Below are 144,179 nucleotides of genomic sequence, written 5' to 3'. Positions count from 1 at the left end.
TGTCAATCCGGACCACTGTGCGGCGTGGCGGATGACCCTGGCTGGGTGGGGGTTCCTGAAGGGAGTCTCATCCAGCCAGGCGGCGCAGTGGCGGACAGGATGAGGGCGGCAGTACCTCCCCCACTCGAGTCCGACGCAAGGGAAGGCACCCTCGGCGGCCTGGAGTGGCCATGAGCTCCCGGCCACCGAGAGGTAGAAATGGGGGCACATGAAATGGCAGCCCCATGACGGAAGGCGGCGGGACGGAGTAACTTCGTCCTGCCGCCATGAGACAGCGTGACTGCCGGGGGGACCGTTTGCCCGCCGTGGATGGGCGCAAAGCGCTGGCACGGGGAGCTTACCGGAAGTATGCCACGAGCGATTCCCGGTATCCTCCCAAATCGTGCGGAAGGGTCACCGTGGGGTTTTTAGTGGGCAGGTCCCGCGCCCGTCATTACACAGGCGCGGGGAATCCCACACACCCCTCCCGCCTCTCCCCAAAGAAGTGGGAGGGAGTCTGTCGAAGATCTCCCTCACGACAAAAAAAAAAGTCCAAAATACCTTCTGTTGAATATAACCCCAAATCAATGTCTATAAAACACACACACACACAAATATAATTAGAATAATCGAGTCACTAGATGTTAAGCTACATTCATAAGATACTCTGTAAATAGTTATAACTACACACTAAACATACAGGCCCCCCAAAGGATCTGACACATATTTTGTACAATACATAGATAAGTTAAATACTAATGTTATTCATATAAAATAATCTTATGTAAAATCTTTACTTGTTGACCGTAATCGGTCAAGGAGGCCGGTATGTTGCGGCGCGAGTAAGCCCCCGCAATTTAACACTTACGGCAGGGTTAGTTGGTGGCAGTCAAGGCCCTCGTTCGAGTCGTTGGTCGGGCCTGCAAACGACTCTCGGCCTTTTGTTATCCAAAGGTAACCAAGACGGGAGTTTTTTGGACAACTGAAACGCACGTGCGCGGCTAGCGCGTACTTTCACTTTGCTAGCTTTCACCAAATTTTCAATAATATTCAAATTTGCCAGAAAACTCCGTTCCAACCCCGAAAAGGGCCTTCTCCTTAGAGCCTGCCCTTTCCGCCAGTACATTTAAGCCACAACCACACAGAACAACTACACCAATCATTCACAACCAACATCACTCCCACAACACGACACATTAGCCAATAAAAACATTCCACAACCAATATAAACAGCGACATCAGACAAGAAATGGACATTCCACGTTACGCATTAAAAAGGTCAACTTCGCTCGTTCACTACAACCAAGTTCATTATCCAACAGTCATTTTTCTAACTATTTCGATACTATTAATATACTCTTCGGCAAGCGCCCTTTTATGCATCACTCAAATTTTACCGGTCGCAAGAGTCCACACAACAGTAGGTATAAAAACATAACTTAATTTTCTAACGCGACATAATAGTTTAGTATAGAAATAAGGACGACGACGCGGCGTTCATCGAAACGAAGCCATACCGCGCCCTTAGTTTTACATAGTTTTACGTAGGGTAGAAACAACGATGTGGCTTTCGCCGAAAACCCAGGTCATTGCTAAAAATAGCTGGGCCCCAACCAATCACCGACAACCAGGGCAGCGCTAGCGCGCATCCCCAAGTATAAATACGGGCCCTCCGGCCCATGAACGTCAGTCACTTTCCGACTACCACCAGAGATAAGATCCCCAGTGCCGGCTCCTACGCGGATGTGCCAAGCTGTTGGGAAAACTACCTCTGTACCAGTCGGGTACATTAGCAAGGACATCGGAACTCGTCGTGGCTAGAGCGACCCTGAGTAGCACGGTATTGCGGCACCTTCGCGGAGCGTCGCCACCTACCCTCAGGCCCCTCGCCCTCCGCCAGACGTACCCGAGCGTTCACCGTCAACGAATCTACCACCGGTCAACGTAGGAAGACACGACTCTAGCCAAATAAACCGAAGTCCTTTTTCAGGGCTCGACTCCAGAGAAAACCCCTTGTAATCTTTGCCAAACCCTCGACCATTCCCGCAACCTTCTCCCTGGTACTGTGGAAATTTGGTTCCTCCGTACCACTCTCCCTTTGCCTTCCCAACTTCCCTTACACTTTTAATTTATGGAAATATTTTATTATGCAAAAAATTTATTCTACATGTCTCCCGCTGTTCGAAATACATGTTTCTATGCGTTTTATAAATTCTTTTTCCACTTTTATTAATATGTCCCTTGGTACATTTTCACATGCAGTTTTAATTCTGTTTCTTAAGTCTGCGGTGCTTCGTAATGGTGTTTTGTAAATGTGCTGTTTAATGTAACCTCACAGAAAAAAATCGCATAACGAAAGGTCTGGTGATCTCGGTGGCCATGAAATTGGTCCACCACGGCCGATCCATTTTTGTGTTCATTTAACCATGCCCGCACAGGTAATGCGTAATGTGGAGGAGCCTCATCGTGTTGGCACTACATATTTTGGAACGAAATTATTAGCGACATCACCATCCTTGATGCGGCAAACTTAAATCGTGATGGGCAATACTTTTCATGTTTCTGACTCTTCGGGCCTGCCGTTCCGAGCGTAGACTCTTGCTATCGGTTTCAACAGGTACAGTAGGACACCGCAACAGTAGGACCGCTTTTATGAATTGCCACTTTCAAGCCGAAACGTCTCCACCGAAAATCAGTAAACTTCCAAGCGTTATATCTTGAAAACTAATAAAAATCGGGTAAATATATTGTAGGTTAATGAATTCGTCTTGAAAAACACTATCGGATGATCAAAAAAAAATATATAGTTCCATTTAAAAAACGAAACTTCACCATCGTATCTTTTAAATTAATGACATAAACAAAATTTTCGTTTACACCAAAATAAACATCCTATTTTATCCTGCAATTTTCATATAAACAATTTTTTCGTTTCATCGATAGTTATTGAAATATCGCGACCGGCACACTTTAGCGGGGACACCTTGTATTTATAATGGCGGAAAGTATGTTTTATTTTTTCACCATATTAGATGTTTCCATAGACAAGGAATTAAAAGCTTTTACTTTTATAGATAAGTATTCCTTCAAATATGAAGACTTATTTGACATTTGTCACGGTGAAGCTGATTGCAGAAGAAAAGCTATTGTTGCTAAATAGAAAAATGCTAAACGGTTGCAAGGATATTTTACCATTCAAAAATGTAACGATTCAGATGCTGAACCCTCAACAAGTGGAATGATAAGACGTCCTACTCTGCCGTATGATCAAAAATCAGTACGTTCACAAAGACGGGAAGCATCAATTCTATCGGAAAACATGGATCAGGACATGAAATTGATAATGCAAGCCACAGTAATGAATGCACGGAAAAGGTGTTATAAAGATTTAACGACTATTTTAACAGAATGTACAGAAAGTCCCGAGCGAGCAAGAAAAATGAAAACAACACTTTTCGCTAACAAAAAAGAACCAATTCCATGTACACCAGATGAAGCTATGGCATTTTTATGTGACAATCATTTAACAAAAAACTAATACATAAATTATAGGTTAGAATGTCAAGAAAGAAATTGCGATATGCATATATCCACCGTATGACGCTGTTCTGAAATCCAAAAAAATTGCAGACCTCATGGAATCGTAAATACAAAAACAACAGCACAGCTTCCACTTCAAACTCTTTTAGAACACGTACAATAGGATTATTTTACTACAAACAGAAGTAATTGACACCATAATTTTAAAATCTGATAACATTGACATTGAAACTGAATTAATTTGCTACTACGGTTTCGATGGCAATAGTGATCATTTTAGATACAAGCAGAAATTGGAAGGAACTTTATTCGACTTGGACAATAATCTTTTTGCAACGACAATGATTCCGCTTCAACTTCTGACAGACAGTAATATTATCACATGGAATAACAGTACCCCCACAGTACCTCATCAATAAGATTTTGCAGATCTTTAAAACTACAATATATCAAAGAGACTACATTACAAATTCTCAAAGAGAAAGAAATGCTTGACCATGAAATTAACAATTTGCAGAGTATTAGAATATCATTTTGAAACAAAATTTTAAACGTTATATGGCGTCGCCTCCCATGCTCGCCACCAGAGGGGTCGCGCTCTCACAAGCGCTCGACCAACCCCTCAGTTCCTATATATACACTCCTCGAACGACTTCCCAATATCCCGTCGTCTAAGGCAGGGCCTGCTAGAAAGCCTTACTGATGAGTCCACTAGCAGGCCCGGACGAAACGCGCCCCCTCCTTTCCTTTTCCGTCCGTCCTACAGAACACTCGAGCAGCCCCCCCGTCGCAGCGAAGCAGCGCCACAAGCCCCAGAGAAACGGGCCGAAAAAATACATTAGGTGATAGGTCCACTCGTATACCTCGTATACCAGGTGGCAGGGGAGGTGAACCCCTACGTGACGCGTCCCCAGGTGGCGGATAGGGGTAGCCGCTGAGATGGGATGCGGAGATGAGGTCATCAACCTGAGAAGGCTGGTAGCCGCATCCTCGCATGGCACCCCGGAGGTCGGAGTGAAAGCTCTCGCGGACCAACCACCGGTATGAATGCTTTGCGTGTGTGCATATGTGTGTGAGTGACCGGCCCGGAACATGGGATATTTGACGCGGGTTTTTTACCTAAGGCTGCAGGTTGGCCAGTTGGCTGCGGATGAGTCCTGCGGCCAACGTGGCCACCCCACCGGCGGCTTAGTCCTTTGCCACGGGGCCGTGGGCGCTGGTGTCCAGGCGCCTGCGTTTGAGTGGTAATGCGGTGGGAGGAATGCCTCCCAGCGGGAGGGGCCTGAAAAAGCACGACGCGGCGGGGGACTCTCTGTGATGTCTCACTAGAGTTCCCGGTCCCTCGGTGCCCGGTCACTGTGAGGTTTTAGCCGGTAAGAGTCCGGCACTACCCGCCGGCCCGCCCTTCGGGTGAGCCCGCGAGTGTCCATGAGGATTTCTCCAGGTACAAAAAAAAAAAAAAAAAAAAGTGCGTTCCGACGGCCAGCACCAGTGTGTCATCCACATAACACACGGCGCTGACGCCATCGGGGAGATCGGCCCGGAACACCGTATCGTACGCGACGTTCTACAGGAGTGGCCCGAGGACCGACCCCTGCGGAACGCCGCAGTACACTTGCCTCCGCATATCTCCATACCGGCCCGGATACTCGATCCACCTGCCGCGGAGATAATCCCCGACGACTGCCCTGAGATAAGGGGGAACTCGATGATATTCAAGCCCCCTCCTTATCTCCTCTCAGGGCAGGGTATTAAAGGCGTTGGCAATATCCAAAGATAGGGCCCTGACGCGACCTATGCAGCAATCACGCGCTCGAAGATCTTGCCTACCTCGTCCAGAAGACAGATGGGCCGGTATGCGGAGGGAGACTCCGCGGGCCGACCCTCTTTCCGGAGGAGGACCATTCACGCCACCTTCCAACTGGAGGCGAATCGTCCGTCTCTCCGGTATCGGCCAAACAACCGCCTGAGATCGGCCCCAAGAACGCCCTGGGTCAAGACCCAAACCCGGCCGGGCACACCATCCGGTCTCGGGGCCGTGTTACGCGCCCCGAGCCGTCTGATGGCCGCGGCCAGCTCAACCTGCGTGCCCCCCAGCTTCGCCGCCCACTCAATTTGGACTGTCGCCCTCGCCGGAGGACGTGGTCCCCCCTTCCCAATTGGAAAGAGTGTATTGACCACGTCCTCCAGCAGCCGGGGGATTATTCAATCATTTGCTAAATTCAACTTGATCAATTCAACGTTATACAAATTACTATTTATATTGAGCCAATCATTAAATTAATTATTATTGCATTCAAGTGTTAATTGTTTGTATTATAATATTTTGTTTACTTATTTTTTCTTACAATACATTTTTATATTTGTTCTAATTTGGAATTGTGTTCAACAATTTATTCGTTACTCCAACTACCAATCCATTTTCCTCGGCAGCTATCTGTTTGACTAACATCTCAAACACCTACTATCTGTTGCTAAAATAACAGACTCTGAAAATCAGATGATATTTATAAAGGATCAAGCAAGGATAATTTAAAGAGATAAAAGAATACGGCTAACAAGGAATGTTCGCGTACGGTTCGGCTTCGATTTTGATGAAACTTTGTACACTAATAAAACAGCCGAAAATAATCGACACGTATTTTTTTAGCTGCGGTAACTCGAGATTAAGGGGTGAAACCACCCTTTGAAGCTTTGGCTCGAAACGGCTATCTCGAAAACGGAAAGACATTCGTAAAAATTGTTAATGGGCGAGGTTAATGGTTTCTTGTGTACAATAACATGATGTTAAAAAATTTAACAAAATACAATTTGTTTCTAACAAAAAAAATTTATTAACTTAACTTTTCATTTTATTGAAATTTTCATAATGACAAAAAGTGACGAGCATTTTATTCCAAATCCATTGGTATCTAACATTTTAAAATTGCCTCTTACAATTTTGTAGATTTTGATGATTTACATCTTGCACACACATCCACTACGGTAGTAGCCGTTTTAACTTTGATTTTATTGAAACACTGTAGGCTTGCACTAAATTATACAGTAACAATAACAGTAACAAGTTTCTTAACAACAATGAAAAGATTAATTGTTTTTATTACACACCTATGACATCGTGGCAAAGGTGGAGTGATTTATAAATTATAAATACATACAGTGTGTCTAGCAATTATTCTATGTAGTTTCGACAGTAGTGATACTTGTCGAAAAAATGTTTGAAACATAAAGATTTCTTATACCATGCGCATTTAATTATTGCCACGTCATCATAAATATGGCATCTTGGACATTTTCAACAAAATAGCAGTACATTCTCAACAGGATTCTGGAATGCATTTGGTTTTTCATCTGTACAGTATTTTCTCTATATAAACTCGGAACTCGTCCACGATATAGGCAAATATCGTATCCCCTCTACTTATCCCTACTGCGTACTGTTAGAACTCAGCACTCGCTGTACCGGCGAGTGTGCCTTCCTATGGGCGGTTCCCCAAGAGAACGGCGTGCTTGACGATCGGCCGTCGAACATCATACGATACGGGTTCAAATTAATAAGGCAACACTAGTGCAATAATACAAATTTCTTATTTTTCCTTTTCTTGTTTTGAAACTTTTAACATGTCTGTGGCAGTTTTCTGATTCAACTAAGATCAAGTACAACATAATTTTTAATATTGTTTTTCATAAATTATAATATACATTTGTCCTTTCTTTAAAGTGTATCCTCATCTGAAAAAAGGAATTGTAATTTAATTAACCTATCATTTATTTGCGGAAATCGTGGAACAACTCAGAGTAAAATAAGTTGGTTACACAGTTTAGATTCACAACTTGTATCTTTTTGAGTCACATTACTATTGCAGTAAACGAGCGATATATACATATACCTGTATGTACTGAAGTTATGATACGATTTAACTAATACATATACAATAATAAATCAACAACGAAATTTATCTTTATTTTCGTTCTTTCTTTTTTCAAACTTCATCAACATATTCGTGACACTTTTCTGATTAAAATGACATGCGATATACAATTTGTGACCGTTCCCCCGTGGACGGTCCGATTCGAGGGGGACGCGGAGGAAGGTGGCAGGTGCCGACTCAGTCGGCGGTCGAGGGTTCGCTGCGGTGAGTGACGTAGGCCGGGTTGATGTTTGAAGCGTAGTTATTACTAACTTAGTCTATGTACAAACTTATGGCTACGGAGGACGGCGCGGCGAGCGGTCAGTCGCTCGACGAGAGCAGCGCAATGAGCGTTCAGCCGTTCAACGGAGGGGAGAGGACATACAATACCCTACCTACGCTGCTACGAGGCCGCGATGTCGGTAGGGCCAGGGTAGGAAATAGGGAAGAGGTTCGACCCAGTATCCAGGGTTATTGGAGGTTCAGTGGGTGGCGGGATGTGGCCGAGGGGTCGGTACAGGACGGTAATGCAATACCCTACCTACGCTGCTACGAGGCCGCGATGTCGGTAGGGCCAGGGTAGGAGATCTAGGAGCGGTTCGACCCAATATCCAGGGTTACGGGAGGTTCGGCGGATTGGTCGCGACAGTGCCCCTCGTACTCTAGTATTTGCAAAAAGTCGGAGCTCGTGTAGACCCGTATGGTTCGTACGTAATCTCTCGTCACTTAAACTGGTTTCGACGAGCAAGACACGAGTCCGCCGAATCCGGCCGGTGGCCCGGTATTAATACCCGCGCGGTGTGTAATTAGTGGCGAGAAGTCGCAGACGCCTAGCGGCCGCGCGGGAAACCACCGGTCGCGGGAATTCGGCCGCGACGGTGCTCGGTTCGCGGTCCCGCGTCGGATATGCGCGTTACAAATTTAGATCCCATTTACTAACGCAATAAGCGATCAAAGGCATTCAACGCTCAGGTGACTCCACGTCGGCTGTATCGAAACATAGGAGATGTTTACGGGAGCCTATACAGAATCATCTATCAAGAGAGGTAGAGGACGACCTAGGCGGACGACCTGGCGGCCTCCCTGCGCAGCATGACGATGCTGCGTCGGGTGCAGAGGCGGATGGCGCTGAGGGTCGTCCGCGGCTACCGGACCGTGTCGCATGAGGCGGCGACGGTTCTTGCGGGGATGCTGCCCATGGATCTCCTCGCGCGGTCGCACGCGATGATGTATCGTCATCGTGTCGACCGTCGCGCGGGAGTGGGGGTGGTCCCGGGAGAGCAGGAACCTGCTTGGGGCGATTTGAAGCGCCAGGCCCGGCAGTTCGTGGTGCTCGCGTGGCAGGAGCGGTTGGCCCTGCCAACCGCGGGGCATCGGACAGTCGGGGCTGTTCGGCCACTCCTGAGTGAGTGGTTGGACAGAGGCCATGGAAGCCTCACTTACCGGCTGGCACAGGTATTTTCCAGCAATGGCAGCTTCGGAAGATACCTGTGCCGGATAGGGAAGGAGCCGACGGCGCGTTGCTGCCATTGTGGCGCCGAGCAGGATACGGCTGATCATACTCTCCAGGTATGCCCAGCGTGGGAGGGGGAGCGCCGTGTCCTGGTCGGCGTCATAAGGCGGGAAGTCTCGCTGCGCGCCATGCTCGGCAGCGAGAGGAAGTGGAGGGCCATGGCCTCCTTCTGCGAGACCGTAATGCTGCAGAAGGAGGCCGCGGGAAGGGAGCGCGAGCTTCAGCGGCGCGCTGAGGCTCGCGCTCGTATGGTGGCGCGAGGGCGTCGCCCGGGCGCCAGGCGACGCGGGCGGCGGCCTTTGCGCGGCAGATGACCTTGGCTGGGAGGGGGGCCCTGAGGGGAGCCTCCTCCCGCCAGGCGGCGATGGGTCGGACCGGGTGGGTTCGGCCCACGGGGAGGCACCCTCGGTGGCCTGGAGCGGCCATGAGCTCCCGGCCGCCGAGGGGTAGAAACGGGGTCGCAGGCGGTTGCGAGTTGGGGCTCGCAGCCCGCCACTAAATGTGGCCCCGGGACGGATCGCGGCGGGATGGAGTGGCCCCGTCCTGCCGTTATGAGACAGAGTGTCTACCGGGGGGACCGTTTGTCCCTCCCGGGGATGGGCGCAAAGCGCGGGCACGGGGAGGATAGCGGAAGAATGCTTCGAGCGATTCCCGGTATCCTCCCAAATCGTGCGGAAGGGTCACCGTGGGGTTTTTAGTGGGTAGGTCCCGCGCCCGTCATTCTACGGGCGCGGGGAATCCCACACACCCTCCCGCCTCTCCCCAAAGAGGTGGGAGAGAGTCTTTCGAAGATTTTCCCCATGACAAAAAAAAAAAAAAAAAAACACCGATTCGGTATAGGCTCGCATAAACATCGTCAGTGTTTCGCTACAGCCGACCTGAAGCAAAGGAAGCAATAGCAAATTCGGCGATGCTCGGGCGTTCAGTCCCTCTTTGTCATATGCTCGCTGTTCTTCTCTACACTCGCCGCCTCCAGTAGGCGTGAAAAAAATTATCAAGAATCGTTTCTCGTCCACGATATAGCCGAGTGTTGAGCCCCGAGAGCGTCGCTTCTATAGAGACAATACTGTATATTCCTTTGACAGGTGGCAACACTGTCATACTTCGACGCTTGTGTTCTGCCATAGTTACCATTTTACCACGGAGCGCTATACCATTCAAAAACGCGTCTAAATTGTTAAAATTTATTATAAAAATTCGTGTTCTGTTCCCCAAACTTTTCGCAAGCTACGAAATATTTACGGCAGAAATGATTTCGGTTGCTGATCGAGCAGTCCCTGTACGACGCAGTAACGCGCGGTCAAAGGAGAATATTGATGCTGTTACTGAAAGTGTAGCTGAAAACCCAAACCTCTCATCGTGTACAAGCAGTTGGTCTTTCTGCGACCTCAACATGGTGAATTTTACGACAAGACTTGGGCATGCATCCGTATAAGATCCAACTGACACAAGAACTGAAGCTCCAAGACCACCAAGCTCGTCGTACGTTCGCTTGATTGTGCTCTGGAGCAGTTGCAAACGGATCCAAATTTTGGCGAAAAAGCCATCTTCAGTGATGAAACACATTATTGGTTGAACGGCTTCGTGAACAAGCAAAATTGCCATATTTGGAGAGAGAGTAATTCACAGCAATATCAAGAGTCTCCATTGCATCCGGAGAAACTTACTGTTTGGTGTGGATTTTGGTGGCATCATTGGGCCGTACATCATCCGAAACGAGAATAGCCAGACAGTGACTGTCAATGGCGAACAGTATCATGCCATGATAACTGACTTTTTGTGGCCTCAATTAGATAACATGGACCTGGACGACATGTGGTTCTAACAAGACGGCGCAACGTGTCACACATCGGGCGTTATATTGGAGTTATTACAAGCAAAGTTTCCAGAACGCATTATTTCCAGAAGAGGCGATGTGGAATGGCCGCCAAGATCGTGCGATTTAACGCGATTTTCCCAGGGGTGCCCGAACACCCTATATATGCATATATCGATCGATGCGCAATGGATACGTTGGGCCACCTGAGCCGTTAAACGCAGCGGACGTGGTGCGCATGTGCGAACGGGAAAAGCAATGAACCTGTGCATGCCGATATTTGTATGTTTAGATTTAATGGCCGCGCGATAGTACGTTTGTTTTTTCGTCTCGTTGTGTAAAATATTTATTAGTTATTGTATTATTATTCTTGTTAATAAACACGTTTAATTTAATTATTTCAAATCCGATCTTGTAACAACCTCGTTTTATTTAAAATTCCGCCAACATCAAAACACAAATAATCACTATATTAGATAAATTCTCTCTTCATTCGGTACCCTGACCATGTGTTGATTTTGCTTATGAGTTAAATCAATCCAGAACAAAGCCACGAGGTAACTAGAAGAACTTACGTTCAATAAATCAGACTTTTCAATAATAGGCTTACATGGTTGTTCCATATTTTGGTTAATCGACGTTCTGCTGTATTTCATTTTTCTCTCGCCCTGCATGAACTAATACGATCTAAGGTGAACTCATCGAGTCCCGCAAAGATATCAATTCCAACGATTAACTCGACTCCGAATCGATATTCACGCAATTTTCAGACGCGAATTAGCGCTCCGAAATTGACGAGCACGAAAACGTTCCTCTGTCGCTTGATCATACACTGTCGGATTTGTTTAATAGCTTCGGGAAACTCGTAAATTAACACTGACCTCGACTTTCGGACAATGTCACGCGCGGCAATACAACCCCGGGTAAAGAGAAACGCTTCGACGAAACAGGGGTGAGTGAAAAAGGTAATACGAGAAAAGCTGATTTCAACGATAGATTTCAAGCCTCGTCTGAAACGTATTTTATTGCCAGACGTAAACCGTTTCCCACTCTGTTCTCTACCTTTGCCCGTCGTTGTTTCTCATCAATATTATTTTCTAATACCTGTGCAAGGTCGTCTTCAAAAAGATTTAAATCCACCTATAAAATCGTTTGGAAAATTATTGAAAGTGTACATCGTGTTTTGTTCCATTCGGTCAACTCGGGCTTTTTCGCTTTTTTTTGTGTTGCCAAATGCGAAGCCGTTACTTCGTCGCAAAAGTGCAAGAATATTCCGCTGTAAAATAACCGAGCGCTTTATCGAAACGAAAGCGCTAGTTCCGTATTGACCAGCGAAGGGCTATATTGTTCCACGGGTGGCCCGGTCTTCGAGGCCAACGTCGGCCGACCGATAAAGACCATCGCCAACTCGTGGAACAATATGGTCATAAAACAGCTGCTAAACACGCGCGGCAACTCGTCGCGTCCTAATCCGGAGACCCGTTTTTTCCTCGGCAAATTAAAGAAAAAACAGAAACTCGCGAAACTTAATGTAACGTTGCGTACAACTATTACCTCTGTTGTAATTTATGTCGTAGCTGAAATAAGGAATGGACGAGTGACGTTACACGAAGCTTGAGTTTTGAAATACAGAGCTGTATTTTATTTGGGCAAAAGGTTTATAAAGGTCGGTGTTAAGGATTCTTAAGGAACCTTGACATCGCGGGGTTTATGATACGGACGTGACTTCTCCGCTATTTTTGTGGATTAGGCCTTCGAGACATTTTTGCTTGATAAAGTACGTTACGGTCATTAAGGAAACTCCAAACTCCACACGGGACTTGGAATCCTTGGAGCTCTTCCTTGCCTCAATAGCGATTGACGTATCGTAAACCCGCGGTAGCGCACATCTGCAGACCACCGGGGTCTTGGGGCTCTGGTTTTCCCCAAATTATTTATAAAAAAGGCAACGTTCTCGCTCACTCTTGCATGGTGTACCAGGACACTGGTCAGCAGGGTGGGCGGGAATGTTGCAAAAGGTTAAGAAACGCCCTGCCAAGGTGACGACTTTGAGGATTGGTTTAACCAATCCTCCCACCGGTAAACGCTACGCGTTTTCGTCACCTTGGTAGGGGATACCGAGCTTAGGTTAAGGGTAACTTTAAGATTCGGTTGGGATTCGTTGGTGATTCGTTGGTGACTCGTTTGAGATTCGTTTGGGATTGGTTTGGAATTTCGAGACGATCGAATTTACACCTCGAATCGTCTCACCTTACGATAGCGGACTAAAGTAGCAACGGGCTCTCCTTGAATCAACGGGATTCAAGGGTATCGGCAATTTCCCAACATCAGTTGGGTGGTCCTTCGCGCCACGGTTAAGGGAACACAGCATCGGAGCTGTTGCCATACGCACGGTCCGCGCAGCACAGAGCAACTGGGCATAGTGCTTCGTGGCCGAAACAGTCGGTTTGGGTATGGCTGTATAGTGAGGATGTCTTGGTTTGAGACCTGATGTCTGACTCAGATATTGTTGTTACCAGGTGGTGATGTGGATAGTGACTCAGATGTTTTTGGTGAATAATGCTGATTCGGATGTTTGAGGTGACGAATGCGGGTGGTATCACAGTGACCTGGGACTCTTTCTCCACCACATTCGGGTGTGAGAGAAGAGTTTTCCATCCAAACGGGGCATGAAAATGGGTCCTCCTTTGAGTTGAACTGAGGAGGAAACGTGCTCCCAAAACACTAACACAAATTCGTACGAATGTTAAATCGGACGCATCGTAGAAAAAAACAGCTTCCGACAAATCGTACTTAGAATCGTTCCAAAACGCGACATAGTTTCGGTTGCGACTTATAGATTCACGTCATCGGTGATCTCAAACGGTCATATATCCAGAATTTCCCTCTGTATTTATCTGTATGTTTTAACAGTTTAGTATTTCTTGTTTATTTTTGGGTTTGTTTACAAGTCGGGGTAGGTCCAGAACGGCAAAGTATATAAAAATATATCAAAGTATAGTTTTGAACCTGTTCTCGCATGATTATCGTTGATAATGATACTCGTTTATAATTTATTTGTTAATATTTACAGTCAGGTATAAAAGTAAGTGAACTGATGATGGAACAGGATATCAATGAAATTTAATCAATATGACATTGCAATTACATGTGTAAGCTTTATTTAATATTTATCCTTATAGTATATAGATGCTTTGAATAACAATTAACAATAATATTAACAATCGCTGTAAACCCAAGTTAGGCTTAAATAAAAAACCAACCAATTACGGAAAGACACAAGTAAGTGGACACTACCAATAACTACTAATTAGTATTTAGTATTGCCACCTTTTGCTACGATTACGGCCTCTAGTCATCGGGACATACTTTTTATAAGATTTTCTAAATCATCTTTGTCAATATTGTCACAAGCTGATTTTAAATTATTAAAGAAGTCCGTTTTATCCTTTCGCTTGTCCAAAAGAAGTTTGGAATCCAATATATACCACAAATACTATATTAAATTCAAGTCAGGACTTTGAGTTGGCCATTCGAGTAACTTAATATCTGAATCGCTAAAAAATGTCGCACTCCTTTCTGACAACATGATTTGGATCATTGTACTGTTGAAAAATAAATTCTTTTTCCAAATTCATTTTTACTGTTGCGTCTTTCAAATTTCCGTTAATTATGCTAATATACATATTAACATTTATAATATTATTAATTTCTGTCATTCTGTATTTGGTTGATTATTTGTTTAAATTTAATTTGGGTATACACAAACTGTTAGTATTTATTTTAGATGTTACTTAAATAACCTATGTACTATGAAGATATATGTCAAATAAAGCTTAAGAAAATACCAAAAAAAAAATCGAATTTTTTGGCGGTTTACAGTAGAAGACCCTCTTAACCATGTGAGTACTGAAGAATTTCCTTGTATATATGTTGAAAGTACGGAATACAATGCGTAGTTATTATGCGCAAGACGAGAGAAGCGCGATAGCACTTCGCCGCATTTTTGGCAGAACAAAAGAGAAGCGCTACAGCGCTTCGACGCACTCAACGCATAGATGCCAGATTCAGCACCCGGTGCGATACTCACACATGGCAGATCACGCGTACGTGAGCTCGTGGAGTTTCGGAAAGTCGACAAAAGCAAACTGACACATGCCCTCTTTCTCGATTATTCCGAAGCTGCCCGAAGTAATTTCGGTCCGCCTCGTGGGAGTCGAGAGAGAAAGGCTCACATTTGCCTTCTCGCTCTTAACAACTGAAATCCGACCTCCCGTCTACGGCATACGATTTGGAATCTCGAGCCGTGATTTTCGACTGCCCAGGCACTTTTATTTTCCGACCTATGTAGGCGCACATAAGCAAAGTACCCATAATGGAAAAAAATTTTGTAAAATTTATTTTACGGAAATAAACGTTTTAAGACCCCCTGATCATATTTTAATTATTGAAAAAAAAGAAATTTTTTTTTATTATACCTATGTATGGGTGTACATATGTATATTATTAATACGATTGAGTATAAATGGCTGAATGAATTTAAATGGAACTTTACATTTAAGTTTTATGTTCTCATTTCAAAGTCCGATTAGTCTTTGACTATAATCAATCCATGGATAATAATGATTATATCTCTTGTTTCATAGTTGTTCCGATACATAGGCATAATTTATAAAAGATCTTTTAAGTGTTTCATATAAATCTTGGGAAGAATTCAATTTTATGTAAAAAAAATTAAATAAACTTTTTCTTTATCTTCTCTAGAGAAGAAAAACTTAAATGAAATCTTATACATTATATGCTTACTTAAATCGCATTGAAAACGAATACCACAAATGTTTTAGAATAATGTGCAAAATGGTTTTACTCGCAAAGGGTTAATTGAGAAATAAATGCTTGGTAATTAAAAACAGCAGTAAGCAGCTTAACCGGCTGGGATTTTCGCTAAAACAAATTGAAAACTCGATTCTAATAAGGGAAAGTTGAAATGGTACCCGATTTTGGGTTAAGTTTTACTGCAAGATATTATTAAAGTTATTACAGCTACTTATCTTCATAAATAGAACCAAATTCACCAATAAGTAGTATGGTGTGAATGATGGGGTGTTTGGCTGTAAGTTCGAGCTTCTTTTGCTCTGCAGGTTCGAATCCTGCTAAAAGAAATCTTTTATTTTTTAATTATATTTTAATCGTATACTAAATGTGACATTATATTTTTGTCTGATCTTTGAATATTTTTTTTAAAGTTGAATTTACCAATTACATTTAACATGTGTTATTTTCAATATATGAAGTACATGAATCTGGATGGTATTTTTCGTAAAAACAGTCAAAACATGAAAATTTTAAACACCACGTACATCTAATGAAAATTCTGTTTTCCCAGAAATTACAAAATTTTGTATTTAACTCTGATGGAAAGACCGCTTCATTTACATTGATATAATGTGAATGATTTTCGGATTTCGATTTACTTGTACCTCGTACTTTTTACCTTGTACTTCAGGTAAAAAGGGATATAACTGGCTAAAACAGTTTTATGATAGTACCTGCTAACTCATGTTACTGTTCTAAAATGAAACGCTATGTTTTGTACCTTTAAAAATATTCGACTATGTCCTTTTCAAATTTAAAATCCAACCCATACTTTGTATCATACTGGCAAACGGGATCACTATTCCTTTGTTTTTAAACGGTTTGATGGTGGGGATCTCGTGACTATTGCTCGTATGTACATTAATCAAAAATTAATGTATCTACGAGCTCTTTCTTCATTACATTAGTTTAAACATTTCAATATTGCACATTGCATAATTAAATAACAATTTTTTACATTTCCCTCCTGATGGAAGAGACCACCACTTTCCCGTGGTTTCCATTGAACGGTATTGTGCACGTTATTAATTTTTATGGATCGATACAATCATTTTTTTATGCAAAATTAAGCCAAATCAAACATATAATATTTAGTTCGCCATAACAAATTGATACGGTTAACTCAAAATATATCGAGGAAAATCATTATTAATTAATTTCCGCAACTATTAATTCTATTTTTTTGTTTATGTTATAAAAATAAGAACTCTTCTTATTGAAAAATGCCACAGCGTGCACGATACTGGCAAGGAGTGGACTCTCATTTTAATTTATTAATTTTCAATCTTAAAGAATTTTGATTTTGAAAAATCGTATTATTAATATGCATATGTACGCTCATACATGGGTATAATAAAAAAAAATTTCTTTTTTTTCAATAATTAAAATATGATCAGGGGGTCTTAAAACGTGTATTTCCGTAAAATAAATTTTACAAAATTTTTTTTCCATTATGGGTACTTTGCTTATGTGCGCCTACATAGGTCGGAAAATAAAAGTGCCTGGGCAGTCGAAAATCACGGCTCGAGATTCCAAATCGTATGCCGTAGACGGGAGGTCGGATTTCAGTTGTTAAGAGCGAGAAGGCAAATGTGAGCCTTTCTCTCTCGACTCCCACGAGGCGGACCGAAATTACTTCGGGCAGCTTCGGAATAATCGAGAAAGAGGGCATGTGTCAGTTTGCCTTTGTCGACTTTCCGAAACTCCACGAGCTCACGTACGCGTGATCTGGCATAGTGTGAGAAAGCACCTTCGGTGCTTTTCTGGCATCTCTGCTCAAACGGTCAAGCCGCCGCTAACCTTAAGGTAAGTCCACGCACCCGTTTGGTTGTCCAGGCGGCAGCCGCTGGGATGGGACGCGGGCATGAGGTCATCAACCTGAGAAGACCGGTGGCCGCATCCTCGCATGGCATCCCGGAGGCCGAAGTGAAAGCTCCAGCGGACCAAACACCGGTATGAATGCATTGCGTGGGTGAATGTGTGTGTGTGAGTGGCCCAGGGCATGGGATATTTGCCGCGGGTTTTACCTAAGGCTGCAGGTTAGCCAGTTGGCTGCGGATGAGTTCTGCGACCAAGGTGGCCACGCAGCCGGCGGTTTAGCCCCATGCGCCTGTGTTGAATGGGAATGCGGTGGGAGAAGTGCTTTCCACCGGGAGGGACTTGAAAAGGCACGACCCGGCGGGGGACTCTGTGATGTCTCACTAGAGTTCCCGTTCCCTCGCCAGGCGTCTGAGGATGGTAACTGTGGGGTTTTAGCCGGTAAGAATCCGGCACTACCCGCTGGCCCTCCCTTCGGGTGGGTCCATGAAAATTTCCCCACGTTCAAAAAAAAACAAAAGACTTGTTAGGGACAGCAAACATTTACAATTCAGATCAGTCAGGGTTCAATTTGGAAACACATGCTGGTCGTACATTGGCCTCAAAGGGTTCTTTGAAAGTGGAGTGTCTTGCTCAATCTCTGAACTCCTTGACTCACAGTTATACAATACAACCTTTAATATCTGCCAATGGTACCCTGAAATCCCCCTTATTAATAGTTCTGCAAGAAACAAGCGGCCGTTTTGGACCGATAATACAAAAGTCAATGTACAAAGCAGATAATATCCTCGTCTTTGTCACAAAATCTGGAAAATTGACATCCGACATTGTTATTAAATGGTTTGAATATGTTTTTTTGCCTAATACTGGCAATAAGTCTATTTTGTGTTTGGATTTTAGGTCAGGACAAACAGAAAAGAAATTTGAAAATATAGGAAAGGATAATAAAGAAGTAAAAACCTTACAATTCCTGCGGGAACAACTGGCTTCATTTAACCATTGAATGTCTACGTATTCAGATCGTGGAAAAACTTCCTGAAACAATTTTCAGACTTAATTCTCTTATACACCAACATTTAATGAATAATATCCTCAAAATTCAATCATTAATACACACTCAAGTTTATCACCGCGATTCCAAAACATGATTAAATATGCCTAGTGGAAAAGTGGATATATTGAAGAAAAACCAGATGAAATGCCGGTCGATTTCTGTTTAAAAAATTGCGATACAGTCTGCAAAATCTGCAATAACATTGCAGTAATAAAATGTGCGTGGTGTACTAACTCTCTGTGTAGGGAGCATTTTTTTGCGATAGAAGATAAAGCTATTCCTCATTATTGTCATGAATATAAAGAATAATGCCAATTACCATGGAATTTATATTCATAGATATATGTGAAAAGAAATTACGAAATCTTGCCTTCACCGGCTGGATCTCGATCACACATCTTACCTTATTTGAATTAATAATTAACTTTTAATTTCTTTATTGATCGATTTATTGCCTGATCTTGCCTTAATTGGTTGAATTAATAAACAATTTTAAATTAAATTGCAGAAGCTTGTTTCACTTAGAAACCATCAACGCTCTGATAATGAATGTAAAATTTTACGCTCTATCGATTTTCGGGGTGAAAAGCAAAATACTTCCTTTGATAAACATGAAATGATTTTCAAATGATTTTTGTTTAAAGATCGAGTTAATTCGATTTATTTAAACCCGTAATTAGCCGTTAATCCGCTTTGTTTTCAATATACGCGACCGACCAGAATATTCTAGGTTGACGCGTCCACGATTCGAAACAGAAGGCAGCAGAAAAACTCTCGCTCCTTGAGTTTTTCTGTAAGTCACGCAAGCATTACAGTAACGTTCGATTTCGAACTTTTCGGTTAAACGCTCGACCATAGAGAAGGTGCGACAATTACATATTAGATAAAGACGGACGAGAGTCACGGCGACAGCGCCGCGCGTCGGAGAATTCCCCCTCTCTCACGCGTGCTTTTCGGCAGCTCGTGCACGTCCGTCACTTGCTAACGAGAGCCTGCCAAGTGCGGATCGATTACCGATCACGCTTCACCTAATTTAAAATACTCCGAATTGCTACGAGTTATTCGAGCACTCGTTGAGATTCAACAGGCCCTCAAAATATTCCGAATTGCTTCGCGTTATTCGAGCATTCGCAAAAATTAAGAACAATAAAAAGAAAATTCTCGGATTCTAGCGGTTGATTCCCACGCAACGTTGAAAGTTCGAGTTATTCGAACTTTCACAACGCGGGCAACCAACGTATAGCCGCAGCTTTACGGGATTAGCTTGCGTAAGCAAACTGCCCCCGGTAAACTGCGTGTAATTCCGGTTGTCGAATCAAACCAGTTAATCGATTCGGTCATGAGTACGACCCGGTTAAAGACTGCGGGAAACTCTTTGGTATCATCGAGTTCCCGAATTTTGCGCGTATTGCTGCAAACAGCGGTCGTGCGAGAGGTATCGAGGTTAAGACTCGATCCTCCCTTGATTTGATCGAACGGCCTTACACCCACCTAAAGGGACCTTATTGGCACAATACCCTTGGGTGGACTTGCCGCCTTCTAGTCGGAGCGTGGGACGAGATATTCCAAGGCCAGCTTCCGGCGAATGCCAGAGCGTTGTTCTCTGATCGCCAATCTTGTACGGTCACTGCGCGTAGAACGCGACTCACAAGGCGTCGTGAAGTCAGTCTCAATAGTAAGACGTCCTATACGCCATTGAAAGACTGCACCACATCGTGTTCCGTACATACGCATACGAAGACGCTAAGGGGCCGAGGACCGGGTGGCGGTTGGAGCCTTACAACTTCCCTCTTGGCACCCTCTCCTGCGACAATCAAATGTTGCAGTCGATCAGAAAAAACCGAGACGAAATTCCATAATTGGAACAAAACGAGCGATTCCCGGTTTAAAGGGAACGCTCACACACATACAGCCAACTAACTTAGCTGCGTATTGCGGCGGCAGAGATTCCCGCTCCTAGGTGCGACAAGCACACGCCAAGAGCGTACGGAAAAGAGAAAGACAAGCGACGTGACTCACGTCGATAGGTATTTAACCCCTAGACGTGTCTCTTTCTGTTTCAGGGTATCAACGCAGGCCGGATAATAACATAGTCTGGCAGAAGCAGACGTCGGCCGGCAATTATCCGGAACCTATAACGCCATAAAAGAAAAACCAAAGACGGAAATAAAAGGCTTATCCATGCATTCGGATAAGCGAAAATCATACTTTATTGTACCGTTTATTTTCCGTCTGTTCCTTCCCTCGAGATCCGGACCACCGTTAGGCGAGGCATTTTCAAACCTCCTCCCCCTAACAACTTTGAAAATCGACCTCAAGGTCGATTTCAAGAACGCCATCAAATGCATCACTCTGAACTGTACAACTCTGGATGTAGTACTTTTTTCAGAAACTGTACCCTTTAAGAGGTACACGCGAGCAGAGCAGCAATAAAACCTAGAGAAGCGCATAGCAATTCAATTCCATGCTGGACCGAAAGCTTAACCAAAAAGAAAAGGCAAACATACAAGGCCCGGAAGGCTTTCCAGACAAAAAAAGACCCAATAATTAAGTATGAGAAAAGAACAACGTACCTCCGAATAAGAAGGGAATACACAGGCGAAATAAAGAGGGCAAAGAATCGAAGTTGACAAGAATATGTCACAGCCGAAGGATACCGCGATCCATGAGGCTCAGTCTACAAACTTTGCATGAAGAAAATCTCCCCGGACAAAGCCCTGTCAACCGCAGGAGATGGGCACCATTTCACACTGACGTGGGAAGAATCTGCCCTGAGCCTCCTGAACTCCCTAACACCCGACGACACCGACGCACAGACACCCAGAGGGCAAGAAGACAACAGAGAAACGAACCTCCGGACACAGAGGACATAACAGATTTCACCCACGCTGACGTAAGGAAAGCGATACTGACAAGAAACCTTCGCGAACGGTCCGGCTTCAATTTTGATGAAATATCGTACACTTCTAAAGCAGCCACAAATAGTCGACACGTATTTTTCTTAGCTGCGGTAATTCGAGTTTAAGCGGTGCAACCACCCCTTGAAGTTTTGGCTTGAAACGGCTATCTCGAAAACGGAAAAACATATGAAAAAATTGTTAATGGGCGAGGTTAATGGCTTCTTATGTACAATAACAAGGTGTTAACAAATTTAACAAAATACAATTTGTTCATGAGAAAAAAAAATTTATTAACTTAATTTTTCATTTTATTGAAATTTTCATAATAACAAAAAATGAGCTGCGGGTGAGCGGCCTAGACGATGACACCACCCCGGCTGAAGTTCGCGGGGCAATGGCAGCCCTGGGAAAGGGTGCAGGTCAGCAACATACGCCGCTCCCCCACGACTATGGACACTGTTTGGGTTAGGTGCCCCTTAACGGCCGCCCGAAAAAATAGTGACGGCCGGAATGGACAAGGTTGGTCCTAGCACCGCGTCAACTGCAGTGCTACCGCTGCCAAGAGACAGGCCATGTTAGGCATCGGTGCACGGCGACGGTGGAACGGAGTGGCCGCTGTTACAAATGCGGCTCCTCCGACCACTGCGCCAAGCAGTGTGTCGCGGTGTCCCCGGTATGTCCGTTGTGTGTGGACATACTGGGGAGACCCACGGGACTCCTCTCATTGCTACGGTGAATGTGGCGAAGCAGGGAGCTGAGGCTCCGGTAGCCAATCAAAGGGAGACCACTGTGGTCCCCCCATCGATAGAGGTGGATGATGACGTCGGGGAAATGGGCCCCTCTCGACAGCAGAATCGAAGGGGGAAGAGAAGCACCTCTCCCCAACCGACAGTAAAGGCCTGGAGGGGTCGTGAAGGCCTAAAATTCACGCTCCTCATCCTGGCCAATTTGGCGAAGGCTCGCAGGGCACAGGACATATTTTACACGACCTGCAGGCCCAAAGGGTAGGCCTGGCCATCGCCGCCAAGCCGTACATGGTTCCCGAACAGCCCAATTGGGTCGGGAGCCTGTGCGGTTTGGTGGCAATGGTCTGGACGTGGCCGCCAGACTCCCCTCCCGTTACCATCCTGCATCGGGCCAGGGGTTTCTGGCGGCCCAATGGGGGACCATCGCTGTTGTGGGCTGCTATGTGTCGCCCAATTGCGACCTCGCCACATATGCGGCGTACCTGGACGGAGTGGGCGACTGTATAAGGAGATGCCTGCCCCGTCTGATACTGGTCCTGGGGGACTTCAATGCCCATGCAGCTGCGCAACACCTGCGGCCCTGCGACACGTGTCGGGGTGGCGAGTGGCCGTAGAGGTGGTCACACTCTACATCACCATGTCGGTGAGAGCCACCCCGGCGCGTAGGGAGCCCCATGGCCGGAGGCGTGCGGCACATGCCGTGGCCCACCCACGATGGTCCCTCAAGAGGGTGGATTGAGCGATGGCGGAGGTAGCCGCAACGGTGGCAGCTTGGTCCGAGCCAGAGGATGGACTCGTCGCCGACGTTGAGCGGAAGGCCGAGTGATTCCGAGGCAAGTGCAAAGAGGTGTGTGATGCCTCCATGCCCCGAGCCAGGCCTTGCAGACGCCAGGGCGCGGCGTATTGGCGGTCGCCGCACATCGAGCTGCGCAACGCTCGGTGTGCGCGTGCCCGCCGAAGATACACCCACGCCCGGGGATCACATCATCGACGCCCGACCGCGGTGCAGATGGCGCGCATCTACAAGGAGTTCACCATGGAGCGGCGGACCCTCCAGCGCGCCATCCGAGACACCAAGGCACGGGCATGGAAGGACTTCCTCGGGGAGCTGAATAGGGATCCGTGGGGGCGCCCGTATAAGCTTGTAATGGACAAGCTTCGACCATGCGGCGGCCCCTCTGACGGAGACTCTCGACCTCCAGTTTTTAGAAGAGGTAACCGGGACGGAGTACCACCTCCTCGAGAACCCTAGGACCCTACCATCTGGTTCCAGGAACTGGAGGTCACCTCCGAGGAGATGGGCCGGGCCGTTCATCGGATGAAGGCTTGGAGGGTTGCTCCGGGTCCCGACGTCGTGCCCGGCCAGATGTTGGACGTATGCCCTTGGCGTCTTGAGCCCGCCGAGGGGTATTCCCCTCGCCTTGGAAGGCGGCGCGGCTGGTCCTTCCCCAGAAGGCGGGAAGGTCTGCATACCGGCCGGAACGCCCTCCGTGTACCGGCTGGCGTGTCTGTTGGATGAGGTGGGCAAGCTCTTTGAACGCATAGTGGCTGGCCGCCTCGCCAACCACCTGTCTACGTTAGGACCCGACTTGGCCCCATGCCAATTCGACTTTAGAGACTGACGGTCCACGCTCGATGCCATCCAGCTGGTCTGGTCCCTCTCTCAGGGGGCCACCTCCCAGGGTAGGGTGGTTCTGGCGATATCACTAGATATCGTCAATGCCTTTAATGCCCTGCTGTGGCAAGCGACCATGGAGGCGCTAGACTTTCATCGTGTGCCCCCATACCTGAGGAGGATAGTCGGTTCCTACCTGAGCGACAGGTGGATCAGTTGCACCGGCCGGGATGGAGTTATAATGTGGAGGGGGGTCGTACGCGACGTTCCGCAGGGGTCAGTTTTAGGGCCCCTGCTGTGGAGCATCGGGTAGGACACGGTACTGCGGGGGGCCCCTCTGCCCGCTGGCGTGTTATGCCGATGACACACTGGTGCTTGTCAGCAGGACAGACTGGAGAGGGGCAGCGCGCGACGCGGAGGTGGCGGTGGCCGCCGTCGTCGCTGAAATCCGCAGGCTGGGTCTAGAGGTGGCACTCCAGAAAACGGAGGCCATGTATTTTCAAAAACTTCGCCCCCGTAGGTTCCCTCCAGGGGTTGTCAGCCATTCAGCTGCAGTACGGGCTTAACGAACCCGGGGTACCTGAGTCATACACACACCGCAACCCCCTGTTGGTCGTCGCGACGACCCGTTCGCAATTCCTTTTAGGTTTTGCGAATGGTACGCGATGGCAGGTCGGGCCGGGGGCCTTGGCTTAACCGCCTGGGCTGCGAGGATGGTAACTCTGTAAATTACCCCCGAATCCTAAGCTATGATGCGCGGTGATGGGATGCATGATTGGAGGGGTAGCTTCAATCCCTAGCGGTCACCTCAGGACACCTGGCGATCTCCTGAGTATCGAGCCTTCTTCTCGGGAAGGGCGTCACCCGGGAAGTGACTTGTAGTTCGTCCCGACTCGTGGGAATTTTATGGATTCGTGCTTAACTGGGATAGGGGGGTTAACGATGAAAAGGAGTATCGAGCGGAGGAGTGTGTGGATGTGGGGGTGGGGGCATCTGGGTCTGGTTATGCTAGGTCCAGGACCTCTTCAGTGTGTAGTGGGGAGAGGAGTCCGGTGTTGGGAAAGCGGAGGAAGGATGTGAGAGATGGGAAGGATGTTAAGGAAGGCGGGGTGGAATGTGTGAGTGAGGACGTGGATGATGATGTTGCGAGGATGAGAATGATTGGGTTGAGGTTGCGTGGGTTTGTGTTTGTTGACTCCAATAGGGTGTCCAAGGCTGCGAGTCAAGTTATTTTGAGTGCTGTGAGTGAGTATGAGGAGCAACTGATTAGGCTGATGAATAAGAATGAAAGGCTGAAGGAAGATTGGATGAGTGCGAGAGACTTATGAGTATGGGGATGAGTGGAATGAGTGGGAAGAGTGGTGTGAATTATGCGAGTGTGGCTGGTACTAGTGTGGCGAGGAGTGTGCCTGGTGTGTCTGGTGTGAGTAAGTCGGAGAGTGTGCGGTCGAATGTGAAGTCGAATGCGGTGGTCGTTAGGCCCAAAGATGCAACGGTGAAAGCGACGAGTGAGCAGGTGAAGGAGAAGGTGATGCGTGAGGTAAGTGGTGTGTTGAATGCGCGTGTGAAAGCTGTGAGGAACATTAGGGCGAGTGGTATAGCGATTGAGACGGCAAGTGAGAGTGATTTGAAATCGGTGCGTGAATGTAAGAAGTTTGAAGAAAGTGGGTTGAAAGTGGAGTTACCTAGGAAGATCGGTCCTAAGGTGATTGTGTATGATGTGCCAAATGTGACGGCGAGACACGAGTTTATGAATGAGATGTACGAGAAGAATGTTAAAGGTAGTGTTAGTGTTTAAAGATTTGCATAATGCCGAGCGATTGTCATCGGCCGCGATTACCGTTAATCCTGTTAGCGTATAATAATCGAGAGATTATCTCTAAGAGAATTTGTACAGCGAACAGTGATAGAAAAACGCGGTTATTACTAGTTTTTCTGGCATCGGTAACGGCTCATTACCTTCGATTCCAGTGTGCTAACGGTGTTGATGACGTCAGTACCGTGAGAGAATAGTGTGCTAAGAATTAGATGGAGAAAGACTGCCGACATTTAGACAGCGCCGCGTAACGACTAATTAGAGTAATGCGGCCGCGTCTTCGGCTGTGAATCCGCGCAGTCCTACGTAGACTTCCAACTAGAGCGGATCGGCTCCCGATTACACTCGAACGGAAAGATTTACAAAAGGAAAGTTCTAATTGTTTAATATTCAGAACGATTCTGCCTGTATTTGAAGAGTGTAAAGAGTAAGATGTTCAGTCTGATGCGGTCCACTGATTGACCTCGCACAGCTGAGAATTTGATAAAACTCGAGAAAAGCGTGGAAATAATTCGCCTTTTCCTTGACAAACGGATCGGTTTAGATTCGGTCAACTACGCCCCGGAATCTCGTATAGGATTTCCCAAATCGAGATTCCACGAAATCAGTCCTGCGACAGGAGATCGAGAAAATACACCAGTAAGGTGTTCGATATCGTGTGGAGTGATCGAAAATATACACCAGTAAGGTGTTCGATCCCTCTGTGCAGAATTGAGCGGTCGTCTCGATCGTATAAATGGTCAAGACATAAGAAAGTTGGCAAAATTACGTTTCAATTTTCTTGTGATTACAGCCAGGCTGAGGAGACACCAAAGGAAGGCACCTACGTGGTGAACCATCCAGGTGGGTCCATTGTAGTCGGGTCGACGTCCACAAAGGACGCCTGACTTTTCCGGTCTGCGAGTCCTTACTCCTAGAGATCCCGCCGGTGTAACGTTTAGAGGAGCACCTGTGCGGAGGAGTAACGGAGTCGTGGGTCAGGCCCCCACGTGGTTCAAATACTGCTAAGTGTAACGAATAGATGTGCAACGTGCAGTGAACCACGTGCAGTCGGGCTCCGTAGTGCAACCCCTGACCAATAAGTCGTCTGTTGAAGCAGCCAAGAGCAGCCACAGTTCGACGGTTGGGCTGTTGCACTGCACTGCGTTTCGACGCATAGACTCAGTGGACAGACTCACGAGAAAAGTACATTTGGAGCCTTACAACCTCCACTTGCAACCCCGTCCACAAGGTAATCGACTACAAACGGCGTAGATAAGGAATTGATTCTTTATCAAAAGCCAGAAATAAAAATACAGTCCACTAGCGAATTCGTATATTACGAAAGAGCAAAATTCTCCGCTCCTATACATTCGAATCCCGAAGCCAGGAGCGTGAGGACACAAACGCGAAATAGATACGTATAACGTGTTTACGTGTGTCTAACACATAGCCGTGTTTTTCTGATTATAGAAACCTTGGCCTACCTCAACCCGGCGAGTTCGACGAGCGGCCTGGAATTACCATTATCTCTAGGAACGAATTTGATTTTCTGTCACTGCTTATTTTATTGGTTTTTACATTTATAATAAATATTTTTTGAAAAAAAAAGAAAATCCTACGCGTCCCATTAATTTCCCACAATAAAAATCCGATCCCTCTATCCGGACTTCGTTGTTAAAAGCATCAGCTTTTTAACAGTTAGTGAGAGTGAATTTAGGGAGCGGGTGAGGATATTGAGTAGGTTTAATAGGAAGAATGTGAGTGCTGGTAACGTAATTATGGAAGTGAGTGGAAAAGTGAGGGATATACTGTGTAAGGAAAGACGTGTGTACGTGAAGTGGCATGCGTGTAAGGTGAGAGAGTTCTTGAGTGTACTGAGGTGTCATCAAAGTTATGCGTTTGGGCACATGATACGTGAGTGTAGTGTTACTGAGAGATTGTGTCAGCGGTGTGGTGAGACTGGGTATTTGAGAGGTAATTGTAAGAGTGATGTGGTGTGACGCAATTGTAGGATTAGGGGTATGAGGTGTGACCACGCGGTTGTGTCTGAGGAGTGCCCAGAGTATTTGAGAATGTTAGGTAGAGAGAAACAGAGAATTAGCAATGGTTAATACGGGACTTAATATAGTGCAGTGTAATTGTCAGAGAGCGTATGCGGTAATGTGTGATTTGGGTCAGGTTGTAAGTCAGCGTGGTGTGAGTGTTGCACTACTACAGGAACCGTATTTCATGGATGGAAGAGTGAGAGGTTTGCCGCTTGGTATGGATGTGTATGTGTGTCAGCGTGGATTGGTTAGAGCTGCTGTGGTTGTGAATGATGCGCGGCTGGAGGTTATATGTGTGAGAGAGTGTACGAATGAGTGGGGTGTCTGTGTCTGGTTGAAAGGGGATTTTGGGGAGATGTATGTTGTGTCGATGTACTGCCGGCATGGGTAGGACATCGAGCCATATTTGGCTTATATGGATGGGGTGCGGAATTTTACGAGAGGCAGGTGTGTGTTGTTTGGAATGGATGCGAATGCCGTTTCGCCCTTGTGGTTTAGCAAGGGCGGTGGCCGTTCGAGGGTGAATGAGATGCGTGGAGGGGTGCTAGAGGAATGGATCTTGGCGAATGGGATGTCTGTGTTGAATGAGCCGAGTGAGTATTATACGTTTTCAGGTATGAGGGGTGAGAGTGATATAGATGTGACGATCGTGAATGATGTATGTATGGGGTATAAGTTTGAATGGAGTATCAAGCATGATTGGGGAGTGAGTGATCACAATGTGATTTTGATTGTGATGAGGAGTGACCAGGTGGGGAGGGATGAGGTAGGTGTGGGGACCAGATGGTTCACTAGGAATGCTGACTGGGAAGGGTATATGGATGATTTGAGGGAGAGTTTGCGGTCGTATGGAGGGGACATGGATGGGATGGGTGTTGATAGGATGTTGGAGGTTATGATGTCGTGGATACGTGAGGCGAACAGGAGAAGGTTTAGGGAGGTTAAGCGCGTGGATGTGAGGAAGATTGTGTGGTGGACGGAGGCGTTGGAGAGGCTGAAGAGGGAGGTGAGGAAGGACAGACGTAGGTTTCAGAAGGCTAGGAGACGGGGTGTGGATGTTGATGCAAAGAGGATGGAGTATAGAAGGTTGTTGGCTGAATATAAGGGTGAGATGTGGAGAGCGAAAGAAGGGAATTGGAGAGAGTTTGTGAGTGAGTCTTCTAATCTCGATCCGCGGGGGCCAGTGTATAAGATTTGTCGTGGGAAGTATACGACGGATAGGTTGAGTGCGATGAAGGTGGATGATGTGGTGGCGAGTACATGAGGGAGATGGAGTGGATATGTTGATGGACAGGTTTTTCCCTGCTGCCAACATAGGTGTGTATGAAAGACGGAGGGTGTATGGGAACTTAGGTGGTGTGGGTTTTGAATGGAATGAGGTGGATGAATCTGTGACAGCGTTGAAGTTGCGTAAGGCGCCGGGGTTGGATGGGATCAGTGCGGAAATGTTGCGTGTTGTGTGGAGGGCGATTCCGGAGTGGTTGAAGAAATTGCATGACTCGTGTTTGGCTGAGGGGTACTTTCCGATTGAATGGAAGAAAGCCCGAATGATTGTGTTGCTGAAATCGCCGGAGAAAGTGCGGTCGGATCCTGGGTCCTACAGACCGATATGCCTGCTGTCGGTGCTTGGGAAAGTGTTAGAGAAGATGATGGTGAGGAGGCTTGAGCGGAAGGTGGGTGACAGGATGAGCCCAGCGCAGCATGGGTTTGTGAGGGGCAGGTCGACGGAGAGTGCTTGGTTGTGTGTGAAGGAGTATGTGAAGAATAGTGAGAGGAAGTATGTGCTTGGGGTGTTTGTGTATTTCAAGGGTGCGTTTGATAATCTTGAATGGGGGAGGGTGATTGCGAAGTTAAGGGATGTGGGATGCGAGGAGATCGGGTTATGGGAGAATTATTTTACGAAGAGAATGGTGCGTATGGTGGGTGCGAATGCTGTAGTGTGGAAGGAGGTGCGGCGGGGCTGTTGGCAGGGTTCTATCTGTGGTCTATTTATGTGGAACCTCATGATGGATGAACTCCTATGGCCGCTGACCGAGGCTGGATGCGAGTGTGTGGCGTATGCGGATGGCTTGGTGTTGTTGGTGGAGGGGCGGAATCGAATGGAGCTGGAGAGGAAGGGAACGGAGTGGATGAGGATTGTGAGTGAATGGGGACAGCGTGTTGGTGTGGGTGTGTCTGAGAGTAAGACTGTTTTGATGTTGCTGAAAGGGAGTTTGGCTGATACGAGACGTCCGTATGTACGTTTGAGTGGTAGGTTGATTGCGTATGTGGAGAGTGTTAAGTATTTGGGTGTGTGGATGAGTGAAAGAATGCACTTTAAAGTGCATTTAGAGTATCTGAGAGTGAAAGTTACGAATGTGGTAGGGCAAATGAGGCGTGTGCTTAGACGTGAATGGGGTATGAAAAAGCGGGCTATGCGAGTGATCTATAAGGGTTTGTTTATGTCGTGTGTTATGTATGGTGCCAGTGTATGGGGCGATGTGATGGAATTTCAGTATGCAAGGGATTTGATGAATAGATGTCAGCGGTTGGTTATGTATGCGTGTTTGAATGTGTGTAGAACAGTATCGACTGAGGCCATGCAAGTGATTATGGGGGCATTGCCATGGGACCTTGAATGCAGGATAAGGAGTGCTTCATTTAAGATAGCTAAGAATGTGAGGTTGAGTGTAAAAGATTTTGTGGATGATGCTGAAGTGGATGGTATGTCGCTGGATGAGTATAAGAAGTTTATGAATGTTAGAGCGTATGAGCACTGGCAGAGAAGATGGGATGAGAGTCGGAATGGAAGGGTGACGTATGAATTTATACAGAGTGTTAGGTTTTCGGGGATGAATGTGAATTTTGAACCGGGACTGTATGCGTGTTATTTGTTGACTGGGCACGGTAGTATGAATGCATTTTTGTATGACCGCGGGTTGAGTGTGAGTAAGGAATGTTTGTGTGGTGCTGAGTGTGAGGATTGGAAGCATGTGTTGGTTGAATGTCCTTTGTATGATGAGGTGAGGTGCCCGGTTGAGTGTGGTGTGTCGGTCAGAAGAGAGGATGGATATGTGGATGTGAGTGGTGTGTTGGAGCGCAAGGAAAGGTACGAAAGATTCTGTAAGTTTGCGATGGATGTGTTTGCTAGGAGAGTGCGAATGAGAAGGAATGTGTGATTGTGTGTGGGGTGTCCTGTGGTCGCAGGGGGGGGGGGCCTGCAGGTCAAAGACCCTAGTGGTTGATTCCTGTACGACCCTTTGGAGGGTAGCGTCTCCACGTACCCGAGGCCCGGGCTGACCGATGCCGGTAGTTGTAGGGTCACCAATCAGTAGTGGCATGCCACGCAGATCCGCCCAGTGATCTAAACTGGTACCGCGGGGACCGGGGACCCACCGAAGAGTGCCTCGGGCCCGGTCGTGGGAAGGACCATCGCGGGGGCAGTGGTTGACAGCTACATGCTGGCTAGAGGGCCCATTCTTGGCATTCGACGGGGGAGCTGCGGATACAGCTCGGGCACCGACCTGCTATGTCGGTAGAGCAATGCAAAGCGCTCGGCCCCACCAGTGATTTGTCGTTGGGACCTACATCCCGGCGGCGCACTGGTAGTCCTCGTCCAAACGGGGACGCGCTGATTGGGCGTATCCCAATCCCGCGCCCGTGGGAGCCGTGTGTGTAGGGCCTTCTGGTAGGAAACACACGGGAAACCCACGGCTATTCTACCCCCGTAGGGTGCCGCCGGCCGGCCTGCGGATCCGTGTTGGGACAGCCTACGTTGAGGTGAAGGCCCATATGAAATACCTAGGCCTGATCCTCGACAGCCGGTGGCGCTTCGTCGAGCATTTCGACCGCTTGGCCCCCCACGTGAAGAAGGCGGCTGCCGCGTTAGGCCGCCTTCTTCCGAATATCGAGGGGCCCAATGTTGGAGTCCGCCACTTCTATGTGGAGGCGGTGCATACAATTGCCCTCTACGGGACCCCGCAACTAGATGCCAGCCGCATCAACCGTCGGTTGGCCATCCGGGTTGTTAGAGGGTATCGCACCATGTCCCACGAAGCGGCGACTACCCTGACTTGTCTCCCGCTCCTGGAGCTCCTAGCCCGGAGAAACCAATTGGTTTTCCGGCATTCCAGGAAGCTCCACGAGGCTGGGAGGCCGCCAGAGGAGAGGAGGTAAGCGGGCAAAGCAACGAGGACCGTTTTGTTTACGTGGTTCCACCAACTCTTTCAAATTGATGGAGCCACACAACGGTCTGTTGGTGCCGTCCTGCCACATTGGCAAAAGTGGCAGGACAAACCGGTTAGGCTGTCCTACAGGATGATACAGGTGCTCACCGGGCATGGTTGCTTTGGTGAGTACCTGTGTCGAATCGGGAGGAACCTCTCGCTGGCCACTGTAGTTGGCAAGATGGTGGCCAGCGAGAGGACATGGCAAGTGGTAGCCTCCTTCTGTGAGGTAGTCATGCCACACGAGCACGCCGCGCATCACGCTCGGAGTGGGAGGGCTCGGTGGGGGACCAGGGCGAGGCGACCTCCGTCTCCTGGCACCCTCTAACGGCCTTGAAGTCCAAGTGGACCTCCACATGCGGGGCGACTTCGTCAGCCCACTCCTTTGGCCACCACGTCGGTGGCCGGGGAATTGACGGGCCCCTCGTACCGAGCACCGAAGGCAGCCTCAGGGCCGCGGGCGTCGGGTGACCTGGCATCCGCGGCGGAGAAATCAGGTGGGGAGGGACACGTTGTCGTTCGCCTCGGGATGAACCTCGACAGGCAAGGCGCGGCGGGGGACTCTGTGATGTCTCACTAGAGTTCCCGGTCCCCCGCTGCAGCGCCGGAGGACGGTCACCGTGGGGTTTTTGCCGGAAAGAGCCCAGCACTACCTCAAGGCCTTTAAGTAGGGGATGGGAGTATCCATGAGGATTTCCCCACGTACAAAAAAAAAAAAAAAAAAAAAACTAGTGATAGAGCTTGGGACTTGATTTTCGGAATCAGAACAGGCTTTGGTGTGGGGTGGCTGATCAAGAATCAGATATTAGTGGCTACCCGTCTGATGGTACCGACATCTGCCTTGAAACGCTATAATATTTATGAAGCAAGTCTATCTAATGTTCACAAAAGTCCAGGACGGTAATTTACCTTGGAATTGCATCGGGCAGCAATGACAGTAGTGCTTCAAGCTGTAACTATGGGTATGACCACCGCCATAATGGAGGTGCTAATATCTGTCGCCCTTGTCGCTGTCCGCACCGGCTTACGCATGGTCAAATATCAGGCCGGAGCCGCTTGGAATTCAGTGAGGTAGCCAGAAGGCAGGAACACGCACGTGGAGGACTTCTTTGGCGATTATGATAACTTTGCTCTGCCGGTATTATCAAGAGATTCATTTTTGTCAGCGCCTAGCTCCATAATTTTCGTCATTATCGCCTGAATAAGCAATTGCAGTCGCCGAGGAGAGGTAAACAGAGCAGTGTTTAACCCTGTAACGCGCATATCCGACGCGGAACCGCGAACCGAGCACCGTCGCGGCCAAGTCCCCGCGACCGGTGGTTTCCCGCGCAGCCGCTAGGCGTCCGCGACTTCTCGCCGCTAATTACGCGCCGCGCGGGTATTAATACCGGGCCACCGGCCGGATTCGGGGGACTCGTGTCTTGCTCGTCGCAGCCAATTCAAGTGACGAGAGATTACGTACGAGAGTGCGAGGGGCACTCTCGCGACCTATCCGCCGAACCTCCCGTAACCCTGGATACTGGGTCAAACCGCTCCTAGATCTACCCTGGCCCTACCGACATCGCGGCCTCGTAGCAGCGTAGGTAGGGTATTGCATTACCGTCCCGTACCGACCCCTCGGCCACATCCCGCCACCCACTGAACCTCCAATAACCCTGGATACTGGGTCGAACCTCTTCCCTATTTCCTAGCCTGGCCCTACCGACATCGCGACCTCGTAGCAGCGTAGGTAGGGTATTGCATGTCCTCTCCTCTCCGCTGAGCGCCCGAACGCTCTTTGTGCCGCTCTCGCCGAGCAACCGACCGCTCACCGCACCGTCCTCCGTAGCCATAAGTTTTGTAGATAGACTAAGTTAGTAATAAATACGCTTCAAACATCAACCCGGCCTACGTCACTCACCGCAGCGAACCCTCGACCGCCGACTGAGTCGGCACCTGCCACCTTCCTCAGCGTCCCCCTCGAATCGGACCGTCCACGGGGGAACGGTCACAACCCTTTCGCTCCGACGGGCGTATACAGGGTGTCCCATAAATGGTGTAAGAACCGGAAATGTGGGGTTGCTGAGACGATTGTGAACAACAATTTCCTTTGCAAAAATGTCGGATGGGGCTTCGTTTTTGAATTATTAACGAAAAACACTGACGAATCACGGCGCGCGCCTTTCGCGCGATCAGGGCCGTCCGGACTAAGAGAGCCACCGCGTCGGTTAGGTAGCAAGATGTGCATCGAATATACGTCCTGGAACGAATATAAATAATTAAAAATACTGCCACTGCAACTGTTACCTCTACAGGTTGGATAAATCAGCCAGCTAAATCGAATTTATTAATTATTTATGTTTAAATATCGCGTGAGTCCGAGACGGAGAAACTCGGCCGCGATGCCCGTATCTATATTGAATTCGCGGAATTCTAGATGGTTGTGTTGACGTGGAAATTTTCCATCGTTCAGTTTCGTATACCGCGGCTATTTACGGGTTTTTTCCAGTTAGCTTCACGGGAATTCTCGAGTTTTGAGAGAAATTCTAGGAATTGTGTTGCTAGCGTCGAGAAAGAGAGAGAAACGAGATCTATCGAAGAAAGATCGATAGACGAAACGCGGCAGCGCCGCGCCGTCGCTAACCAGTACTGCGCCTGCACGACGGAGCGAGCCGGGGCCGTGGCTGCTTGCAGATCGTCACGCTTCAGTACTGAGCCGTCGGTGATCCAGAGCAGATCTATTTACGATCTCGCTCCGGTTTTCAATCGAAGCTCAGAAGAGTGTGAGCTAAGCTCGCTCTTAAGTAGAGACAGCAAGTGGACAGCGATAATAATTTATTGGAAAATCTCGTCATCGTGACTTGAGATTTTCCCAGAGATAGGACAATCTGCCTGTTGTTGTAGCGATCGCACGGCACGCCGGGTGTGAAGCGATCGTAGACGCAGGAGTGTGATTGAACGTTGCCGGTCGTGGATGCGACTGCGACGTTGGAGACTCGGTGTCGATCGCCTTGAGTCTTCTTCCAATTATCCGGTTAGAGCTACTGGAAGGCTGATACTGATATACTAGTATCGCTTGGTGGTAGTTCACCGTTGGTAGAAGTCGTACGAAACCCACTGGAGTCACCCGTCCTGTGTACCGTAGAGAGTACACCGACCGGTGGGGTGGAAAGTTTCACCGACCAGTCTGGAGCTATACGGCGTAGGAGCAACCGGAAAGTAGATATTCAGGAAGGATATCACCTCGTGGTGCTCTTCGTGCATCGGGCTTCTGAGAACCCGTTCCAATATACCGTCGTGAGGGGACAATAAGTAGAGCCTAAGCGTACGGTGGAGCAAAGGGTTCGAAGAGCCTTCCTCCCACCTCTACACCTACTACCAGCTGTGAGTCGACCACACTGGGCTGTAAAAGTAGGGTGGATAGGTTAGCAGGGGAATTTCGTCCTAATCTGGCGAGCCGCAGGCCAGTTCCTCGGACTAAAGGAGCCGCCGTCGAGGTCGCTACGGCTGGCTGTCGGGCATTCCTGGTTGAAAGGAATCGCTGGCTAGGCAGCTGCGTAGGCAGGCCGCAGGTCGCTCCTGAGGAGCATCTGACGAGGGAGCCGAACCAGGACAAGAAGTCCTCTTGCGTAGGTGGTGTCCAGACGCCACTCGCACGGTGAGCGTGCTCGCGGGATATAGCCTCTTGGAGCCTTACAACCTCCATTTGGTTTCCCGTCCGTGGCATTGCGAGAGCGAACCCGGTAGATAGGAGGAGATCTTCATCTACCCGGTTGTGCACGTCGGTGAGATCGTAAGAAACGAATCTCATCGACCAGAAAGAATATACAGTCCACTGGTTAGAGCGCTAAATTGCCAGCCAGCTCTCCCCTCCAAACACACTAGACTGTCGCTGGAGCGCGAGATAAGCAGCTGACGCGCGCGTTAACGTGTAAGCTGTCCGCAAAATATTCATACTTTGCTGTACAATTGTGTTACAGAAGGCCTCCACCAAGGTAAATGAATTAGGAGAGAAAAGAGGAAACCGGTCGAAAAAACCGAGCCGGGCATTCCATAATTTTCGTTTTTCCATTATATTTATTTTCCACATTTTTAATTTTGTAAGAAATTATATTTTGTAAAATAAATTTAACTTTTTTGTAAAAGTTGTAACTGTTTCTCTACCTGTCTGTTCCCTCATCCGGATCCACGTTAGAGTCCCTTAGTACTTTAACAATTTATATTTGCTGTTTCCAAGGAAGAAGGAATAAAATATGGAAAGATGCTATCGGAATTTTTAGGAAATTAATCTTTCGCACCCGAGTGTCGCTTCTCGTCAGAGTGTTTTAAAATTAAAATAAGAATTATTTTCAGAAAATTAAAATAAATACTGTAAGAACCATTTGTAACCATTTGTTATTAAAAACTGTACTGGAAAAGAAGAATGGATTTGTGCGTACCGAAACATTCCTCGCATGCAAAGGGTTAATGGAAAAATAATTGAAATTCGACTTACCCATTTACTTGCAAGTTGATCTGGTGCGCTGACCCCAATAAAAATCAGCTGATGGGACGGCCCAGTCACTGCACCCCCGCTTCTTACCCCGATAATGTAAAAGTGAAAAGTGCTAGTGACCGTGCTGTGAAGCATTTTCGGGGTAAGAAGTGGGTACAGTGACATGTAGTGTGTAGTCGTTCTTGTGTCCAAGCGCATTGCCACTTGGGGACTTCGCTGTACCTCAGACCGAAGGTTCATACCAGCAACTACACTTTGCCTGTTGTTCGGGCATCTACTTTTCACGCGTCGTTATGCGTTTTTGGAGGCTAACGACGTCGAAACCTACTGCCACCTGGAGGCCAACCCAATCCAGGAACGCTTGCCTAAGCAAGCAGGGCTTGTATCCCGGCCCGAGGAGGTCATTGCCGAAGCACATGACCTAGTTTCCGTTCGAGTACATTTTCAAGCTTGGTACTGGAGAGAATCCGCAGACTTCTCTCTCTCGTTACGTAGCGTAGTGCGTTCAATGGCGATTTTGGTTTCGCCCTGCTTTCGTAAGTAGTACCAAGCGCGTATATGTCCGGAACTCCCTGAATAGGCCTTGTGATACAAGTTCGGCTTCGGTCACCGGCCACGGATGTGACCAGTTTCTTCAGCCGCTTGTCTCAGGAGTTCTCGCGCATCTCGGTACCTTCGGCACTCGAACAGGACGTGGTGTGGTGTCTCCACTTGGCCACAGTCGCAGTTCTCGTGCGGTACTAAAGCAAATTCCTTGAGCTTGGCTCGGAAATCTCCGTGCCCGCTTAGGAATTGTACCACGTAGTGATCCAATATCACCCAGCTTGCATCGAGACGGTCAGATACATCAGAGAAGTAGCGGAAGGTGACCCTACCTTTGACTACCTCCGATGACGACCATCTCAATTGCCACATATTGAGAAGTTCCATTCGCACCAAGGCTTTCACCTGAACAGCAGTTACTTCTCCAGCCGTCAAATCGGCTCGACTTATTCGACAATTTCCAACATCGATATTCATTTGTCTTCTTATCCGGTATGCACACGCGCGCTCCACTAACACCAAGTCTATCGGCATCGTCCCGGCGATCACTGTGATCGCGTCGGTAGACACCGTGCGATAGGCCTTGGTGACGGCGAGCAAAACATGTCTCTGCGCCCTGGCAAGTTTTATTCTTGTCACAGAGGTAAGCATGTCTACCCATCCGGCGGCGGCGTATGTCGTGATCGGGACGAAGAGACCTTTGTACAAAGTACACATGGTTCTGTGTCCCAATCCCCAGTTTGATCGAGCAAGTCTTGCTAGCGTATAAAACGTTTGCATGACTTTGGCATTCAAATATTCGACGTGGGATCTTACTCCCATTCGCGCATCGATGTGAACACCCAAGTACCTTATGGTTTGCTTAAGTGCCACACTTCTCCTGTCTATCCTTATCGCAGGAGCTCGTTCTCTATCCAGATTTCCTTTCAAGAGAATCATCTCGGTCTTAGTCGCAGATAGTGTAAGTTTCTGCGTGGCGCACCACTCAGAAATTGTATTCGCGACTCTTTGCCCTCTTTGCTGCAACTGATTTCTCGAGTTTTCGTAGAATACCACGAGTAAGTCGTCAGCGTAGGCTATTGGCTCGCAAGCCAGGTGTTCGTTTGTTAGGAGCTGCAGAACTTCGTCAAAGACTAGGTTCTAGCAGCTCGGACCGAGTATCGATCCCTGTGGGCAGCCCTTGGTGCCTTGCTTACGCACATTACCGTGTTTGGAAACTATTGTAACCACACGGTCAGCGAAGTAGTCGACCATGAGTCGATAAAGATTTCGGGGACATCCCCGGCGTTTCAGCTTCTGAAGTATGCTTGGCCATCAAATATTATCAAAGGCTCCGGCGATGTCGAAGGAGAGACCCATCACATATCGTTCCTCACGCTAGGATATCACTTCCCTGAGCTTCACCACGGCATCTTCCGTGGATTGTCCAGGCCTGAATCCGTATTGCCGATCGGAACTGTGTTCTGGGTTTAGGAATACATTTCTCATTCTATTAAGCATTAGTCTTTCTAATACTTTGCCTAAAATGGAAAGTAGGCATATCGGTCTATACGACTTGACATCCGTTGGTGGTTTATCGGGCCCTTTCAAGATTGCTCTAATCGATCCGATTTTTCACCTAACGGGGAAGACCCCGTGCGTTAGACACCCGTTGTAGAGTCTTAGTAGAGCACTATGGATGGATCCATAAGCACATTTAACTACCTCGGCCTCTATACGGCCCAGCCCAGGGCATTTGCCTCGCTTTAAGCGTGATACTGCAGTTCCAAGCTCATTCCTCGTGAAGACTGGACAGTCCTCAGTCGGCGGATCGGTTGCAGCATCAGCTCTGGTGTTTGCTTGCTCCGGCGTTTCATCCGTGGACGAGTCGTCCGGGATTAGCGCCTGTAGGAGCTGCGGAGCAGTCGATTCCCAGTCAGTCATATATCCTTCTGGCGTTCGAATGTTAGAGACCGCAGTCTCAACACAGAGTTTCTTCTGGGCGATCTTGTAAACAAGTCCCCATGGCTCTTTGTTCCCCTGCTCCGTCACAAAGTTCTGCCAGCTTTGTGCTTTCGCAGCGCGCACTGCGGCTGTGTAGGCGAGTCCAGATGTTCGATACTCAGCCTGCTTTACCGCTCTCTCCTCCGAGTTCCTCTCGCGCTGAAAGGGTCGTCTAAGTTGATAGACTCGCGCTTTCATTCTCGTCAAATTTTCCGTCCACTTTGAATGCCACTTTGAATGCCACTTCTTGGGGCGCATTGAGGCATTGCACGCATCGATGATCGATTTCTCGACCTCTTGTGCCAGGTGTTCGACTTCCCTGCGGCAACCAGTGCCGAGGGGTAATTGCCTCGCGCCCTCAATCAGAACTTGATCAAAACGCTCCCAGTTCGCATGCAACGTGCGGAATCGAGGCTTTGGGCTTCGATTCTCATTCACGTCCATGAACTGCAAGACAAAATCAATAAATCGATGGTCGCTGGAGGCCCAATCCTCGTGAACCGTCCAGTTTTGTACAATTGTCGCCATGTCTGGTGTCGATAATGTGACATCGATCCATGACTCACCGGCAGGGCTGGAGTATGTAGGGATACTACCAGCCTCGTTCAAAATCGTCAGGTCGTACAATGCGATAAACTCTTCGAGTTTTTCGCCTCGCGTATCCGGTCGAACGCTTCCTCCCCCCCAAAGGTGGGATTTGGCATTGACGTCCGCGGCTATCACGACTCGACGGTGTTGGAGAGCATTGAGTGTCTTCTCCAAACGTGCCAGACTTGGTTCAATGTCTTCCGAGCATTGAAAGTACTGGCTGACGAGGTAGAAACTACCGAAGGGTCCGCTAATACAAACGCAGGAGGTGTGAGTATCACACAGCTGTGTGATTTTTACCACCGAGATGTCCGGGTTTCTGACCACTATTGCAGCCATAGCCCGGTCATCTTCGGCGATCACCTTCGCCGTGAGCTCAAAGCCTGGAATCTGTCCCTGAAATTGGTAAGGTTCTTGAATGAGCAACACGTCGATCTCCTTTGTGTGCATTAGCTCGCTCACCTCACCATGAACAATTAACGCACACCGCATATTATGCTGCGCGATGCGCAATTGCCTTAGGGGATTCTCCGGGTCGTATCTATCCATAATTGGTTCGAGATACTGCAAGTTCTAAGGCTGCTGTATAGGCAGGGCAGTTCTTATCTTTAGACCTATGGTCGTGCTTTTTACCTCTTGATCTGCAGTTGGAGCAAGTTGGGGGCTTGCTCTTCCTTGTGCAAGAGGCAATGGTATGCCCTTCTTCCGAGCAGTGACCGCAAACCTCATCTTTCGCTTTGCAATGCTTCGCCATGTGGCCAAACATTTGACACTTGAAGCAGCGTGTCACTGATACGTAGTCTTGCACTCTGCATGATGACCACTTCAGGTACACTCTGCCCGAGCTCTTCAGCCGCTGGCAAACCTGCGGACTGACTTCCAGGACGCAGTTGGCAGTGTCCTTTTCCTTCGGGCCGGTTGCAAACCGGACCTTCAGGTTGGACGACACATCCCCCTGGGTCATATCATTGAGGTTTTGCTTCCAAATACTGGAAGAAACCTCCTCTTTACTCATCGACTTTGGAACGTCGTACACAATGAGTGTAGGGTTCCTTAAAGTCGGTAGAGTTGCTGAAAGTCCTACTTCTTTCAGCTTCGCGCAGTTTACGAAGGCTTTAAGATCCTCCTTGCGCTCGGTCTCGACGGCTATGCCACCTGAGTGGATGCGTCGGACAGACCTTACGCGAATCTTTGCCTTCGCTGACTTGACCAGGGACAAAACAGTCTGTTTGGTAACATCGCTGTTTTGTCCTTTCACTTTCGGCGGGAAAATACGCACCACATGTCGTGGTGGTTTAACCGCATCCGGGGAAATTCGGTTAGCATCAACCTTTACCGCTTGGGCGTAGGTCGATACTGCTCGAACTGGCGCTGGTTTCGCATTCGGATGGGGTCCCGCCGTCTACGAAACTGTAGGGGCAACCCTCTCCGCGACCCTTTGGGAGGCTCTCACCTCTTGCCGGATCGCCGCGAGCTGTCCTTTTAGGAAAGAGTTCTGCAATAGAACCTCCTGGACTAGCTCGTAGAGCGCAGCCGCATTACCAACTATCAAGGCTCTGGTCTCTTTACTGAGCCTGGTATTCTTACCAAGACAGTGAGTCCGGATGTCCTTGATTAGTTTCGAGGCCTCTCCACTAATATAGTCGAGAGGCCTGTTCGAAGGCCTGGGTGTTCCTGGCTGTTCCTCGCCGCTCTCCTGGGCTATCTCTGCCCTCGGCGGCTTCTCCTTCTTAACGACGGTTATCCAACCGTCGTTATCTACTTTGAGGCCTTTTCCTTCGTCCGAGGACGTGGCTTTGCCTGCGGAAGATGCCTTCGGCTTTTTAGCCTCCGGCTTCTTCGTTGGAGTTATACGGGGTAGTATCCCCGATCCGTCCTTCTTAATAGCGGGCGCAGGAGATGTTTTTCCTGCTGGCTTAGGTGACGTAGCCTTGCCCTTTGTCGTTGGGGGTCTGGTGCAGGGGGGCGTTTTTGCGCCCTTACCCACTTCAACCACCTTAACTTTTTTCTGAGGTGGTGTAACCACCCCAGCTCTTTTGCTCACCGCCGTCGTTCTACCGGGAGCAGCGACAGCGGCCTCCTTATCTCCCTTTTCGCCCTTGCGGGGTACTACGGCATCGATTTTGGTTATTTTAATTTTGGCTTCCATACTTGTTAGTATTTCTTTTCATCCCGGAGTGTGTCCCGGCCTCCATGGACTCTCAACTGGAACCCGGCTACTGCCTGGGTTAGGACTTGCACCCGGGATATAGTCCGCGAACAAAGGCCGATCGGGCTTTCCCCGGACTCCTAGGTTCACTTCCTCACCCAATAGAACCCACGAATGGTGTTCCGAGCCGATTGACTAGGCACAGGGCTGCTTTTCTCGCCTAGCCGCCTGTCTAGACGAAGCAGAGGCCAAAGGTACGTGTTGGGCAGCTACACTCCCGCAGGAGAGAGGGCCCTCAGATCCCAGGATCCTCCTTTCCGCCGACACAGGTCGCCACGCACGGCAAACACGTGGGGAACAAACCTCAAGCAGATGTTCCCTCTGCTTCGCTACGCCCGGTTTCTGCTCCCTGTTTTTGCAGGGAACCCGCTGCGTAACTAGGACATAACCTTGGGCATCATGTCCCTGTAGCATTAGCTCCAAAACGTGGGACTCGTCGAACTCACTTTGCCATCATTAACTATGCTCTTTAACGCTTCAGCGTCCTTTTGCCATCGCCAACGACGTGAGCTGCTGTCAGCAGCGCGACGACGGTCTTACATGTATAATATACATGTTGTCTTTTGTCGTTGGCGTACCTTTCAGTGTTTCGTCATGCACTGCATATCCTTCCTATATGCAGCGTCCGTATGGCAAGGACTCCGAGTCTGACAGAGCCGTACACCACCGGCTTACAGCTCGGAGTTGAGCTGGTCTAGGCGGAGTCTTCTAATGGCCAGGGGAGCGATCCACGTTTCGAGGCCCGTCTCCCTACCAAGGATACTAGCATGGTTTCCCAGCCGACACCTTCAGGCAGTAAGGAGCAGCTCAGCTACTTATACGGTGGCCTCCTTCCGCCAATCGTCTGGCATTTCGACGTCTGCCACCAGATGTTTTGGTGTGCTGGATTCTGCCAAGTCCAGCGGCGTATTGCTTTTGGAGACGCATACAGACGTCGTTTTGTGTCTCTTACTAATTTTTGTAATTTTGCTTAACGTGAAAAGGGGGCATATAGCCCCCTTTTTTAATTTCTGGTGTTAGGATCGCCTCCTCGAAAAAGCATTAAAGCAAAAAGGGGGCTTATAGCCCCCTGATATTAGTTAGGTCTTTCTTAGAGAAGCTTTAGGTGTTCGATAGGAACTTCGCAAAGTCCTTTTAAAGTGAAAAAGGGGGCATATATCCCCTTTTTGTACAATATATGCCTTCTCCAATAAGCCTTAACGTGAATTGGGGGCCGCAGCCCCCAGGTGTCCAATATACGCTAGTCATAATGCTTCCCCTTCTCTCTTTGCTTTCCTGACACCTCTTGGTTCTGCTCAAGACGATCGACGGATCTCGTCTTTGCTCGGGTAGGTGGGGTTGCTACTCCCATACGGTGTGCACCTGCACCGCCCCTGCCTAAGCCAGAGCTCCGTTCGCCGGCTTGCCGTTGCCCGGCGTCCACCACTTGGAGGAGAGGTTGGCTCATGTTATGAGGCCCGGTGGGGGGTGCTATACCTCCCCCACAACTTTGGACACCCGGGTGCAGTGACAGCTGAAGCTCGCACTCCCTGTCCGCGGCCTCCTTCTGCAGCATTACGCTCTCGCAAAAGGAGGCCACGGCCCTCCACTTCCCTTCGCTGCCGAGCATGGCACGCACCACGCCCGGCAGCGAGACATCCCGCCCGATGACGCCGACCAGGATACAGCGCTTCCCCACCCACGTAGGGCATACCTTGAGGGTATGTTCAGCCGTGTCCTGCTCAGCGTCACAATGGCAGCAACGCGCCGTCGGCACCTTCCCTATCCGGCACAGATATCTCCCATGCCATGCCCCCCAGATTGGATAGGATCCGACCTAAAGCCGCGACCATCCTCTCCAACCGGGGTGGGCCCCGAGCCTTGCGCCTGGCTCCTTCTGGTATCACGAGAGCCTGTTATATCAACGACGTCTGAAGCCGAGCGATGTCCTAGTCAATACTATGTTGGAAATTAAGCCTTTTTGGGCGACGAAACTACACAGTTCGATGGACGGGGCCGCTTTCCTGCACTCATCGGAAACTCCTGCGCAGCACCAATGGATTGCCTCGGCTAATCGTTTTCTGTCGGATCGCGACTTTATTAACTGCTGTCGTCTGTGCATCAATGCGCTTCCCTTGCGATCCAGGACCTCTAGAGGTCGTGAGTTCGACAAACGGTGTCGCGCTGGCTGTCCTAGAGTGGAAACAACGAACCATATTCTACAGGAATGCCGTAGGACCTATCTGGACAGAATCAAGAGACAGAACGCCATTGTCTCCTACCTGGTGAGGAACCTTTCCCGTTCGGGTTTCGGAGTTACCACGGAATCTCGGTAGGGATCAGGAAGCCCGACATAGTAACTAACTTGGGTTGTACAACTCTAGTTGTAGATGCACAAATTATTAGTGATCTGCCCTTTCTTTCGGAGGCCCATAGGAGAAAGGTTAGCTACTACGCGGACAATGAACATCTAATCCGTTTGATTAAAGAATCGACTCGGTTGACTAATATAATAGTCCACGCTGCGACCCTGCCTTGGCGTGGAGTCTGGGGTCCTGATTCCTCGCGAAGTTTTCTCGCAACGGGCATTATTAGTAAGAGGGACCTCCCGGTATTAGCTACAAGGACATTAATTGGTGGTCTGTCAGCTTTTAGGAAATTTAATACCCTAACTACTCGTCCCGCTCCCTATCCATAACTTTTACTGAATTTACCAATTTGTTGTTGAACATGATACCAGAAATTTATTGCAATTTTTAGTGCATTTTCTTAAACATGTGCCATTTACCGAAAGTTTGTTTTTAATTTGATTTTTGCAGGTTATGTACAGTATTATAGTACCTTCCAAACTGCTAAACAATTTTTTTACAATATTAACAATTGATCCATATTTTCTATGTTAAATGTTTATCAACTTTGAATTAAATTTGAAAAAAATACTTCGATGATATTTTGTATATTAATTTAGGACACATTAAACTTTAATGTAACGTCAATTTTAGCTGTCCGAATTTGCCCGAAACAGAGAAAATGATCAAAATCCTTAACACATTCCGGACGGTCTCAAGGGGTTCGCGTTGAGGCGATGACAGAATGCGTTCTGCGTCCACGCACCCGTTTGGTTGTCCAAGTGGCAGGGGAGGTGAACCCCTACGTGGCGTGTCCCCAGGTGGCGGATAGGGGCAGCCACTGGGATGGGATGCGGGGATAAGGTCATCAACCTAAGAAGGCTGGTAGCCGCATCCTCGCATGGCATCCCGGAGGTCGGAGCGAAAGCTCCCGCGGACCAAACACCGGTATGAATGCTTTGCGTGGGTGAATGTGTGTGTGAGTGGCCCGGGGCATGGGATATTTGCTACGGGTTTTACCTAAGGCTGCAGGTATAATATAATATACAAGTTCCATTAATAGTACCGTTACTCTTTTTATGAATTTCTTCTTCAGGTATTTATAAAATGAGGTTTTATGTTTGTACTGTGATTTCATACTTCATTTTTAAAAGTAAATAACTTTAGTGTTCATCCATATTCTCCAATTTCGTTTTTTCTAATGTATTTTGGACAATATAGCAATTATTACTAAGTTTTGTAAAAACGTTTTTTCAAAGTATTAACATTGTACAGTACACTAAAAGTTTTTTTAAGTTTCAGGAGACTTTAAAATTGTTCTGCAGCTCTCTTCAATCAAATTCATGGCACATATCAATTAATGACTAAAAAGGATTATGTAGTAAAAAAATTTGCTGTGCATATTTGCGCGTTTTGAAGAAAATCAATTTGACAAGTAACACGTTTGAGGCAAAACGCGCTCTTCATTCTCGCGCCCGAGAAAACGATATGCGTCGCATGAGTTCTGGCTAATCTAAACAAACTCTTCAGTCTTGCGTTCGGAAAAGGCAAAAGGCGATAAGCACTTTTCATAAACAGTTTCCCACTTCCAGCTCTACATTAGCTTTTCATTAGTTCTCATGCAATCTTTCTCTGCAACACATCGTGATCGGTCTCCTTGCTGTACGTCTTGTGATATTTCTTACAAAGTCAAGTTCAGTTTAGTTAGTTTATTTTTAGTGTAGTGATTTTGTTCTTTGTGTGGTTACATTATTCTTAGTGTAGTTACTTTAGTGTATGCAATAATTTTAATTTAGTTACTTCAAACATGAGTGAAAACATAACGAAAAGACATCTGTTCAATTTCTGGATGAATCCATCCAAAAAGAGTAGTGATGAAGTGACATCGTTTATTTTAAATAAATGCAATATATGTGAACCTGATGCGGAAGCAATGTCTGATCTACAAAAGTCAGTTTCGTGCTTTTTAACAAGACTTAAAGCAAAGTGGGAGAAATGCAACAAGCATTTGGACAGATTTGTTTCCAACAATGAAAACTGGCTAAATTTGGAATTTTTGTTACCGAATAAAATTCTATCCTTCGCACAGTCTTCTTCAACATCAAGATCAAAAGCTGGAAGACCCAAAATACCATTTGGTCAATGTTCCAGTCCGGTAAAGAAGCGAAAGGTTCAACACCTGTTAGAGATGAAAAGTAAGCAAGAGGTTTTGTTAGCAGCAGAATTGAGCAGCGACACATATAAAGAAATTAAGAACCGTTTGTAATCGAACGAATGCGAACGCAACATTAAACGGTGAATAAGCGCTTGCGCTTATGGTCAACGCAAAGTTGAGTACCAATCAATATAAAATGATTCGAAAACAGTGGAAAAGTATAGGAAATAACAGTTACCCTAGCTATGAAATTATTAAGCGTGAAAAGCAAAAGTGTTATCCTATTGAGTCATTTATAAAAGTTACAGAAGATTCAGCAGAAGTAAAGGTGCAAAATTTAATGGATCACACTATTCAACGTATTTGCTCTCTAAAAGAAGATTTCTTGAAGAACATATCAAGTGATTTAAGTACTTGTTCATTTTTTCTAATCGCTAAATGGGGTTGTGACGGTAGCTCTAACCAAAGCCGTTATAAACAAAAATTTACAAATCCGGAATCTGACGATGAATATTTATTTGCTATTTCGATGGTCCCTCTTCAGCTGTATTATTTAGATTCACATAAAAATAAAACTATTATTTGGTTCAACTCGAGTCCTTCTTCCGTAAGGTACTGTCGACCGATTAAACTACTATATAAAAAGGAATCTGCAGACTTAATAAAATTTGAGATAGACCAAATTAAATCACAAATAGATGAACTTCGACCTGTGAGCGTAATGTTTGAAAGTATTAAAATACTGGTAACATGTCAATTACTCTTCACAATGGTAGATGGTAAAATATGCACTTCACTTTCACAATATACTTTTAGTCAAACCTGCTATATATGTGGCGCGAAACTATCGGAAATGAATCAAACTATAATTAACAAACCAGTAAACAATGAAATGTTTAATTTTGGCATATCTCCATTACATTCATGGATTAGGTGCTTTGAATGCTTGCTGCACATAGCCTATCGACTGGAAATTAAAAAATGGCAACTACGTTCAGCAGTTGACAAGGAAAAGGTTGCCAATAGGAAGAAGGAAATACAAATTAAATTCAAAACCGAAATGGGCCTTTTAGTGGATGTTGTTAAGCAAGGGCATGGAACTACGAATGACGGAAACACTGTTAGAAGATTTTTTAAAAATACCGACGACACTTCGGCAGCAATTACCGGAATTGACAAAACTTTAATTCATCGATTTCGAGTAATTTTAGAAACCATATCCACCACTTCACAAATAGATTCCAATAAATTTGCTGCGTATATTGAAGAAACAAGAAAATTATATTTAAAATTATATCCTTGGTATTATATGCCGTCAACTGTTCACAAGATTCTTGTCCATGGAAGAGATATATTAGACAACTGTATTTTACCATTAGGACAATTATCAGAAGAAGCCCAGAGGAGTAGACATAAAGACTACAGACGTTATCGAGAAATATTTACACGAAAGAACTCGCGAATATGTACCAACAGAGACATATTAAATAGATGTCTGTTTTCATCTGATCCGAAAATATCGAGCAACAACGCCTTTTCATTTAAATCATCCAAACAACACAATAGAAGCCCTGATGTCAGCCTATTATTAAAAAATGAAGATCAGAATCTATCATCAGATTCCAGCGATTCATATGATTCGTCTGACGAAAGTGACATTTGACCATTTTTTCTTCATTAAAAATGTGAGTATGACTAAAATTTTATATTCGTAACATGCTCTGAAGACATTAAAAAGATATTAAAAAAACTTTAGGGAAATAACTTCAGTCAGTAAAAAGTTATTAATTTAGTAAAGCTAGATTGCCAAAATCGCCCACTGTGCGACGCGGCGGGGGACTCTGTGATGTCTCATTAGAGTTCCCGGTCCCTCGCCAGGCGTCTGAAGTTGGTCACCGTGGGGTTTTAGCCAGTAAGAGTCCGGCACTACCCGCCGGCCCGCCCTTAGGGTGGGTCCGCGAGTTTCTATGATTTCCCCAAGTACAAAAAAAAAAAAAGGCTTGTTAGGGACAGCAAACATTTACAATTCAGATCAGTCAGGGTTCAATTTGGAAACACATGCTGGTCGTACATTGGCCTCAAAGGGTTCATTGAAAGTGGAGTGTCTTGCTCAATCTTTGAAGTCCTTGACTCACAGTTATACAATACAACCTTTAATATCTGCCAATGGTACCTTGAAATCCCTCTTATTAATAGTTCTGCAAGAAACAAGCAGCCGTTTTGGACCGATAATACAAAAGTCAATGTACAAAACAGAAAATCTGGAAAGTTGACATCCGACAATGTTATTTAATGGTTTGAATATGTTTTTTGCCTAATACTGGCAAGAAGTCTATTTTGTGTTTGGATGTTTGGTCAGGACAAACAGAAAAGAGATTTGAAAATATAGAAAAGGATAACAAAGAAGTAAAAATCCTTACAATTCCTGCGGGAACAACTGGCTTCATTTAACCATTGAATGTCTACGTATTCAGACCGTGGAAAAACTTCCTGAAACAATTTTCGGACTTAATTCTCTTATACACCTACATTTGAAGAATAATATCCTCAAAATTCAATCATTAATCCACACTCAATTTTATCACCGCGATTCCAAAACATGATTAAATATGCCTAGTGGAAAAGTGGATATATTGGAGAAAAACCAGATAAATGTGAAATGCCTGTCGATTTCTGTTTAAAAAATTGCGATACAGTCTGCAAAATCTGCAATAACATTGCAGTAATAAAATATGCGTGGTGTACTAACTCTCTGTCTATGGAGCATTTTTTTGCGATAGAAGATAAAGCTATTCCTCATTACTGTCACGAATATAAAGAATAATACCAATTACCATGGAATTTATATTCATAGACATATGTGAAAAGAAATTACGAAATCTTGCCTTTACCGGCTGGATCTCGATCACACATCTTACCTTATTTGAATGAATAATTAACTTTTAATTTCTTTATTGATCGAATTATTGACTGATCTTGCCTTAATTGGTTGGATCAATAAACAATTTTAAATTAAATTGCAGAAGCTTGTTTCATTTAGAAACCATCAACGCTCTGACAATGAATGTAAAATTTTACGCTCTATCGATTCTCGGAGTGAAAAGCAAAATACGTACTCCCTTTGATAAACATGAAATGATTTTCAAATGACCTTGAAAATGGACCTCAAGGTCGATTTCAAGAACGCCATCGAATGCATCACTCTGAACTGTACAATTCTGGATGTAGTACTTTTTTCAGAAACTGTATCCTTTAAGAAATAATTAGCCACAAACGTTTCCATCTCCAGAGGTTGAGGGGTGCTTTGCAAACAAGAGTTGCCCGCAAGGGTCAATCCTGGGCCCACATTTTTGGAACCTTATCTTCGACGATGCCATTAGCGCCCTAAACGCAGAGAACTTCAAATCCATAGCATATGTAGATGATCTAGCGGTCCTAGTTGTCTCGAGACAACAACTAAAGGACAAAGCAAACCGAGCAACAAACCTATTAATCAATTGGTGCAAAAAACAAAAACTGGAACTCTCCAAAACCAAATCTGAGATGCTACTGGTAAAAGGCCTCCTCGACATAAGACGCCCCCCCTACAGTAAAAATAGAACAAACGTCACTTAACACATTGAGCGCCGGCCCTGCAAAAATGCGGGATTCCCAGTCTGGCACTTGAGCGTCGGTCCCGCGAAAACGCGGATTTCTGAGTTTATCGTTTGTGTGCTGGCCCCGCAATAATGCCAAAATGTTTTGTTTCGCGATTTGCATTCACTTGTCGCGACTATGCCGATTTGCATTTGTTATATTCTAAAAACAAAACGCATACAATGGTTCAGAAACAACTCAAGCAAGAGTCACTGTCGAGCAGTGTATTCAGTAGTCGGTACATCTTTCGTAGGCTTACGCTTTTGGTTGAACAGTATAATAAGTCTTATTATTCTGTACCTTTTTACCCATATAATATGAGTGAAGTTAATGAGTATATTGCTGACCCTCTATCGGATTATTCGATCCATTCAGAAAATTTTGATATACAAGTCGAAGACAGTGATAGTGATGTGGGTTCAAGGAGAAGATCAAGAGCTGTTCCCTTACAATATTCGAGTGATTCCGATGATTCTAGTGAGATTGAAATGTTCACAGAATCGCATAGTTACAGTGAATCATGGTCAGATGTCGATAAAGTTTCTAATATACCGGATTTTACTGCTGAACCCGGTCCAAAGATTTTTGCTGCTGACAAGAAAAGTATAAAAGAAGTCGTCGAATTGTATATTGGCAATGATTTATTTCAGTTGATGGTAAATGAATCCAATATCTATTATCAGCAAAATAAGGACAACATGAGCAAGGAGAAGAAAATGTCTAAGTGGAATGATATTTCTCTAGCCGAGATGAAGAAATTTCTTGGCATGATTATATTGATGGGCCAAGTAAAAAAAGATTTAAAAGATGATTATTGGTCCTCGGAGTTTTATACTAAAACACCATCGAACGCGTGGCATTTTTCAAATAATCAAAGAATAAGTGGCTCTAATAAACTCGAAAAAATTCAACCCGTACTAAGCTATTTATTAAATAAATTTAAATCGGTATACACCCCTAGAAAAGAACTTTCGCTTGATGAAAGCATTATTCCATGGCGCGGAAAATTGTGTGTAAAAATATACAATCCAGCAAAAATAATAAAGTATGGTCTACTTTGACGTATGTTATGCGAAGCTAAAAGTGGATATATTTGCAACATGGAAATATACTGTGCGGAAGGCAAAAAATTGGACCAGATTATAATGTCATTGCTGGATAAAAATATATGTTTGGGATATTACTTATACAGGGTGTTCGACCACCTCTGGGAAAAATTTTAATGGAGAATTCTAGAGACCAAAATAAAGCGAAAATCAAGAATACCAATTTGTTGATGGAGGCTTCGTTAAAAAGTTATTAACAATTAAATTAAAAAATTTCAAATCGTTTTGGAAAAATTATTTTCGGTTGCGTGGGTCAATTACAATCGTTTTTAATGAATACATATATCCCCGAAATCCTACCCTCCTTCGAGTAAAAAATTCGGGTAGGTGGTGAAATTTCTCAGCGAAAAAAAATTTTTCAAATCGTTCTAAAAAAAATATTTCCGATTGCAAGGGTTGATTATAATCATTTTTGATGAATAGATATACCCCCGGAAATCCTACTCAGTTTGGAGAAAAAAATTCGAGAATGTGTGAAATTTTTCAACAAAATTAAAAAACTTTAAATCGTTCTAGAAAAATTATTTTTGATTGCAGGGACCAATTATAATAATTTTTAGTCAATAGACATACCCTTAAAATCCTATCCATTTTCGAGAAAAAAATTCCTTACCGAAAATATAATTTCAGGTCAAAAATGCTTCCCGTAAATTTCATGCGAATCTTTAAAATATCATAACTTCTGAACGGATTGGACGATTTTAATGTTCAAAAAGCAAACTACGTGTATTTTGGTGGAGAATATGTACAAATCGCAAAAATATTCGAAAAGTTGGTCCTTGACCCCGAAAAATGAAAAAAACCCCACGAAAATGGTTCAATTTTCAAACAGCCATAACTCCTACAATAGTGAATATATTTCAATGAAACTTTTTTCTGAAGTAGGGCCCATAGGTACCTACAAAAAAGTATTAAACAACTTTTCTGTAGGACGTCAAGCGAAATTATTAAAAATCAAAAACAAATTTTTAAGTAAAATCGACAGGGGGTAGGTGCCTAAATTTTTCGGCGAAATTGAAAAGATACAAATCGTTCTGTAAAAATTATTTCCGGTTGCGGGGGTCAATTATAATCATTTTTTATTAATAGATATATCCCCGAAATCCTACTCAGTTTCGAGAAAAAAATTCGAGAAGGTGTGAAATTTTTCGACAAAATTAAAAAATTTCAAATCGTTCTGGAAAAAAATTATTTTCGGTTACAGGGATCAATTACAATAATTTTTGGTGAATAGACATACACCCAAAATCCAACCCATTTTCGACAAAAAAATTCAAATAGATGGACAAATTGCCGTTCTACAGCCGCAACTTTAAACGTTAATAACTTTTTAACGAAGCCTCCATCAACAAATTGGTATTCTTGATTTTCGTCTTATTTTGGCTTCTAGAATCTCCCATTAATATTTTTCCCATGGGTGGTCGAATACCCTGTATATGGTCAATTATTATAACAGCATTAATATCGCAGAATTGTTTATGAAAAATGATACACGAGTTTGCGGTACAATTAGAGCGAATGGAGGTGTTCCCGAGTCTTTAAAGCATTTCAGATTAAAAACTGGAGATTATGCATTTAAAAGAAAAGGTGAAATTTTAGTACAGATGTGGAAAGCAAAACAGAAAACCGTATACATGGTTTCTACAATACATTCGGGAGAATTAACAAAAACGAATAAAATATATTGGAAAACGAAGAAAGAAATTATAAAACCGCATTCCGTCATAGATTATAACAAATATATGATGGGTGTAGATTTGGCTGACCAGTATTTATCATATTATTCTATCATGAGAAAAACGGTGAAGTGGACAAAGAAGACAGTATTGTTTCTTTTAAATTGTGCAATGTTTAATGCATTTTAATTATATATTGAGTTCAATGGTAACATTATAAAATATAAAAAATTTTTATATGCTGTTGCACGTTAATGGATCGAGGAATACTCAAATACTCAAAATGTATCAAATGATTGTATGGAACAAGTACCTACTTCTGTATTTGTTTCTACACCTCGTACACCAAAATTTGATCACCCCCTGAGGCTTTCGGGTGATATGAAGAAACATAAAACTACTAGAATTGCTGCATCAGAGGGGAAAAGCCGATATGTACGACGTCCGTGTAAAGTTTGCTCTGCTACTAAAAAAAGAAGCGAGAGTAGCTTTATGTGTTCTCAATGCCTAGTAATCTTACATCTTGGACAATGCTTCGAAAAATATACATCCCTTAAATATTAATATTTTTTTTCTGTTTATACAGATTAGATCAGAAGTAATAGTAATAAACACATGGACAACAAACTAGACAGAATCGACCAAGGGAAGGATCACATATGAATACTTTCAGAATATAAAGGCTAAACGCGAATTGGATTGACCTAAACCTCTACTGTATGGAAATTCTGTCCAGACATGGCAAAATCAGAGACAAACAAAAGGCAATGAATATCAGACAAGATGACCTCTGCGAATATGGAGCAAGCGACTCTGGCAAGTACATTTTATACGATTGCAATCTCCTATGCGATGTACGAACGATATTTACAGAATCGCTGCAAAGAGCCAGCAAGCGCTGGCCTTGCTCACAAGACGAACTAGTGCAAGAGAAGACCTACAGACACTTAGTAACATACGCCACACACGCACTAAGAATCAGAGAAGAGCGAGATCGCGGAAACGAAAATGCAGCACCATAAACAACACAGGAAAACCACACAAATGACCGGACAACAGAGAATAACCGGAGACAAACCAAGGAAAGAGACACCTGCAAACACCGAGGAAAATCATCAACGACACCAGTAACATCGCAGGCAGCGTATCCTCGGACACACTGAGTTCGGGTGAATACAATCACGTGAGCCTGCATGGGACCGAGCCAAAAGCTGGTGACTCCGCCTCCTCATGGCGACCCTCTCTTGGGCATGCCCAGGAGGCCCCACCGAGGAAGCGGCTACGAGAGTCAGTTCACCGAAATGGGGACGGTCCATCCCACTGACGATCCTGAAGGGGGGGATTTCCAAGCCCACATGCGCACAAGATCTTGTATATTTCCACTGGCAATGGTTTAACGCCCTAACACCTACCAGTATAGGCGAAAGCCCAGGCACGGTACAGCCTGCTACAGACGTTAAATAAGCTGACAGACATTTATTGTCTCTATCTTTTTTTTATATCAGACATATATACATACGATTTTTTCGTCAATAACTCGAAAACGAGCTCGTTAACGCGTATATTCGCCTACACGATACTTGTGCAGTTTCAGGTGCCCTACATGGCTGGACGGTCGCTTTTTTTTCTCGAATTTTGAGAATTTTTTTAGTACTAACTGTCTCCGAGGCTGGGGAGGGGGGGGGGGCCGTTCTGCAGACCGGAATCGTTGTCAGAAACCCAAGCCTTACAGTATTAAAAATAGCTCACCTGAGTGACGAACACTGCACATGCATCGAACTAACAATCCCTCACGTGAGATTCTATATCACCAGTATGTACTTTCAACACTGTCACGCAATAGAACCATACCTCGATCGCATCAATAGAATCTACCGCACACTACCGGGAAAGAACATAATTATTGCGGCCGACGCCAACGCTATATCTCCGCTTTGGCAGTGCGAAACCGCCGACGAGCATGGCGAGAAATTAGAGTCCTTTCTTGCCAGCACCAACCTTTTAGTACTAAACGAACCTGGCAATCCCCCGACTTTCAAATCACACCGTGGCGCCACATACATAGACGTTACGCTCGCCTCGTACTCCACGATCAGAGTAATCCATGGCTGGAAGGTAGGCGAGAACTGGACAACAAGCGACAGTAACGCCATCCACTTCTGTATCCGCTCTCGCAATCCACACACTCCCCCACAGAAAAACCCGTGGTTTAATGTAAGGAAAGCAAATTGGGAAAGATTTTAGAAAGAACTCCTTAATGAAAGGGAAAACATTCTCGTGCCACTCCTATCCACAGGTATCAACGACAGAAATTACGTACTTGCGGTTGCCGAAGCAATTCAAACAAGTATCATGAACGCGAGCAGAGCAGCAATAAAACCTAGAGAAGTGCATAGCAATTCAATACCATGGTGGACCGAAAGCTTAACCAAAAAGAAAAGGCAAACATACAAGGCCCAGAAGACTTTCCAGACAGAAACAAACCCAATAATTAAGTATGAGAAAAGAACAACGTACCTCCGAATAAGAAGGGAATACACAGGCGAAATAAAGACGGCAAAGAATCGAAGTTGACAAAAATATGTCACAGCCGAAGGAAACCGCGACCCATGAGGCTCAGTCTACAAACTTTGCATGAAGAAAATCTCCCCGGACAAAGCCCTGTCAACCGCAGGAGATGGGCACCATTTCACACTGACGTGGGAAGAATCTGCCCTGAGCCTCCTGAACTCCCTAACACCCGACGACACCGACGCACAGACACCCAGAGGGCAAGAAGACAACAGAGAAACGAACCTCCGGACACACAGGACATAACAGATTTCACCCACGCTGACGTAAGGAAAGCGATACTGACAAGGAACCTTCGCGAACGGTCCGGCTTCAATTTTGATGAAATATCGTACACTTCTAAAGCAGCCACAAATAGTCGACACGTATTTTTCTTAGCTGCGGTAATTCGAGTTTAAGGGGTGCAACCACCCTTGAAGTTTTGGCTTGAAACGGCTATCTCGAAAACGGAAAAACATATAAAAAAATTGTTAATGGGCGAGGTTAATGGCTTCTTATGTACAATAACAAGGTGTTAACAAATTTAACAAAATACAATTTGTTCATGAGAAAAAAAAATTTATTAACTTAATTTTTCATTTTATTGAAATTTTCATAATAACAAAAAATGAGCTGCGGGTGAGCGGCCTAGACGATGCCGCCACCCCGGCTGAAGTTCGTGGGGCAATGGCAGCCCTGGGAGGATGCCCAAAGGAGAGGGTGCAGGTCAGCGACATACATCGCTCCCCCAAGACTCTGAGCACTGTTTGGGTTAGGTGCCCCTTAACGGCCGCTGTTACAAATGCGGCTCCTCCGGCCACTGCGCCAAGCAGTGTGTCGCGGTGTCCCCGATATGTCCGTTGTGTGTGGACATACTGGGGAGACCCACGGGACTCCTCTCATTGCTACGGTGAATGTGGCGAAGCAGGGAGCTGAGGCTCCGGTAGCCAATCAAAGGGAGACCACTGTGATCCCCCCATCGATGGAGGTGGATGATGACGTCGGGGAAATGGGCCCCTCTCGACAGCAGAATCGAAGGGGGAAGAGAAGCACCTCTCCCCAACCGACAGTAAAGGCCTGGAGGGGTCGTGAAGGCCTAAAATTCACGCTCCTCATCCTGGCCAATTTGGCGAAGGCTCGCAGGGCACAGGACATATTTTACACGACCTGCAGGCCCAAAGGGTAGGCCTGGCCATCGCCGCCAAGCCGTACATGGTTCCCGAACAGCCCAATTGGGTCGGGAGCCTGTGCGGTTTGGTGGCAATGGTCTGGACGTGGCCGCCAGACTCCCCTCCCGTTACCATCCTGCATCGGGCCAGGGGTTTCTGGCGGCCCAATGGGGGACCATCGCTGTTGTGGGCTGCTATGTCGCCCGGTGCGCGCTCGGTGTGCGCGTGCCCGCCGAAGATACACCCACCCCCGGGGATCACGTCATCGACGCCCGACCGCGGTGCAGATGGCGCGCATCTACGAGGAGTTCGCCATGGAGCGGCGGACCCTCCAGCGCGCCATCCGAGACACCAAGGCACGGGCATGGAAGGACTTCCACGGGGAGCTGAATTGGGATCCGTGGGGGCGCCCGTATAAACTTGTAATGGACAAGCTTCGACCATGGGGCGCCCGTATAACCTTGTAATGGACAAGCTTCGTCCATGTGCCGCCCCCTCTGACGGAGACTCTCGACCTCCAGTTTTTAGAAGAGGTAACCGGGACGGAGTACCACCTCGAGAACCCTACGACCCTACCATCTGGTCCCAGGAACTGGAGGTCACCTCCGAGGAGATGGGCCGGGCCGTTCATCGGATGAGGGCTCGGAGGGTTGCTCCGGGTCCCGACGTCGTGCCCGGCCAGATGTTGGACCTATGCCCTTGGCGTCTTGAGCCCGCCGAGGGGTATTCCCCTCGCCTTGGAAGGCGGCGCGGCTGGTCCTTCCCCAGAAGGCGGGAAGGTCTGCATACCGGCCGGAACGCCCTCCGTGTACCGGCTGGCGTGTCTGTTGGATGAGGTGGGCAAGCTCTTTGAACGCATAGTGGCTGGCCGCCTCGCCAACCACCTGTCTACGTTAGGACCCGACTTGGCCCCATGCCAATTCGACTTTAGAGACTGACGGTCCACGCTCGATGCCATCCAGCTGGTCTAGTCCCTCTCTCAGGGGGCCACCTCCCAGGGTAGGGTGGTTCTGGCGATATCACTAGATATCGTCAATGCCTTTAATGCCCTGCTGTGGCAAGCGACCATGGAGGCGCTAGACTTTCATCGTGTGCCCCCATACCTGAGGAGGATAGTCGGTTCCTACCTGAGCGACAGGTGGATCAGTTGCACCGGCCGGGATGGAGTTATAATGTGGAGGGGGGTCGTACGCGACGTTCCGCAGGGGTCAGTTTTAGGGCCCCTGCTGTGGAGCATCGGGTAGGACACGGTACTGCGGGGGGCCCCTCTGCCCGCTGGCGTGTTATGCCGATGACACACTGGTGCTTGTCAGCAGGACAGACTGGAGAGGGGCAGCGCGCGACGCGGAGGTGGCGGTGGCCGCCGTCGTCGCTGAAATCCGCAGGCTGGGTCTAGAGGTGGCACTCCAGAAAACGGAGGCCATGTATTTTCAAAAACTTCGCCCCCGTAGGTTCCCTCCAGGGGTTGTCAGCCATTCAGCTGCAGTACGGGCTTAACGAACCCGGGGTACCTGAGTCACACACACCGTAACCTCCTGTTGGTCGTCGCGACGACCCGTTCGCAATTCCTTTTAGGTTTTGCGAATGGTACGCGATGGCAAGTCGGGCCGGGGGCCTTGGCTTAACCGCCTGGGCTCCGAGGATGGTAACTCTGTAAATTACCCCCGAATCCCAAGCTATGATGCGCGGTGATGGGATGCATGATTGAAGGGGTAGCTTCAATCCCTAGCGGTCACCTCAGGACACCTGGCGATCTCCTGAGTATCGAGCCTTCTTCTCGGGAAGGGCGTCACCCGGGAAGTGACTTGTAGTTCGTCCCGACTCGTGGGAATTTTATGGATTCGTGCTTAACTGGGATAGGGGGGTTAACGATGAAAAGGAGTATCGAGCGGAGGAGTGTGTGGATGTGGGGGTGGGGGCATCTGGGTCTGGTTATGCTAGGTCCAGGACCTCTTCAGTGTGTAGTGGGGAGAGGAGTCCGGTGTTGGGAAAGCGGAGGAAGGATGTGAGAGATGGGAAGGATGTTAAGGAAGGCGGGGTGGAATGTGTGAGTGAAGACGTGGATGATGATGTTGCGAGGATGAGAATGATTGGGTTGAGGTTGCGTGGGTTTGTGTTTGTTGACTCCAATAGGGTGTCCAAGGCTGCGAGTCAAGTTATTTTGAGTGCTGTGAGTGAGTATGAGGAGCAACTGATTAGGCTGATGAATAAGAATGAAAGGCTGAAGGAAGATTGGATGAGTGCGAGAGACTTATGAGTATGGGGATGAGTGGAATGAGTGGGAAGAGTGGTGTGAGTTATGCAAGTGTGGCTGGTACTAGTGTGGCGAGGAGTGTGCCTGGTGTGTCTGGTGTGAGTAAGTCGCAGAGTGTGCGGTCGAATGTGAAGTCGTATGCGGTGGTCGTTAGGCCCAAAGATACGACGGTGAAAGCGACGAGTGAGCAGGTGAAGGAGAAGGTGATGCGCGAGTTAAGTGGTGTGTTGAATGCGCGTGTGAAAGCTGTGAGGAAGATTAGGGCGGGTGGTATTGCGATTGAGACGGCAAGTGAGAGTGATTTGAAGTCGGTGCGTGAATGTAAGAAGTTTGAAGAAAGTGGGTTGAAAGTGGAGTTACCTAGGAAGATCGGTCCTAAGGTGATTGTGTATGATGTGCCAAATGAGACGGCGAGACACGAGTTTATGAATGAGATGTACGAGAAGAATGTAAAGGGTAGTGTTAGTGTTTAAAGATTTGCATAATGCCGAGCGATTGTCCTCGGCCGCGATTACCGTTAATCCTGTTAGCGTGCAATAGGTTTCGAGGAGTTTTACGTGTACTCTCGCGAGTTATTCGCGTTATACACGTGAGTTTTTAGGCGTATTTGTGCGACATATCTATTTACTGTGTTTCTCCGGAGTGGAATTTCAAAAACTCAAACGAGATTTGTGATTTCGGGAACTTCGGGGCGACCGTGCGGTTTCGTCGAGGATATCTCCGCCGTCAGGCCAGATATCGGGCTGAAATTGCAGCAGTGGATAGTGCGCATTACCACGAAGAGAACGCCGGTTCGTGATCGAAAATCGGATTAAAATTCGATTTTTGGGAGCGTTATAGGCGAGGAGTGACGCGTCGGTGATTCATCGCCGCGTGGGTTTTTCCCGGGGCGCGGCCGGAATTTCCAGCGTAAACCTGGAAGCTACGGGCGTATCCGCGTAGTGCTGCGGTTTTCTGTGGTTTCCTCGGAGTGAAGTGCAAATACTCTACGAGATTTGTAATTTTCAAATCTTCGGGGCGACCGCGCGGATTCGTCGCCGTATATCTACGCCATCCGGCTGAATATCGGTGTGTTCTCGCGGCAGTGGACTGCAGACATCATCGCGAGTAGAGCGGTAGTTTTAGATTTAAAATCGGAGTAGGCTTTGAATTTTCAGGACGCTTTTAAGTGCGTGAACGTCAATTCCGAGCGGGCCACGTCAGCGTCGCCATTTTGGGCCGACCGCGCAGCACGTAGCCAACGCCCAGTGACGTCAGCGACGCCATCTTGGGTTGGGCGCGTGACGCGTGATCAGCGCCTGGTGGAGCAGACGCGGCCATCTTGGTCTGACCGCGCCGCCGACCGGACGACCGCGCCCGAGTTGGGCCGACCGGGCCCGACTGCCGAGGAGGAGTGGGGGCGAACCCCGAGAGCGGCTATCCGAACGACCGCACCCGAGCGGACCCGACGAAATCCGAACAGGGGAGAGGAGTGGGGGACGGTCCCCGCCTCAGTATGGCGCCAACCGCGGCAGCGAAGGTTGTGCTCCAGCAAATGGAGGGTAAGAAGAAGGCGGCAGCACCAGCACCAGCACAAGCACCAGCAGCACCAGCACCAGCAATACCACCACCAGCACCAGCAACGCCGAAGACCGCGGGAGCAGGAAAACCTCCCGCTCTTAAAAGAAAGGCCAGCGTCACGCCGGTTAAAGAAACCGGCAGCGAGGGCAGTAAGAAGAGGGCAACGGAACCTGCCCCGGAGGAGAAGAGAACCGTGGCCGGTATGAAGGCCAGGGCCAGCGCCATCGAGGACCGGATGATGCAATACTGCATGGATCCGGTGAAGAAGGTGAACAAGGACCAGGCAGTCGCCATCATGCGTTTCTTCAAGGAAATGCGCGGCGTAGTCCAGGACCTTCTAGAGGAAAATAGCTTCCTGACAGGTAAGTTGGAGTAGGCGAGGACGCAGACCAAGTTCTCGGAGGCGGTGCTTACTGGGGCGGTTGAAAAATCGCTCCAAGCAACCAAGTGTCTGGAGCGTGCCGTGAAGAAGGTGGAGACATCTAAAGCTTTCTCCTACGCGGAGAAGCTTAAGATGGCAGCGACGCCGTCGCCGAAGATGGTTCCGACAGCGCTCGGACCACCAAGGAATGTGGCAATGATCTTCCCCGATCAGAAGGACGGGGAAATCCGGACCAGTGAGGAAGCCAGAGAGGCTGTCTTCACCCTAGTCAACCCCAGGAAAAGGGGGCTACAGGTGAAGGCCGTACGGAAGATCCGCGGCAATGGAATTGCCGTGGAAACCGCCACCGCCGAGGGACTCAGAGCACTCACGGAGAGTGCAAAATTGAAGCAGGCCGGGCTCACGGTCAGAACACCGGTCACGAGGAAGCCGAAGATGACCATCTTCGACGTCCCGCGGGTTATGACCGAGAAGGAGATCGCAGCGTGCCTCAGGAAGCAGAACCCGAACGTGTTCGGAGAGGACGAAGAGAAGGAAGTGACCTTCTGCTTTAGAACGGGGAGAAAGGACAACGAAGAGACCAACTGGGTGGTTGAGGTCTCCCCGAAACTCAGGACGAAGATGCTGGAGGCGCACAAGGTCTTCCTGGGTTGGAACGCCTGCAAAGTGCGAGATTTCCTCGCCGTAAGCAGGTGTTTCAAGTGCCAAGGATTCGGCCACATCGCCAAGCACTACCGTCAGAAGGAGGACGTGTGTGGCCACTGCGCACACATTGGACACAGCGCGAAGGCGTGTCCAAAGAGGAGCCAGCCCGCAGTCTGCGTGAACTGCAAACGGGCTGGTAAAAAGGGAGACCACGCCGCTTCCAGCGCGACGTGCCCAGGCTACGAGAAAGCAGTCCAGTGGTCTGTAAGTAGGACCAGTTATGTATAATAACGCTACTACAGACGGAAGAGGGCTCACGATCCTGCAGCTGAACATGCAGCGATCAAAAGTCGTGCCACACGAGGTCAGGCGACAAATGGAAGAAACCAATGCAGATATCCTGCTTATGCAGGAACCGTATAGTTTCAAGAGAGTTATCCCAGGTTTCGGGACGGGCGCTACGATAGTTTTTCACAGCCACGCAGACGAACCGCCGCTCGCGGCCGTATGCGTGAGGAATAGAAAGTTTTCCGTGCTCAAAATCGCAGACTTGTGCACAACGCATTGCGTCTGTGTTCAGCTCTTCGACGGTAGCACGGAACTGTACGTAGTGAGTCAATACTTTCCGCCGTCGGAAAATATTGAACTCGGGCTAGCCCACCTCGATACAGTACTAACAAGGCTAAGGGGGAAAAGAATTATAATAGGCGCGGACGTGAACGCGAAGTCGCATGTATGGAACAGTAGAGTCACCGACGAACGTGGGGTACTATTCGAGGTATTACTCATTAGACATAACTTGTTAGTGCTGAACGAGGCGGGACATCCCACCACGTTTGAGAACACGCGAGGATCGTCGAATATCGACGTCACTCTCGCGACCTGGGAAGCTATACCGCTCGTACACGGCTGGAAAGTGTACGAGGACGGAACCTCCAGCGATCATAGAATCCTGGAGACGCGCCTGAACCTCGGCACGCGAAGAGGACAGCCGCCGCCCCTACAGCCACGGTACAACACCAGAAAGGCCGACTGGAACAAGCTCCAGAGGACACTCATCCAGGAGAAGCGCTCCTTGACGATCGTCGACCTAAACAGTCGGCAAGACGTCGAGGCAATGGCGGAAACCATGGAGCGGGTAATATTGACCGCCTGCGAAGCGGCAATGCCCAAAAAGAAATGGCACCAGAAATCTGTACCGTGGTGGACCGAGGAACTTACGAGGATGAAAAGGCCAACCTACAGGGCAAGAAGACTGTACCAGGGGACACACGATCCCCCGACGAGGGAAATACTGAAGCCAGAATATCGACGGTTCAGGAGAACCTATACGAAAAAGGTGACGAGCGAGAAGAACCGCTCATGGCGCCAGTTCGTCACCAGCCAAGGAAACCAGGAGGTCTGGGGTGTCGCAACAAAAACATCCCTGGGAAAACTCAGGAGGGAGGAAGCCACTTCCTCGATTAGACTGCCGCACGGGGGTCATACGATCTCGTGGAGATCAACCGCGGAAGCGATGTTGACGGCGCTCGTCCCGGAGGACGACATGGAGACAGACACCCCAGAACAAGCAAGGACACGCGTGGAAGTCCGAATCCAGCCAACAACGGAGGACAGCCCCCCATTCCAGTGGGAAGACCTGAGTGCCGCTGTAACGCGCCTCAGAAAAGGTAAATGTCCGGGGCCGGACAGGATCGAGGTGGAAGTTATCCAGAAATCCTGGGGATGTCTCCACGAGGAGCTCCTCAGGCTCTGTAACGGATGCCTCGAATGGGGAGTATTCCCAGCTCGTTGGAAGGTGGGTACGATCATTACAATACCCAAGGGACCGGACAAGGATAGGAGTAACCCGAAGTCATATCGGCCAGTTTGCCTGCTTTCAATGGTAGGGAAGCTGCTCGAACGACTGATGGCGAACAGACTCGCGAGTATTTTTCTCGATCATGACCTAACCTCCGACCGACAATACGGGTTTAAACCTGGACGGTCGACGGAGGAGGCGATCGTTAAATTCCGTAGCATTCTTAGAGAAAGGGAATTCGCGGAGGCAAAATACGTAATCGCGATAGCGTTCGATATTTCGGGCGCTTCCGACAACGTATGGTGGCCAAATGTCCTGTACGAACTCAAGAGAAGGGACTGCCCACGAAACCTATATACAGGCTAGTGGAAAGTTACTTCTCGGAGAGGGCAGTACAGATCGTGGGGAAACAAGATTCAGTCCGGAAACCCGTTACCAGAGGCTGCCCGCAGGGCTCGATATTGGGTCCAAGTTTTTGGAACCTAATTTTCGATGACCTGCTGGCGGTTCTCACATCCGACAAGCTGGAATGTGAACCGGTTGCCTATGCGGACGACGTCCTGGTCATGATTTCCGGCAACTCGAGAGAGGAGCTGAGAAGGAAGGGCCAGGCGGTTGCCACTGCAATGTCCGAGTGGTGCGGAAGGAGAAAGCTGGAACTCTCAGCCGAAAAGTCGGAGATGCTCTTGGTCAAAGGATCGCTCGATGCAGCGCGTCCACCGACCATCCGCATCTCCGGCAGAGGTATAAGAATGAAGCCAGCAATTCGGTACTTAGGAGTACATTTTGAGAAAGGACTCCGGTTGAACACGCATATCGTGAAAACTTCGGAGAAGTGCAGAGGTTTGTTCAACAGTCTCGCGAAGGTGGCCAAAGCGAACTGGGGACTGGGACACCGCGCACTCCGTCTCTTGTACGGGGGGCTCTTTGTACCCATAACCACGTACGCGGCGGCGGGCTGGAGCGACCTGATGAACAAAACGGCAAGACAGATGCTGGCTCGTTCTCAGAGACAGGCTCTCCTTCGAGACACCAAGGCATATTGCACGACGGCCTCGGACGCACTAACGGTGATCGCGGGCGTACCCCCGATCGACCTGGTGGTGGAAGAAAGGGCAAGAAGATACTGGATTCGGACGGAAGAAAGAAGAGGACGAAACAACGACAACGAGGAAGAGGAAGGCCGTGATTACGGCGAAGGAAGAAGACGGGCGGCGGCGGAAATGCTGGACGCCTGGCAGGAGCGTTGGCAGGTTTCAACCCATGGTCGGACGACCTTCGAGTTCTTCGGAGACGTCCGGCAGAGAACCCGGGCCACCTGGATAGAACCGGACCACTATGTCCCGCAATTTCTTAGTGGTCACGGTAACTTTAGGTGGAAGCTCAGAACCTTCGCTCTGAGTGAAACTGCAACGTGCGAATGTGGGACCGGCGATGAAACGCCGAAGCACATACTTCTAGACTGTCCGAGGCACGAGGCGGCCAGGGCGGTTTTGAAGACGGCACTGCGGCTTAACGGCTACGGATGGCCGGTCGCGGAAGCGGAGTTGGTTTCCAAAACCAATTTCCGACACTTCCGCGACTTCGCACGAGCCACGCTCAAGGCCAAGGAGACCCCAGCCTACGTGGGATGGCAACAAGCTGATTAGGAAGAAAGAAGAAAGAAGAGGAAACTCAAGAATAAAGGACACGCAACGGAAAGAAGAGGATCACAGTGACAGTGTCAGTGAAAGTGACAGTGACAGTGACAGTGACAGTGTCGTGTAACCGCGAACCGCGGACCGCGAGACGAGTGACGCGAACGCAAACGCGAACCGAGACACCGCGCGCCGAGGAATGCGGATCCGCGAATCCGCACCGCGAGATCGCGAATTGCGAAACCGCGACACCGCGTCGCCGCGCATCGAGGACGGCGGATCCGCGAATCCGCACCGCGAACCGCGAAATCCGCAAAATCCGCGACAACCGCGAAAAACCGCGAAAAACCGCGAAAAACCGCGAAAAACCGCGAAATCCGCGACATCGCGGGTTTTTTTTCCGTCAAATTCCAACGGGCGCGATCGCGATAGTGGAGTGAAGACTAGTGCACCGAAACATCAAGAAAGAAGAGGATACACCAAAAGGATCCAGGACAACAAACCACACACCAACACACGCCAACACACACGCATACACACATCAACACCTACAAACATCCAAAAAAACCGGACTACTCACAAGGAAAAGGATATCAACACAAGGACACGACAACACAGCATCGAGGGACACCCCTAAGGTAGTATAATCTGCGACCACCGGTGCAGGCAGACTTCTGGATAGAAGCTGCGGTGGTTACAGGCAATAATCGGCTCGCGCCAACCTGCTGGAATCGAGCGAAAGCTGGCAGCTCCGCCTCCTCGTGGCCCCCGCTGGTAACGACGCTGCAGGTTGCTTCGCAACCTGGAGCGTCGGCTAAGAGAGCTGCTTCCCGTAGGGGTAGATTCAACTTGTCCAAAGACCCGCAAGGCGAGGACAGGGTATTTCCAGCCCAGAGTGCGGTAGAACACCTACACCGTACGCTTCCCTTCGCCGTTGTCGTCGGAAAGTAGATAGAAAAACCGCTTGGTACCGGGAGTATGCCCAGCCTTCGTGCAGGGTACAGGCATCTCAGAGCCCATTCAGGGCAAAGCGACAATACATGTTAGCGTACAATAATCGGGAGATTATCTCTAAGAGAATATGTACAACGAGCAGTGATAGAAAAACGCGGTTATTACTAGTTTTTCTGGCATCGGTAACGGCTCATTACCTTCGATTCGAGTATGCTAACGGTGTTGATGACGTCAGTACCGTGAGAGAGTAGTGCGCTAAGAATCAGACGGAGAAAGACTGCCGAAATTTAGACAGTGCCGCGTAACGACTAATTAGAGTAACGCAGCCGCGTCTTCGGCTGTCAATCCGCGCAGTCCTACGTAGACTTCCAACTAGAGCGGATCGGCTTCCGATTACACTGGAACGGAAAGATTTACAAAAGGAAAGTTCTAATTGTTTAATATTCAGAACGATTCTGCCTGTATTTGAAGAGTGTAAAGAGTAGATGTTCAGTCTGATGCGGGTCCACTGATTGACCTCGCACAGCTGAGAATTCGATAAAACTCGAGAAAAGCGTGGAAATAATCCGCCTTTTCCTTGACAAACGGATCGGTTTAGATTCGGTCAAGTATGCCCCGGAATCTTGTATGGGATTTCCCAAATCGAGATTCCTCGAAATCAGTCTTGCGACAGGAGATCGAGAAAATACACCAATAAGGTGTTCGATATCCTGTGGAGTGATCGAGAATATACACCAGTAAGGTGTTCGATCCCTCTGTGCAGAATTGAGCGGTCGTCTCGATCGTATAAATGGTCAAGACATAAGAAAGTTGGCAAAATTACGTTTCAATTTTCTTGTGATTACCGCCAGGCTGAGGAGACACCAAAGGAAGGCACCTACGTGGTGAACCATCCAGGTGGGTCCATTGTAGTCGGGTCGACGTCCACAAAGGACGCCTGACTTTTCCGGTCTGCGAGTCCTTACTCCTAGAGATTCCGCCGGTGTAACGTTTAGAGGAGCACCTGTGCGGAGGAGTAACGGAGTCGTGGGTCAGGCCCCCACGTGGTTCAAATACTGCTAAGTGTAACGAATAGATGTGCAACGTGCAGTGAACCACGTGCAGTCGGGCTCCGTAGTGCAACCCCTGACCAATAAGTCGTCTGTTGAAGCAGCCAAGAGCAGCCACAGTTCGACGGTTGGGCTGTTGCACTGCACTGCGTTTCGGCGCATAGACTCAGTGGACAGACTCACGGGAAAAGTGCATTTGGAGCCTTACAACCTCCACTTGCAATCCCGTCCACAAGGTAATCGACTGCAAACGGCGTAGATACGGAATTTATTCTTTATCAAAAGCCAAAATTATAAATACAGTCCACCAGCGAGCTCGTATATTACGAGCGAGCGTAATTCTCCGCTCCTATACATTCGATTCCCGAAGCCAGGAGCGTGAGGACACAAACACGGCATAGATACGTATAACGTGTTTACGTGTGTCTAACACATAGCCGTGTTTTTTCTGATTATAGGAACCTTGGCCTATCTCAATCCGGCGAGTTCGGCGAGCGGCCTGGAATTACCATTATCTGTTGGAACGAATTTGATTTTCTGTCACTGCTTATTTTAGTGGTTTTTACAATTATAATAAACATTTTTTGAAAAAAAAAGAAAATCTTACTCGTCCCATTAATTTCCCACAATAAAAATCCGATCCCTCTATCCGGCTTCGTCGTTAAAAGCATCAGCTTTTTAACAGTTAGTGAGAGTGAATTTAGGGAGCGGGTGAGGATATTGAGTAGGGCGAATAGGAAGAATGTGAGTGTTGGTAACGTAATTATGGAAGTGAGTGGAAAAGTGAGGGATATACTGTGTAAGGAAGAATGTGTGTACGTGAAATGGCATGCGTGTAATGTGAGAGAGTTCTTGAGTGTACTGAGGTGTCATAAATGTTATGCGTTTGGGCACATGATGCGTGAGTGTAGTGTGACCGAGAGATTGTGTCAGCGGTGTGGTGAGACTGGGCAGTTGAGAGGTAATTGTAAGAGTGATGTGGTGTGTCGCAATTGTAACCACGCGGTTGTGTCTGAGGAGTGCCCAGAGTATTTGAGAGTGTTAGGTAGAGAGAAACAGAGAATTAGCAATGGCTAATACGGGACTTAATATAGTGCATTGTAATTGTCAGAGAGTGTATGCGGTAATGTGTGATTTGGGTACGGTTGTAAGTGACCATGGTGTGAGTGTTGCACTATTGCGGGAACCATATTTCATGGATGGAAGAGTGAGAGGTTTGCCGCTTGGTATGGATGTGTATGTGTATGAGGGTGGATTGCTTAGAGCTGCTGTGGTTGTGAATGATGCGCGGCTGGAGGTTATATGTGTGAGAGAGTGTACGAATGAGTGGGGTGTCTGTGTCTGGTTGAAAGGGGATTTTGGGGAGATGTATGTTGTGTCGACGTACTGCCGGCATGGGTAGGACATCGAGCCATATTTGGCTTATATGGATGGGGTGCGGAATTTTACGAGAGGCAGGTGTGTGTTGTTTGGAATGGATGCGAATGCCGTTTCGCCCTTATGGTTTAGCAAGGGCGGTGCCCGTTCGAGAGTGAATGAGATGCGTGGAGGGGTGCTAGAGGAATGGATCTTGGCGAATGGGATGTCTGCGTTGAATGAGCCGAGTGAGTATTATACGTTTTCAGGTATGAGGGGTGAGAGTGATATAGATGTGACGATCGTGAATGATGTATGTATGGGGTATAGGTTTGAATATAGTGTCAAGCATGATTGGGGAGTGAGTGATCACAATGTAATTTTGATTGTGATGAGGAGTGACCAGGTGGGGGAGGGATGAGGTAGGTGTGGGGACCAGATGGTACACTAGGAATGCAGACTGGGAGGGATATATGGATGATTTGAGGGACAGTTTGCGGTCGTATGGAGGGGACATGGATGGGATGGGTGTTGATAGGATGTTGGAGGTTATGGTGTCGTCGATACGTGAGGCGAACAAGAGAAGGTTTAGGGAGGTTAAGCGCGTGGATATGAGGAAGATTGTGTGTTGGACGGAGGCGTTGGAGAGGCTGAAGAGGGAGGTGAGGGAGAGCAGACGTTGGTTTCAGAAGGCTAGGAGACGGGGTGTGGATGTTGATGCAAGGAGGTTGGAGTATAGAAGGTTGTTGGCTGAATATAAGGGTGAGATGTGGAGAGCGAAAGAAGGGAATTGGAGAGAGTTTGTGAGTGAGTCTTCTAATCTCGATCCGCGGGGGCCAGTGTATAAGATTTGTCGTGGGAAGTATACGACGGATAGGTTGAGTGCGATGAAGGTGGATGATGTGGTGGCGAGTACATGAGGGAGATGGAGTGGATATGTTGATGGACAGGTTTTTCCTTGCTGCCAACATAGGTGTGTATGAAAGACGGAGGGTGTATGGGAACTTAGGTGGTGTGGGTTTTGAATGGAATGAGGTGGATGAATCTGTGACAGCGTTGAAGTTGCGTAAGGCGCCGGGGTTGGATGGGATCAGTGCGGAAATGTTGCGTGTTGTGTGCAGGGCGATTCCGGAGTGGTTGAAGAAATTGCATGACTCGTGTTTGGCTGAGGGGTACTTTCCGATTGAATGGAAGAAAGCCCGAATGATTGTGTTGCTGAAATCGCCGGAGAAAGTGCGGTCGGATCCTGGGTCCTACAGACCGATATGCCTGCTGTCGGTGCTTGGGAAAGTGTTAGAGAAGATGATGGTGAGGAGGCTTGAGCGGAAGGTGGGTGACAGGATGAGCCCAGCGCAGCATGGGTTTGTGAGGGGCAGGTCGACGGAGAGTGCTTGGTCGTGTGTGAAGGAGTATGTGAAGAATAGTGAGAGGAAGTATGTGCTTGGGGTGTTTGTGTATTTCAAGGGTGCGTTTGATAATCTTGAATGGGGGAGGGTGATTGCGAAGTTAAGGGATGTGGGATGCGAGGAGATCGGGTTATGGGAGAATTATTTTACGAAGAGAATGGTGCGTATGGTGGGTGCGAATGATGTAGTGTGGAAGGAGGTGCGGCGGGGCTGTTCGCAGGGTTCTATCTGTGGTCCATTTATATGGAACCTCATGATGGATGAACTCCTGTGGCCGCTGACCGAGGCTGGATGCGAGTGTGTGGCGTATGCGGATGACTTGGTGTTGTTGGTGGAGGGGCGGAATCGAGTGGAGCTGTAGAGGAAGGGAACGGAGTAGATGAGGATTGTGAGTGAATGGGGCAGCGTGTTGTTGTGGGTGTGTCTGAGAGTAAGACTGTTTTGATGTTGCTGAAAGGGAGTTTGGCTGATACGAGACGTCCGGATGTACGTTTGAATGGTAGGTTGATTGCGTATGTGGAGAGTGTTAATTATTTGGGTGTGTGGATGAGTGAAAGAATGCACTTTAAAGTGCATTTAGAGTATCTGACAGTGAAAGTTACGAATGTGGTAGGGCAAATGGGGCGCCACGCACTCGTTTGTTTGTCCAGGCGGCAGGGGAGGTGAACCCCTACGTGGCGCGTCCCCAGGTAGCGGATAGGGGTAGCCGCTGGGATAGGATGCGGGGATGGGGTCACCAACCTGAGGAAGCTGGTGACCACATCCTCGCATGGCATCCCGGAGGTTGGAGTGAAAGCTCCCGCGGACCAAACACCGGTATGAATGCTTTGCGTGGGTGAATGTGTGTGTGAGTGGCCCGGGGCATGGGATATTTGCCGCGAGTGTTACCTAAGGCTGCAGGTTGGCCCGTTGGCTGCGGATGAGTCCAGCGGCCGACGTGGCCACCCAGTCGGCGGCTTAGTCCTATGTCACGGGGCCATGGGCGCTGGTGACCAGGCGCCTGCGGTTGAGTGGGAGTGCGGTGGGAGGAGTGCCTCCCACCGGGAGGGGCCTGAAAAGGCACGACGCGGCGGGGGATTCTGTGATGTCTCACTAGAGTTCCCGGTCCCTCGCCAGGCGTCTGAGGATGGTCACCGTGGGGTTTTAGTCGGTAAGAGTCCGACACTACCCGCCGGCCCGCCCTTTGGGTGGGCCCGCGGGTGTCCATGAGGATTTCCCCACGTACAAAAAAAAAAAAAAAAAGGGCAAATGAGGCGTGTGCATAGGCGTGTATGCGGTATGAAAAAGCGGGCTATGCGAGTGATCTATAAGGGTTTGATTATGTCGTGTGTTATGTATGGTGCCAATGTATGGTGCGATGTGGTGGAATTTCAGTATGCAAGGGATTTGATGAATAGATGTCAGCGGTTGGTTATGTATGCGTGTTTGAATGTGTGTAGAACAGTATCGACTGAGGCCATGCAAGTGCTCATGGGGGCATTGCCATGGGACCTTGAATGCAGGATAAGGAGTGCTTCATTTAAGATAGCTAAGGGTGTGAGGTTGAGTGTGAAAGATTTTGTGGATGATGCTGAAGTGGATGGTATGTTGCTGGATGAGTGTAAGAAGTTTATGAATGTTAGAGCATATGAGCACTGGCAGAGAAGATGGGACGAGAGTCGGAATGGAAGGGAGACGTATGAATTTATACAGAGTGTTAGGTTTTCGGGGATGAATGTGAATTTTGAGCCGGGACTGTACGCGTGTTATTTGTTGACTGGGCATGGTAGTATGAATGCATTTTTGTATGACCGCGGGTTGAGTGTGAGTAAGGAATGTTTGTGTGGTGCTGAGTGTGAGGATTGGAAGTATGTGTTGGTTGAATGTCCTTTGTATGATGATGTGAGGTGCCCGGTTGAGTGTGGTGTGTCGGTCAGGAGAGAGGATGGATATGTGGATGTGAGTGGTGTGTTGGAGCGCAAGGAAAGGTACGAAAGATTCTGTAAGTTTGCCATGGATGTGTTTGCTAGGAGAGTGCGAATGAGAAGGAATGTGTGATTGTGTGTCCAAAGACCCTAGTTGATTCCTGTAGGACCCTTTAGAGGGTAGCGTCTCCACGTACCGGAGGAGCGGGCCAACCGATGCCGGTGGTTGTATGGTCACCAATCGGTAGTGGTATGCCACGCAGATCCGACCAGTGATCTAAACTGGTACCGCGGGGACCGGGGACCGGGGACCCACCGAAGAGTGCCTCGGGCCCGGTCGTGGGAAGGACCATCGCGGGGCAGTGGTTGACAGCTACATGCTGACTAGAGGGCCCATTCTTGGCCTTCGACGGGGGAGCTGCGGATACAGCTCGGGCACCGACCTGCTATGTCGGTAGAGCGAGGAAAAGCGCTCGGCCCCACCAATGATTTGTCGTTGGGTAGGGCCTTCTGGCAGGAAACACACGGGAAACCCACGGCTATTCTGCCCCCGTAGGGTGCCGCCGGCCGGCCTGCGGATCCGAGTTGGAACAGCCTACGTTGAGGTAAAGGCCCATATGAAATACCTGGGCCTGATCCTCGACAGCCGGTGGCGCTTCGTCGAGCATTTCGACCGCTTGATCCCCCGCGTGGAGAAGGCGGCTGCCGCGTTAGGTCGCCCTCTTCCGAATATCGAGGGGCTCGATGTTGGAGTCCGCCGCTTCTATGTGGAGGTGGTGCGTACAATTGCCCTCTACGGGACCCCGCAACTAGATGCCAGCCGCGTCAACCGTCGGCTGGCCATCCGGGTTGTTAGAGGGTATCGCACCACCTCCTACGAAGCGAAGACTACCATGGCTTGTATCCCGCTCCTGGAGCTCTTAGCCCGGAAAAACCAATTGGTTTTTCGGCATTTCAGGGAGCTCCAGAAGGCTGGGAGGCCGCCAGAGGAGAGGAGGCAAACGGTCGAAGCAACGAGGACCGTTTTGTTCATGTGGTTCCACCAACTCTTTCAAATTGGTGGAGCCACACAACGTTCCGTTGGTGCCGTCCTGCCACATTGGCAAAAGTGGCAGGACAAACCGGTTAGGCTGTCCTACAGGATGATACAGGTGCTCACCGGGCATGGTTGCTTTGGTGAGTACCTGTGTCGAATCGGGAGGAACCTCTCGCTGGCCAGTGTAGTTGGCAAGATGGTGGTCAGCGAGAGGACATGGCAAGTGGTGGCCTCTTTCTGTGAGGTAGTCATTCCACAGAAGGAGGCCGCCGAGCGGGCGCGCGAGCACGCCGCGCATCCCGCTCGGAGTGGGAGGGCTCGGTGGGGGGCCAGGGCGAGGCGACCACCGTCTCCTGGCCCCCTCTAGCGGCCGTGAAGTCCGAGTGGACCACCAGATGCGGGGCGACTTTGTCAGCCCACTCCTTTGGCCACCGCGTCGGTGGCCGGGGAATTGATGGACCGCCACCGGGCGCTGCAGGTGCTCGGTGCGAGGGGCCCGAACACCGAAGGCAGCCCCAGGGTCGCGGGCGTCGGATGACCTGGCAAATCAGGGGGGGAGGGATACGTTGTCGTTCGCCTCAGGATGAGCCTCGACAGTCAAGGCGCTGCGGGGGACTCTGTGATGTCTCACTAGAGTTCCCAGTCCCCCGCCGCAGTGCCGGAGGACGGTCACCGTGGGGTTTTAGCCGGAAAGAGCCCAGCACTACCCCGAGGCCTTTAAGTAGGGGATGGGAGTATCCATGAGGATTTCTACACGTACAAAAAAAAAAAAAAAATTAGTGATAGAGCTTGGGACTTGATTTTCGGAATCAGAACAGGTTTTGGTGTGGGGTGGCTGATCAAGAATCAGATATTAGTGGCTACCCGTCTGATGGTACCGACATCTGCCTTGAAACGCTATAATATTTATGAAGCAAGTCTATCTAATGTTCACAAAAGTCCAGGACGGTAATTTACCTTGGAATTGCATCGGGCAGCAATGACAGTAGTGCTTCAAGCTGTAAATCTGGACATGACCACCGCCATAATGGAGGTGCTAATATCTATCGCCCAAATCGCTGTCCGCACCGGCTTACGCATGGTCAAACATCAGGCCGGAGTCGCTTGGAATTCAGTGAGGTAGCCAGAAAGCAGGAGCACGCACGTGGAAGACTTCTTTGGCGATTATGATAACTTTGCTCTGCCGTTGTTAACAAGAGATTCAGTTTTGTCAGCGCCTAGCTCCATAATTTCCGTCATTATCGCCTGAATAGGCAATTGCAGTCGCCGAGGAGAGGTGCACAGAGCAGTGTTTAACCCTTTCGCTCCGACGGGCGTATACAGGGTGTCCCGTAAATGGTGTAAGAACCGGAAATGTGGGGTAGCTGAGACGATTCTGAACAACAATTTCCTTTGCAAAAATGTCGGATGGGGCTTCGTTTTTGAATTATTAACGAAAAACACTGACGAATCACGGCGCGTGCCTGCCGCGCGCTCAGGGCCGTCCGAACTAAGAGAGCCACCGTGTCGGGTAGGTAGCAAGATGTGCATCGGAGATACGTCGAGGAACGAATACAAATAATTAAAAATACTACCACTGCAACTGTTATCTCTGCGGATTGGATAAATCAGTCAGCTAAATCGAATTTATTAACTATTTGTATTCGCTGTTTCCAAGGAAGAAGAAATAAAATGTGGGAAGATGCTCTCGGAATTTTTAGGAAATTAATCCTTCGCACCCGAGTGTCGCTTCTCGTCAGAATGTTTTAAAATTAAAATAAGAATTATTTTCAGAAAATTAAAATAAATACTGTAGGAACCATTTGTAACCATTTGTTATTAAAAACTGTACTGGGAAAGCAGAGTGGATTTGTGCGTACCGAAACATTCCTCGAATGCAAAGGGTTAATAGAAAAATAATTGAAATTCGACTTACCCATTTACTTGCAAGTCGATCTGGTGCGCTGACTCCAATAAAAATCAGCTGATGGGACGGCCCAGTCACTGCACCCCCGCTTCTTTCCCCAATAACGTAAAAGTGAAAAGTGCTAGTGACCGTGCTGTGAAGCGTTTTCGGGGTAAGAAGCGGGTGCAGTGACAGCTGAAGTTCGCACTCCCTGTCCGCGGCCTTCTGCAGCATTACGCTCTCGCAAAAGGAGGCCACGGCCCTCCACTTCCCCTCGCTGCCGAGCATGGCGCGCACCACGCCCGGCAGCGAGACATCCCGCCCGATGACGCCGACCAGGACACAGCGCTTCCCCACCCACATAGGGCATACCTCGAGGGTATGTTCAGCCGTGTTCTGCTCAGCGTTACAATGGCAGCAACGCGCGCCGTCGGCTCCTTCCCTATCCGGCACAGATATCTCCCATGCCATGCCCCCCAGATTGGATAGGATCCGACCTAAAGCAGCGACCATCCTCTCCAACCGGGGTGGGCCCCGAGCCTTGCACCTGGCTCCTTCTGGTATCACGAGAACCTGTTATATCAACGACGTCTGAAGCCGAGCGATGTCCTAGTCAATACTATGTTGGAAATTAAGCCTTTTTGGGCGACGAAACTACACAGTTCGATCGACGGGGCCGCTTTCCTGCACTCATCGGAAACTCCTGCGCAGCACCAATGGATTGCCTCGGCTAATCGTTTTCTGTCGGGTCGCGACTTTATCAACTGCTGTCGTCTGCGCATCAATGCGCTTCCCTTGCGATCCAGGACCTCTAGAGGTCGTGAGTTCGACAAACGGTGTCGCGCTAGCTGTCCTAGAGTGGAAACAACGAACCATATTCTACAGGGATGCCATAGGACACATCTGGACAGAATCAAGAGACACAACGCCATTGTCTCCTATCTGCTGAGGAACCTTTTCCGTTCGGGTTTCGGAGTTACCACGGAATCTCGGTAGGGATCAGGAAGCCCGACATAGTAACTAACTTGGGTTGTACAATTCTAGTTGTAGATGCACAAATTATTAGTGATCTGCCCTTTCTTTCGGAGGCCCATAGGAGAAAGGTTAGCTACTACGCGGACAACGAACATCTAATCCGTTTGATTAAAGAATCGACTCGGTTGACTAATATAATAGTCCACGCTGCGACCCTGTCTTGGCATGGAGTCTGGAGTCCTGATTCCTCGCGAAGTCTTCTCACAACGGGCATTATTAGTAAGAGGGACCTCCCGGTATTAGCTACAAGGACATTAATTGGTGGTCTGTCAGCTTTTAGGAAATTTAATACCCTAACTACTCGTCCCGCTCCCTATCCATAACTTTTACTGAATTTACCAATTTGTTGTTGAACATGATACCAGAAATTTATTGCAATTTTTGGTGCATTTTCTTAAACATGTGCCATCTACCGAAAGTTTGTTTTTAATTTGATTTTTGCAGGTTATGTACAGTATTATAGTACCTTCCAAACTGCTAAACAAATTTTACAATATTAACAATTGATCCATATTTTCTATGTTAAATGTTTATCAACTTTGAATTAAATTTGAAAAAAATACTTCGATGATATTTTGTATATTAATTTAGGACACATTAAACTTTAATGTAACGTCAATTTTAGCTGTCCGAATTTGCCCGAAACAGAGAAAATGATCAAAATCCTTAACACATTCCGGACGGTCTCAAGGGGTTCGCGTTGAGGCGATGACAGAATGCGTTCTGCGTCCACGCACCCGTTTGGTTGTCCAAGTGGCAGGGGAGGTGAACCCCTACGTGGCGTGTCCCCAGGTGGCGGATAGGGGCAGCCACTGGGATGGGATGCGGGGATAAGGTCATCAACCTAAGAAGGCTGGTAGCCGCATCCTTGCATGGCATCCCGGAGGTCGGAGCGAAAGCTCCCGCGGACCAAACACCGGTATGAATGCTTTGCGTGGGTGAATGTGTGTGTGAGTGGCCCGGACCATGGGATATTTGCTGCGGGTTTTACCTAAGGCTGCAGGTTGGCCCGTTGGCTGCGGATGAGTCCTGCGGCCAACGTGGTCACCCGGCCGGCGGCTTAGTCCCATGGCACGGGGCCGCAGGCGTTGGTAACCAGGCGCCTGCGGTTGAGTGGGAATGCCTGTGGGAGGAATGCCTCCCATCAGGAGGAGCCTGAAGAGGCACGACGCGGCGGGGGACTCTGTGATGTCTCATTAGAGTTCCCGGTCCCTCGCCAGGCGCCTGAGGATGGTCACCGTGGGGTTTTAGCCGGTAAGAGTCCGGCACTACCCGCCGGCCCGCCCTTAGGGTGGGCCCGCGAGTTTCTATGATTTCCCCACGTACAAAAAAAAGGGCTTGTTAGGGACAGCAAACATTTACAATTCAGATCAGTCAGGGTTCAATTTGGAAACACATGCTGGTCGTACATTGGCTTCAAAGGGTTCATTGAAAGTGGAGTGTCTTGCTCAATCTTTGAAGTCCTTGACTCACAGTTATACAATACAACCTTTAATATCTGCCAATGGTACCTTGAAATCCCTCTTATTAATAGTTCTGCAAGAAACAAGCGGCCGTTTTGGACCGATAATACAAAAGTCAATGTACAAAGCAGATAATATCCTCGTCTTTGTCACAAAATCTGGAAAATTGACATCTGACATTGTTATTTAATGGTTTGAATATGTCTTTTTGCCTAATACTGGCAAGAAGTCTATTTTGTGTTTGGATGTTTGGTCAGGACAAACAGAAAAGAGATTTGAAAATATAGACAAGGATAATAAAGAAGTGAAAATCCTTACAATTCCTGCGGGAATAACTGGCTTCATTTAACCATTTAATGTCTACGTATTCAGACCGTGGGAAAACTTCTCCCTTAAACTGCTCCCAGTAAACTGCGTGTAATTCCGGTCGTCGAATTAAACCAGTTAATCGATTCGGTCGTGAGTACGACCCGGTTAAAGACTGCGGGAAACTCATTGGTATCATCGAGTTCCCGAATTTTCCACGTATTGCTGCGAACAGCGGTCGTGCGAGAGGCATTGAGATTAAGACTCGATCCTCCCTTGATTTATCGAACGGTCTTACACCCACCTATAGGGGCCTTATTGGCGGGTATACCCTGGGTGGACGTGCTGTCTTTTAGTCGGAGCGTGGGACGAGTTATTCCAAGCCCAGCTTCCGGCGAATGCCAAAGCGTTGTTCACTGACCGCCAGTATTGTACGGTCACTGCGCGTAGAACGCGACTCAAAAGGCGCCGTGGTGACAGTCCCAATTGTAAGTCGTCCTATACGCCGTCGAAAGACTGCACCACACCGTGTTCCGTACACACATATACGAAGACGGTAAGGGGCCGAGGACCGGGTGACGGTTAGAGTCTTACAACCTCCCTCTAGGCACCCTTTCCTGCGACAATCAAGTGTTGCAGTCGAAAGATAACGAGATTGAATTCCATAATTGAAAGAAATAACCGAGCGATTCCCGATTTAAAGGGAACGCTCACATATACAGTCCGCTAGCTTAGCTACGCATCGCGGCGGCAGATTCCCGCTCCTGAGTGCGACAAGCACAAACCAGGAGCGTGCGGAAAAGAGTAAGACACACAACGTGATTCACGTCGATAGGTATTTAACGCCTATTCATGTCTCTTTCTGTTTCAGGGTTTAATCCACAAGCATACAAACAACGTCTAGCAACCGCAACCGAACGGCCTGCACATTTCTAAGAAACTGTAAAAGAAAAGAAAATAAAAGGTTTAGCCGTTCCTTCGGCTAGGCGAAAATTAAAATTACTTGCACCACTTATTTTCCGTCAGTTCCTCCATCGAGATCCGGACCCCCGTTAGGCGAGGTATTTTCGAACTTCCTCCCCCTAACACATTACGTGAATGAAAATCAGGCTGGGCCAAGTGACGGTGAGGCAACATCACAAAAAGGAAGGTCAATCAAGACTTTTACTGACAAGGAACCTTCGCGAACGGTCCGGCTTCGATTTTGATGAAACATCGTACACTTATAAAGTAGCCAAAAATAATCGGCACGTATTTTTTTAGCTGCGGTAATTCGAGTTTAAGGGGTGAAAACACCCCTTGAAGTTTTGGCTCGAAACGGCTATCTCGAAAACGGAAAGACATACGAAAAAATTGTTAACGGGCGAGGTTAATAGTTTCTTATGTACAATAACATGGTGTTAAAAAATTTAACAAAATCCAATTTGTTTCTAACAAAAAAAATGTATTAACTTAATTTTTCATTTTATTAAAATTTTCATAATGACAAAAAGTGACGAGCATTTTATTCCAAATCCATTGGTATGTAACATTTTAAAATTGCCTCTTACAATTTTGTAGATTTTGATGATTTACATCTTGCACGCACATCCACTACGGTAGTAGCCGTTTTAACTTTGATTTTAATGAAGCACTGTATGCTTGCATTAAATTATACAGTAACAAGTAACAAGTAACAATAACAGTAACAAGTTTCTTAACAACAATGAAAAGAATAATTGTTTTTATTACACACCTATGATGTCGTAGCAAAGGTGGAGTGATTTATAAATTATAAATACATACAGTGTGTCTAGCAATTATTCTATGTAGTTTCGACAGTAGTGGTACTCGTCGAAAAAATGTTTGAAACATAAAGATTTCTTACACCATGCGCATTTAATTATTGCCACGTCACCGCAAATATGGCATCTTGGTTCATTTTCAACAGAATAGCAATACTCAACAGGATTCTGGAATGCATTTGGTTTTTAGAGGCCAAAATAAGACGGAAATCAAGAATACTAATTTGTTGATGGAGGCTTCGTCAAAAAATTAACAAAATTAAATTGAAAAATTTCAAATAATTCTGAAAAAATACACCATTTACGGGACACCCTATATAACATGGAAACAAACGTATGTGGAACAGCTAGAATAAATAGAAAACAAATGTCTCGGGAACTAAAATTACACCAATTACAAAAGGGAGAAGCTGTAATATTTTCTATAAGAGATATGGCGGCGATAAAATGGAAGGATAAAAAAGATGTCGTTTTACTAACAACTATGCATGGCTTAGATTTTGCTGAAACGGGGAAACCAAACCGAGATACAGGACAAAAATGTGTAAAACCAACAGTAGTAATAGATTATAATCGGTATATGAGTTTGACGTTGGCGATTAAATGTTAAGTAAATTTCACACTATGCGAAGATGTAAAAAAAACCTGTAAGAAAATATTTTTTTACTTCATAGACATGATACTACTAAACAGTTACGTAATTTTTAAAAATCATAAAAAAGATCGAGCTTTTCATGTTTATAAACAACTATTAGCCGAAGAAATTATTGATCAATATTTACCAAATATAAAAGTAAGTAAGGCATCCATCAATAATTCGATAACGCGATACACTGGCAGGCATTTTCCTATACGGATACCTGCAACTCCAGCAAAGGGAAACGAAAGGTCAAAGCGATGCGTTGTGTGTTTATCTAAGTCTATTCGAAGAGAAACAGTCTTTAAATGCCACGTTTGTCATGTAGCATTATGTATTGATCACTTTAAAGAATTCCACGAGAAATAATTTGTGCTAATTTTTATTTAATTTAAATAATTTTTCCTTCTTTCCTCTGTTATAAAAAAAAGTAAAATTAAATCTGTTACAAAAAAAAATATTTGTGATGTAACATTTTGTACAAATCGTATAATATAGTATGTTTAAATATCGCGTTAATTGACGGATTTGAGAACCGTTTAGAGAAATATTCAATTTAACGTGAATTATAACTGAGAACCATAAATTCCTCGTACGGTATTGTTTTCCGTGTACGCAACATTCCAGAGACTCTCTGATGCGTAGATCGGTACACGGAACGATACAGGTTGGAAAAACCATACGCGAGTGTTGGCTGCTCTCAGTCACGTGATCGACCCAATACATTTACTTGGGATCGATCGTCGAAGATCCATAAACAGAGAGGGTAGAGGAATATTGAAATTAAGAAGAGATAGACATTGAAGAGCAGGGGTAGCGCCGCGAGGTGGTGATTACCCCTCTCGTGACCGCGACTGCGGATATCTGTTCGCTTCTTAGCATCGTGACTCGATAGCTGGTCCCCGCAGCGAGCAGATCGACAAACGATTCCGCTCCGCCACGAAACCAAATCTCCGAATATAGGTTCTGAGAACACTCGAACCTTTCGTTGAGAATATTAAATTGTTGCTCAACTAAATCGGTGAGGCATTTTATCAGCCCCGATTATTGACTGTACAATCTCGCCGAATAGCACGTGACGCTCGAGCTACGTGGTCGTGTGAGGGAATTGAAAAACTTCAGTTCCCGCTTGGCGAGATTATTAACAAAATTTAAAAGACTGTGGGTTTTCGTCCGACTTTCATGTGACGTTTGTGCTTCGCGGTCATGAAAGGGGAATCGAGATAAGAATCGTTTCCCGTGTGTCAAAACTCCAGTCTCAGCAAACGGCTACGGCCCAATCAGTACTGACGACTCCGCGGACTGCTGCATTTGACGCGGTCGTGAGGCTGACTTTCCAACGTCGCGCTGCAAGCAGCGGTCGTCGGAAGTCCAGTTTCGGCCAGTGGCTACGGCCAACTCAATACTGATTTCTCCACGGACTGCTGCAATTGACGCGGTCGTGCGACAAGTTGAATTGTCCGCACGGTTTTGTATATCACCCCTAGGGTGGTCTCTGACCGATACCCTACGTGGGCTCACCGTTTCTCCGGTCGGGACTAAGAAATTCCGGACTTCTTAGCTCTCAACCTGCTCGAGCAAAGCTCCTTGACCGCCAGTGAGTACGTACCCTGTGCGTAGAGCAACGCATAATGAGCACCGTGGTGTATGCTCCTTTAAACGTAAGACGCTACGTACGCCGTTAAGGGCTACACCACACCGCGTCTTGTACGCAGGGAACGGTGAGAAACTGCGATTTGGACAACATTTGGAGCTTTACGACCTCCACCTGTTGTCCTTTCCTGCGGCATTCAACCATCGTTAAAAAGCGGAAAATTGAGAAATTAAATCTCTTCTTTCGCACAGCGATCGAACAGTTCTCGATTTGGGAGAACGTTCATATATACAGTCCACTCACACATATCTCAGTTCGTCGAGACGTGTCTGTAATCTCCGCTCTTGAGTGCGAACGGCACAGACAGGAGCGTGCGAGATAGAGCGAGACGGGCGACGCGACAAGCGTTAATAGGTATTTAAATCCAGCCTTGTCTTTCCTTGTTACAGAACAACACATCGCGAACTAGGGCAGGAGCAGCCGGCCCAGGTTTTTTCTCCCAGACGTTTGGCCGACGTCTAGGCGGTTTTTTTTTCTTTTTCTTTCATTAAAAATAAACGTTTAATTTCATTGAGCAAATTCAGGTGCATCAATTTATTCAATACTTTTTCCCAGTGTCCTTTCCCTCGTAATCCGGACCACGTCAGACTAAAATAACCTAAGGGCGGTTAAGGTCTTTAAACATAGTACATTTTTGATAAACTCTATGAACAAATTAGATGTCATTTACTGCACCTACGGCGCGGTGATACGGGCCAGTCGTCGACTGAACGTCGCTGATGCTTGCAAGCGGGACCTTAAGTAGGGTCATGATGCAAATGGGTTAAAACGAAGCATTGCGATGGCCCCCCAGGGTGTTGACGCAATGTGATTTCTGACCAGTGTTCTGAATGTCAAGGTGAAGAAATTCAAAAAGCGCGGGTAATCCGTAGGAGAAACTACGACTCTCTGGATAAATAGGAATATTTATCGCAACACAACTCAGAGGTTTTTTCACTCTCGAAAGTCATGGAGAACGAGGTGAAACGTATTGTTGCGACGGACTGAAGATGCATCGTTGCGGCAACGTGAAGGCTGTTCCGCAAGAATGTGAAGCTGCCTCTTTGAACGAGCGGAAGTGAGGACCCATGCCTTCCGGTTGCTAGAGGAACCGGCAACGATTTAAAAGATCAGAACTACGAGACCTCGTAGCGTGCGAACGCTCGATCAGAGCTCTGTTAAATAAAATTCCTTTTTCGTTAGATTGTATTCGTTAGTTCTGTGTTTATTAGTTGTGTTATAATGAGTTCTACGACAAACACCCGTCCCCGGCGCAACATTGGTGTCAGAAGTAGCATAGTGACGCGTTCTGCTGCTGGGGAGGACGCTCCTTCATCGCTGGAGTCACTTCTAGGAAATCTGCAGCGGAGCATCTCGACGCAGTCCCAGGAGGAACAGCGCCATGTTTGTGGAGGAACGGGAGCGAGCCGAAGAGAGGCGGGCAACGGAAAGGGCTGCCGCGTTGGCCAGGGACGTCGCCGTTGAGGAAAGGATCGGAGCTGTGGAAAGCCAATACTAGGTCCTGTCCTCAAATGTCGCGCGGATTCTCGAACGGCTTTCGGGAGTCTCGGTCCGTGGAAGGGAGCGCGAGCCTGTTACCTCTGTCGCGCTCGCGGGTCTTTCGGCTTCGAAGCCAGTCCTTCAAAGTGGGGGTAGGGTAAATCAGAGTGTTTCCGACTTGGGCTACACTCTGAAGCCCTCTGTGTTAGAGGGGCCGGCTCGGAGCATTTTGACGTCTCTCCCCGTTGAGAAACGACGAGAATCGTCGAGGAAAGGAAGTGTCAGTTCGTCATCGACATGGACTCATGTGTGAACTTGATGAAGTTTCACAAGAATGACAAATCTTGCGCGGCGGGAGTACAAGAGAACATTAACATCTGCTCAGTTTCCGGAGAGAAGTTACCAATTTTCGGAAAGCGACGCTCCTCCATAACAATTGGAAGTCCCAAGAGCGAGGAGGATTTGCAAGTTGGCCAGTTGGCTACGACCAATGTGGCCACGCGGCCGGAGGCTTACTCCCATGTTACGGGGCTGCGGGCGCTGATGAACGAACGCTTGCGGTTATGTGGGAATGCGGTGGGAGGAGTGCCTCCCACCGGGAGGGGCCTGAAAAGGCACGGCGTGGTGGGATACTCTGGGATGCTCACTAGATTTCCCAGTCCCTCGCCAGGCGCCTGAGGATGGTCATCGTGGGGATTTAACCGGTAAGAGTCCGGTAGGTGTCCATGAGAATTTCCCCACGTACAAAAAAAAAAGGGGGGCTCCATCCGGATGGGGGTTCTGGTGGCCGAACTGCAACGTTGTGGTATGTTCCGGACAACTATTTCATCGAGGAAATTCTCCTCGATGACTGGGCTACATCCCTAGAGGGGCTATTTCGTTTAGCTAGGAGAATTCACACCCGAGAAATCGTCAAGAAAGAAGCGCACAAGTCGCAAGAGTCAAGGGGAAAGGCGACGGGCAGTCTGGATTTCCTCATCTTCGAAGAAGTCTGATATCAGGTTGATCTTGAGGAACTCTGCAATCAGACGAAATTTTTGAAAGATACACCGGCGTCTTGCTCAAGGTTTTTGAGTGGTTTTCCTTGAGACGGTGGAGGAATGTCAAGGCGCTAACTGTCTGATAAAGGCCACTCAAATAAATGTGCCGTTTATTTTGAAAGTGGCCTAACTCCATTTGTCAATTTTTTCCGGTTGCCATGGTTACATGTACAACTTCATGTTATTTATCAGTAGGGCATTTCAGGTTGCTCATATTCCGAGCAAATACGATAATTCTTGAGACATAAGTTTTCAGAGTTAGTTCAATAATTGAACCGTGTAGTTTGAAAGTGGCCTAACTCCATTTATACTTAAATCAAGATATTTACTATTGATAATGTCCGAAGGCAGTGATGAAGGTAATTTTAATTGTTCGGGCATACAGCCGGCCCGCGACGTTGCCTACGCGCGTTATGGCCACCCTAGCATTTTTTTTCGGCACTCTATAGTTTTTCAACACGACAGAACCGAGACGATGCAAGCCGCGGGCATTGCCCAGACTACTCACTTGTTCTTCAACCGTGCAATCGTAACAATCAATAAAAAAATCCATACAAAACCGCTCTGTGCATTATTCATTCGGAACCTGCTCCGACGACATTGATTTGCCGAACGAGCGAGCCGGATCCTCGAGAATACATTAATTAATTAGTATTTAACCAGTAAACCTCAGTTTTTGGGCAATTGCGTTAGTTGAATAAGCAGTACGTTTAATTAATATAAAACTTAAAATTTAATATTAAATTTTAGAAATTATTTCACCCATGGGAAAGAACAGAACAAGACCATTTAGTTCAGATAGTGAAGAAGAAATAGTAACTAATGATTTAAAAAGAAATTTAAAAAGAAACAAAATTATAAAACAATATTCGTCTTCAGGGGATGAAGATACGAATAACAATGGAGAAAAGATTGATGAATCATACATCCAAAAAGTACGAAAGATTAAACGGAATTCAGGAAAAAGATATTGTACTCAAACCGAAAATATTGTACCTGCAAAAATTTTCTAAAACAAAGATTGCCGTTGTCGAAAAGCTTGCACAAAAAATTACGATGAAGAAGAAAGAAAGAATATTTTTGAGAAGTTTTGGGGTTTGGGAGATCTTAATAAATAAAATATACTGCTTTACGAAGCTGTCGAGCACAAAATTGTGAAACGAAGACATCAAACAAACGGAAAAGGTTCGTCAAGAAATGGGAGTTTTAGGTATTTGTTAAATTCTAAAAACGGAAAAATTCCCGTCTGTAAAAAATTCTTTTTGGATACTTTTAAAGTAAGTGAAGGGCGCTTAGAACGAGTATTAAACTCTGCAAATATAGGTAATGATTTTCGTGGGATGATGGTTGGATCATCAAGAAAATTATCCGAGGAAGGGAAAAAGCACGTTCAAAACCATATTAAAACTTTTGCTAAATTTGAATCCTATTATACCAGATCTCATAATCCTAATAGAAAATATCTACATCCTGATCTAACTCTTAGGAAAATGTTTAATTTATACGAGCTTCATTGCGAGGAAAATAAAATAAAAGCCGTTAATGAGTGGACTTACAGAAAAGTATTTAAAAAAGATTTTGATTTACATTTCCACCAACCGCGCAAAGATACATGTCAAAAATGCGACTTATTAAACATCAAAATTAAAGCATCGAATGATGATGGGGAAAAGAATAAACTTACAGAAGAACACGATGTCCATTTAAGACTAGCAGAATCAGCTAGGAAGTCACTAAAACAAGATCAGGAGCAAGTATCAGGTAATTCAGATTATTATTTCACTTTTTCGTTCGATTTGCAAAAAGCATTACCGTATCCCAAGTTGACTACCTCAGTAGCATATTACAAACGCAATATGTATGTTCTAAATTTGGATATTCACAATTTTCATAAAGATAATGTTTACATGTACGTTTGGGATGAAACTATTGCATCCAGAGGTGCTCATGAAATTGTTTCATGCATCCTAAAACATGTTAAAAATTTAAGAAGTGAAAGACACATTATAGCTTACAGTGACAAGTGCGCCGGGCAAAATAGAAACATTAAAGTAGCTTCAATGTGGTTAAAAATTGTCCAAACTTTGGAAAATAATGTGGAAATCATAGATCATAAATTTTTAATATCAGGACATTCGTTTTTACCAAATGATAGAGATTTTAGCGTGGTAGAAATGTCATTAAAAAAAATAATTTACCGTTCGTTCACCAAGATTATTACAATATTATTAAAAAGTGTCGGAAAGGTAATAACTTTATTGTAAATAAAATGAGACAAGAAGATTTTGTATCAACAAAGTTATTAGAAGATGCAATTTTTAAAATGGTAAAGAATTCTGATGGAGAATCAATAAACTGGTTAAAAATATTGTTGCGACGGTATGAAGATGCCGCGCAATACCGCAAAATTGCATCGTCGCAATGGTGTGAAGAGGCTTCGCGATGAGGTGAAGCTGCCACACAAAAACGAGCGGATGCGAGATCCCGGGCCTTCCGGTTGCTGAGAAACCGGCAACGATTTGAAGAAGAGAACTACGACAGATCGCAAGACGAACGAACGTATCGAAAAGCATCCTTGTTAATAAAGTTCTTAGTTGTGTTACGTTGTGCTATTTTTGTTGTGTTTTAATATGCGGCGATCGACGAATAATACTCCCCGGCGCAACAATATGTTGGATGCGTTTTGTTAGAAATAAACCATATAAAATTTTCTATAAGACATCAATGAATGAGAATGAAAATTTTTAAGTCCTGAATTTATTACCACGTCGGGGTAGACCAAGAAAGTTCGAAAATATTGTATTGACACCATTGTATAAAAATATCAGACAAATTACAACAGCAAAATTCAAGGACATAATTGATCTATTACGATATATACCACCGGAACATCATGATTTCTTCAAATGCCTTTCACACACACAAAATGTAGATAAGTAGTAAATTGATTTGTAATAAATTTGTTTGTAATTTTGTACGTTATGTAGTTAAAAAATGTTTTGAATCGCATAAATTATGTTTCCGAACTGTTTTAAAGATATGTAAAATAAATTGAGTATTGTTTTTTTCAATTTGAAGCATCTTAAATTATGTTAAATGGACTTGAGCACCTTCAAATTTTATAATGAATCTGGTTGTTAATTTTGAAAGTGGCCTAACTCCATTCTTGATAAGAAAACGCGTATTATTAACTTAATAATTGCCACTATTTTAATAGGAACCATAAATTTAACACCCTTAGATACACTTAAGTAGTATGACTCATTAGTATCCTGTACGTATATTTTTAATTGCATTGAAACACAAACCCTTAAATATCTCAATTTAAGTATAAATGGATTTAGGCCACTTTCAAAATAAACGGCTCAAATGTTCGATCTATTGGTTTATCTCCTTTACAAGCAGAGTTGTTTAAATTCGATTCGGATTCAGAGGTTAGAAGATCCTATTGAAATTGCCTGCCCAGGTTGAATTTGTAGCGGTTGGGACGTCCGCGTTTTAAAGAGAGGGAAGAGTGTTGCGACGGTTTGAAGATGCATCGTTTGCGGCAACGTGAAGGTTGTTCCGCAACGATGTGAAGCTGCTTCTTCGAGCGAGCGGAAGTGAGGACCCGTGCCTTCCGGTTGCTAGAGAAATCGGCAACGATTTGAAAAACAGAATTACGAGAGACTTCGTAGCGAACAGATGTATCATTAAACCCTATTCCAATAAAGTTCTTTGTTCATAGTTCGTGTTCATTAGTTTGTGTTGTAATGAGTTCAGTGAAAAATACCCCTCCCCGGCGTAACAATATTATTGTTTGGCCAGCGTATCGGGCAGCCGCCTCAAGGAAAAGACCAGCCATATCGGCTCCGCACACCGTGTTAAGAATGACTCGCGTATGGTGTCGTCCGCGCGTTCGATCTCCTACTTTCACGCCGACTGCTCAGAACGCAATTCATTTCTGAACGCTCCGTCACGAAAGGGTGACAGTTATATCAATCAACAAAACGTGGTTTATTAGTAAAAAGAAACGTGTGCTCGTACAGCCACAGTAACGTGGTCGGTCTTCTCGCCAGCTAGCCAAATGACGTACGACCGTGGACAAACGTTTGCCGTCTGATAATACAGTCAAACCTGTTTTTGAGTAGTAGATAGGGACCCCATTAAAGAAATCGCACAAAAAAGAATATTCGGAAATTTCATAAATACTTTTAACAAATAATTTTTTACAACATATTAAAGAAAATTTTTTTATGCGGTGGAAAGGGATCGCATAAAAAAAAGTCGCACTTAGAAAATACGTCAAAGATTTACGAAATAGTGAGAAAGTGCTTTCAACCAAATAAATAATTAAATTACACACGTAATTTAAATATTTTAAAACATTTAATTTCCCATTTTACACATGGATAAAATTCGAAATACGAACCGTATGCTGCTAGCGCGTCGAAAGAAAACGATTGTACATATGTACACTGATAGAAAATACTACAACAGTGTAATAATGCCTACATCGTTGGAATTCATATACCACGTAAGAAAAATCGCACAAAATAAATCGCACAAAAATAAAATCGCATAAAAAAGGACACTACGAAAATAGGTTTGACTGTACTAATTCAGTGAATAGTTTCTCAACTAACCGCCATCCATGAGGAGAAGACGCTATTTCGAATTTTCAAGTCTACATACTCGTATACCTCGTCTGTGGCTCAGCCACATATTTTCAAACACTGGGATTATTGATGGGACACCCCCTAAGATTATGCCATTAGATGAAAAAGTAACCTATGCAACATCTGAAATTGATCGGACAACGAGAAGGCATGGCACATCAAACTTGAAAATTTTTTATTTTCGTAACTCGTTTTTCTCCATTTTAATTCACAGTTTCTATACAGTTTTCTATATCGCTGAATTCGTCTTTTTACACTGTTTAAAAATATAGACCAAAAATATATCATTGCAAAGAAAAAAAAAAAAAATAAGACTGTGAAATTTCAAAAATTGACCTCAAAAAAAAAATTTTCCCTTTAGGGTTACATTTGGTTCATCCAATTTTTGTTCGAACAATTTTGTTATATATTCACAAATAGCCACGATATGTATAGAATTTACAAATTTCTATTTAAACAGTCTATTTATAGTAGAAAATATAACATAAAAAAAGCAATTCTAAAGTATTAAAGGAATATCTAGAGGAGTAAAAAATGAAACTATTCTTATTCTGTTAAAATATCGTTCATTAAAGTACGTTTTGTCACAATAGAAAACTGTTTTCTGTGTTCCGAAATTATTTGTAATATATATTTATTCTCTTTCTTATTTTTTGATAATAATTGATTGTATTCTTCCGTAAATTTTGTCTCCATGTTCAGCAGTATCACTATAATCGTCATGATCCCAGGTGTCAGGATCTTTTCTTAAAACTCCGGTTGACATGGAAAATCTCTTAAAAAAGCTTGTGGTCTCATGGGAAACGAAATGGTCCAGCCCCTTGTTAGTATAATTTTTTATATCTTGAGTACAAATTTTCAGTCTCCTGCTAGAGTCATCTATGGCCTCGTTGATCCATCGCCTCTACCATTCGTAACTTAATGTCCTTTCTCATTTTCTTATCGAAAAAGGATAATGCTAATGCTTTCGGTGTTAAAATTGACAAATTTCTTTATTCCTCTCTTGCTTACTTCTTCGTCGATCTCACAAAACGCAAAAGTACCGTCATGGATTCCAAATCTTGGCGTAAAACTTCCATCACCGCTGAACTTCTAATCCATGTTTTTGAATACACTTTGGCAAGAAAGATACAAATATCTTTAATCCCACTTTCTTCTTTATCACTTAAATTAAATTGTTCCTTGAATGAATGTATTTTCAAGCAATACAAAGCTTTCGCCATTCATCGAGCGTGATGAAAAGCTCCTGAAGCTCGAAAACTTATATTTTTTGATGAAGTCCCATCTATGAAAATAATACCAAGTTCAAGAAATTCTTTATAATCCTCTCGTGGCTGTTGCTCATTTTCTAGGATGTTTGTTCAAAATTGGATTATTTCTTGAACTATTGCAGTCTGAATTGTTTGGTGCACATATTTATTTACAAATCCCAATTTATCAATTTTTGGTTATGTTTTTTTAAACTTATTATATAGCGGAGCATTAGGAGCCAAAGATTTTGATAGTTTTTCGTTAAATACATTCTGTAGAATAATCTCATATATACGATGCCTACAGGGTAAATACCAGATATTCCTGTTTATTTTTTGTTCAAGTAGAACGCAAGCTCCTTGGAAACGTCCAATTTTTATTGAAGTAAGTAGTGTCACAGCAAAGTGCTTGCACTTTGTTGCATCATTCTTCTAATAAATCATATACCGCAGAGGCTTGATCATTCCCACTGTTAGGTGGAATGATGGGAATCCACAGTTATCGTTCGACATCTCTAGAAGTGATAATTACTGGTAATCTCTTGACTTTTCCTGACCCATGGTGAAAGTTTGGATGATAAAAGTTTTCCGTCCCAATGTACCGTAATCGCATCAAACTCGTAGTCATTAAATGTTAAACACAATATCGGCGCAAAGTTTGTACAAAGTTCAGATCGACAGCGACGAATTAATGGTGTATGTGAATTTTCATTTTTTATTTCACTGCATATTCCTTTCTTAGTTTCAAGGCTATTCATTTTATACGGTATATTCACTTGCATTGATTCCATATCTTATAATGATTGAAATAGAAACATCCAAATATCTTCGTTATTTATAAACATATAAAAAAATGTTTCGGTAAAATTTGTACTATTTAACGAAGTAAATATAATGTGAAAAAGTATATTTTTTTCTCGCAATAAATTTTTGAAATTTTAGAATCACAATTTATAAAAAACAAAAAATTCTAAATTTTGTTATTATATCTTTATAAAAGTGTAAAAAGACGAATTCAAAGAGGTATTCAAATGTATGACAGCGATACACTTTAATGGAGAAAAACGGATTACAAAAATAAAACATTTTTACAATTCTTGGGGTTGTTCCTAAAAAAATCACGGAAAAAATTTTTCATTATTATAACTCTCTTAATAAGAATAGTCAAATAAAGATGTTCAATTGTGCGTCTTCTCCGATTTTGAACACTGTAGGTAAATAGACTAAGGACTACGGACAGCGACAGGTGAGCGTATGAGAGGACGCAGTTGTTTACGCGGCCGAGAGGAAACGAATGCCTGGTGTGTGTCTGTGTGGGTGTGTGCGGCTGTTCGTGTGTGCAGTCGAGGCGTCGAAGTGTGTAGTTAGTCGTTGGTAACATTCGGCAACGATACGTCCTTTTATGTATATCCGCAATAAAGAGTGAATATTGTCTACGTATACGCAATCAGAGTTTCTATAATTCCGCCCACTCTTGGTTCTAATTGAACAAAAGAAGTTTAAAGTTTCTTTTATATCTGTCAACATGAACGTAGGACAAGCGCAAGAGGATGAATTGACAAGAGCAATAGAGCAATCCCCGGTTTTCCAGGAGAATGGAAAGAAAATAGTAACTAAAAATCAGATCAAATTATTTAAAATTGTGAAAGACTCTGAATTCCGCGAACTACAGTGTGTTAGTAAATGATAGGTTGTCATACTTATGATAATAATTTAGAAAGAAGTGTATAAATCAGTTTCAAATTTTCAGAATTTTTAGCTTTTATATTAACAAACTGTTCTGCTAAACATTATATGGAAATAACGGTTCAAAAAGAAACTAGAAATTTTTTACTGAATGTAACCAGCTTTTAACCGTTAATAAATGATAGGTTCACTTGCTAAAATGACGATTAAACGATTTGTTAATGTACCAAAATTTAATACATCACAATATTCTTTCGTTATAATGCATTCATTGTGAATTTGGCTGTTTGACACCGTCATTTTGTTTGCGTGTCGTTTGTTACGTATCCTGGTTACAAAGGAAACAAACAGTAAACAATTTCTCATGAATCTTCCCATGCATTTACAGTGTAAAAGATATGTATTAAAGTATCGAAGTATCGAGTTATTAAGGTGTTAAAGCATTTTTTTAAAAATGGGCAGGGGAAAGTTTTGAGTGAAAAAGAGAAAGGACAGATATTGGCGTATAAAGACTCTGGAATGTCTCATCGAGAAATTGGTCGTCGCGTAGGCAGATTTTGCAATGTAGTGAATCAGTTTATAAAAAATGGGGATGAATATGGTGTGAAAAAATCACCTGGAAGACCAACAAAATTGACACCACGCAATAAAAGAGCAATGGTCGCGAGTGCATCAAATTCAACAATAGGAAGTCGACGATTACGCAACGAATTCGCGCCAAATGTTTCACATGTGACAGTATGGAATGTTTTAAAAGAATCTTCTACTCTTGTATACAAGAAAATGTAATCTGCCCCAACGCTTAAAACGGAGCATTGTAAAACACGTGTAACATTTGCAGATTTGCATCAAACGTGGACCCATCAGTGGCATTCGGTATGTGCACATTTTTTAGCGAGGACGTTGCAATTTACATATTTTTAAATTTTTAGATTATTTGGTCTGATGAAAAGAAATTCAACTTAGATGGACCAGATGGATTGGCGAACTATTGGCACAATCTATGTACAGAACCGCGTTATTTTTCAAAGCGTAACTTTGGTGGAGGTTCTGTGATGATTTGGGCGGCGTTCTCTGGATTTGGCAAGACGACATTAGCCTTCCTTGATACACGACTCGATTCAAAAAAATATCAAGCTGTTTTAGAAGAACACCTTTTGCTCTATATTCGCCGTTTTTCGTCTGTAAAATTAACATTCATGCATGATAACGCAACAGTCCACGCTTCATCAAGCACTAAACAATGGTTAAAAACTAAAAATATAGATACATTAATATGGCCATCAAGGTCTCCTGATCTTAACCCGATTGAGAATTTATGGAGACAACTAGTACGCGATGTTTACGATGATTGTCGCCAATTAAATAGTGTCAAAGAGCTCAAAACGGCAATTACGAACGCTTGGGATCGCATTACTACTCGGCAACTCACAAATCTTGTCGAATCTATGCCGAAGCGAATCAATTTATTAATTAAAAGTGGTGGAAAACCTATTAAATATTGATTTTAATTTTTACTTTGTTAAGAATTATTTAATGACTATGTATAAATATGTTTTTTAAAGTGAACCTATCATTTATTAACGGTTGAAATATGTTAAAATTATGATATTCTTATGTTACATCATTTTGAAATATTACTCCAAAACGAAATTTAGCAATCAGATTTGTTAATACAAGGACATTATATCTTGAAAGTTTGAGAGCAATTGATACATTTCTCTATAAGTTACGATAATAAATGTGAGTGAACCTATCATTTCCTAACACACTGTAGCTCCGCCGAGCATTGAGCTATCCTATAATTCACAAATCATCACGGCTAGAAATGCTACAATAGCCCGGTATACAAGGAAAATAGGCCTGTTGGCACCATTAGACACCATCCCTGTGACAGGTTTAGCGGAGCCAAAATTCGCCACAGTTGTTTTGTCCGTAAAATTTGAAGGATTAGTATGACTTTTCAATTCTAAACCCGAGATACATCCCCGAGACAGGATCAATATAGACACCTTCGACGTCCTTAGTTGGCTTGTCATGTTTTCGATATACGCGGAGTTCGAAATCTACTACCAGAAATACCTCCTTGAACCGGATGGATATGTGAGAATGCCAACCGAAAATCACGAATTTGCTGTTAATGTTGATAAAGACCACCCGTTACCTGCCGCCTCCAAAACCTTTGCCCGAACGAATGTTATTGTCAGCATTCATCTTATTGTGCTATGTATGCAGAAGAATGTGGACATTGGCAACCAGTTAACCTCATTTATTGACCGTAGGAAAAAGGCTATCGACGCAAACATATCCATCGATAAATCTGACCTGTATCATCAGACCTCTCTGAAATAAGTTCACTTGGTTTTCGGTTTAATGCCACGACTAAAGAGGCAAATGTTTTTATTCCTCTATTACAACCGTAATAGAAGGACAGAATTCGAAATTACAGTTTCCCTTATACAGTACAGTTCGATGACGACCATCAAAGAAATCGTATCATTTATCATGGCTACTCCAAAGACACTGACATATAGGAATGCCGCTATATTAAAGGAGATCTATGAGTTTTATCGAATAATCGAATCAAAAGAAAAGTCAGCGAAGAATATGTGGTCCTATTATCGATTTATCAATCCTACCGACGGCACTATCAACCTAATGAGTTTTCCTAACTTAGCAGCCGCAGCCATATTCTACGCTCAACACCATGATGAAAACCGAAGATACCCCTTCTTACTGGGATACTAAAGAAACCCTTGATCACACTCTAATCCTGCCATAGAATCTGCGATGAAAAAACTTGGGCGAAGACTAGACGTGTTCAGCAATACAGTTACTGGGCGGGAGTAACTATGACTCTCTTAGTGTGCGGTCGTTTGAGATGTCGGGTCACGTGGATCTAGTATTCGGGACCAGTCCCTAAGATGGCCATAGTTAGCAAGCATGCCACCTCCTAGTTGGTTCCCGCTGCAAGTACCCCGGGGGGGGAGGCTAAGAGCTGCCTGTGCGAACACCGATCTTGTTGGGTTGCCAGTCCGCTCGATCGTATCATATCGGCCCAGTCAACAGAAACCAAGCCTCGGGTGAACAAAATTCTTTGGCCCGGGGGGGCTCAGGCTCCACCGGCCCGATATTTACGACCGACTAAGCCAGTTCGGTTGCTGCCAAATCCTTCGTGTGTAGAAATCCGGACTGCGGCCGAAGCTTCCAAACAGTAAGAGGCCGAGGTGTGCATTACCAACGTGCGCACCTCGGCTAACAGAAATTGGTATGATGCTCGGCAAGTCGATAATATCGACCAAAAGAAAGCACCGTGGAGTGCCGAAGAGCCAACCCTGCTTGCACAGCAGGAAGCGAGACTCATCCTTGACGGCACAAGGTTCATAAACCAAGCGTTAGTTCCACTGTTTCCGCACAGAACTCTTGAAGCCATTAAAGGGCAACGAAGGTATCAAAGGCACAAGGACAAGGTTCTCCAAATCCTTCAAGAGATGGAGGAAAAAGAAGGGAACCAAAACCGCGAACAGCTCGCGTAAAATGGGGCATACCATCTACCCCACAAATCTCTTTGTGGTCTTTGATTACTGAAATTTTTTCGAATCTCAATCCGATAACAGGCATCGAATTTCGGGCAGACCACCTGCGCCGTATTTGCAACAACATATTGGCATGGCCAATGAGCACGATACACACAGAATTCGAGATCTGCCTCCACGAGACGTTCCCATCTCCACCCAGGAGGAAAAAGAGGCGTAGTGCCAATGACAATCGAGAACGCATTCTATTACGTAGGCTAGCTCGGTGCATAGACTACGCCAAAATGCAAGGAGCATGGAAGCGAAACCCATGCCGCTGCCTCAGAGTCATACTAAAGCGAAAAACTTCGGCAATAACAGCCCATAACGATCCAGTCTGTGGTAACTAGAATCTTCCATAAGATTATGGCAAGTCGTTTCACAACGGCGATTGCTCTAGAATCTCGACAAAAGGCGTTTCTACCCAAAGACGGATGTGCTGAAAATATCTTCAGCCTGGATATGATGTTAAGATACCACAGACAGAATTTTAAGCCGCTGTGCCTAGTGTCCATACACAAAGGTGCGGCCGAATAACATGTACTAGCGGGCACGAGGTAGTTCGTTATGAAAAAATAAGAACAAAATATGGAATAAAATTTTTTCATTTAAAGCTTAGTTTTCGAGAAAATCGAGTTTGAAAATCCTATTCGCACATATGCTGATACGGCTAAGTTACGATTCGTCGAGCGTCGTATAACGCGTATCGTGTACGTCATCGTTAGATAGATCAACGAAAACTGACTGCTTAGGCAAATAACTATTAGAACAAGTCTTAGATCATTGTTTATAAACACGATACGCGTTATACGATGCTCGACGAACCGTAACTTAGCCGTAACAGCATAGGTACGAATAGAATTTTCAAACTCGATTTTCTCGAAAACTACGCTTTAAATGAAAAAATTTTATTCCATATTTTGTTCTTATTTTTCCATAAGGAACTACCTCGTGTCCGCTAGTACGTGTTATTCGGCCGCACCCTGTATATTGCGAAAGCGTTTGATTCCGTCTCGCAGAAAACAATTAAAGATACATTGTATATCATGGGACTGCCCAACCCTATAATCAGATATATTATAGACACATATGAGCGATGCACGACACCCTAACGTGTGACGACTGGGGATCTGACGAAATCCGTCCAACATGCGGAGTCAAACAAGGACATCCCTTGCTTGTCTCTCATAATATTTAATATGGTAATTGATAGACTCCTCAGAAGATTACCACCAGAGATCAGAGTCAAAGTTGAAAACAACTTTCTTAATGCATTGGCATTTGTCGATGACATGATTTTTATGGTCATAACAATGAATGGCCTACAGCTCATGATCGACACTGTTGCCGGATTCCTTGTCCAATGTGGCATGAAAGTCAACGCCGCTAAATCAACAACCATAGCGATAGCGCACATGAAGAAGTTCATCAGAGATGAAATGCTGAAAACCAATATTTTCCGCAAAATAATGACACGAGATCAGTACACACTATTGTAGGGAACCGTGCAGTTAAAAATTATTAAATCGCGCACGAATTTTGGCCGAACAACGAAGCGTTCACTGTCCGGCACGAGCGAAGACGGTTACCGTCGAAAAAACCGTCAACACGCGGCGAGCGCACGGCCGAACAGCTGATGGGTGAATAACCCAGAAAGTGAGAAAAGACGGAAGAGAGAAAGATTGAAAAGTTCGGCAATCGCCGATCGTAGGTGTGAATGTGTTGAACAAAATAAATACGAGCCGCGGAGAATTGCGATAGACATTGTCGAGTATTAGCGGAGTGATTTTATTAGCGAGAAATACTTTAGTATGAGTACGAATAAAGCATTTATAAAGTTACTTGCTGTGTTTTACGAACAACCACGGTCCCTGATAATCCCACACTATTATTACAAATGTTATACTTCAGTGACAATAATACAGCAAGCGACGACCCACTGTCAAAAATACGATTAGCAGTAGACAAGCTGAGGAGATCGTTTTCACAATCATTTTCTTCATACGAAAATCTATGCATTGACGAAAGTCTTTTACTATATAAAGGGAGATGTTATTTTAAACAATTTATACCTTCCAAGAGAAGTAGATTCGGCACTAAAATATTTCTCCTATGTGACTGTAAAACCAATTACATATTGGGCTCCATAATTTATATCGGGAAAAAACAGGTATTGATCAAAATAACATAGCTATTGGGATTTCTGGAAGTGTTGTAATGACGCTTTTTCAACCACATCTAGGGAAGGGGCCATACATTAATCACAGATAATTGGTATACAAGTCCACGCTTATACACCTATCCCCCAATTTACACGGTACTTTATTTGCACGATTTCACTTTTACACGGTTTTTAACCCCTTGCCATACAATGACGAGTCTGACTCGTTACAAGTTCTTGATAACATGTTTCACAATCATGAGCTACTTATCTATTAAAGTCAAGGTATTTTTACATTCACGAGGTATTCGTGAAACGAATCTATTCTTTCTCGTGATCATTTCTTGTACGAACAAATTTAAACAAAATTAAATAATACACGTTTAAAAAATTATTTGAAATTAAATCGTAGGTTACGGTATTAAATTTGCCTTCGGCCCGGATCGAGAAGATCCGGGATAGTTGACGAGCGTAGCGTGAGTCCGCGCCAAGGTCTTGGCACGCTAAAAGGCATCGCGTTACTCAACTTTTTAGGCGCGCGAGCCGAGGGCAGATAGGCAAGCCCCGACAGTCTCTCGCAAGTCTCTCACCAGTCTTTTTCCATGTCTCTCCCTAGGTTTCTTAACATTTTAAGTTATTTTAGACTTTGTTCCCTACAATTTAATGCAGTAAATTTTTAGCAGTATGAGGAGTGTTCCTCGATAGCGTTTCTTTAAGAGCGATATGCGTACAAAATCTATGTATTGATGAAAGCTTACTCCTTTATAAAGGAAGATTATCGTTCAAACAATACATTCCATCCAAAATAAACAGATTTGGGATCAAATCGTTTATTTTGTGTGATACTCAATCTGGGTTTATGCAGGATTTCATTATTTATAATGGATCATTGATTACGGCATGCTGCGAACATGAATTTATTGGAAAATCAGGAAATATAGTCATAGAACTATTGAAACCTTATTTAGACAAAGGCCATACATTGTATAATACGTAGACAATTTGGTATACAAGCCCCGCACTTTTTATCCTTTTACATAAAAATGTAACTAACGCTTGTGGAACGGTACAGAAACGACAAAAGGGCATGCCAATTATTCAAAACAAATTAAAAACTGGTGAAGCAAGTTTTCGATCCTCGAGGCATTTATTAGCAATGAAATGGAGTGACAAGAGGGAAGTGTACATGCTATCCTTTTTCCATAATGAACACGATTTCTTAACACGAAACGTCATTGCGGGACCCGCGAAATGATTCAAAAACCAAAGTGCGTTGTTGATTACAATAAATTGATGGAAACTGTGGATAAAACAGACATGGTTATCAATACCATTCATTCAAACGCAAAGCTTTGAAGTGGTATAGAAAATATTTTTTTCATTTAATCGACATGTGCATTGGGAACGCGTATTGCTTATATAAGTTAAAAAGTGGCAAACAAATTTCAATGGCAAAGTTTCACCTAGAGTTAATTCGTCAACTTTTAAATCATTATCAATCAAACTATAAGAGTAACATTGGAAATAAATCAGAACAAACGAATCCACTTCGCCTTACTGGAAGACATTTCCCCTCACTATATACAGATGATAAAACGAAAGAACTCGTTGCGTAAGTGCGTAGTATGTTCCAAAAATGACAAGAGGAGCGAATCGCGATACCAGTGCCAAGATTTGCGATGTTGGCCTATGTATAACACCCTGCTTTGAAAAATATCATACGCAACTCCATTACTAAAGGCCATTATAATTGTTATTATAATTATTTTTTGTAATGTTATTTGTTCTCAAATTTTAATTAAAAGTGTGCATGTTAAGACGTTATAAATACACTGTATTGAAAAGTTTTTTCCTTTGAAAACACTGTCACCGCAGCCAGGGTGTGTGAGACGTGAGCGCGGCCGCTGACGGTCAGTCAGGCGGAGCGTGCAGCAGTTTTGTTGCGGTTCGTTCAGCGGGCGTATTGTGGCAAAGAACCCGCCCGTAGCGAAAGGGTTAAAAGTAGCAGCCAGAATTGGGCCAACGATTAACTGGGACAAATGTCAATTTTTACAGTTTAGGATAGAATATTTAGGACACGAAGATCGAAAATGGAAACATATATCCAAGTAGCAATAAAATTCGACCAGTCGAAAAATTTCCAAAACCAAAGAATAAAAAACATATGCAAAGTTTCTTAGGATTAACGGGATATTTTTGAAAATTTGTTAAAAATTATGCCAAAATCACAAAGCTACTGTCCGATTTAATTAAACAAGATATACAATTTATATGGAAGAAATAATATGAGCAAGCATTTTTAGCGTTAAAATCTATATTAGCTACAAAGCCAGTACTTCGAATTTATGATCAAAACGCAGAAACAGAGGTCAGTACTGACGCCAGCCAAGAAGGGTTCGTCGCAGTTTTACTACAGAAAGTAAGAAACGGAAACGCATTTCATCCTGTGTATTATTACAGCAAGAAAACTTCCGAAGTAGAACGAAAATGTCATTCTTAGAAATCGGAAGTGTTAGCGGCAATAAACGCAGTTCGAAAACTTCGCATATATGTCTTGGGAGTGCCGTTTAAGTTAGTCACCGATTGCGAAGCAAAAACACTGTCAAAAAGAGATTTATCACCTAAAATTGCGCGTTGGGCATTGGCCCTTGAAGAATTTGAGTATAGAATAGAACATCGAAAAGGAATACGACTTAAGCACGTAGATGCGCTCAGTAGATTTCCGTTGTTAGTGATAGAAAATAAATTGCTCACGATGATAAAAAAGAAACAAACCGAAGAAGAAAGACTACAGGATAATTAGGCGTATTTTAGAAAGCGAAATGTAGTGTAGAATGCTGGATGTATTTAAAGACGCGTTACAATAATTTCTGTTATTCTGACTGACTTCGGCAATCGGGGCCTTGGCTTATAGTATACCACGCTTCCCGATCGTCCTTTGGTTTCCTTCGCGCCGGGTCAGAGATGCCAATTCAGCACCCGGTGCCCTACTCGCACATACCAGATCACGCGTACGTGAGCTCGTAGAGTTTCGGAAAGTCGACAAAGGCAAACTGACGCATGCCCTCTTTCTCGATTATTCCGAAGTAATTTCGGACCGCCTCGTGGGAGTCGAGAGAAAAAGGCTCATATTTGCCTTCTCGCTCTTAACAACTGAAATCCAACCTCCCGTCTACGGCATACGATTTGGAATCTCGAGCCGTGATTCTCGACTGCCCAGGCATTTTTACTTTCCGACCTGTGTATACCTATGTATAATTTTGTCAAATTTATATTACGGAAATACACGTTTTAAGACCCTCTGATCACATTTTAATTATTGAAAAAAAAGAAATTTTTTTTTATTATTCCTATGTATGAGCGTACATATGTATATTATTAATACGTTTGAGTATAAATGGCTGAATGAATTTAAATGGAACTTTACATTTAAGTTTTATGTTCTCATTTCAAAGTCCGGTTAGACTTTGACTATAATCAGACCATGGATAATAATGAATATACCTCTTGTTTTATAGTTGCCCCGATACATAGGCGTAACTTACAAAAGATCTTTTAAATGTTTCATATAAATCTTGGGAAGAATTCAATTTTATGTAAAAAAAAATTAAATAAACTTTTTCTCTATCTTCTCTAGAAAAGAAAAACTTAAATGAAATCTTATACATTATGTTTAAATATCACGTTAATTCGACAATCGAAAAACGTCGGTTAAATCATCGCGTGATCGATAAAAAAACGGGCCATTTCTTGTACGGTGTTGTTCCTAGTTTACGCGACATTCCAGAGTCTTCTCTGAGGCGTAATACGTTACGGAAACAATACCGCATAGAAAAACTCCGTATTTACATTCGATAACAGTTCCGCGATCGGCCCAGTAACGGTTCCAAGAGAACAGGTTTTACTACGCCGAAACGAAGAGAGGATTCAAAATTAATAAGAGACAGACCGCTTAGACCAGACAGCGCCACGAGATGAAAATTTCCCCTCACTCGTGGCCACGGTTAAGCAGGTATGTCTCAGGTAGACTCGCTATTTGGTTCTCGACGAGAGCGGACCTCATCGTCGACCTCGTCTGAAGTCGGAGACCGATTCTCGACAAGTTAGTTTTGTCTAACTTGTCGTAGAATCATGTGAACAAAGTTGCTCGGAATTGAGACTGCAGCGGATTTAAACAATCCTGCCCTTGAGTCGAAATATTCCGGCCATACGTTCACATGCAGAAATCGGTCACCGCGACAAACGAACCATTTTGGAAAGAAACAAAATCCAACTGATTTTCTTTCCACTTCGCTCAAAAAGCAACCGATGGCTGAAAAGTACCAAATTTACACTTTATAGTGATTGGTTACCGCCATCGGTGCTGAATAAACACGTATTGCTGTAATCAGTGGTCGTGTAGAAGTGGAAATGAATAAAATCAGCGTGATTATCTTTCCAAAGATTTATCCCGCAATCGGTGGCTGAGCATAATCAAATTTACACTTAAATAGTGCTTGATTATCGCCACCGTTGCGACGAAGAACACGGATTGCTGTAATCAGTGGTCGTGTTCGAGAACCGAGAGAATTTCTTGATTCTCTGCTTGGCTATTGCACGGTTCAAAAACCCAATCTATAGGGCAACTTTGTTGCATACTCCCTGGGTTGGGTTCGTCGTTTTCCAGGGTCGAAACAAAAGTTTGGGATAACACCCGATAGGGGCCTTATTGGCATTCCCTGGGTAAATATCTCGGCTGGTTTCGACCTGCTCGGGCGTGGGTTCCAGATCGTCAGTGGGTACGGACACTCGACGTAGAACTACGTTCAAAGGGCACCGTGGTGTTAGACCCTTAATAATCAGTCGCTTCTGCGCAGTTAAGGCTCTGCATCACACCGGTCCCGTACGGACCAGGGAACGGCGAGGGACCGCGGAGTTGACAACCTTTGGAGCCTTACAACCTCCACTTGTCCTCTCCTGCAAAAACCAAGCCTGCAGCAGTGGGAAGATCGAGATTAGAATCTCGTCTTCCCCATCTGCAATTCAACGTTTCCAAAATCTGAAACGTTGAAATAATAATACAGTCCACTAACACAGTTGTGTATCGCTGTGTAAGAATCCCGCTCCTGTTTACCGAAAACGGAAGAAGGAGCGTACGGATTAGAGCGAGTCAGACAACGCACCGAGCGTTGACAGGTATTAACCGCCGGATTTCGGTATTTCTTTTTGATTACAGAAGACCGAGACGAGAGCCGTAGGGGCCAACGACGGCACAGGTTTTTTTCCCCGAGCCATCAAGCTCGGGGTTTTTTCCTGCAATTTTTTAAATAATAAATAAATTTAATTTCAATTTTTTAAATTTCCTTCATTTTTGTTTAATTTAAATTTTATTTTTTGTTTAAATAAACGGCCTGTGTCCGATGGACCAGGCGAAGGAAATTTTTAAATGTACAATTCACTTTCCCACACAATTCCAATCCCTCGAAATTCGGACTCCCCGTTAAAGGGTGAGAGATCGAGTCACGGGAGAAAACCGCCCAAAGACCGACTCGCACCTATTTTAACACATTATACGCTTACTTAAATCGCATTGAAAACGAATACCACAAATGTTTTAGAATAATGTGCAAAATGGTCTTACTCGTAAAGGGTTAATTGAGAAATAAATATTTGGTAAATGAAAACAGGTAAGCAGCTTAATCAGCTGCGATTTTCGCTAAGACAAATTGAAAACTCGATTCTAACAAGGAAAAATTAGAATGGTACCCGGTTTTGGGTTAGGTTATTACAGGTACTTATCTTCAGAAATATAACTATATTTAGAACTAATCAGCGTGGCGTAAGTGATGAGGTGTTTACCTGCAAGTTCGAGCTTCTTTTGCTCTGCAGGTTCGAACCCTGGCAGAACAAATTTTTTTTTCATTTTTTCAATCATATTTTAATCGTACACAAAATGTGACATTATATTTTTGTATGACCTTCGAATATTTTTTTTTTAAAGTTAAATTTAACCAATTACATTTAACATATGTTATTTTCAATGTACGAAGTACATGAATCTGGAAGGTACTTTTCGTAAAAACAGTCAAAACATACAAATTTCAAGCACCACGTACATCCGATGAAAGTTCTGTTTTTACAGAAATTACAAAATTTTGTATTTAACTCTGATGGAAAGGCCGCTTCATTTACATTGATAAGATGTGAACGATTTTCGGATAGTTGTACCTTGTACCTCATACTTTTTACCTTATACTTTAGGTAAAAAGAGATATAAATGGGTAAAATAGTTTTATGACATTACCTGTTAATTCATGTTACTGTTCTAAAATGAAACGCTATGTTTTGTACTTTTAAAAATATTTGACTATGTCCTTTTAAAATTTTAAATCCAACCCATACTTTGTATTAAACTGTCAAACAGGAACACTTTTCTTTTGTTTCTAAACGGTTTGGTGGTGCACGTTATTAATTTTGACGGACCGATACAATTATTTTTTTATACAAAGTTAAGCCCAATCAAACATAATATTTAGTTCGTCATATCAAATTGATACGGTTATCTCAAAACATATCGAGGAAAATCATTATTAATTAATTTCTGCAACTATAAATTCTACTATTTTGTTTGTTATAAAAATAAGAATTCTTCTTATTGAAAAATATTACAGTCTGCACAATACTGGCAAAGAGTGAACTCTCATTTTAATTTATTAATTTTCAATCTAAAAGTATTTTGATTTTGAAAAATCGTATTAATAATATACATATGTACGCTCACACATAAGAATAATAAAAAAAAATTTCTTTTTTTTCAATAATTAAAATATGATCAGGGGGTCTTAAAACGTGTATTTCCGTAAAATAAATTTTACAAAATTTTTTTTTCATTATGGGTACTTTCCTTATGTGCGCCTACATAGGTCGGAAAGTAAAAATGCCTGGGCAGTCGAGAATCTCTCGAGCCTTTCTCTCTCGACTCCCACGAGGCAGTCCGAAATTACTTCGGGCAGCTTCGGAGAATCGAGAAAGAGGGCATGCGTCAGTTTGCCTTTGTCGACTTTCCGAAACTCTACGAGCTCACGTACGCGTGATCTGGCATAGTGTGAGAGAGCACCTTCGGTGCACTTCTGGCATCTCTGCGCCAGGTGCAACAGTTATCGGCACGTGCCATCGATCGATTTTGCACCCGACCCGATCCCTATAATCGATTGTACACGGCCCCGCCGTTCCTAACACCTTTTCTGGTCGCCACAGAAACATACGAAGATTATTTAGTAGAGAACAATATTTTGATGAGGCGGAGGAACGGTAAAAATGTAATTGTGGTGCCTTCTTGTTTACAAACAGAAATAATAAGAGAAACGCAGGAAAATAGCCACTTTGACATAAGAGAAATGAAAGAGGCTATTGAGTCAGAATATTATATCCCTACATTAGAAGAGAAATTGAAAAAATTTGTCAGTTGTTGCATTCCGAGTATATTATCTGAGAAAAAATTCAGAAAAAAAGGAAGGTAAATTAACTCTGATACCAAAAGGGGATAGACCTAATGGCGACAACAAGTAAAGCATATAAATACATTTTGATAACAATAGACGGTTTTTCCAAATTTACATGGTTATATCCTATGAAAATAGCAGCAAGAAAACAATTGGTAAGTTAGATAGTCAGCAAAGAATTTTCGGCAATCCAGATCGTATCATATCAGACAAGGGAACTGCATTTACGTCACTAGAATTTCAGAAATATGTATTGTGAAGAAGAAGATATAAAAAAAATAGAAATTACGATGGGAGTTCCTCCCTCGCGGAAACGGACAAGCAGAGCACACTATTCGCACAATAATACCTGTATTAGCAAAATTAGAGTCCAAAAATGTATAAATAGCACATACCAACGAACAATAGGCATGACACCGTTCGAAGTCCTTTTTAGAAGAAAAATAAAACCCAGAAAAGATCACGAAATTATCACTGTTATCGAGCAGGCAGCGATACAAATGTACAATGAAAACCGCGATGATTTAAGAGGTTTGGCAAAAGAAAATTTGTTAACGGGAGGAAAATAGGCGACAATATGATAAAAATCGGCAAAACAATACGAAGGCGATTTAGTATTTATCAAAAGAAAGTAACGAAAATTAAGCGAAATGATCGATATGAGGTAGCGCGATCGAATGATGGTGAAGGACCTATGATGACTAGTACCGCCGTAGATTACATAAAACCGTTTAATTGTAACAGAGAAATTGGCGACGTGTCTTCGGAGACCGAAGATAATGCAGGAAAGGCCGAGTGAGGGAATATTACGCATAGATGCGTACGGGAACGCGTATGCTGTTGATGTGTACTATCGTCCACAGGAGCAGTCGTCAAAGAAGAATGAAAGAAATATCACGCGTCATAGTTTACAGCTCAAACCGACATATTACCTATTCTTCTATTTTCAATAAATATTCTTCAATAGTACGAACCGTATATTCGGCACCCTCCCAATCACATCCTACATATACAGGGTGTTCGGCCAACCCTGGGAAAAATTTTAATGGGAGATTCTAGAGGCCAAAATAAGATGAAAATCAAGAATACTAATTTGTTGATGGAGATTTCGTTAAAAAGTTATTAACGTTTAAAGTTCCGCACGTAATAAATTTTTTTCTAGAAAGTGGGTAGGATGTCGGGGGTAGGTATATTCATAAAAAATTATTGCAATTGACCCCCGCAACCGAAAATAATTTTTCCACAATAATTTGAAATTTTTCAATTTTGTCGAAATTTTCACACCTTCTCGAATTTTTCTCTAGGAAATGAGTAGGATTTCGGGGATATGACTCTTCACCAAAAATAATTGTAATTGACCCCTACAGACAAAAATATTTTTTTTAGAACGATTTGAAATTTTTGCTTTCGTCGAACAATTTAGGCACCTACCCCCTGTGGAGTTTTCTTAAAAATTCGTTTTTTATTTTTAGTAATTTTATTTAACGCCCTACAGAAAAGTTGTGTAATACTTTTTTGTAGGTACTCATGAGCTCTACTTCAGAAAAAAGTTTCGTTGAAATATATTCATTATTGTAAGAGTTATGGCTGTTTGAAAATTGGATCATTTTTAATGGGTTTCTCTCAATTTACGGTGTCAAGGATCAACTTTTCGAATATTTTTGCAATTTCTGCATATTCTTCATTTAAATACGCGTCATTTGCGTTTTTGAAAATTAAAATCGTCCAATCCGTTCAGAAGTTATGATGCCTTAAAGATTCGCATGAAATTTCGGGGAACGATTTCTGGCCTGAAATTAGATTTTCGGTGAGGAATTTTTTTCTCAAAGATGCGTCGGATTTCGGGGGTATGTGTAATGACCAAAAATGATTGTAATCGACCCTCCTAGCTAAAAATAATTTTTCCAGAACGATTTGAAATTTTTGAATTTAATTGTTAATAACTTTTTAACGAAGCCTCCATCAACAAATTGGTATTCTTGATTTTCGTCTTATTTTGGCCTCTAGAATCCCCTATTAAAATTTTTCCCAGGGGTGGCCGAACACCCTGTATATACTACTGTGTCCAAAAAGTAAGGTGACTTTTCAATTTAAACTTCGCGGCTTTATCCAAACTGATAAACTTTTTTTCTATAGCTTGGTAGCTCTGTTACTGTCATCTATTTCAAATTTCACGTCATTATCTTCAATTGTTTTTGAGATACGCTTGTTTATCCATAACAGTAAAAGTGCATTCGGCGATTTTCATAATGAATATTTTTGTTGAGCAAAGAGTTTGCATTAAATTTTGTTTGCGGAATGAATATTCTGCCGCAGATACTTCGGAAATGCTGCGAAAAGCCTTCGGAGACCAGGCTATGTCGAAAAAAAATGTTTATAAGTGGTACAAAGAGTTCCAAGATGGCCGAGAAAGCGTTGAAGACAAAAAGCGCCAAGGACGGCCATCAACGTCTACTGATCAAAGCCACGTCGATGAAATCAAAAAACTAGTGCTACAAAATCGTCGACTAACAATAAGAGACCTTTTAGACACTGTTGGCATTTCAAAAGGGTCAGTCAATACCATTTTGAAAGATGTCTTGGGCTTGAAACGTGTCAAGTCTCGATTGGTACTGAAAGCACTGAATTTGTTCGAAAAAGAGCGTCGTATTAACATCTGCAAACAGATGATTTCCGACTATGAACCAGTCATGAAACGCATCATTACGGGAGATGAGACTTGAATCTATGCCTACGACCCGGAAACAGCTGACCAATCGAGCGAATATCGTGCTAAAGGTGCAGAAAGACCGAAAAAATCGCGCCAAAGTCGTTCAAAAATCAAAGTCATGTTAACAGTTTTTTTCGATTATCCTGGTGTGGTGCACCATGAATTCCTCTCGCCGGGTCAAACTGTTAATAAGGAATATTATTTAAGTGTTATGCGTCGTTTGCGTGAAGCTATTCGCAAAAAGAAGCCGGAATTGTGGCGAAGCAACTGTTGGTTTTTACGCCATAATAACGCGCCGTCTCATACTGCGTTGATTATTCGTGATCATTTGGCCAAAAATTCAACTCATATCGTTCCACAGGCAACGTATTCGCCTGATTTAGCACCATGCGACTTCTGGCTATTTAGTAAACTCAAAAGACCACTCTGGGGATACCGGTTTGAGACTATTGAAGAGATTCAACGTGAATCGCTGCGCGCTTTAAAGACCATTCCAGAAGAGGACTTTTTCAGCTGTTTCGAAGAATGGAAAAAACGTTGGCATAAGTGCACTATGTCGAATAGGGATTACTTTGAAGGGGATGAAATTGATTTGTAAGAATAAATAAAGATTTTGCATTTTATAACAAATGTCACCTTATTTTTTGGACACAGTAGTATGTAGGAGACGAGCGTTCTTCGTCGAATCGCATCGATCGCGGTGAACAGCTGAGCGGACTGAATGTGTCGACTCTGATTAAATGATTGAATGGGTGATGTTTATAAATGTTTATAAATGATGTTTATAAACGTTAGGAACATTCGGGAAGTAATACCAGATGAGGAACTGGCAAGGTTTAAATGCAAAACGTCAAGAACGTTCTGGAATGATTGAATTACATAAATGTGTCGACTTTGATTGAATAAATGATCGATTGTATGAGTGCGTGAACTGTGGTTAAGGAACATCGATGCGAAACGACGAGACCGTTCTTGAAGGTTTACCGGACGTGAAACCGGCAAGTGTTGGAGAGGAAAGGGATAAAAGCACGCGTCTGGAAGACGAGAGGATTATTGACGGCATTCCGTTACGGGGGAACGTTGCGATTACGATTACGGATATCATACGATACGATTACGAATATTTTGTACGTTACGTTACGATTGCGGTTATTACAAGTTGTGTTGTACGTTACGTTTGCTAAAGTTATTTGTTACTATGTGTGTTTTTTTCCCATTTTTAAGAGTTATACGTTTATTCTATTCGTTCGCGCATTTCTATTAAGGGAATAGATTTTACCGTTCCAATCCTACACATATATATATTTGAATTTCGCCATTTTTCTTCATCTTCTATGTAGTTTCATCTTCTATATAGTTAATACAGTTTTCGTAGCAAAAGTTTAATTTTAATAGGGCGATATTTTTTTTTAAATCCTAAGATTCATCACGAGTACGTGTGTGTTTGCAATGATGCAGTTGTATAATATCATGACACAGCATCAAAATCATGATTTTGAAAAAAAAACTAGAATTTTTAGAGTCGTCCTTGATGAGCCAGGATACTTATTCTGTAGGGGAACAGAAAATTTTGAAAACAAAAATTGTAACTTTGAAGTCAGCGTCTAATAAGAAGGTACAGACTAAAAACCGTCTTTTTTTCAATCCTGCAACAGTAGTTTAACTTAAAAAGACTTCATCTTGCTTTTGCATTTTTGAAAAAAGATTGGTTTTGTTATAAAAATAGATTCAAAGTTATTTTGGAAGTTATATCCAGTGGGCACCAAATCAATGTGGAAGTATTCGGAATTTATATCATGGACACAGCTAAATTGTATATACAGTTGTATTCCTGGTATCCAATGCTGCCACCAGTACATAAAGTTCTTATTCATGGGCCATTAGTAATACAAGATGCATTGATGCCAATCGGATAATTGTCCGAAGAAGCGATAGAAGCCCGAAACAAGAACGTTCGGAATTATCGCTTAAATCACGCAAGAAAATTTAGTAGAGAAGGGTGCAATCTGGATATTTTGAAGAGGTAGGATTAAGTATCGACTGTAAGTTACTGCAATACGTTATAATTAACAAAAAATCGAATATTATTTAACTATTTTTAGTCACGTAGGATCCTTTACTATCTAGCCTTCGAAAAAAAATTAAGAAAAAATCAGAACCTTATACCAAAGAGGTTACAGAAACGTTTCTCCCAATTTCGGAAACTGAAGAAGAAGAGGAAGAAGAAAATACGGATGAAGAAACAGATGAAGAATCATTCATCGATTCATGACTTCTTCCGTTTCCAAATATATACGTAATTCTAATTAAAACGTGTATTATTTGTCCCTTGAAAATTATGTAGTCGTATCAAAAATCGACAAATGATAAAAAAAATCACACTAAATCATAGCTCATGTGTCCCATTAACTATTAGTGAATCATTATTTCATTGTGGGTATATTTGTATAAAACCACTTTTTACCGCGTTTGGCGTGCAATGGCACCACTGTGCGCCGGTTCGTTCAGCGGGAGTACCGCGGCGGAGAAATCGCCCGTAGCGAAAGGGTTAACACGTTCGCCGCTCAGCACGATTCGGGCGAGTTTTTAGCGGAGCCGAAATCCAAATGTCGGAGTGCCAGAACCCTCAGAGGCCGCGGCCTGCTAAGTATGCCATAGTACGGGTAGCGAACCCGAGCCATACGCAACTCCTTTTCTAGTCTGGGTTAGGAAACGGGGGTCTTGGCTTAACCGCCCGGGCCGCGAGAATGGCAATTCTTCAAACGGCCCCCGAATCTCAAGCTACTGTTTCGTGGCGCACAGTGGGGTATTTGCACCAAAAAAACCGGAAAAAAGTCATTTTTCAACATGTTCACTGCCGCGCGTGTTTCCAATGAAATCTTCAGGCCACGAGTGCCGCTGCACCAAGTGTACTCTGCTAGGTACTCCGACTGATACTTTAGTAATGCGAATCGGTCCTGGTCGCAAGAATAATCTCCCGCTCCGTTTGTTTCCATGTTATCATGCCAGTCCATTTGTTTCCATTATTGCATTCCTGAGGTCTTCACTTATCACCTTGCCACTTTACACGATCAGTTTGAATCTTTGCCGAGTAACGAGCGGTATAACTTAAAATCTCTGGTCTAATTCGTTCCAATGTCAAAAAGAAAAATGGAAAATTTAGTTCTTAGTGAATCAAATAGTCAATAGAAGTTTTAAAAAAACAACAACTTATTGTCCAAATTGTCCTGACCCGCCACAGCTTTGTATAAAATGCTTTCAAGTTTTACATTCTAAATAATTTTCTTAAAAAACCATTTTCGTATTACTTTTATAACAATTCAATAGTTTTATTATACCCTGCAGCATATCTTTCCAAATACCTACGACGATCCTTCGTAAGTAGTCAAATAAGCGTCACCCGGATACGCTTCTTTTCTTTGAAAAGAAGCAGCTGGAAATCCGACGAAATCCGTCCAACATATGAAGTCACAACAGCAAACGGCCTGCAACTCACGATCGACACTGTTGCCGGATTTCTCGCCCAATTTGGCATGAGAATTAATGCCGCTACATCACCAACTATAGCGGTAAGGAATGTCACTCACATGAAGAAATCGATGGTAGACTTCAGAACAAGGTTCAATTGCCTCAGACTCCAATTACCGTCGCTGAAAAGAGAAGAGCTGCAAATATCTCGGCGTCCCATTTACACCTGAGGGACGTACTATGGCCCAGCCAGAAATCAATATAGCCGAGGCGATAGACATATTGAGCAAAGCGCAGCTAAAATCTCAGCAAAGACTGTTTGCTTCGCGAGTAATGGTCTTACCAGGGTTATATCATCTGCTTACCCTGGGGAATACCACCTAAGTCCGCTCAAGAAAATTAATGCTCTATCGCGTGCCCCTGTGAGGAAATGGTGTTGCCTCCCACATGATACCATAAATGCTTACTTCCACAGTAATGTCGCGGATGGCGGTCTCTCCATACCACCAATGGGGTGGCTTATGCCACTTTATAGGAAACTGAAACTGAGACAGTTCACGCGGGAAGGTCAACAAACCGACCCGTTTGTCCCTCAAGAAGTCCTAAGAGCCACAAGGAAATTGATTGATAACCGCCAGGAAATTAACTCACTGGACAAAATTAAGCACAGATGGGTGAACGCCCTCCACTCGTCAAATGACGGAAAAGCGCTCAAAGAGTCAAAGAAAGTGCCCCAGCAGCATCGTTGGGTTATTGAAGGAACCCGCTTTTTAAGCGGGAAAGACTTCCCGCATTGCGAGATACGATGCAATTCCATCGTATTTGAAACATACTATTAGGTCATCCCATAAGTAATGTCGTCTCTTATCGTACTTTAAATAAACTTCTTTCTATGTAGCTTAAAGAGTGCTCTCTCGACAGTCTATCGGTTGCGTTCGATGCAGTTTGATCGACATTTCTCACTTGAAAAAAAATTTTAAAATGAGCGTGTGCGAACTTCATTTGCGGCATTGTATGCTATATGAATTTAAAAAAGGTAGTACAACTACGGATACGGTTAAAAACATTTGTGAAGTGTATGGTGAACATGCTTTGAATTTGAGAAAGTGTCAAAGATGGTTTTCCAAATTTCGAAAAGGTGATTTTGACCTTTCTGACGAACCGAGATCCGATCGACCAACAGCGTTCAATCCTGAGGCATTGAAAGCTTTAATCGAGTTAGAACCACAATTAACTACCGATGAAATCGCTGAGAGATTAGGCAGTAGCAGCAGTACTGTCCATAAACATTTAATACAATTGGGAGAAGTATCGAAACTGGGAAAAAGGGTACCACCTGAACTGACGGTTTCTAACCGTATCCAGCGCATGAACATTTGTGCTTCCCTGCGAGATCGACAAAATAATCGTTCATTTCTCGATCAGATTATTACTGGTGACGAAAAATGGGTCTTATACTGCAATCCCAAACGAAAACGTCAATGGCTATCACCTGGTCAATCATCTTTACAGTGCCCAAAACCAGGGCTTCATCCCCGGAAAGTTTTGTTGTGCGTGTGGTGGGATATTAGAGGAATTATTCATTTTGAGCTTTTAAAGCAAAAGACCGTAACAGCTGAGCTTTACAGCCAACAACTTGAACGTCTTCAAGCAGCGTTAGTGGAAAAACGACCATCATTAGCGAATCGCAAAGGTGTTCTATTCCACCACGATAACGCTAGCCACACACAGCAAGGATAATAGTAGAAAAAATTAAAAATTTCGATTGAGGACTTTTGCCACACCCACCATACTCTCCGAATCTTGCCCCAAGCGATTACCATCTATTCCGGTCAATGCAACATTTTTTAAGTGGAAAAAATTTCAACAATAGCGAGAATGTAAAATCAGCACTAAATGAGTATTTTAATTCAAAGTCCCATAAGTTTTTCGAAAATGGAATAAGAAAGTTGACTGATAGATGGGAAAAGGTCATCGAAACTGATGGTCAATATATCGATGATTGAAAATAAATGTAAGTATTAATTTTTTTCACCGAAAGTCACCGTCAAAAAACGACATTACTTATGGGATGACCTAATATAAGCCTAAAATGCGATAGGGTTGAGGTGGAACCCCATTTTAACACCGAAAATGGCTTAAGAAAGCCCGATCTTGTGTCCAAAAAGGGAACAACGATACTCGTTTTTGACGCGCAGGTCGTCAGTAAGAATGTCGAACTGGATACAGCCCACAAAACAAAAATCGAGAAATACCAACCACTCGAAAATGCCATCAAGGAAAGATACGAAGTTCAACACGTATCTTATACAACTGTCACTCTTCCCTACCGCGGCGTATGGAGTATAGCATCAGTCAAGTATTTAAAATCTAATACCCTACTCAAAAAGTCAGAACTCAAGATTATATCCACACGAGCTATAATCGGAATGCCAAACACGTTTTGGAGGTTCAACCGCACAACAGCGATTGACCCTAACACCAGAGTGCCACGCACGAGAGTAGTATAAGCCGAAGAACACAAGGTGCTGCCTGTCTCAACATCCTCAGGCATAATACAAGGTGAGTTTCAGTGGGTGTGCACGATTCCATTTATCGTGTGAATCCCACACTACCGGTCATAACATCCGACCGTTGTACGTAAAAGCATTTCCCATCTTCAAAAAAAAAAAAAAAAAGTGAAGGCAGGAGTTACGGCGCTGGTTCGAAGAAACCAAAGCATTCAATGGAAAAAATATTTCTATCGCGCAACTAAAAATCCAAATGATATAAACCTCAGGGCAGGAAACAGAAGAATTCAGGGAAAGCTACACGAAGAATGTCAAGCCCGATGGACAAGATTCATTAAAGGGCCACTTTCTCTTATACAGGACACGTCTCTTTCAAAGGGCAAAACCGCTGGTTTTCCCCGGACAGAGAGTGCGTGTACCTGATAACGGGGTACGGTCCTATCAACGGCTCTGTTTGACAGAGTTGCGGTGTGCAACAATCAAATTGAAGCGGCAGAATATATGTTGCACGAGTGCCCAGAATACGAGGAATATCGATACGAGACATTAAGAATAAACAGAGACAATCCACATTACTGAATAGCCTCAGAAGCAGAGTACAGGAAGTTTAATCAGCTGGAGAAACAAATCATAGCGAAAAGGAATTCGTTATAATAGTAAAACAAAGTCCCCGCCCCCCCCCCCTGCACGGCTAGTGTCTCCATCAGATTCTTCCATGTCCAGTGTTACGACAGTCTGAAGATGTATCGTTGCGGAAACGTGAAAGCTGTTCCACAACGATGTGATGCTGCCTCTTCGAACGAGCAGAAGCGAAGACCCGTGCCTTCCGGTTGCTAGAGGAATCGGCAACGATTTGAAAAACAGAATTACGAGAGACCTCGTAGCGAACAGACGTCTCATTAAACCCTATTCCAATAAAGTTCTCTGTTGATTAGTTCGTGTTAAAATGAGTTCTGTGAGAAACTACCCTCCCCAGCGCAACAATATGTATGAATTTAAATGAATAATTTCAACAGAGTTTACACCGCACAGTTAATTTCCATAAGAATTCTATTCCTGGATATTAGAAACAGCAATTTTTTTAAAGGCCAAGGTTAAGGTTAAGGTTCGAAGCATAGAGTGGCTATGCAAATAAACACGACCACGAACGATACTTGCATAACAAATATTTGTTCGTAGTCGAAATATCCTTCTTTCCTTTCTTTTAATTCCCCTCACAATTCATTTCTGCAAAATGGAATACAATAAATTGACGTGAATATACTATTGCTACTTATGCAACAGAAGTTTATTTGTAATTATTGCCCTTTAAAAACCTATGGGGACTAGGCTATGTATATCTACGTCCCTTCTTTCTCCTTCCTCGTTATTTCAACGGTCTATCGATTCGCGAGTAGTATAAACAAAACACTATTGTCAATGTGCTCGAGTCACTGCTATTTCTTTTGAAAGTTTGTTGCATTCGGTCGACGAGAACGGACGTTAGCAGAGATTTAAAGGTACGTGCAGTAGGTAATATTCAGGTATTTAAATTAAAAAACATCTTTCGCGTAAGTCTTTTTAAATTGCTGTTATTTTCTCTATTTTGCTTTTATATAATGGAAACGGTTGTGAAATCGAAGAATAAGAGTAAGCGCGGTTTTTTATCTTCATGGATGAATGATAATAGATTTGAATCATGGATACGTGCATTACCCCATGATAGAAGTCGTTTTTATTGTACTTTATGCAATAAGTCTTATTCTTACGGTTCCTCAAACGTATATAGACACGGAGAATCTGGGTATCATTAAAAAATTAGTATTTCGAAAAGGACTTTTATGCTTCAATGGCTTGATAATAATTACTTCAAGCTATGGTTGCATAAAGTCAACGGAGATCCTTATTCATAGTTCTGTTCTGTTTGTAATAAAAAATATTCATGTCGATTATCGAGTATTTACAATCACGCAGATTCTCAGTGTCACATTTATAATTATAAAAAGAATGACAACGCGGACGACTTGAATAATAATTTTACGACACAATCCGAAGAATCGTCTCTGTCGTTGGATGATAAAACTTGCCAAATTAATAGCCGAGAAAAATATTTCGTATCGAACCGCAAAGACAATTCTTGAAGTTTTCAAAGATACTGGGCAAGATCCTGATGTCTTGAAACATGTCATTCGGTCGAACAAAGTGTTCAAATATTATATCAAACGTTTTGTATCCTTATAAAACAAAACGTATTTATAGTGTTTTACAAAACATTAAATTTTCTATTTATATTCATGAAACATCCGACCGATCAAAGAGAAATGGATGATGTTTCTTGTTCGTTATGTTGCACCCCAAGACTGGATGTTCGAATGGAATTGATAGAATTATTACATCTTGATGCTACAAATTGTGGCGCCGATAATTTATTTAAAATATGAAATTGCCATGATCGAGAGAGAAATTCCGTTCGAAAATATTGTCGCTTTATCATGTAACAACGCTGCTGTCATGACAGGGCGACACTTGTCCTTTATGACAAAGCTTGCAAAAAAATGCAGGGACAAATTTTTTTTATCATCCATTGTCATCTGTCTGCAATGGTAGTGTGCAAAGAGTGCAATATCATTCTAAACGTATGCGAGAACTTGTTACGAAAAGTAGCAACTTTCATATACAGTAGTCCCAAACGTACAGACATATTCCGCGAATTTCAACTATGCTTTCAGACAACTGACAGAAAAATTTAAAAATTGTGTTCTACGCGATGGTTATCATATTGTTGCGACGGACTGAAGATGCATCGTTGTAGCAACGTGAAGGCTGTTCCACAACGATGTGAAGCTGCCCCTTCGAACGAGCGAAAGCGAGTTCCCGTGCCTTCCGCTTGCTGAGGGACCGGCAACGGTTTGAAAGAGAAGAACTACGACAGATCTCGTAGAGTGAAGACGTGTCTAAAAACTTGTTAATGAAGTTTCTAGTTTTGCGTTCGTGTACTGTGTGTTGTATTGTGTTATTATGAGTTCATTAAGAAACGCCTCGCCCTGGTGCAACAATATTATACATCCATAGTTACACTTTTAGAGAATTGGAACTCTGTATTCAGGAGAAAGCAGAGTTCCGGGAACGTTTGTTAATCTCGATGCAGAATCCAGAGACCAAAGCATATCTATATTTTCTAAATTACGTTCATGAGTTTTTTAATAAATTTAGCACTTTTTTCAAACTCAAGAGACAAGAATTCATTTGCTTCAAAAAACTGCATCAAAACTTTTATGCGATTGTAACGTCCGCGTGGCGTACGTCTCCCCCACCCTGACTCCTTTCTCCCCATATTTTGTATAGTAAGTTACTAGATAGTAAGTAGCTGGATCGCGGAGACCGGGATATTTAATTCAGGTTATGTATTAGTTGATATGTTGATATTCATTTCGGTTTTATGAAAAGCTATGGGGAATGATTAATTAATGTTATGAATTGAATACGCATAGGATTAGGAGATATATAATGGAGTGGGTATTTTCGAAGCGAGCTGTTAGCCGAGCCCGATCAATGAGTGGAAGAATGTTATCTGTATTCGATGTAAGGTAACCTGAGAAATATGACAATTTTATACCTTCAAAACGAACTGTTAGCTCAGGCCGGTCGATAAGTAAATGAATGATATCTACATGTGGTATAGGGTAACGGGGAATATGGGAACGCTTCTAGGCGCGAAGTCTGAGCCAGGGATATCGGGATCGCCGGGTATAGCAAGGAATTCGGACCACCGGGAAGGGTTCTCACCCCGTTTATCTGAAAGTAATAAAAGGGGACATCGGCTTCCAGGAAAGTAGGGAGAGAGTTGGAACGGAATGAGTGAACATAATTATTGTACTGATAGGCGTTGCTCGGCTAATAAATAGCGAAGATCGTTTCATAACTAATATAACCTATTACACGCTGGAGCCGCGCAAAGGTTTTTTTTTTTTTTTTTTTTTGTAAACAATAAAGTACAGTGGTTGAATTTAGCCGCGAGTGGTTTATTCCGTTCCTTGAATTTGCCTCCTTCAAAACCGCTACTTGAATTTAGTCACCGAAGTTAAACCTCCCGTCATCAACCCGCAACGTCGCGTAGCCGCAGGCCGATACCCCGCCGCCCAGGTATCCTGAACTCGCCAACATTTCCAAAGGCGATCCGTGACGTCAGCGCTGAGGGGAAGTTCGCCGCCGGAGCGGTGACTGTACTCACAAGAAAGGTTTTTCAGGTGTCCGCCTCCGATTGTTTTGAATTTTGGATATGTTTTAAAGGGCCGAAAAATAATTTTTTTATATCGGCCCGTTTTCATATTTAGGGGGTGAAACGACCCCCTAAAGTTTCAGCTACGATAGGCTATCTCAAAAACTATCATAGATAGAAGAAAATTTCTTAAGGAAAAGTTGCATGAATTTTTATGTACATATAAATGCTGGTAATCAATTTTGTAAAAAATAATTTATTTATAACAAAAAATTTGTTTATAACATTATTTTAAAAGAAATCACAATTTACATAATAACAAAAAAGAACACAATTTCTTTTCTGAATCCATTGGTATATCACATAGTATGTTTGCTTCTTACAATTTTGCGTATTTCAATATTATATATGCGTTGCGCGCACACATCGGGTGGCGGTCATACCAAATATGACGTGCGGTCGATGCCTTTCTTGGGACGATATTTTTTGGCAAACAACATATATGATCAACTACACATTATTTCTTTCTTTCTCATACAACAATCTATACATATGTATATCATATGACCAGGGAAGTTCTGCCGGCCAAGCATGAGATATATCATTTGACTCTAAATGGGTATTAACTCCATAAAATAGTATCAGTGGATGCATAAAGAAGTGGTTCTTATTACGCACTAAACAAGCAGTAAACAATTAATCATATATGTATATATAATTCTTTAAACTATCATTCATGCACTCTGCACTTTTTTATCGTCATTATATCGTATGGAACGTCATTTTATATTTTTGTACGCTCAACAATAGCAGTGTATCAAATTATGAGTTATTTTTTGCGAAGCTCTGCTCTATATATACGTCGACGATTGGTTAGTTGTAAAGTCAAATCCGAGCGTTCGACATGATCACAGCATTTATTTTGTAATAAAGTGATTAAAAATGATTATCAATTTGATGAATGTGATTAATTTGCTATTAGCAACATTTCAAACAATGTATTTAATGGATACTCCTGTAACGAGAGAGGAAGTACAACTCAAGGAAACCATTCAAAAAATGTTACTCGATATCTTATTTGAATTTAATGAAATTGAAGTTTCTGAAGAATGGTCATTGGACTTTTTGGATCAATTTAAAGAATGTAAGGTTGAGGCTGTTGACGAAGATGATGTAGTCGAAAATTGGTCTGAGAAGACATATACTGGTGTTTGTGCACAAATGAAATTTGCACTTTGTGGTGTAACACCGATAGTTAGATGTTCTTGGTGTAAAAAAGCATTTTGTTTAAAACATTTTTTTCATGAATATCACTTCTGCGACAAATTTGAATATTAAGTGAATCATTTTATAAACTTCACACATTATGTAAAAAATTCAGGTGATAAATTTATACTATCTTTACATAAATTTGAAATATAATTGCACCAATGATGTTAGTAGTACCGGAAATTAATTTATATTAATTATATTCCTTACCATATGTATGTATCGCATATCAATCCGTAAATACTAAAGTAATTTTTATTAATATTGTAAGCTAAAAATAACTCTACTAGTGCCTAGTATACATAGTAAATGCCAGATATTATAATGAACATTAACCATACATTATATCTGGTATGACCGCCACCCGATGTGTGTGCGCAACACATACATAATATTGAAATACGCAAAATTGTAAGAGGCAAACATACTATGTGATATATCAATGGATTCAGAAAAGAAATTGTGTTCTTTTTTGTTATTATGTAAATTGTGATTTCTTTTAAAATAATCTTATAAACAAATTTTTTGTTATAAATAAATTATTTTTTACAAAATTGATGACCAGCATTTATATGTACATAAAAAATCATGCAACTTTTCCTTAAGAAAGTTTCTTCTATCTATGATAGTTTTTGAGGTAGCCTATCGTAGCTGAAAATTTAGGGGGTAGTTTCACCCCCTAAATATGAAAACGGGCCGATATAAAAAAATACGTATATCTTATTTTTCGGCCCTTTAGAACATATCCAAAATTCAAAACAATCGGAGGCGGACACTTGAAAAACGTTCCTTGTCAGAGGGAAAGGTGACCGGGTAAGCCTAGGGGCATCTCCTCTTGCTAATACCGACGGGGATCCGACGTAACAATAGTATAAACGTAGGATCAAAGTGTGTCAATTTCCTGCATCAATTGAATGTAGAAGGCAAATCCGGCAACGTAGAAACCGTAAGAAAAAATTATTTGACGCTTTATATTATAGCTGCAAACGAAATTCGTCATCGATTGCCAATCTCGAATTTCTTAGCCAGTTGTATGTTTTTCAACCTAGTTTGGTGTTGAATGATAGACAGAGACAGTCCCTTCAGAAATGTTCTCTTTGTAGCTAAAAAATTCGACGGTTTCGACGAAAAAGAATTGCAAAGAGAATGGTCAATATTGCCTTTGGAATTTGCAACGAAAGATAGACAGACGCTTATCGAGATGAAATTCGATGGTTTCTGGGACACAATTTTATTAACGCGAAATCTGGACTACAAAATTAAATTTCCGGAATTAATGAAGTTATTAAATACCATCAGATTACTCCCAAATTCTAATACAGAAAAATTGTTTTCCATGTTACCTGACGTAAAGACCAAGAACCGAAATAATCTTTCTTCGGCCAGCGTCAATTCTATTTGCATCGTGAAATCTTCGTTAAAGGCGCGGAGGGAAAACAGCCCATGGAGCTGGATGATGATCATTTAGCTTTCATGTATTCAAAAAATTGATATCATACATTTGCTAAGAAGCAAAAGTGTAATTTAAGATTAAATGCCACACGTGACAACAACTTTGAGAATTTTCCCTCTGCGTCATATGACGAAAATTAAGGTACCGATTTACTACAGAGCTTTTCTCTAGAGAGATTTTTCTGTCCAGAGAAAAACTCTATAGTGAATTCGTACTTTTAAATACTTTTCTTGATATTTAGATTTTTATCACAATGTTAGTAATTCAAAAATTTCAACCATAACGGAACGTAACGGTGAAGAAAATTTCAATGAATTATACGCCGATACTTTATCTGATTGTTCGAGTAATTTCGAAATAAATTGTAGTGATTCGGAAAGTGATGAATCTGGCATACCACCAAAACGGCAAAAAAGAAATATTACAGAATCTGATAGTGTATGTGATTTTGAAGATTGAATTGAAAATGACATTACACCTTCCTTGAAGGATTATTCAAACATTTCGGTTGTAACTATAGAATTTAGTGATGCACCGAGCATCAGTAAAGTAACGGATTTATTTTTTGATAACGACTTTTTTCATTTGGTTGTTTCCCAAATCAATTTATACCACTTTCAAATGAAACAATTTCATAAAAACTCTGCTAAAATTTTACCATGGACGAAAGTTACAACTAGGGATATGAAGAAGTTTCTTGGGTTATTGATATTGATGCGACAAACTAAAAAATCACATTGGGGAAATTACTGGTCAACGGACACTTTGGTTGGAGCACCAATATTCCCTAAAACTATGAGCATGATGAGGTTCGAGCAAATTCTTACATTTTTCCATCTCAGTGATAATGCACAAAATACATATAGAGGAGACAGACGTTGTAAAATTAGGCCTGTATTGGATTAATTATTCCAAAATTTCGATCTCTGTATGTACCGAAACAGTAGTTATCACTTGAAGCAATGATATCATGGAGAAGACGTATCAGCTTCAGAACATATAATCCGGTAAATATAACGAAATATGGGCTTTGAGTGAGAATGCTTTGTGAAAGTGAGTCTGGGTACATTTGTAACTTTGAGATCTATTCGGATGAAGGAAAAAAGCTACAAGAAACTATATTATAAGTCTTGAAGCCGGAGCTTGATTATTGGCATCATGTATACCAAGATAATTACTACAACAGCGTTTCTACAGCTGGTATATTATTAGAAACGAAAACACTTCTATGCGGTGCCATACGGGAGAACCGTGGCTTACTAAAGGTACTAATAGAAAAGTCTAAGAATCTTCAAAAAGGGCAAATGACTTTTCTACGAAGAGAATCCATTCTTCGTCTCACATGGAAAAATAAAATGTTGGTGTGCATGATATCAACTATTCATGATGCGTCTATGATATCAACTGGAAAGCGGAAAAGAAATTCTACGGATAATTTCGTGAAACCTTTCTGCATAATGCAATACAATAAACACATGAAAGGAGTCGATCGTGCAGATCAATATTTGGCGAACAGCAGTATCTTTTGAAAAAGTATAAAGTAGTCTAAAAAATAGCATCCTTTTTAATCAATTGTATTTTGTTTAATGCATTCAAAATTTACTCTAACAAGTCACAAAATAAACTAACAAGGGACCATCCCGAGGTGTAAATCTCCAATTTTTATGAAACTTCGCAATTACGTAGTTCTCATAAATCTATTAGACACGTATTTTTTGTAGCTGCTAATATTCACTTTAAGGGGTTGAAATCAACCCTCAAAGTTGGGGGTTCAAATCATACTGTGTTGAATATCTCGGAAACTATTAGAGATAGGGGTGTGCTTCAAATGGATAAAATTTATGTTTTTAAACGGCGAATTTGATGGTGTAAAGAGATTTGCAAAACTTTTATTTGTTTAAACAATATGTTATAAAATAGCACATTTTTTTAATTTTCTCGTTGGATATTAATGATTTTTTTTTCTCCATTTGTACAGAGAAACTACACATCCATGTACAAAATACGGATAAATTGGAATTTTGATTTTTTCACAATAAAGAAAGACAAATTTTATATCTGTAATTTTTTTCGTATTTCGTGTTGTACGAAGTACCAGATCGCATATAATACGGTAAATGCTATGGTCTAATGACTTTTGTTTAATTATATTATAGTATGCTTTGCTGGCTGATCCCAAAGTGGTAAAAATTTCGGTCTAATGACAGATATAACGTTTGCCTGCGCTGCGCTGCGTACTAAAGGGCAGCGTATAAGCGTAAGTAAGGTTTTGGCTTAACGATTGTAGGACCTGTTTATGAGTGTGATACTTTTATTAAGGAGTCTTTACTGAACGAGGGTCGTTTTAAATATTAGTTGGTTGTATCTTATGTTCTGACTTTTGAGCGTCAGGTAGCTCTGAAAAGAACTGTTTCATTTTTGACCTTTGCTGATTTCCAAGTGATCGTAATTGCTGTCTGAGGTAGAAAAATATGATCGATTTGATCTTTTACTGCCAATTGTTCCAACCCTGCCATGATGGTTCACATTCCTAAACTGTTAGGAAAGTCCTTCTACAACTTTTATACCTTCTGTTTTCGGAAAATGAACTTTATAAACGTGTCTGGTTGGTTACGATAATTAGGGTAGGGATACAAGTGACCAGTACTGCAATCATATCGAAACTATATGAGGGAGCTGCTTAAAATTTCAACTAGTTCTGTGCGTGTTCGTGGTACAGTATACAATCACTGTGATTATTATCAGAAGTCGTGATACACGGTTTTTATACTATCTGTTTGGAGGGCAGCTCCCGGTTAGAAGACTCGGAAATGAAAAGATGTTAACTCACAAACAAGATTTATTAATTATACAAAACATGAATAAACGTCGTTGTCGCGGAAAGGTAAAACATGTCGTCAAAACGTCGAAGAAACAACTGCAAACTCATCGTTGCCAAACAGTCGCGCGTCGGTCTCGACGGGGCAACGACAGGGGCGTATGACTCGATTCGGGTCGCCCCCCGATGTGGAATCTTAACACTTCCCCTCGACGTGCACTAGGCATAAGTGCATAGTTGTATGATGTCCAAAGCGCGGGCTCCTTTGAAATAGAATCCCATGCTTCCCCGGAACGTTCGTCGGCCGTGCTCTTATGGACAACAAAAATTTAATCCGAGCTTTTTCAAACAAGCCCAATGTTTTGATCCTGAGATCCCTTTAGTGAATACGTCAGCGGCCATGTCTTGAGATGGCAGATGCTGAAGTTTCATCCATCCTTCTGCTAGGACTTCTCGCACAAAATGATGTTTGACATCTATGTGCTTGCTCCTGTTGTGAAACACAGGATTTTCTGTCAATTTGATGGTCCCACAATTATCATCAAACATTTGCACGGATGCAAGCTCGTCGAACCCCAACTCGAACATGAAACGTCGAAGGTGGATGGCCTCCTTGGTTGCCTCAGCCAACGCCATGTACTCTGCTTCAGTTGTAGAAAGAGCCACCGTCCTCTGTTTCTTCGATTCCCAGGATATTGGTGATCCGCCTAATACAAAAGCAAATCCGGAGTAAGATCTCCTATCCTGTGAGTCATTGGCCCAATCTGCATCGACGAAACCAGTCAAAGGTTCGAGCTTCTTAGAATATCGAAGTCCCACGTCGGACGTACCCTTCAGGTACCGCAGCACGCGTTTTCCGGCGTTCCAATGACTATCGTCATGTCCAGAATTAAACTGGCTGAGATAACTCGCAGCATACGCGATGTCGGGCCTTGAACAAACGGCCAGATACATCAACGAGCCCACTAGCTCTCAATACGGGTATTTCGACGGTCCAGGTGTAAGTTCCTCCTCGATCTTCTTCAATTTGGTGCCCAGGTCGATGGGAGTTTTTACGGGATTACAGTCAACCATGCCGAATCTGGATAACAAGTCGTTGATGTATCCCTTCTGACTGATACTTATCCCATCCTGGTCCTTGCTGAATTCCATTCCTAGGAAGTACTTGACCTTCCCTAGTTCCTTCATCTGAAAACACTTTGACAGATAAGTTTCAAGGTCGTTTACCTTCTTTTGGTTTCGTGTAACGACTAAAATATCGTCCACATAAACGACAACGATGAAAATGTCCTCTCCTTTTCCTGAGTAAAACACGCAGGAATCTGCTAATGACTGAGAAAGCCCATAATGCTTTAATTTTTCGCTCAGCTTTATGTGCCATCGACGTCCCGCTTGTTTCAAGCCAGAGATGGACTTCTTAAGCAAGCACACCTTGTCTCCGCTCGCCAGATCGCTCAACATCTGCTTCGCTTTCCTCAGGAAGCGCTCAACATCTGCTTCGCTTTCTTCTGTTTCCGCTATTGGTTCGGATTATTTCTTCCAAGACGTCTTCTTTGAAATCTGGAACCTCCATCAGGACATCTTCTTCCAATTCGCCATTCAGGTAGGCAGTCTCTACGTCGAACTGAAAAATGTCCAAATCATACTGAGCAGCGAGAGATGTTATTAGTCGAATGGAGCCCACGCGCGCGACTGGGGCAAAGGTTTCCGAGAAATCGATGCCGGATCTTTGTGAAAAACCACGAGCAACGATTCGGGCCTTCCTCCTGGCCAGAGTGCCGTCCGGATGATACTTGTTCGTCAGGACGGTGCGGCTGCCAATCACTTTCCGATCCCTAGGTCGTTGTACGAGTTTCCAGGTGTCGTTCTTCAACATGGAAATGAGTTCCGAAGCCATAGCACGAATCCATTCGCTCATATCGGGTCCGTTTAGCGCTTTCTTCAATGGTACTTCCATCGGAAAAACTTCTTCGGTATCACATACCTCGGCTTTGGTAGCCGTATGGAACAATTTTCGAGGTCTTCCCCTCAAACCCGTCCTTATGATCCACGGACGTCCACGTGCTCGTCTAGGTGTTTCCTCTTGCTGGTCAGTTAAGTCGTCGCCTGAATCGCTAGCACTCACTTCCCCCGATTCAAAGTCGACGATCTCGTCTGGTTCTTGCTGACGAATCTGTCCTCTTTCCTCGTTTGAATCGTCATTCGGGGATAATACTACCTCGAGAAGTCCAGTAGGTTTAGAAGATTTTCCTACTTCTCCGGATGTTGTCGACTTCTCTTGCACATCGACTCTCTTGTCTACAATGGAGTTTTCGTCCATGAAAATAACATCGCGTGTGATGTCGATTTTTCTTTCTTCTGGAACCCACACACGGTAAGCCTTTGAGGTCTCCGAATATCCGACGAATATTCCTCTTCTTGAACGGGGTCTGAACTTCCCCTGGTTCGGTGTCCTGTCACGAGAATACACGTCGCAACCAAAAATCCGTAGATGACGTACGTCTGGAACTCGCCCTGTCCACTTTTCAAATGGTGTTGTGCCTCCGAGGCTGGCAGACGGGCATCGGTTGCGTATATAATTTGCCGTGTTTGCGGCTTCCCCCCAAAAACAATCTGGTAACGACGATTGCAACAACAGACATCGCGTCATGTCCAAAATCGTCCTATTCTTCCTTTCGGCTAGTCCATTTTGTTCGGGGGTGTAAGTGACGCTGAGTCGTCGCTTAATACCGGCTTCGTTCAAGAACTTGTCAAACGCGGTATTCACGTATTCGCGTCCATTATCGGATTGCAAATACTTAATCCTTTTTCCGGTTACATTCTCGGCATACGTTTTAAAACCTTTAAAACTATCGAAAACTTGATCTTTCGACTTGATCATACGGATCTCACACCATCGAGAAAAGTCGTCAATAAAAGCCACAAAATACGCGGCACCGCCATTTGATCTCACGCGAAAAGGGCCGCATACGTCGGAATGAACGATCTCTAATAAACTCGAACTCCGTTCTGATGTCTTTATAAAAGGTAACCGAGACATTTTTCCGCGAATGCATATATCGCACTTTAAATTACCAGATCTTTTAATGTCTATTCCGTGTACTTTACCGTCTCTAGCACACTTCTCGAGATCTTTAAAGTTTAAATGTCCCATCTTCCGATGCCATACCTCAGCTGATGCCACGAACGATCGCTAAATCGGGCTGGTGCGAGTGGCCGTACGACACTGAGGTGCCGATTCCCTTACAATGTAAAAGACCGTTTACGCGAGGTGCCCGTAGAACAGTTTTTCGGTTGCCGTCTACCACCGTCGCCACGTGTTTTTCAAACACGACACTGTAACCTTTATCCGTAATTTTACTCACTGATAATAAATTGCTACGTAAGTCCGGGACATGTAGCGTATCACTCAAAGTAACTATGTCTGTTTTTCCATTTACTACTGTGTTCATAGAAACAGTTCCGCGCGCTGCAACTTCCGTCGATGCACTATTCGCGAGATTTAGTTTTCCGGGAAACATTTTAACCCCATTCGCGAATTTTTCTCGATTTTTGCACATGTGTGCCGTGCGCCCACTGTCTAGGCACCAAGTATCACTTCTATTTTCTTCCACACTGTACGCCTCTTGCGTCTCCAATGAAATAAAGAGGCTGGTTTTCGCCTGCTCGACGTTCTTCGGTAGCTGCTTACACTCGCTCACTTTGTGTCCGAATTTGTGACATCGAAAGCACTTAACTTTTCTTTTATGATCGCTTTTCGATTCACTGTTTCCACTTGCGTTCGCGCCTGTATATCTATTTGTCCTCTTCGCAAAGAGCGCGTTCGTTACGACACTGCGCTCGTCCTTTTTTCGAGCGTCGCTTTCTTCCACGATTTTTACTCGAAGGTCCTCTGGTGGCGGTAAGTTGTCTCTCGATTCAATTGCGCATCGGAAATTTTCGAAGCTCATTGGTAAACTATAGAGCAACATTATCGACAGTTGGTCTTGATCCAAGATTACCCCCATATAGGTCAATTTATCCAACGTGTCGAAAAAATCCCTGAGGTGATCTCGAATGTCACCATTTTCCTCCATGCGATGCAGCATAAGACGTTTCAGCAGCGTGGCTTTCCGAGCCGGACCTTTTGATTGATACGTCTTTTGTAAACGTAGCCAAACATCCCGAGAAGTAACGCATTCCTTCACCTGCTTTAACTCTTTCGGGCTGATTCCAAGGATGATGTCGGACTTTGCCTTACGATCTTCCTTCTCCCATTTCTTCACCGCTTCGATTGATGCCGCGTTCCCCTCTACAAGTTCCGGCTTTTTCGTTTCGCCGTTGACATAATCCCACATTTTGTTTTTTATTAATAACGATTCCATATGGATCTTCCAAGTATCGTAGTTATCTTTCGTCAAAAACTCGATTTTAACCGACATCGTTGTCATCTTGGAAAAAAAAAAATGTCGCACGAACTCAGGAGACGCACAATCACGACACTCACGTTATTTGCCGATGTTACACTTCTTTCGATTTCCTATCTGGGCCCATAACCTGTTCGGAGGGCAGCTCCCGGTTAGAAGACTCGGAAATGAAAAGGTGTTAACTCACAAACAAGATTTATTAATTATACAAAACATGAATAAACGTCGTAGCCGCGGAAAGGTAAAACATGTCGTCAAAACGTCGAAGAAACAACTGCAAACTCATCGTTGCCAAACAGTCGCGCGTCGGTCCCGACGGGGCAACGACAGGGGCGTATGACTCGATTCGGGTCGCCCCCCGATGTGAAATCTTAACACTATCTTGCTCTGTTTTTATTTTATTTTAATTTCATTTCATTTTATTTCGTTTTAATTTTTATTTAATTCCATTTCATTTTATTTTATTTTAATTTTTATTTCATTTCATTTCATTTTATTTCGTTTTAATTTTTATTTCATTTCAATTTCTTGATTTGTTCTTTACTATTTTTCTTTTTTTAATTATTTTTTGTCTCACAGTTTGATTGATTACAATTATAAAAGTTAATCCGGAGAATATCATTGATATTTTAATTGAAAATTTTAGCTATTCTAGTGATAGGAACAAAACTCCTGCAAATGCTAGAGGTCGAGTTATCTAAAATCATCATAGAATTAATAGATAAATACAAATTGTGGGAATATGCATTCATTGAAACAGAGTAGGAGTTACTGTTTGAAAATTTGACGCAAGAAGATGAAGAGGAAACTATTACTCCTTCAACATCGGAATTAACTGTTCAAGAGTCAGGAACTTCGCCTGACAATGAAGAAGAATCGGAAGGTGAGCAAGACATAAATATCCAATATAAAGAAGAAGTTGTGAATTTTTGGAAAAGTGGGAAACGGAAACGTTTATCATTTCAAACAGTAAGAAATAGATACAGAAAGGTGAAGTCTGTAGGGCATTTATATAGATGGGAGAAACAGGTAAATAAAGACGGTACCCGCGTTAATAAATTGGAAATTATTGCAAAGGAAACTTTGAGGAAATTCATAGGAACACGTGATCGAAACATAGCAATCCATGATAATGACATAAGAAGATGGGCATTGCAAGAGAACCAGAAGGTTTCCGGGCATCATACTATTGGCTCTAGAATTTCAAACAAAAATATAATATTGTTTCGAGAAAGACAACAAAATTAATCACGCGCAATTACAATGAGAATTTGTCGATAATAACCGCATCTGCAGAGAATTTTGTTATACATGTTAAAATATATTTTGAATACTTCGAAGAACCATACATTTTTAACATTGATCAAAGCGGGTTTCAACTGGAGCTTCACTATGCAAGAACATTATCATGGAAAGGCGAGAAACAAACAAGTACCCTAATTCAGTCATCAACAGCAGTAACGCACAGCTATACAATCCAACCAACGGTTTCAGCAGATGGGAAATTACTTTCGCCGTTATTTATTGTGTTAAAAAAGGTAAGTGTGCAATTAGGACCATAGGTACAACAAAATGTGTTTAGAACACCTAATGTTATTGTTCCGTCCGATGCGGAATAATCGTTCCGGCCGAACATTCTCGAAATCGGGCCGTCCGCAATCGATTGGAAGAATCAGGCCGGGTGCAAAAATCAATAGCGAGCACGTGTCGTGGAACATGGTTTCGAAGGATCCAGAACGTTCCACGGCACGCGCGCGCGAGGATTTTTGCACCCGGCTTGAAGAAAAAACGGACGATCGGGAAAAGGCGCGTATAAAGACAGGACCCCGATCGCCCGAGCCAGTATAATCCAGATCCACACGACAATGCGAAAGTAAAATTGAACTAGTTATTTCACTATTAAATTAGTAAATTAACGCGTCGCGACTATACGCATCGAGTCGCGATCTTATAGTTATCATCAGTGCATCGACGTCGGGTAAATTAAATAAATAACTTTTACGAACATATTCCAAATGTATTAGAAAAGGCCGTGTTAATATTTGATTCCTGGACAGGATATGATGAAGACATGATGCAGAATGCAATTTCGAATGGCAAAACAATAGAATTTTTAAAAATACCGAAGAATACAACTGCATTAATACAACCACTGGATGTGTACGGCTTCCGAATTTGGAAAAATTTTGCGGCAAAACTTTCTCACTTAGCAATACTTTTAAATATCGACATAATTAAGTTGCAATCTTTAATTCACAATCAATTGTTCAGTCCGAGATATAAAAATTTATTTAAATACGCATGATATCAATGTGGTTACACCGATGGTTACAACGCCAGAATTTGAAAATCCAGTTGATTTTTGTTTTATGTGTCTAGATACAATGACCTGCTGTTCTTGTAATGACGTCGTTTGTTTAAAATGTTCATGGTGCAAACAGCACTATTGTTTCAAACACTTTTTCGAGAGTTACCATTTTTGTGAAAATTACTGCGACTAATTTCTTAATTAATTTCCACAGCCTTCACGACACAATAATACAACCAGCCCTTTTCAGGGCTCCCAGATATATTATACGTAGGAATATCTCAGGTTCATATTCGGAGTAGTATTTATAACGACGGATGTAACAACTGCAACCAAATTACGATTTCTTGGAAATCAGCAAAGATCGAAAATGAAACAGTTCTTTTCAGAGCTACCTGACGTTCAAAAATCAGAACATAAGATATAACCAACTAATATTTAAAACGACCCTCGTTCAGTAAAGACTCCTTAATAAAAGTATCACACTCATAAACAGATCCTGCAATCGTTAAGCCAAAACCTTACTTACGCTTATACGCACCCCTTTAGTACGCAGCGCAGCGCAGGCAAACGTTATATCTGTCATTAGACCGAAATTTTTACCACTTTGGGATCAGCCAGCAAAGCATACTATAATATAATTAAACAAAAGTCATTAGACCATAGCATTTACCGTATTATATGCGATCTGGTACTTCGTACAACACGAAATACGAAAAAAATTACAGATATAAAATTTGTCTTTCTTTATTGTGAAAAAATCAAAATTCCAATTTATCCGTATTTTGTACATGGATGTGTAGTTTCTCTGTACAAATGGAGAAAAGAAAATCATTAATATCCAACGAGAAAAATAAAAAAATGTGCTATTTTATAACATATTGTTTAAGCAAATAAAAGTTTTGCAAATCTCTTTACACCATCAAATTCGCCGTTTAAAAACATAAATTTTATTCATTTGAAGCACACCCCTATCTCTAATAGTTTCCGAGATATTCAACACAGTATGATTTGAACCCCCAACTTTGAGGGTTGATTTCAACCCCTTAAAGTGAATATTAGCAGCTACAAAAAAATACGTGTCTAATAGATTTATGAGAACTACATAATTGCAAAGTTTCATAAAAATTGGAGATTTACACCTCGGGATGGTCCCTTGTAAGTTGCGAAATTCAGTTCAAATTGTAAACCGCGCAATCCAAGAATATAAGAAATCAAAATACGACAAAAGGCATAAAAACCTACCCAATATAAAGAAGAGGACTTAGTATTAGTGACAATTTTGTAATATCCACCAGGAACAAATCAAAAACTGCTCCCAAAATACAAGGGGCCTTATCAAATTAATGGGGGAGTCTCGTGTGAGACTCCAAAAAAATCAATGTTTTTTTTTTATTTCATTTTTTAGAAAGTACATATATATAAGAATGTACAGTTAAATTGTGAGAGATAAATGTCAAGTATTGTGGATTGTAGAACATTTTTTGTGTAGCCCTCGCGGTAATTACCGGAGTTACTGCTTCGGGTGATTACCTTGTACAGCTCGGATATTACTTTTTCGAAAGGTTTACGACAGGGTCAAGAGACATGTGTTGCTTTTAAAAGTCGAAATTTTAGCGTTTGTGCCATCTGAGTGCCATCATTCTTAAAGGAATTCTATATGGAGCTGGGATTGCTTAGTATGATCTTACAGACTTTAATGCGTTTCTCTCGAAACGTTACTTTCTTAACTGGCGTAGATAAAATCTCAATAACTATACGTTCGATAGCTTTGAAATTTTTACACGTTGTTCCACATACTAATAGTTCTCGCCCGTGCCAAAATCAAATTATTATAATGAGTTTATCATATTTTTTTTATTAAAAAGCTGCGAAAGAAACGACGAAATTTTGCAATTTTTACTTTAAGCTTTCACCATTTTGTCAATTTGTAACATAAATGAATTATTTTGATATGGACGATAACTGTAAATCTACCGAATAAAAATATTTTTAATTTTTTTTATTTAGTCAATCTTGAGAGCTGCAATCACCTACGCTAGTGTTTAAACACATGTTTACTGCGAACGTGATAACAACATTAAAAGTTAATAAAAATTAATAAAAAAATTATTTTGAATTACCAAAGGATAGCTAAGGAAATTGCGAAAATGAATTATAACGTCAGATGTAACATTTCCTTTAAAAAAATTAAGAAAAACGGTTCAATTTCCTATCATTCGCATGAGACTCCGCCCTTAAAACTGTTTCGAAAAAAAAATAGATTCGTTGTGACTGATATAACGGGCTTTAGTTTAACGCAAAAACCATTGAATACTATTCTTTCGTCGGATAAACTTAAGCCATGGATTAGAATAAGTGACGAATAGATTTAAGTATGTGCATATGTTCACTATTGACTCTTATTTATGTTATAGTTTTACTTCATAATTAAATTGTATTAACGTTCGAGGACGAGCTAGCAATCAGAATGGCTGAATCTGTAGGTGCAAATCGGTAAACGCGAAGTTAGCGACTGGCGGTCATTGCCCCCTATCGGCGAATTCGAATTTCGCAAGTGGGAAAAGAATGTGCGTTAGATAAGAAAGTCGTACCTAATCAGTTAACGACAAGGGACTGTCGGAGTATGTGCGTGTGTGATTTTCTAGCCACGAAGAACTGTGTGCTTTATTGCGACTTTTCCATATTATAAATACGAGAGATTATTCTATTTCCTTTTCCTTTTTCATTCTGCACTCTTTCTCAAATATAAACGTCAGCTTCGAACTCGTGCTCGAACAACCAACACGTGGTCGAATAATTAACACGTGATATAAAGGGTGTTCGGCCACCTAGTACACATAGCCACTCACGAATAACATAATCGCGGTGCGTGTTCATTTAATTGCATAGTGGTTAGTGCCTGAAAGCATTATTTTGTGGATACTTGCGGACAGTGTGGACAATCGTGGGGCGTGTATGATCGCGTATGGATGATTTTTGTGCACAACGTTGTGGTATTGGAAGTGACATTCACCCTTTCTCTGTGAAAATCTCGTCGGGCGAGTTTTGATATGCCCTTCTAGATTTTCATAAGACAGGTTGAATCTTATTCAACGTAAGGTGTTCGCATTTCCATAAGTGGATAAAAATCTAAGGCTGTCGATAACGTCGGTAAGTAGAATTTTTCATGCTGCGTGAAAACCACTAGCACTGGCCTGCCACAACCTTCCGCATGAACGTAGCTGTACGCAGATTGCCATTCTACAGGCGGAACTTTAAACGTTAATAATTTTGTAACGAAGCCTCCATCAACTAATTGGTATTCTTGATTTTCGTCTTATTTTGGCCTCTATAATCGCTCATATAAATTTTTCCCAGAGGTAGCCGAACACCCAGTATAATAATTTCGGTTTCATTTCGTTTCTTTTCTTTAATGTACATTTCCCAATCTTGTCCTCAACGAGCGAGGAGTTTATTTAGATTGACTCCGATTCCATATACTTTCCTTCGAAAACCCGAAGGTGTTTAAGCGTTACGTTGGGGTGCGAGCAATCGCTCACAACTACCTACCATCCTCCCTGAACGTAACATTCCAAGCAAACGGTACCGTTCACCGATCGGGGTGGGTTATACGTCATTCGATTCGGCTAATGCAATACATTATAAATATGTATTTCATTATTTGCGGAAATTTGTTATTTTTGTTTAAACTTGGCGAAAAGTTGCAATAAAAAAGTAAGGTTAAGTATATTTTAAGAGGTTCATACAGCCAATCGACCATTATTTGTCCTATAAAATAAGACCATTACAAAACAGTATTTTTATTTAATTTTAGTTATATAATAATATGACATTGCTCATAATTGTAAATTAGCATATATGTTGTTTTTAAGACATCCGTAGCTGACAAGTAAACCTACGTAAATATCACTCTCCGAATTTTCTGAAATTTGCATATGTTATTATAATATAACTAATATGAAAAACTAAGAAGCACGTATTTTTTTTTAACGGAGGAAAAACGTGTTTAGGGAGTGAAACGACCCCCCAAAATAGGGGGTAAAATGGAAAAATTGCGATACCTTTGAGAGACCAGTAAAGCGATTTTGATGATTTTTGGTATGAAAGTATCTTTTGATAATAACACTAGGTTTACGGACACTCGTTGCGCATATTTTTATTATAATTCGCTACGTTGACAGTTGCATTGAAATGCAGTTTTTACTTTTAATTAGAGTATACATCCATATCGTTACATCAATTCAATTCAACATAAATTGCTAACAAATAATATTTATGAGTCTTATAACGATAAGTTTAGAATCTGAATGCGTCAAATTGACGCATACCGTAAACCTAGTGATAAAGTGACCAATTTCTTGCTGCAAAAAATCAGTTTTGATCTGATCGAAGTAAAATCTATTAAAACTTCAAGAGGGAAGCTAATTAAAGAACACGTATTTTTTTGTCTTTTTGTTTTTCTTAGTAAATAGGTATCGATGACGGCATGCTTAAGACAACGACATAACGCAGCGTGTCGATTATCGCTTGTCTTCCAAATATAACTATTATTATTCCGTGCGTGTGTTAGTGGTAGTATTCATATCCCGATCTAAGAGCAATCTGACACTTTTATAAATGTTGGGGGGTAAACAACTCCTAAATTGCCACGCTTGTTTGGCATTGTGCATGAAACACGCGATACGCCGTGTTTTCTTGTGTAGCCTCCGCACGGCCGTATAGTGGGGTGACCGAGATCTGTAGCGGCGCGGCGTAATTGATGGAAGAGAAAATTCACTGCCGTTCAGTATCACTGTCCACAATGAATCCAAACAATATTATACGGCTTTTGCAACAAGCGTTTGATCAACCGCAGTATGATTTTTAATCTACTGTAAACGACGATGATTCCTGCTGGTAGAACGGGGATGATTCAAGCCCTAGATGTCTTTCTTTCGACCTTGGAAGAATTTTATAAGCTATTTTTCAGATAATGTCATTTTACACAACTATCACATAAATTTGCACCATCGAAATAACGTCATTAAACTGCAATCGCTGATACACAATCAGTTTTCTTCTCCTCGATTTCAAAATCTTATTAAATACTCATGATATAAAAGTGGGTATATAAAAGAGAAACTGTTGGAATTTGATAACCCCGTTGATTTCTGTTTTAAAAATTGTAAAACATCTTGCGGGTTCTACAATGTGTGTGCGGCAATAAGATGAGCTTGGTGCAAAAAATCTTTGTGCATAATACATTTCTTTAAGGAATATCATGTATGCAAAACTTTCAAAAAATGATCTAATCTTCAAATCAGTCATTTTTTAAATAAAGGTAATAATAAAAAAATAAATAAAATAAAAACACAAAAAAATAAAATTACAACAAGGACAAAAAAATAATAAAATATGTGACTAATGTTTCCATAGTAATTTTTTGCGTACAATGAATGCTGTCACCGGATTTAACAAAATTTCATTTTTTAGCTACATTGTTTAAACAATTTTGTTATAAACAATTACTGTTTTTAACATGTTTAATTCACTTCACATAATTAACAATAAATATCAAAAGTCGATATTACTGTATTTTGAAAGTCGCATGTGGAGTTACTGTCTATTCAAATAATTTGTCGAGTTTTCGTCCGCCATATTGAATTTTGAAGATCTGATTTCAAATTCGGATGCAGCAACTTAAAAAACCAATATATTATAAAGATCGAAAAGTTAAAAAATATAGTTTCATAAGATCTTCCATGTGCAATGCCAAACGAGCGCGGCAATTTAGGAATCGTTCATAACAAAAAAATAAAGAAACACGTGTTCCTTAATTAGCTTTCCCCTTTAAGTTTTAATAGATACTACTTCGATCAGATCAAAACTGATTTTTTGCAGCAAGAAATTGGTCACTTTAGGGATAGTTCATAGTTAACCCCCGAATTTTCACTCCTCTACCAACATATCTAGGCCGATTTTCGTCTTCTATCGAAAGATACTTTCATATCAAAAATTGTCAAAACCGCTTCACTGGTCTCAAAGATATCGCAATTCTTCCTTTTTGCCCCCCCCCATTTTGGGGCGTCGTTTCACTACCTAAATATGTTTCACCGCCGTTAAAAAAAAATACGTGTACCTTAGTTTTTTATGTATTATAACATATCCAAATTTCAGGAAAATTGGAGAGTGACTCTTCAATAGGTTTACTTGTGAGTTAGGTCTGGGTTAAAAAAATGACTTTTATGAATACATGTTTAACAAATTAGCATCTGACTACCTGGCACTTATAATTTACACCACGAACACAATAACAACAGCCATTTGTTTCTCCTAATGAACCTGTCAAAATATGTTTAACCTTACGTCTTTACTGTAAGTTTATGACAAATTTAAACAAAAATAACGAATTTGCGCAAATAATGAAATGCATATTAATAATGTACTAAATTAGTCCAATTGAATGACGTATAACTCACCCCAATCGGTGAACGGTTCGTTTGCTAGGAATGTTCTTACGATTTTTCAGGCATTTCCGTTGATTCAATAAAAAAACGTCTCGAACAAAATTTTGTCAGTAATTACTTGTAAAGAAATCGCAATAGCTATAATTGACAACAATTGTTTATTTAATAAAAAAACTTAAGATCATCTCATTTTTTTTACGATACTGTATATACATATTTTGGTAATTATTTAGAAAAGGGGGAAGTCTTACCGATTTCGATGATTTTTTAATACATTGTAGAAATCAACATTTTGAACAACTTTTTCCTATAGATATAATCGCCGCTCGGTCTTAGTTTTCGAAATTTTTTTCAAAAAGATTGCCACTACTGTAATGAATTCTGTCTACAATGTACATGTCTGTGACTCTGTATGTGTCAGTCCACGATCGCCGATTTTTTCTCTTGTTTGGATTAATCGGCGTGACAACCAACGACAAATAATGTATAATATGTCAAACTAAATCTAGTTCTGCACTGATATCGTTATTAAACGCATTGCTATCAAAGGTTCGAATATTCCGAAGTATAGAACTCGCCAAATACATTTAGGCTATTTAGCTGAATTCTTCTTTTGTCGACACTATGATTTTAATGAGCGAATAATGGAATTTTCCAAAATAATGACTGAAATCTTTCCCACTTCTGATAATATCAATAAAGAAAACTGAAATAGAAAATGAATGCGTGGCCGACCGCCTTACGGCGGCCGGTAAAAGAGAATCTAAAACCCAGATCTAATCCATTATATTAGTTACTAGGTAGAATAGTTAGGTTTAAATAAGGTTTGGGTTAGACTTTTTTATGCCGGTCGCCGTTAAACCGCCTCGATGTATCTATAGAAACAATAAACAATCGGCGATTCAACGCTTACACACACGCTGCCACAGTACGTATAGATAGAATTCATTGTAGTAGCAACGATCTTTTTGAAGAAAAATCACGGAATCTAAGGCCAAGCGGCATATTCAAAAATCATCGACATCGGCGACACCCCACCTTTTCTAAATAATTACCATATTTTTATGTAATATTTCATCGCAAGTGACTGTTCTTCGCGAGGAAATACTTTCCGTATTCTTGGAGGTTTCCATCATGTCAGATGGATGGCTAAGGCAATTTAAATCGTTAAAATATATTCATTTTATCACGAATTTATATCGAATAATAGCAAAATAATAGGAATTAATGATTTATGTAGCTTGTTAGCCAACTTATGCATTTAAACCTGGGTTAATGCAACCATTTCCGTAAAAGCACAGTAGCAACATTCAAAATTCCTTCAAAATTGATACTCGAGTATCAATCTAATATGCTACAATCAACGCAAATATTAATAGAATAACAATATACAAATTTTGTGGTCACTTACACGAGTGTTGCAGCGTCAGTCGAGCGACGAATTGTGTAGTCCAATTTACTTGAGAAGATATGCGTGGCCGGGAACTTGTGACGTTGCCGATATTTCGACTACCATTTTGCTAATCCTAAAATAAAAATTTATTTCTGAATGTAATTAGCAGATATAGAGAATAGTTATTGAAAGGACAATGACTTTCTTGATTAATATAAGGCAAGGAATGTTACGTACGTTAATAACTTTCAACATAAATGGTGTATAGCGCAAGACGTTCGTTCGCTGATCATCGGACAAGAAAAAGAAATATGCCTATATTCACAAATAAAATCTTTATTGAATCGCGGCACGACGTACGATTCTTGTCTCAGAAAGCACCATAAAACTGTCTTTATTTCGCGGTTATAATGACGTGCTATTCGCTAGCGATCCTCTCTTTATAGAGGCGAGCCCGATCGTCCTTTGGTTATTTCTTCGAGCCGAGTGCAAACATCTTTGGCACGTGTCGTGGAACACTTTCGGAGGTTCTCGATCCTTCGAGAGACATGTTCCGTGACGCGTGCAATCTATCGATTTTACACTCGATGCTGCTTTCCTTTGTGGCTTGCCCATCTTCCAGATCTCCACAAAGAGCTTCTACAATGTAACATAGTCAGTTTTTTAAATAATCACATTTTTAATGTGCGTGTACGTTTAATTTAGCAACTATGTAGCTGTATATTATATTACAATTCCTGCCGGATTGTCGAAGACGTCATTATAAAATATATAGCATCTCGCTTAATATTTACTTTCGCATCAGAAGCATTTATAACATACAGTTACTTACAAAATTGGGTATACACCTACAGTGGGTCACAAAATTATTCGTTCAGTCGATAATACGGTAAAGATGAATGAAATAATAAGATAACAAAGGTTCTTTTGAAGCCTTTTTGTTTGGATATACACAATTTACAGATCAATGTAAGAAAATCGTAAAATAAAATTTAAAAGTTTTGATTTATAATTGCAGAAAAACGAGTTATAACAAATTTTTACATTTTTTTATGTCACAAAATTATTCGCTCATACTACGAACCATCTAAAGCAAATGCAATTTATAAATTTTATGGGCATTTTTTTCTGACTATTGCTGAAAATATGCAGTATAATGTAGAAAGGCAGGAAGCATTAATTTTTATTTATAACTTCCCGTTTTAACACTTCAGTATCATAGGTAAAAAAAGTAAAGAAACAAGTTTGGAAGTTAGAAAAATCATTATTTTTCATTGGAAAAATGGAAAATTTATTAGAGAAATCGGAAAAATTGTTTGCAAGAGTTATTCTACAGTGTGATATGTTATTAAACCATACGAAGAAGAGGGACGAAGGAAACGAAACAGGCCGTTGTAGGAAAAAATTATTAAATTGCTCAGAAGAGCGTTTTATAGTGAGGAAAATTAAAGAAAATCCAAAAATAAGGGCTCTCCGAATAAAGTCGCTTCTGCAAAATTTTGCTGAGAAAGGGCGAAAAACAAACGCGGAAGTGAATCCCAAGAACCTGCATAGCACTGTTAAGCACAGGGGTGATCATATAATGATTTGGGGTTGTATTAGTTATCATGGTGTGGGTAAACTGCAGATTATTACGGATACAATGGACAAAATAATGTATTTAAACATTTTAAAAGAAAATTTAAAGCAAAGTGTTCAAAAGATGGGGATCTTAGACGTCTTCCACTTTCACCAAGCTAACGAAACAATCCAAACATACATCGAGATTAGTGCAAGAATGGTTGTCATACAATTGTCTGAAAGTAATGAAAACTCCACCTCAGTCTCCGGATTTAAATCGTATCGAGATGGTATGGAATATATTATATGTTAAAATACGTAAACACTCAATTACAAATGAAACTGAACTACAAAACAGATTACAAGAGGAATGACAAAAAATTGACAAACGATAATAAATTTAAAAAAACTTGCGGAAGTTATAAAACAGAAGAGGTATCCCACTAAATATTAATTTCGTTAAAATAGTAATTAATATTAAATGAGCGAATAATTTTGTGACGTGAAAAAGCATAAAGATTTATTATAATTTGTATTTTTGCAATTATGAATCAAAAATTTTCAATTTTTTTTTATGATTTTGTTACATTGAACTCTAAGTTGTGTATATCCAAATAAAAAAGCTTTAAAAAATTCTTCGCTGTCTGATTATTTTATTCATCTTTGCCGCATTATCGACTGAGCGAATAATTTTGTGACTTACTGTATATTGGTAGTGAAAATTAGCGGGAAAGTGAATTAAATTATGCATATTTGAAAGTGAAAACACAGTATATATTTACTAACACAGTTTAATAGACAATTATCAAAAGAAAAACAAAATAGCGTTAAGTACTTATTTATATTTAACTGAAAATGTAAGATTACTGGTGTTTTATCGAAACAAAATTGAGCATACACATGGCGAATTGTTTAAATTCTGCGTATCTATATAACTTTAATCAGGATATTATTGGCGAAAAGTCTCATTCAATATTTCTTGATATACGGTTGCTAAGAAACCGAAAACAAATGGCCATCTGTTAGGTATTTATTTCAGTAATAATATCGAAATGGCTGGCAGAAGAAAAAAAACAGATATTACAAATCATCATCATTTCAGATAGTATAAATTTTATTATAATTTAAATAAAAATAAAATGGACAAATCTCAAATGCCGAATGAAGTAAGAAAATCAGCGAGAAAAAGGTGTTCATACAGAATTTTCTGTGTTTGTGAATCAGTCATATTTATAGTAATTAATACTTTGTAGGATATCCGTTATAATCGATAATCGTTTGTAATCGTCTGGGCATAGATTCAATCAAATTATTTATTATATTTCCCCCTATTTTTTGCCATTCTTCTTGTAAAACATTTTTTAAATCATTTTTATTTGTAATGTTATATTTTTCCGAACAATGTTTCAATTTTTGCCATATATGCTCGATTGGATTTACAGTTACTCACAAAATTGAACGTACACCTAGGTTGGCGGTGAAAATTGACAGGGAAATAAGTAAAAACAGATATATTCAAAAGTAAAAACACAATATATACTTTATTTTCATATTTTAACGGACAATTCTTTTAAACAAATTTTAATAAAACATATTAATCATGTATATTTAACGAAAAATGTAAAAGTACACCTAGTTCATTGTTACAAAATTGAGCGTATAGTTACTGAAGTATTGAAAACCTGAATTTTGTAGAACTTGTTATATATTTTTTCGATTTGGAATTTGTGCAGTCGTATCTAGGTCACATTACTACGTTGTAATGTTACATTTGATCATCATTTGTCATTGTTTAATAGTAAGAGTTTGCACTATGGCTTCCAAAAGATCAGAAACCGATATTTCTGTACGAAAAGTTGTAATAAAATTGTACTATGGAGGTAAATCGTTAAGACATCAAATAATAGGAAAGACTCATTTTACAGTACAGAAAATGATTGATAATTATAAATACAGTGAAACACTGTATAATAAAGTAAGACGTGGGAGGAAGAGAATGAGTGAAACGAATCAGCGGTACATAATGAGACAAAGTAAAATTAATCCCAAAACCAGTATACCAAAATTAACAAAGGATGTGTCTTCAAGAATTAAGCAAACAATTTCTACGGAAACTGTCTTACATTTCGAAGGTGAATCGAGCCAACGTTTGGAATTTGCAAAACAATATGGCAATTGTATTGAAAGTTTTCGGAATAATATAATATTCTCGCATGAAGTCAAAATTACCTTATTTAACTCGCATGATAAAATAATTGTTTGGCGAAAACCGAACGAGGAAGACAATAAAAATAACACAATTCCAACAATCAAGCACGGCGGGAGTGCGATCATTTTTTTGGGGACGTATGGCAGCCAACAGAGTTGGTAATATTGAATTTATCGAAACGACCATGGATAAGTTCAAATACATATCTCAACATTAAAAAAAAAAAAATTGAAGTCTTCGGCTGAACAATTGCAAATGCCGCTGATATATTACTTCTAACAGGTCAACGAACAAAAGTATAGGTGGCACAGTGGCCTAGTTTGCCGAAAAGCTGGCCAAATGCAATTTTTCAAGTACAAATCAGCTTCTTGCCCGTATGGCATATTTACTGTTACATACCACAGCATCAAATGCCGCTTGAAATGTTAAAACAAATCGATTACTGATGATACAATGAGACACAGTAAAAATCGTACACCACATATGAAAATATGTTTCATTCGAAAAAAGAAGTTTAGGAATGATTTGGAAAAAAAATAAGGCAGACATATATTGTAAATATATCTGTATTTATTGTGTAATAATGACAAAAGAAATGAATATTGCTTAACTTAAAAAAAATAAAGTTACTATAATACGGTGCAGAAAACATCTCACAGCTAAAACCGTACGCTATTTCTCTCCAGAAATCCCCGAAAAGAAACGAAGAACGTTAAACAAAAGAAGATCACATTGTTTTAGCTTGCTAGTAAATGTGGTATTGCATCGAAGCAAGGAAATAAATCGTAGTAACAGTAAAAATGAAGCAGACAACACTAGAGGTCCGAGAAATTGTTGTGAAGTAAGGATTACAAAATATACGATTTCTAGTAAAAGTGATTTAAAAAAAGGCATTGCAAGGTTACATGCCGTAGAATGCAGCAGAGGATATCCTACAAAGTACTAATTTTTAATTTAATTTAAATATAAAATAATATTCTTAATGTGTATGATTTTAGCTGTGAGATGTTTTCTGCACTGTATTATAACAACTTAATTTTTTTTATGTTAGGCAAGATTCACATATTTTGTCATTATTACACAATAAATACAAATATATTTACATTAATATGTCTGCTTTACTTTTTTCCAAATCATTCCTAAACCTTTTTCTTGAATGAAACATTTTCATTCATAAAATCGTAAAATTTGATTATTTATATTTAATTGCACTGTGGCAACACGATTTTGATAATCGAATAATAAAATTGTTTGATATTACGGCTGAAATATTTCCAACTGTAAATAGTGACAATTAAATATAAATAACCAAATTTTACGATTTTTTATTTGAACCCGCGTGTACCGACTGCCTCACGGCAACCGGGAATGGAAAATAGCCTAACCTAACCTAATCTAATATTCCTAATCAATGAATTAGGTTAGGTTAGAGTCTAAGGTAATATTCTGGTCGCCTAACGGCGACCAGACCTAAACTTCGATTCAAAATCACTAAAATTAGTTAAATTTGATTTTTCAGCCCACCCGTTATATATGTGTATATGTTGGTGTCCGTCGGTGTGCTGCTGCCTGCAAAACAGTAGAAAAGCGGCGATCGCATACTAACGCGTGAAGTGTAACACAAATGCACACGATCAGGCAGAATTTAATGGATCAGTTCCGACAGTTTTTCGAAAATATCTCGAAAACTAAGGCCGAGCGGCGGTTATATGTATAGGAAAAAGTTATTCAAAATGTTGATTTCTATAACATATTCAAAAATCATTGAAATCGGAAGTACCGTCCGTAATCTAAATAATTACCGTTCATATAAACAAACAAACATATTTAAATTATTTTGTCCTTAAAATATAAGTTATAAATATAAACTTTGTAGTTCAACAACATAGCATACCTTTAAATTTACCTATGTAATTCTCTTGCCAGGATGTCAAACTTTATCCATTCTTTAATATAATGTTAAAAAAATAGTCAAGTTATTCACGGAACTTCACAGCAAGACACGTACCATTCTGCTAAGGAACATCCCAAGTTGTAAGGATATCAAGGATGGTCATAGGCATGTGATCGAATTCAAATATTCGGACACGAAATTCAACGATATAAACTATATTATTTAATATTATTATAACTGTTGTTTGATACATGAGGATGCACAAGAAATCACTTTCAGTAAACACACGCAGGCACCACACGCGTACGCGGCCACGTGCCAAGACGGAAGAAGGCAACAAAACGGAAAACAGACGACGAGTTGTAAACACGCAGCTAATCAAAACAATGTCTTTGCTCATTTGACTAGGCCGGTGATTCTGCCATGTGCCACGCGCAAAATATGAATTTGTATTCCGACAACAATAACTATTTAACATAAAAGAACATAAAAACATAAGCGCTAAAACCGTGACTACTCTCGACCAGCGTTTGATGCAGAATGACTTTCTGCAGTCGAAGTCGAACCTTCTCGATTCCTATCTACATAATATTATACACAAATGAGGTCATCGATAAGGAGGACTCTTTTTCTTACGCACGTTCGAGGAGCAGACCCTCGAATGCATTTTGGTTTAAATCTAAACACTTTGCTCCTCAATGCCAACGATCCTAGCCTAAACACTTCTATCGACGCCAACGATAACGCTTCCCCGGTCCACACACATACGGTGGTGGACATAATTATTCGCACACCATGCAATTCGGTATTATAGCGGACAAAAGGGTGAAAAACTAAAGGGCGGTGAGCTGCTTCTTTCGTAAAAGTTTTTATTCGACTGCTAGCAGAAGTCACTCCCCTCTCTTTCCGAAATCGACACCTCTTATCTCTAAAACCTAAATATCCGTCACCCAACTGCGGCCATTACCCCAACGATCGCTTATAGTATAAAAACTGTTAAAAACTATTGAAAAAATTGTTTATATCACTTCTTTTTTGTGAGAACAATATTAATAAAATAAAAAACATATAATTAATAAAAATCTGTTTTATCATCGTCTGATACCTGCACGAAAGTATTGACACACATTTGAAAATCTTTATTTATCCGCATTTTTTTGGAAACATAGTGTTAGTTTCTTGTTTAAACAAATAAAGTCGATCCCAGCAGTCATTTCAATCGTTG

This window comes from Colletes latitarsis, chromosome 4, assembly GCF_051014445.1.
Source record: "Colletes latitarsis isolate SP2378_abdomen chromosome 4, iyColLati1, whole genome shotgun sequence".
Taxonomy (NCBI): Eukaryota; Metazoa; Arthropoda; class Insecta; order Hymenoptera; family Colletidae; genus Colletes; species Colletes latitarsis.
The sequence above is the reverse complement of the archived record's forward strand: the minus strand, read 5'-3'. Positions refer to the sequence as shown.